This window comes from Rhinopithecus roxellana, chromosome 14 (assembly GCF_007565055.1).
Source record: "Rhinopithecus roxellana isolate Shanxi Qingling chromosome 14, ASM756505v1, whole genome shotgun sequence".
Lineage (NCBI taxonomy): Eukaryota > Metazoa > Chordata > Mammalia > Primates > Cercopithecidae > Rhinopithecus > Rhinopithecus roxellana.
In genome coordinates this window covers 133,023,756-133,167,934 of record NC_044562.1, presented here as the reverse complement: position 1 = coordinate 133,167,934, position 144,179 = coordinate 133,023,756, and the positions used below count along the sequence as shown (strand labels likewise).

General features: G+C 42.5%; 1 protein-coding gene and 2 long non-coding RNA genes across 6 annotated transcripts; 1 reads left to right on the top strand and 2 right to left on the bottom strand.

Moving 5' to 3' along the window:
• Nucleotides 1-42,988: 42,988 nt before the first annotated feature.
• LOC115893202 lies at nt 42,989-44,687 on the bottom strand. The gene is made up of 2 exons (XR_004053170.1): nt 44,573-44,687; nt 42,989-44,359 (listed from the first exon to the last, which is right to left on the bottom strand). It is a non-coding gene; the product is annotated as an uncharacterized LOC115893202 (long non-coding RNA).
• On the top strand, nt 44,493-138,792 carry CCDC93 (coiled-coil domain containing 93). Of its 4 annotated transcripts, none has more exons than XM_030916365.1 (24): nt 44,493-44,698; nt 50,025-50,138; nt 51,554-51,648; nt 57,442-57,553; nt 61,988-62,086; nt 62,832-62,888; nt 72,028-72,128; nt 80,104-80,140; nt 82,605-82,697; nt 82,988-83,035; nt 84,178-84,264; nt 100,790-100,906; nt 107,382-107,444; nt 110,783-110,856; nt 111,984-112,065; nt 113,042-113,113; nt 114,344-114,397; nt 115,823-115,885; nt 118,733-118,841; nt 120,899-120,981; nt 123,109-123,146; nt 124,544-124,628; nt 128,978-129,091; nt 133,892-138,792. In XM_030916365.1, exons 1-24 carry the CDS (start codon nt 44,657-44,659, stop codon nt 133,943-133,945), a joined length of 1,893 nt encoding a protein of 630 aa, XP_030772225.1. In that variant the 5' UTR covers nt 44,493-44,656; the 3' UTR covers nt 133,946-138,792. The 4 variants fall into 4 exon arrangements, with proteins under 4 accessions (XP_030772225.1, XP_030772224.1, XP_010360464.1 ...); XM_030916364.1 differs by having other exon boundaries at nt 82,985-83,035; nt 100,793-100,906; XM_010362162.2 differs by having other exon boundaries at nt 82,985-83,035.
• On the bottom strand, nt 115,796-128,982 carry LOC104661508. Its single transcript, XR_004053169.1, has 4 exons — nt 128,839-128,982; nt 128,443-128,713; nt 123,257-123,333; nt 115,796-118,545 (listed from the first exon to the last, which is right to left on the bottom strand). It is a non-coding gene; the product is annotated as an uncharacterized LOC104661508 (long non-coding RNA).
• Nucleotides 138,793-144,179: the final 5,387 nt, after the last annotated feature.

The following is a 144,179-nucleotide window of genomic DNA, read 5'->3' as shown; positions in this document are numbered from 1 at the left end:
TGACTTCTGCTCTGAGAGTAGCTCCTAAGCATGTGTTTTGTGTCATGGTGATTGTCAAGCCCTCAGACTCTGGAGTCATACAGACCCAGGGTCAATTCTTAACTTCTCTACTTCATGGCTTTGTAAAATAGGGATTTTTACAGGTTCAATTCATAGAAATGTTGAGAAAGATTGAGTGAGATGCATTTATGTAAAGCACTTATTCAGTGCCTGCCACAATAAATGCTTGCAAAACGTTAGCTTTCATTTAAACCATGAGTTTTTTTCTCAGTGGACGGCAAATCATCACGTTCTGTGTAAAATGAGTCTGACTTCACAAAAGTTTACGCTAACTTCATCTCTCCCCACTAGAGGGACTAATGAGGCCTTCTCCTCTCACCTGCTTCTTCACAACCACAAGTCCATTCCTCTTGTTCTTTCTGTGGTTTCCAACCTCCGGTTCTGACTATTCGACCTACAAACCTTTAACCACACACACACACACACACACACACACACACAAAACAAGAGAATGCCTCTAAACCACAAGTTCTCCTGTGGGAAATGTGTATATTAAAGGATTGACTTCTGAATGCCCTCTTAGCAACCACAAGCATTTCGATTCTAGTCTGCCTGACTTGTGAATCACTCCTGTTTGAAATAACTAGAAAAATAAAGAAATTAGGCATTGGGAGCAGAAATAAAGACTAAAGTATAAGGCAAAGGAGGAGTAGATATTTTGCAATGAAGCATGAGACACTCTGAAGGAAGTTGAAAAAAGAACAAGATGCCTGCCTGATTCTTCCAGGAAGCAAAGGGCTAAGCTGTGTATTAATAGGGCCACAGGCAGAGCTGAAGCTATAATCCTGGCTCCTAGACAGATATTTCAAATACAACAAATTAGCCATGAAAGCAGTCCAAGGCCTTTCCCAACTCACACGCCTTAACTAGTCTGTGTTTCTAGACCACAGGGGACCCAGGGTATTGGTTGTGGGAGTTAATACTTCTGAGTTCAAACACAAACAAACACTGAACATTTAGGAGGAGGAAAGAGACAGAGAGAAAATGCCTCCTTCTATCCCTATTATCTGAAAAAAGTTTGTAAACATTACACTGATCTTCTCTGGGAGAGAATTCCTGCTCAGTTGCTAATAGGCAATGGGTATTGAGATAAAAATAATTATACGGCACCCATCATAACTGAGTGGGTGAAATGTCACCAGAAATTTATTTAGCATGCTCTCTTTATGGTTTTATGTTCAGAAACAAAAATATAAGATGAGTAGCAACCTCTGAGCCTTAACTCCAATTTTCACATTGTCAGAAGTTCCTTATCTTCCATGGGCTTTTCAATAAGAGGGCTAAGGATAAATACTGGTGTGTGTGGATGTGGCAGTGAAGAAGATGGTGATACTCAGAAGGGATGAGCTTAACAGAGTGGTAGCTGTTAGCCAGGCACTCTGCTAGGGTCCTTTTAATGCTATGGGAAAGGGAGAACTTTGTAGAAACAAATTGATTTGATGCCTCTTGAGTCAAAGAGCTTAAGATGTGTCTGCCTTGCTGAGAACTATTCCCTGTGACCACAAGGCACAGAGCCATGGACCAACTGTGCTTCATGTCTGTGGAGGTTCCTTTGAGCATTAAAATGACTCCCCATTCAGTCCCATTTAGACCTCCTTCCCCACAGTCAGGGCTTTTCTTGGCAAGGGTTGAGCATGAGTGGGGAATGGGAAAGAGAGGAGCCACATCTCACATTCATAAAGGGCTTGAATTTAGACTTTTGACATTTAAATCCAAATGCAGTTATATGATCACTAGAATTTTGGAGTATCAAAATATTAATTTATTAAATGTAAACATTTAAAATCTTACCACACATTTGCACCCCTGTTTTGGCCTCTCTTCTATTTTTAATGTATCTGGACCCTCGAAAATGAAAGTGGCCTGGGTTATTTCCATCTCTGGGAAACACTGCCTAACCCAGCAATCATCTACAGCACTTTCCCCAAAATATTGAAACTCCTGACACAAAAGGAGTTAGATGAGAAGCCGAAAATGGGAATAAGTGAATATGCAGTGGGTCTGTGCAGGTCCGGAGGAAAATACTAAAATCTATTCCATTAAGCCCCACTAGAAGGTACATCCCTTGAGAGCTAGGGCTCCATCTTTCATCTCCATAGGTCGAATTTATCATGCAGTCCTAGAACACAGTAGGAGCTCAATGCATGTGTGTCAAACGGGTGAATGAATGAATGAATTAACAACACTAGCCTGGACAGATGATTCTTTATGCAATATATGATACTGTCAAATTCAACTGCCTGCAAGGGAATCATTTGTCTATGGAGTAGGCAAATTTTCAATATGAAGCTGACTTCAAACCATTGCTCAGACCAAGTGCCCAACTAAAGGAACATAAATGATTCTTAATATCCGACAAGGAAAGCATAAGTGGGAGCAGGGATCTGCAGCTGGAAAAAGCAAAGCATATTCCAAAACCAAAGAGAAATTCCTTTTGGATTGTCAATTATTTGGGATTACCTGGGCCTGGGTCACAGACCATTGGTGTGGATAATCAAGAATTGACTGCACATGTGAATGTCAAGCCTGCTTGGACTCGGGTATTCCCCAGTGACCTGATCACAGCCTCCACTACTCCCCATCTCACAGAGCCCAGGGTAGGAATTGGAGGCATAAACCCACAACAAGACTGCAGGGCAGAAGCCTTCCAATAACTTCGAAGATTAGAGTTTCCTGCATAGCTGCAGGAACGAACTAGGGTTTGTCATGAACTTGGCAACCAGAAGAAAGGTTAGCACAAATGGGGGGGGTCATAAAAAAGAGAATCAGGAGTTGTCTGTGCCAGTTGCATTTCCCTTGTTACTACGAGTTGTCTGTGCCAGTTGCATTTCCCTTGTTCCTACAACCTCAGAATTGTCTGTCTTAATACATTACGTATATTAAAAGTAGGGACCACTATGAACAAAGTTGAAGAGTAGGAATTCCTGTTGTGGGCACTGCTGCCCTTGTCTTCACCTCTCTGTCCCCATCACTTGGCCTCCACCCTTGGCCCATGATTTGCTCCAGGCCTTCCCTGGACAGCATTTTCTGAAGATTATCCACATTCTCAGCCTCTCGTCTTGCTCCGTAACCAATTTCGTGTTCCACACTCTGTTCTGACACAGGCCTGCCCTCAGCTCTCAAAGGTCAAATCTAGGATAATTTGACAAATTAATCTGGTCTTTCAGATTAATGTGTTAATGGGTATTCTTTCTCACAAGAATTTTCAAAAGCATTGCCCTATTTGTGTCAACCCCCTAATGGAGTGGCTCGGAAGGAAGCCATCACAGGGCCGGGTCAGGTGTGGCCAGCCAGAGGGAGAATACTTTGGGGTCTGTGATCTGAGGCTCTCAAGACACTGTTGGCTTCCTATGACGGGATCTGTCTGGGAAAAGTGTATGAGAATAGGAATTTTCTGCACTGAGGGACAAATCTAGATTGTCACTTGATAGATTTTCACCCCGGTGGGCTCCTGGGGAGCATTTTATAGATTATTCTAGTTTTCTGAGGGTATGTAAGCAAACACAAAGGGAGTCAATTTGAGAAAATATAAATACAGACAAAGAAATCCACCAGAAATGGGAGATTCTGCAGCCCATTCTAGTGAAGGAGGGCAGAGAATGCACATAAACTGAAATTCTGCCCCACAGTTGAGCTTTCTAAAGGAGTCCTTAGCCTCACCAGAAATAGTGGGATAATTTATAGGTTAACATTTCCTTTTAATGTGGATAGCATTTTCCTCATTTATAGTTAATTAGGTTAAGCATGCATGGGGAGCAAGGGAAAAAGGCTTTTAGTGATGCTCTAAATGATTAGTAATTTGAATAAAGTAAAGAACCTCTAGAAGACGGAGCACTGGCACGCATTAAACAGGCTTCTCTTCTAAGTGCTGGAGTCGGCCCACTAATTTCGAAGATACTGTGGCAATTAAAGCACTAAAGATAAAAAGACACAGAATGTGCTAAATATTTAGAACAGGTTTTAAGCCAAATGTATGTGTGATATTAAGTGATATCAAAACAAATGGCTGAAGATTGCAGATGTTGTATATTTGGCATCCTGGGAACCCCAGTGTTGAGCTTTGCTCCTGAATCACACCAACCTGCTAGGGCCCAGCGATAAACTAGTGATAATGGACAAGAGACATCATGTTTTGAGCTCGGGTCTCACTTCTCTGGCCAACGTCTCACTTGGCACTTCTCCTTTATCAGCCTCCTGGTGAGGGATACTGGGAGATTTTGAGTAGAAAGAGCATAGGCTTTGGGCTTTGGAGCCAAGCAAACTGAAATTTGGATCTCTGCTTCCATTTACTGGCCATGTGAGCTTCAGCAAATAGCTTAGCAGACTGAGACCTCAGTTCATTCCCCTTTAAAGTGACTGAACTAGCACAGAGCCCACCCCCAGTGTCAGCATGAGGTTGCAATAAGGACAAACAGGGCCTGGCACATAGTTGTCAAGGAACAAGTTTCAGTTCCCTTCCTTCTAACGATCAAACCGGAAACGTGGATTTTCAAGATCTGCTTGCCCTGTGCACACTCGCTAAAAGTAATCAATAAAAAGATGCTTTCTACCTATCTCTTGCACGCATGTGTGCATGTGCGTGCACACACACACACACACACCACACCCTTCCTCACCACCTTGACTGCCTTTAACCTTTGCCCACTTTCCCCATTTTCCCCGGAAAGGATGCTTCCATGACAGCGAGGTCTAGAGAAGACAGCACTGTTTAAAAACAGTGTGTAGATCCCAGTGAGGAGGGGTCATTGCCTTCCAGCTACCCCACCCCCTCCAGGCAGCTGGCCTGATGAGGAGCAGGTGATTTCTTTTTTCCATTGTTTTAATTTAATTCTAATTGAATGTAAGGCTGGAGATGTCTTCAATGGGCTCTTTTTTTCTGGTTAAATTTCCTTGGGGAGTGTACCCTAAGACCTCTCTCTTTGTGATAACTTATTCTGGCCAGCAGAGCCACAGTCTATTTATTACATCTCCCGACCACCCTCCTCCACAACCCTAGCAGGAGGGGCCCCTCTGCAGTTGCTGATGACTAGAGAATTACTCAAGTGTGAACTGTTTCACTGTCTGTCACTTTGCTCATTAGGCAAGTGAGAAAATGTATCTATGGCTGTGTCTCAGGGTCCTCATTAGCTTAGAGGCACATTTTTACTTCCCTTATTTGTTTTTAAGATGAATGCATAAGAAACAGTATTCAGTTTGTGTTCCTCAGTATAATTTTAAGAAGCAAAAGCCTGGATAATCTTATTATCTTCCCAATAATTGTGTTGTTCAGAGGTAGGGAAAGGGTAATTGCCTCTACTGCATTTGCAGCCAGGGTGGAGGGGTGTAACTGTTTCAGCTGTAGTAAGGATTCAAGTCCTCTGCACTGGGGGAAGATCGTGGTGTTTTCAGAAAGGTAGTAAACAGGTACCCCCAATAAGAACAACTAATGAGCCTGTACCCTGAGAGTGTCATTTTGTTTTTTTCTAATACTCTAGTCTCTGTGGGTATAAAATATAGTATTATTATTACTACCTTTGTGTTAAATGTAATTCTATTTCTACCTAGAGGTTTGGTAAAAGGTTAGCCATTTTTTTGGTGGGGGCTAGGGTGGAGGATGGTGATTGGAGAGGGATGTGTGGAATATATTTAAGATTTTGTTTTTATGGAGCATTTGTTACAGGTATTTATGGTTGTTTATCATCTCTAGATTTATTTACTGAGATGATAAAACAGAGCTGAGATCACCCAATATCATTCAAGAGTTTGACATTCTGGTTGCCTTCCTGATAGAAATGTGTCAGCCTATTTCTTGTTTGCTGCGCTTGATTTGGGGTGTTTAGGATCCATTTTTGTTCAGCCACTTAAATGTTGTTCCAAATTCATTAGCATCTGTGTGGAGTCCCAGCCACGGATGCCCTGTGGCTGATAATTTAAGTGGAGAATGTCTGTCTCACAGGGCTAAAGGAAGAAAAAGGCCAGTTATTTTCTTCACCTTAAAAGTTCTAAAACATATGGAGCATGTTAGGCTCGGCATTAGCTGCTTGCATTAGTTCACACATAGGTCTGCAAAACAGAGCAAACAGATGAACTAGACTGGTAAACAGAAAGAGTATATTTCTGTTTATTTGCATTTTCAGATTTGAGTCTTAAATCTAAGAAGTGCAGAGAAAGCAGCGTTCTATTTGTTTTAAAAGCTTGATTCTTTCAGTAATAATGCCAGTCAAAGTGACTGAATTTTCATCTCCCTCAACCATTTTCTTCATTCAGAGAAATGAGAATGCACATCACCCATTCAAGGGAAATATAATGCATTATTATAATATGCCTTGGCCTAAGTAGCTAATCACTTTTTATTAACACTTTTTGGCCCAGGGAGTTGGGATTTCTCCAAGCTGACTGTCAGGGTAGGGATTCTGGGAGTCTATATTAGTAATTAGCATTGCAAGATCTTGACTCCTGGGGTGATTCAAATTAATACAAAATAAAAGTGCAAATTTCCAAATAGCTTTGAAAGCCATATCTATTATTAAATTTATGTTATCACAGCTCTTCCCAGCCAGTATGAGTCCAAAGCAAAAGGTTTCCTTAAATATCTGCACGACTCGTCTTGGATTCTTTAAAATTAAATAAAAGAGCATACAATGAAAGATCAAAAGAAATTTCTGTACAATTGAGTTACGCCTTGGCAGTAAAGTTTTCCACCAAACCAAATCCATACAAAGCAATATTAGTTTCATGGTCACAGTTGCTTTTGGACTTTCCTTGATACATTTGGCAGCTATCTTGAGAGCATCCAAAGAACCGCTGGCAACATCAATCACTCATTTCATAAGCAGGCGCTAAGAGGCGACAGGAGGGCACTTGGCACAATACCATCTCTTCACCAGGGAGCCCCTCCCTGTCAGGGAAAAAGAGAAATGGTGCAGCATAGAGACATTATGGAGCACTCGGCTTCGAATCAGGTTCTGCTAATGTGTAAATAACCTGCTTTCTCTAACCATGTCTTTAGCAGACTAAGTGGTTAATTGTTATTGATCAGCTCTGCCCACTGTTCCAATATCAGTCATTATTGAAAATAATCTCAGTATCCTTCATTAAGCATGCATCTGTTTCCATGGGAATGCCTTTTAAACACAGAGAGCTACTTGAGTGTTATTGGTTTCACTGGTAGCGCCGGCACCGAGGGCTGTGGTTGCCCAATCTGTCATAGTTAATCAACTCTCATCTCTTAACACTGGCTGCAGTTATCAATGAGGTAAGGATTAATATTCTGGGCGAAGCAGATGATAAATCATTTGTATATAATTAGTGTACAGCAAGGTTACAGCTGACATGAATTTTTATCTTAATTATGAGAGAAATTTGTTCCATTAATTTAATTTAGTTTGCATGAGTGGCTAGACACCTAACAAAGTTAATCTTACACCTGTCATTACAACATTAAGTAGAAAGCCTCGTGTTGAGGCGCTAGTCTCAGATCCTCCCGCAGATGAGGATAATGTTGTTCATCTTGATGTGAAAATAGATGATTGTAGACAGAAGATGTAAAGTCGACTCTTTTTAAAGTTGTCCCAGGGAATTTATAGGAGAATATTGAAGTGACTCAACTCAAGTTGCTGTGCTTTGGATGCCACAGTCCCCTTGTGAAATTACCTCTCTCCTGCCTTGCAAATCAGATGGAAGACACTAGATACAAGAAGAGATAGGTTGTTTTTTAAATATATATATACTAACTTCAGAGCTTTTGGCCAAATAAAGCTTTGCCTCATGACAAGCTATTGCATTTGTATCAAATGTAATGAATTAAGAAACATGCGCTAGTTCGAGTTGTCTATTCTAAGTGCTTCATGTTTACAATCCAATAGCAGAATTCCTATAACTCGATCTACTGTACAAATGGTAATTATGCAGACATCCCAAAGGCTTCAGAGTACTGCATAAACCTAAACCCTGTACTAATTATCCAAGTAATCACTGTGTCTGATCAATTGTATTTAATTGATAGATTAGGTGGGGCTGTTTATGCAGTAGAATGTGATGTTCTTTATTTTCCTAAAGATTAGCTACATATTTGAGATTTTAAAAAGGCAGAAAAGACTTGCTGACTTGGCTTATTTAAAATGGTTTCCTTATAGACTTACCTTTGTGATAATTATTTTCCTTTCATGTCTGACCTGGTGTAGGCAGAAATCTTTGAATGAAAAACGGCAGGAAGTCACAAAGTTACAATACAAAATCCCTGAAAACAGGATGACCAAGGAACAACTCCAGAATGTGGAAACAGAACTCGAAATGGCATCATGGAAGAGGCCCTTTCTGAAACTGCACATTTGAAATATAAGCTCTGGCTTCCAAAGGAATGGGCCTTTGCATTTAGGAGACCCCAAATAAGCCTGCAGCGGAAATGCTAATTGCACAGTAACTCAGATTAATGTATTGTAATATTAGTCCACAATTATCACTTGGAGATAGGGTCAAGAAGTGTATAGTTGGTTATTCACAAGAAATGACTGATTTAAAAACAAAGAGCTCTAATGGAATTCAATAGTGCTTTTCAGTCATTCTGCTTGGCATCTCTATTACCTGAGATGATTCACAGTCCATTATGGGAGCTTCCATGCTAATAGAATGTCTATCTTCTGTAATACAGACACATCAGAGCACTAACTGGGAATCTGTCACAATGAATTTCATCTAGATTTTACTTCATCTCTTCATGGACTGTAAAATTTGCTCTTGTACAATGCCTAAATTTACTGTGGGTAATTGAGAGAGATCTATAGATGCAGCAGCACTCGGTTAAAAGCAGTTTTCCAAAGATCTATTGTAAATTGTGCAGCTTTGCCTCAGCTGGGGAAAGATTATGGTGAGCTGAATCTTGCCTTTACTAATGAGATGTTGTGGTGAGTTCAAAAGAGAGATGGGGGAGATGCCTTAGTGAATTCTTCCACGTGGAAAAAGGAAAACAAGGAAGGGACCCATCTTTCATTCCGAGGAAAGCTTTGCGAAAGGGACAAAAATAAGTTTAGACCCAGGCTTCATTACCTTCCGTGGGAAGTATAAATCGGGGCTACGAGAGTCAAAATATTTTCCAAATCTGCCTGCATTTACTTGGCAGAAAAAGAATGTCTCATGCATGACCCAGTCTTCCAGTAGCTTACATTTGGCTCCTCGTGCGACTGCAGGTAGAACAAATTCCATCTCTCATTTGCTACACCTTCTGTTTCACAGATTGTTAATCCTAACTAAAATATTTGATATTAAGCTATCTGCATGAATTGTTGATAAAGAATTAAGATAACATTTGAGCTATTAAATATAATGTGTGCTCATATTTTTTCAATGGATACTTGGGTTACTGCTCATAAAGTATACATGCTAACCTTTTTTTTTTTTTCCTTCAAACCGTTCCTCTTTCTTTATGTTACTTATTCCCATCAAAAGCTAAACAGAATCACTGGGTGCCCTTAACAATTGTAGGGCTTAATATTTGTTAGCCAATTAGAATTGTGATATATTCTACAGCTTTTTTCCTAAGCCAGGAACTGAATAATAGCATCATGCTTCACTGGCAGTGAAGTGAGCTGAGCCTTTACATTAGGAGAAAATCAGAATGGTATGACTGCAGTTCATTACTGAAATAGGTAACTGATGAACTGAAAAGACAAAGGGCATTGTTAAATGAAATGTCATTATTAGAGGTGCTCATGTTTAACAAATGTACTGTAAGTTAATTCAGTAGTGTTTTCTATAAAGTTCTCCACTGAATGTTCGCTGCTCATTTTTACTGTCTCTGCATACCTAACATCTCCTTACAAATATCTTCAAGGAAACAATGTCAACTCCCAATCATAGGGAATATTTAAACCGAGGTCAGAACCATCTTCTAGGCTCAGGTGTTTGCATAACTTTCACTGAAGACCCTAGCCAGATGCAGTTGTGTTTATGTTACTAGATTTACATGCAATACACTAGGATGTTAACAATGTTGCGGGGGGGTGGTGCAGGGAGGATAAACACAATCACTTTGCAGAAGACTTGGGAAAATATTTTCAGCTTAAAGAGGAGAAAAGGCAATGAAACCCCTTTGGCATCTGTGCAAAACTGTTTGCTTGACTCTGGAGGTGATAAAAATAATTTATGGAGCTCTACGTTTTTAGCAAGAGGAAATGACCTCAGCTTTTGGCAATCTGATGCAGTTAGTGAAGCCTCTCTCTACTACTTTTATGGATTTCCTTGAGCTACATATTCTGTCACCTGTATTTCAGATTTATTGGCAGATACATAAGCCACATTAAGTAATATAAAATGCAGTGAATGTATCAAACAACTCAGCAAGGACCCACTGACAGCCGGCGAGAGGCTGCCTCTTCGAAGAAGTCACTCTGAATCGGATACCTGTTTATGCATTTGTCGAACCAGGCTCTGAATTGTTGTTTTAAATAAAGACATTAGTTCAAAACAAAAATGTCTCCAGCCAAACCCATAACATATTTGGTGGCAGGAAGAGGGTGTACAGCCAACCTTAAAATCTAATCAAACGCTCAGGATTTTGAGTGTGAACATGCTTTGCTTCCCATTTGGGGGGAAGCACAACTTCTCGGGAGGAGAGAAGAGGCCCCCAGCATATTGTGTTTGCTTCTCAACAAGACAATCAAGACAATAGAGTAGCATTTTGATGAGGGAGATGCAGACTGACCAATAACGTCTTTTGGGAAATTCTTACTGCCTTGATACAGAGAAAGTAAGTACCAATGAGGAAATGAGTATTGCACACTGCTATGTGCTATAACCACTTGAAACAGAACTGGGAGAATTTGTGTAAGACCTATACCCCCATCCTTGATGCCATCAAAGGTAAGGTCCCAATGTGTCAAAGCAGAAAGAGAATGAGTCTGGCAGTCAAGAGACCCAGTTCCTAGCTGGGGCAGCTGTGTCACCTTGGGCAACTGCCACCCTCTCCCTCGAGGTCATGACGGGACGCCTGGCATCCCTTCCTGCACAAAAATCCCTTGATTCCTTAAACAATGATTGATGTAAGAGAAATGAGATCACAGGATACTGGGGACACCTGAACCAGCCGTGAATTACTTGAGAAGATTCAGGCCCTGGCATGAAGCCAAGCAGAAAAATGATGGACATGTGGTTTCACAGGGAACTTCTAATTCACCTTCTTGTGACTGTTATATTTTACTGTTAACCATTCCCTTTTAAAGAAAGCCTCATGGGACTCAGATGAAGGTTCACTCCCTCCAAAAAATGTTCTGGGAAAATTCCACCCTACTATGGTCTGTCCAGTCTCTGAAAATTGACAGCCCTTTGTTTGCATCACTTCATACTGTCCATGTGAACAATTAAACAGTGTGGTTAAGGGCTCAGTTTCCAGAGTCAGATGGCCCAAGTTTAAGTCCTGATTCTGCCACTATTAGCTGTGTGACCTTGGGCGAGACTCCTAACCTCTCTGAGGTTTTTCTATTCTGTAAAATTAGGATGACAACAATACTTTTGTTGACTGGATGATTGTGATGATGATATGAGATCCAATTTGTAAAGCATTAACACAAATGTGTCACAGAGTAAAATTCTCAATCTATATTAGATATTATTATTGTTGTGTTTCATGCATATCCATTTTGTCTTTTCTTCATAAGAGTGTAATTGATTAAAGACAGAGTCACAGCTCCACATGCTATTTGTGTTCCCTACAGTGTTGGGCTCACAATAGGTTTTTGGAAAATAAGTAACTGAGGGGTAAAGTCCTGCTACGGTGGAGAAAGGGGAATGAGGCATAATAGCAAAAGAATAGAAATATCTTCTCTCCTGTTGCATAAAGAGCAGTTTTAACAATGGTTACCATTATTAAGCATTCACCTTTTGCCAGGCACTTTACACAAGTTTATTTATTTATTTATTATTATTATTATTATTATTATTATCATTATTATTATTATTTGAGACGGAGCTCGCCCAGGCTGGAGTGCAGTGGCCGGATCTCAGCTCACTGCAAGCTCCGCCTCCCGGGTTCCCGCCATTCTCCTGCCTCAGCCTCCCGAGTAGCTGGGACTACAGGCGCCCGCCACCTCGCCCGGCTAGTTTTTTGTATTTTTTTAGTAGAGACGGGGTTTCACCGTGTTAGCCAGGATGGTCTCGATCTCCTGACCTCGTGATCCCCCCGCCTCCACTTCCTGAAGTGCTGGGATTACAGGCTTGAGCCACCGCGCCCGGCCTGCACAAGTTATTTCTAATCACTATTCTGCCAGATATGTATTATTATCCCTGTTTTACAGAAATAAAATTTGAAGTTCAGGGAAGGTAAGAAATATTGCACATGACTGAAGTGAAAGAATGGGATTCAAACCCAGGTCTGTCAACTGCCAGCGTCCACTTCTACCGACATTTAGCATTTCCACCCACAGCATGCTGTCCAATCAGACAGATGCTCCTCCTCTGAACAGGCAACATGGCTATCTTCTGCTGGCAAATGATAAGAAATTAAAGGTGGGATTGTCAGACGAGCCTTTCATGCTGAGTCACATAGAGCAAGACATATTACAGGCAGTGGCAAAAGCTGAAAATTGAGAGTCAGTCTTCGAAAATGCACAGTATGAAAAGAAATGCAGATCATAGTCATTCTGGGCTCACACCTTAGCAACTACCATCACCCAGGTCCTATTTGAAGCCAAACAATTGTGGCTTAAAGGTGCTGAGTAATTAAGACATTGAAACTAGGTATTAAATAACAACAATATGATGCTTTAGGACCCGGAAATGTCAGCCATGACTTACACTTGCAAAGCTCCTCTGTCGCCCTAGAATGTTCACTTCAATAAGTGAGGGGTAATAAGATGGAGGAATTCACATTGGCAAGGTTGGGACATGGTCTGAGAAGAAAGATGGGATTAAGAGAGGTGGCCAGGATCAGCCGTAAACTCCCAGTTGGAAGTTTCGGTACAGGTTGTGGCTTGGACTGGGGCCAGCCAAGAAACATGTGGTCCACACAAAACGTGTTGGGGTCCATATTGTCCGGAAGAACGTAGTATTATGAATGTCTTTGTCTGATTGGAAATATCTAGGCTCTCCAAACAACCATTTCCAGATCTCAATATTGTCTGCCTTCCAGAAATGTTTCATCCTGGACTTGAGTTATTCACGTTGTTTCCCAAACGCCAAGTAGAAATGCTTGGGATGATAAAATAGAAAGCACAGAATACATTTGCCTTGGGTGCACATTTTTAAAGTACTTCACCGTGAAGCAGTCCAGAGCTCTGCTAGCTAATAAGAAGGCTGAGGCAAGAACCACCTCTAATAATTCAAAACTAAAATTAGACATTCACTTGAAAAATTCAGGTAGCCGAAACAAAAATGAGGGAAGCTTTGTTTATTTAAATTATGAGATAATTGCCGCAATTCTCCAATTCCCCTCACTAGGGTAGACTTGGCTTGAGTGTATCAGTATCCATGGTGACTCATCTAATAAGTAAACTGCATTAGCTCTGCTACCAGCAGAAAGGAAAGGGAAAGGTCTTGAAATATATCTGTTGTGGCTTCCTTCCAGAGCAAGGGATTTCATTATATCCTGAAGACATGAGACAGTTCAAAGAGATTTGAAATACGGAATGAGAAGGCGGAGGAGGAGAAGTTTGGGATTATACAGTTGCTTTTTAGTTTTGATTTTATATATGAGAATCAGACGCTACAGACAGAGACTCTAGGGGAGACTTTATTCTTCTGGTCCAGGGTTTTGTTTTGGTTCGTTCTGTGGTTAATATCTTTCCAAAAAGTTCCCCCCACACGGGTAGGCCTTCATGTGTACTCCCATGTACGTATTTCAAATAAGTATGACAGAAAATCCTTTAAAAACCACACACACATGATTTTCTATTCCATGGCTGAAATGACTCTTGATGGAAAAAAAATGCATGATAGTGCCTGTTTATTAAATCCAGACAATGCAGAATGATAATAGGAAGCATCCCGAAAGAGGCACCTCAATATTTCTGTAACAGCAGAATAATAACTTGCTTTGCATCTGTCTACTTTTAAAACCATTTTACGATTACAAGCATGTAAGCTATTCTAATTATTACTGTAAATAATTAATCATTTCCTTTACAATCACTTATTAATTAGCTGTCATAACATTGTTGTGAGTTAGGTGGAAGACAAGGATTCAATATTCAGTTATTAACACCTAATTAAAATGTTCATTGTTTTCCATATGTTGTTTATAGCTTTGCCTCACACTTGAAGACAGAATTTCTCCGAGAACAATGTCCTCTATTTGCTTAGCTACGTCGCCATCTGTTGTTGAGAAGTAGAAAGTGTCCTTTTCTGCTTTTTCACATAAACAATAGCTTAATCCTTACCTCAGTTTTTATTTGAAATTAAAAAAGAAAGCTCCACAATATTCTCCTCCTAAAAGATTTTTATTGACTTTATTTGCTCTGCTGCTGACTACATAAAGTATTCTGCTAATGCCAGTGGCATCATTTAAGTAGTAAATTAAGTGAGCCTATTAATGAAACTACAGTGAAAAATTCAAATTACTCCAACATAGGAAAAGTATAGGAGAGGGGAATTCGCTATCAAGTTTGGCTTACAGAAAGTCACCATCAAGGGAAATTTAAGATTTAATAATCCACCAGCCTAGGCAATGTGGCAAAAGCCTGTCTCTACTAAAAATACAAAAGTAAATAAATAAATAAATAAATAACCAGGCATAGTGGTGCATGCCCGTAGTCCCAGCTACTCAGGAGGCTGAGTTGGGAGAATCACCTGAGCCCCGAGGCTGTGGCTTCAGTGAGCCATGATCATGCATTGCTCTCCAATCTGGGAAACAGGAGTGAGACCCCATCTCAAAAACAAACCAACAAACAAAAAAGAATGACTATTCTACATCATAAAGATATGTTTTATACTAACTCATTTTTATAATAAAAGGTTATGTTTATTGAGCAACTACTGAATGCTAAGCACTGTTCATTCTTGCAATAGTCCAATAATGGAGACACTGCTGTGGTTGTGCCCACTTTACAAATAGGGAAACAGAATCACCAAGAGGTGTAGTCATTTGCTGATTCAGGGGGAGGCTAAATAATTTGTGGGGCTTAGTGCAAAATCAAAATGTGAGGCCTTTTGTTCCAAAAGCAGGGAAAGAAGTGCCATTAAAGGTACAAAAATATAAAGCTTTTTTCCTTTCTTTCTAAGTCTCTCTCTCAACTTGTTATGATGTTTTAATTTGCCATTTAATGTTATTTTAATAAAAAATTTAATTTTGTCATTGTATGAATTTTACCATTCATTTTTATATTGTGCAATGTGTTTTCAATGCAAATAGAAGAGCATGTAACTCACATGCAGAATAATAAAAATTTCACAATTCATTATTTTGTTGCTCATGTGTGTGTATTTCACTCTCTCCAGAATGATAGAAATGCTGCACAAAACCAACTCAACTGTTTTCATCTCACTTGATGTGTGCACAATCTACCAACACTGCTCACCTTGGGCTTCTTGGTGAGTGAGGAATTACAATTTTCTTTCCTTCTATGTCATCATTTTCATTACAAGTAGTTGGCCAACACAGAGAAGTAACATAAGAGAGTATATGGTAGGCTTTCCTGTCATTCATGTTTCTTGGAATGCCTTGGCCTTCTTTCTGCATTCAAAGCAAGTTCTGGCCCAAGCAAAAAAGTCAGTGGTAGATACGCAGATATGCCAATATGCCATGCTCACCTTTTACTCTTTAAGTCTCACTGAACTTCCACGTATTGTGGGTCCGCCAGAATTCTGTGTTCACAAGGTGTTGTGAACTCTGTAAGGAAATAAGGTAGCAAGGAATAGCAGATACCCCATTATTCTTATTGAGCTTAACATATTGTGCTTATCTTCCCTACTCACGTTCAAGCTCCAATGTCTGTCAGAATTCACTTGCAAAACATAAGTTCAAACATAAAATTGTCGAGAATTTCGAGACAGTGACAGCAGAGCATTAAAATAAGTGTGAGGCTGTCTGAGCCTGGGGCTCTGTGAGACTACACCCACTGAACAGACTCCAAGATGATGGACACACACAGAATGACACGTCTGTTTCCAGAGTTCACGCTCCTAACCACTGTGCTCTGCTGCCCCTCAGACTATGCCCAGAGGCACCTTCCAAAGCTTCTGCTTTATGTGTCCATTATTCATAGAATTAAAGAAAGATGATGGTGGACAGAGGGCCTTAGAATTCCAACCTTCCTATTATACAGACAAAAGACAAGAAACCCAAAGAACCAGGATGACAGCCCTGATGTCCTAAATCTAGACCTCCTCAAATTGTCAAAATAAATGTAATATCTCCTTCCCCTTTCCATCCCTTCCACAACCCACCCTTCCTTTAGTGCCCCACTTCTTTGCTGCTCTGTAGTAATCCTGTTCAGTCCCCATGGTTCTGGGGAGGTGGACTCACCCTCTGCACTCAGGCCCGGAGGAGGACACAGAAGGCAGGCAGGCTTAGCAAAGCCGTGTCCTCCACAGGAACCTGGTTACATCTGTGGGGAAAGAGACACCCTTTTCCTCTGGGATGATGAGACATGAGGACCATGACATCATAGAGCATTGGACTTATAACCAGGTAGACAGGGACTGCCTGAGAACGAGGCCAATGTGGAGAAAAGCAGAGCTGAGAGACACAGACAAAAACAAACCCCTCAAGAAGTAGAGATTATGAGCATCTCAGTTGAGTCCTGAGTTACATAAATGAGTTAATAACCTCTCCCTTTGTTTCTTAACCAAATTTGAATTAGGTTTCTGTTACTCGACTGTTTTCATCTTAATCGATATGTGCACATTCTACCAACATTGCTCACCTTATTGATGAGTAAGGAATTACAATTCTCTTTCCTTCTGTGTCATCATTTTCAGTATAAGTAGTTGGTCAACACAGAGAAGTAACATAAGACAGCATATGGTAGGCTTTCCTGTCATTCATGTTTCTTAGGATGCCTCGGTCTTCTTTCTGCATGCAAAGCAAATTTATGTTTCTGTTTCTGAAATCAGGTTTCTATTACTTGAGACTAAGAGTCCTGATTGATATAGGTTTGTGAATCATTCTGTAAACATGATCATTAAAACCATGGTGAGAATGCAAATAGATACAAAGATTAAGCTATAGGGAATATCATCTAAGGAGAGTGAAAAGGAAGAGAAGCCAGCAAAGGAAACTGAGGGAGTGGAGTGATTGGGGGTTCCAGGAGACCTGGCATGGGAGACAGCGTCCACCAGGTAGGAGCAGAAAACAGGGGTGTAGGTGTCGGCAAGGCCAGATATACAGAAAGTTCAAGCAAAGTGATGGTTGGAAAGAGTCTAGTGACCTGGAAATTAGGAGGTGGAGAATTACACCAGGAGTTTGCTGGGAACAAAGCCAAGGGGCTGTGGGTTAAACAATGAGTGGAAAAAAAGTCTTGCGTTTAACACTGCTGAAAGAAATCAGAAATGACACAAACAAATGGTAACACATCCTATGCTCATGGATGGGTAGAATCAATATTGTGAAAATAACCATACTGCTAAAAGCAATCTACAAATTCAAGGCAATCCCCATCAAAATACCATCATCATTCTTTACAGGTTTAGAAAAAACAGTTCTAAAAATTCATATGGAAGAAAACAACAACAACAACAACCCACATAGCCAAAGCAAGACTAAGCAAAAAGAACAAATCTGAGGGCATCACACTACCTGATTTCAAACTATAGTATAACTCTATAGTCAATAAAACAGCATGGTACTGGTATAAAACTAGGCACATCAGCCAAGGAAACAGAATAAAGAACCCAGAGAAGAACCCAAATACTTACAACCAACTGATCTTCAACAAAACAAACAAAAACATAAAGTGGAGAAAGGACACATTTTTCAACAAATGGTGCTGGGGATAATTGACTAGCTATATGTAGGAAAATGAATCTGGATACTCTTCTCTCGCCATATACAAAAATCAATTCAAGGGCTTATCCAAGACCTGAAACTATACAAATTCTAGAAGATCACATTGGAAAACCTTCTAGACATTGGCTTGGGCAAAGATTTTGTGACCAAGAACCCAAAGGCAAATGCGATAAAAACAAAAATAAATAGCTGGAACTTAAACTAAAGAGCTTTTGCACAGCAAAAGGAACAGTCAGCATAGTAAACAGACAACCCACAGAGTGGAAGAAAATCTTCACAATCTATACATCTGATAAAGACTAATATCCAAAATCTACAACAAACTCAAACAAATCAGTAGGAAAAGAAAAAAAAAATCCCATCAAAAAGTGGGGTAAAGACATGAATAGACAATTCTCAAAAGAAGATATACAAATGGCCAACAAACATGAAACAATGCTCAACATCACTAATGATCAGGGAAATGCAAATCAAAACCACAATGGGATACTACCTTATCCCTGCAAGAATGGCCGTAATCAAAAAATCAAAAAACAGTAGATGTTGGCGTGGATGCAGTGATCAGGGAACACTTCTACACTGCTGGTGGGAATGTCAACTAGTAGAGCCACTATGGAAAATAGTGCGGAACTTCCTTAAAGAACTAAAAGAAAAACTGCCATTTGATCCAGCAATCCCACTACTGGGTATCTACCCAGAGGAAAAGAAGTCGTTCTATGAAAAAGATACTTGCACACACATTTATAGCAGCACAATTTGCAATTGCAAAATTGTGGAACCAATACAAATGCCCATCAATCAACAACTGGATAAGTAAACTGTGCTATATCTATACAATACAATACTACTCAGCCACCAAAAGGAATGAATTAATGGCATTTGCAGTGACCTGGATGAGATTGGAGACTATCATTTTAAGTGAAGTAACTCAGGAAAGGAAAACCACACATTGTTCTCACTGATGTGTGGAAGCTAAGCTATGAGGATGCAAAGGCATAACAATGATACAATGGACTTTGGGGACTTGGGGGGAAGGTTAGGAGGGGGGCGAGGGATAAAAGACTACAAATAGGGTGAGTGTATACTGCTCAGGTGATGCGTGCACCAAAATCTCACAAATCACCACTAAAGAACTTAACTCATGTAGCCAAACACCACCTATACCTCAATAACATATAGAAAAAGATGTTTTAAGTCTTGTGTTTAAAATGGTAGGTTGGGTGTATGTATTGACTGCTACTTCCTTCTGAGACACAACCGAAGTGTGAGGAAAATTATTAAATACATATATATATATATATATATATTTAACCTGCAAGGACAATGAGAACACGCGAAAAGACCACAGTGGATAAAAATTCGCACCAGCAAGTGAAAAATGTCAACAAATCTTTGGAAGTGGAATAAAAGTTGGAGAATAGGTATCTGGCATTGCAGAGGAGAGAATGCAGAGACACCTTGGAGCCCAGTGGGGTTAATGGTAGAGAGGGATTCACTGCTTAGAACTCTGACAACTTCAGGGCTGAGGCACAGGTAGCTTGGAGAGCAGGATTAAGGCTCAGGCAGGGCTGAAAACAGGGAGGTAGTCTGAAAACCTCTGTTAGAGCCACTGGACCCACTCCTGATCATTCCCGTCCTTTGCAGTTGCATCACCAACCCCCTGATTCTCACAAGTAACCGGAGAATTGTTCTCTGGAGACCCTGAGAAGGCCAGAATCCCAACTCTGGAACATGTGTCAGAGTCGAGGCCATGGATGAGGTTATGTGCCCCAAACTGAAGGATTAGTAGAGGTCCACATACTCATGACCAGAGCCCCATCCTGTCTCCCATCTTTGACCAGGGCACCAGGAGCCTCGTGTATGCTCCCCACGCAAGACATTGAAAGAGCTTCTCTGCAGAAACAATGCCCCTGTGGTGGTTGGTACAGTGACGACTTAGCTAAATGGAAACTGTGTTTAGCAGAATCCCCTTCTCTGGGTGGTTCTGCTTGGGTTGACAAGAGGATCTGTGTGAAGTTTGGCAAGCAGAAAAGGGAAGCAGCTTCCACCATGTTCTGAATGTGAGTTTAGCATGCTAGGTGCCACCACAGCCCCCAAACATTGTCACTGGTGGCTAACTCACTCTGGTGTTATAGCGGGGCTGCCAGACCCACAGCTCTGTGTCCCCCACAGACTTCCTTCCAGGCATGGCACAGATTTGCTGAGAAATGCTCTAGCTTCCTTGGCAGGTCACCTGCATCATTGAGGTGGAGGTGGTGGTGGCGAGAACACCTCTAACTACTAACTAGGTGTCTGAGTACCACAAACTTGGTGGTTTAAACAGCAGGAATAGAGTCTTCTGGGGTGCTGGAAACGTTCCACAGCTTGATCAGGGTGGTAGCTCCTCAGATTTATCCACATGTACAAGTTTTTCAGACTAGACACTTTGTAGAGTATATCTTATACTTCAATGCAATGTTAACCAATGTTCCACATAGCATTAGTCATTTGCAGTGAGTACTATCAAGAAAAGTTATAGTGTTCCATAAGAGGGCCTAGTCTGAGATGTGGGATCTGAGAGAACACCAGAGAGGATGGGCACAGGAGGTGACCGGGGGGCGGTGTTGTGAAACAGGCATGGGCCAGAGAGGGCACCCATTGTAGCCCATGATAAAGACATTGCACTCATCTCCGAAACCTATGGGCTTCCAAGCAGGAGACATGTCATAGATTACTTTGAAAAGAGTGAATGTTCAAGTACTTTTTTTACTAGCTGAGTTAGCAACTGAGTGTGTCTCTGTAGCACTACTTTATTTTCCAATTTGCATTTAGGGTATGCACTCATTTCATATAGACCACGATATGCTTTGGATTTGTGTCCCCACCCAAACCACATGTCAAATTGTAATCCCCAGTGTTGGAAGTGGGGCCCGGTGGGAGGTGATTAGTTCATGGGGGCAGATTTCCCCCTTTGGTTCTGTTCCCCTGATACAGTCCTCATGAAATCTGGTTGTTTAAAAGTGTGTGGCACCTCCCCACGCTCTCTCTTCCTCCTGCTCTGGCCATGTGAAGATGTGCCTGCCTCCCCTTTGCCTTCTGCCATGATTGTAAATTTCCTGAAGCCTCCCCAGCCATGCTTCCTCTACAGCCTGCAGAACCATGAGCCAATGAAACCTCTTTTATTTATAAATTACCCAGTTTCAGGTATTTCTTTATAGCAGTGCAAGAATAAACTTAAACCATGACTTCTCTCTTCGCTTTTCCTGTCTCTTCTGTTCAAGACAACAGTACCACTGAGTCAGTGTCTGACATACACACAGGATAGTGCCCATATACCTCTCCCAGATATAACTCTAAGAATGGACAACATCTAGACCAAGACTTTTTTGCAGAACCAGCCAGCTCGATCTTCCAGTGGACCATTGCTCAGACAGTGCTCCATGAGGCATTGGTTAGTAACTGCAGTAAAATATGCTTGGAAAATATTTGGTCAGACAAAGTTACACAGTTTTCCTATTGCAGGACTTCTCATAGAGTTTCCTATGTTAATGTGCATTATGATTCTCTAAGAGGGGGAGATTATATGCAACATTCCCAAATTTATTTGAACCACGGGACCCTTTTGTGAGGTGAACGGTATTAGCAAGTCAAGATACTATGTTAATCTGAGGACTCACAACACAGTGCATAGGTAATCCCTACTAGTTAGTGATTTGTGGCATTATGTCACACAGTAACCTCCTTTATCTTAATTCATTTTTAGAATAAATATAAAGAAATGACAGAAAGCTGAGGTTGTTGTTTTATTTTTGTGTTTCATGAAGACTGATTTCTTCCACTACCATTACCTGCTCACTTTCTTCATCTGTCTTTGGAGCCTCATTCATCTTCACTGGCTATTGATTACTTTCTTCTCTGGTGATTTTACATAGCTAAAAAACCTCCCAATGACTCCTCATATTATGTGAAAGAAATTATATTTTTTGACCCCTTTCAGAAATTACCATAAAACTAATGGGAGTTAGATCCCCATTCTGACTATCACTGTTGACACGTAAAATTGTGTTTTTCATATCTTAAGTCCAAAACCATGTTATCTGTTGTAGATAATTTTAGTGGAATAGACTGCAAAGAATCCTAGAAATGTTAATTCTACTACATCTGACATATGGAGAATTTCTGGTATTCAACTCAAGGTTTGCATTTTCTTTGCAATTTTCAACATGCACAGCCTCACACTCTCTTTCAAAGGCTCTGGTATTATCCAGAAGCAATTACGAAGAAAAACGAAATTACCTTTCATCATTCTATCTATTCAATGCCTTGGAAATGCAGACTGACAATGAACTGACAATTATTTGCAATCCACTTTCAGTTAATTTCACCATAAATTGAGCCTGAGGACTGCTGACAAATAAAATATATTATTCACCTGAAAACATTCTCTTTGGGTCTCCAGATCTCCAATCTATTTCATTAGTGATCATGATCAAACTAAGTTGGGAATTGATTTATGCAATAGTTATCCTTCCACAATAATTAATTAGGAAAATAATGCTTTGGTGGAGCTTTGAAAAGGAGTGATTTCTAAGGCTCTTTGATAAAATAGAAAACTTTAAAAATAATTATGAGTCAGGGTTCCTAAGGGAGTAGATATGCATTGCCTTTCATATTTCCAGAATACACTAGACTTAACTCACAGTCGGGGATAGCTCCTTGAATCTCAATTCAGTTCATCTAACAGTTTTTTGATAGTGTACTACATGCCCAGAACTGTGTGCTAGGTCTGTGAAGGTAACAGAAAGGGAGCTTCTTCAGTGAGTGTACATGGGCAGGTAGCCATATATGGTATTAACTATTCTAATAAATGCTATAATAGACAAAGTTGCAAAGTATTTTTGCAGTCATAACAGCTCCAGGGATTAATTCTGCTTAAACCATTGGGGAATGCTTCATGGGAGAAAGTGACATTAGAGTTGGTCTTTCAATTGGGAGAGATGAATGACTGTGGGCTTGAGAGAATCCAAGTGCAATTCTAGGTAGAGAAAATACACGAACAATTGCAAAGAGCTGGGAAAGTTCCAATTGGGTTTGAGGAGATGTGAGAAGCCTGGGTTGGCTGTGAGAGGTTAGGAGAGGAATGTATGTTGGGATCAGATTGTGAAGGAGAGATGTAAAGTACACAGACAATTTTTAAGAAATATGATTTTAAGCCAGAAAGCTGTGTTGTTCAGGTGACAAATTGGGTTACAGTGCCATAGAGTGAGGGAATTACTGGAAGATATTGCAATTGCCCTGGTGAGAGGCAACAAAAAATCATGGGAGAGGAAAATAGGGATGCAAGGAGAAACAGAATTTGGGAATCATTTAGTTTATCACCTTAAGAGAAGCCACGGCACATTGAGGTCAAGGAGTTATAAGGATTTCGTGGGCGTTGAAGTCATGGAAGTTGTGAGCAAATGATGGTGAGGAAAAGACACAATGAATCAAGTGCTAAAGCCTTGAAAGAAGTTGGAGGTGTCTAGGAAGCTGATAGATGAGGATAATGTTTGTTCACTCTTTGGTTCATGTACTCATTCAAAGGCCTATAATTCAGAACCTTCTCCGCTGGGCACTGGGGATGCAAAACCAATAAGACACATTAAGTCAACAGCGTTGATCAAAGAGGGAATGTATTATCTTCAGGCAGGGAAAGGTTTCAAGGTTAGTTAACAGACCTCAAAAGTGGAAATTCATGAAATTCAGGATAATACATACAGGTCAACAAAAACTTACAAAGAAATGGGAAAAGATGCTGCTCCAAGTCAAGTTTCATGTCACTTTTCCAGGCAGGAAGACAAGAATGAAAAATGGCAAACAATATATATGTTAATCTTACCCCCTTTGAGGGATTTTTCCTAGAAGTCATCCACTTTCATTTTATTTTTCGGAATGGGTCACATGTCTATTCCTAGTCTTCATGAAAGCGTGGGAAATGTAGAATTTAACTGAGCGCATTTTTGTGCCCAACAAGTTCTTCTAGAAAAGAGGCAAGAAAGAATGGACATGGCCTAGACAACTAGCAACTACACTTTCATGGTAAAGGGTTCAATTCACCAAGAAGAGCTAATTGTCCTAAATATATATGCACCCAATACAGGAGCACCCAGATTCATAAAGCAAGTTCTTAGAGACCCACAAAGAGACTTAGATTCCCATTCAATAATAGTGGGGGATTTTAACATCCTGCTGATAAGATTAGACAGATGATTGAGACGGAAAATTAACAAAGTTGTTCAGGACCTGAACTCAGCTCTGGATCAAGAGGACCTGATACATATCTACAGAACTCTCCACCCCAAAACAACAGAATATACATTCTTCTTATTGCCACATGACACTTACTCTAAAATTGGTCATGTAATTATGTAAAAAGCTCCTCAGCAAATTCAAAAGCAAATTCAAAAGAACGGAGATCATAACAGTCTCCCAGATCACAGAGCAATCAAATTAGAACTCAAGATAAAGAAACTCATTCAAAACCACACAACTACGTGGAAATCGAACAACCTGTTCCTGAATGACTCCTGGCAAACAATAAAATTAGGACAGAAATCAGGAAGTTCTAATGAGAATACATGGAGACAGGAGGGGAACAACACACAGGGGCCTGTTGGAGGGGCACAGGGAGGGAGAACATCAGGATGAATAGCTAATGCATGAAGGGCTTAATACCTAGGTGAGGGGTTAATAAGTGTAGCAAACCACCATGGCACACGTTTACCTATGTAACAAACCTGCACATCCTACACATGTATCCTAGAACTTTAAATTAGTTTAAATTAAATTAAGAAATCAAGAAGATATTTGAAACTAATAAGAATAAAGAGACAACACACCAGGATCTCTGGGATGCAGCTAAAGCAGTGCTAAGAGGAAAATTTATAGCACTAAAATGTCTACATCAAAAAGCTAGAAAGATCTCAAGTCAACAACCTAACATCACAAGAACTAGAGAACCAAGAGCAAACAAATCTCAAAGCTAGCAGAAGACAAGAAATAACCAAGATCAGACAGGAACTGAAGGAAATAGAGACGTGAAAAAACCTTCAGAAAATCAACAAATCCAGGAGCTTGTTTTTTTTGGCAAAAAGTAATAAAAGAGCTAGACTGCTAGCTAGACTAATAAAGAAGAAAAGAGAGAAGAATCAAACAGATGCAATCAGAAATGATAAGGGGAATATCACCAGTGACCCCACAGAAATGCATATTTAAATATATTTTTGGCCAGGCATGGTGGCTTATGCCTATAATCCCAGCATCCTGGGAGGCCAAAACAGGAGGATCACTTCAGACCAGGGGTTCAAGACTGGCCCAGGAAACATAGTAAGACCCTGGCTGTACGAAAAATAAAATAAAAATTTGACAGTCATGGTTGTGCACACCTGTAGTCCTAGATATTCAGGAAGCAGAGGCAGGAGGATCACTTGAACCTACAAGTTCGAGGTTACAGTGACCTGTGATTGCACCACTGCACTTCAGCCTGGGCAACAAGAGTGAGAACCTGTCTCAAAAATAAATAAATACATTTTCACTGTATCATTCTCATTGATTAAAGGCTTCCTAGAGCAAACTAAGTTCTAGTTTAAAAGTAATTTTTCTAGAATTTTGAAGCATTGCTCCATTTTGTTCCAACTCCAGTGTTACTCTTGAGAAATCATGCCACTCTGATTCTCATTTCTTTGTTATGTGATGTGATCATTCTCTCTGTAAAATCTTAGTTTCCCCTCTTTATCTCTAATGTTCTGAAATGTCATAATAATGTGCCTTTGTGTAGATCATTTTCCATGTCTTACACATGGCATTGAGAGGATCTTTTCAATCATGACACTGCTTTATTATTTCTGTGAAAATCCTCTCCCCTACTGTTTTATACTAGGATATCTGACCTCCTGGACATTTTCTTCATTCTATTTCCAACTCTTCTATTGAATTTTTAAATTTCAGCTATCACTTTTTAATTTCCAAGAGCCCCTTCTTTTTTCTCTAATTATTACTGATGTGGTTTGGCTGTGTCCCCACCCAAATCTCATCTTGAATTGTAGTTCCTATAATCCCCACATGTTGTGGGAGGGACCCCGTGGGAGGTAGTTGAATCATGTGAGTGGTTACCTCCATGCTGTTCTCATGATAGTGAGTGAGTTCTTGCAAGTTCTTGCAAGATGGTTTTATAAGGGGATTTTTCCCCACTTCACTCTGCAATTCTCCTTGCTGCTGCCATACGAAGAAGAATGTGTTTGCTTTCCCTTCTGCTATGATTGTAAGATTCCTGAGGCCTTCCAACTGTGGAACTGTGAGTCAATTAAACCTCTTTCCTTTATGAATTACCCAGTCTTGGGTATTTATTCATAGCAGCATGAGAATGAACTAATACAGTTACTAACTACAATTAATAATTATCTTTATTTATAGTATAACAAGCTTTTAAGTGAGGTTTTTAATAAATTTGGAGTTGTGTCTGAGGCTGAAAGTCTAGAATGCCATCTATGCCCATATTCCAAAAGAAGATGTTAGACATTCATGAAGGACTAACATACCATGCATTTACAGTAACATAAGTCTTGTGCCCACAGCCCACCTCCCAACTTTAGTTGTGAAGAAAGAAAAATCCATAAAAAAGCTGGAGACTCTTTAGAGTGAGTTAGAATTTTTTTTTTTTTTTGAAGAGCATCATATATGGGCACATGAACATTTAAAGTAGAAGTTTCTCTCCACCTCTTGGGTCAAGCAAGGGGAAGCTTCATGTGCATGCTGTAGACACTGAGTTACTTGCCAGGAGTGGAGACGAACATCTCAGTCCCCAGTCAGCTGCTGCTGAGCTGCAGAAATGTGTAGACTTGTTCTGTGCTTCTACTTGAGCGGAGAGTGGGGAAAGAGTATTCTTAGGAGAACTAGACCCATGTCCTCTGGATTTAGGGGGTTAGGTGGGTGGTGGGGCAGAAGGATTAGTGACTTCTACTCACCTAAGGCTGCCTGGAGATGCTTGTGTAGAAAAAAGAAGGGACTGCAATGGGAATGGTCTAAACTTTTGTCATTGAATTAGACAGAGATTCATGAGTTTTTCCAAGAACTAAATGAGAAATCAGGAAAGTAATAGTGAGCTTGAGTTTCCACCCAAGAGTTCTGGCTCAACAGAATGAGCTTGCATCAAGAGTACTTGGGAAGAGAATTAGGGGAAATCATGAAAGGTCAGCTGCATGGGGTTTCACCAAGTAAAGTGTGGGGAGAACAGTGTGAGGTCAAAAGTCCCACGGGAGAGTGAGCAAAAAAAAAAAAAAAAAAAAAAAAAAAAAAAAAAAAAAAAAAAAAAAACTATGCAAAAACACCCCCAGCTGAAAAGGTCAGCGTTGGGGCACCTGCCACACAGAGGTACCAATGTCAGGTACAACCGCCCAATAATATAGGACTGTCTTTTCCTCTTCTAACCCCTGCTCCCCTTGGGCATAATACTAAGGGGGGCAGAGTAGCATCAGCTAGTGAAGAAAGAAAGAAGGGTTTTGATGGAGACAAAAAGAATAGACCATGAACCCCCACTTCCATCTGGCAGAATTCAGAATCAGACCCAAGCTAGAAAGTGGGAGAAGATGTAGATTAGATAAAAGATGGAAGATTAGATTAGGGTGTACTTTTCAATACCCCAAAATGAGACTGTTCTAATCTCCAAAAGTGCCCAGAAGAGCCTTAGACTTTGCACAAGACATAATCCTGGTATGGGAGAAAGGAAATCTGACAGAGAAAATTTAAAAATGACCAGGTTGTTTCCTGCCTGTTATTTGTCAAGTACAATTCATTTGAGAAAGTGGTTATAATAGCATTTTTGTTTCCTTTTCCATTCTCTGTGTCCTTGTAGAATCACACTTTTGCCATCATTTCAGTGGGATTTCAGGTGAGAGAAAAGATGGACACATGTGCTCAGTCCCTTTTTAAACTACAAGTCAATGTAACTGCCTTATTTATTTATTTATTTTATTATTATTACTATTATTTTGGACCAAATGCTCCTTTTCCAGGAAAGACTAAGTTGACCTACTGATATTTGAGTGAGTAATCAATAGATAACAGGATAGTCCAAATTTCCACTTCAAATATTGGGCATATTCCACTTACGTAAGTTCATTTAAGAGAAAAGTTTTAGCCAAGCATGGTAGTGCACACCTATGATCCCAGCTACTCGGGAGCCTGGGAGATCGAGGCTGCAGTGAGCCATGATTGAGCCACTGCATTCCCACGTGACTGACAGAGTGAGATCCTATCTCAATAAAAAAGTAAAGAAAAAAGAAAACAAAAAAGAAAAACTATAACTGTGGTCCATTATCCTGTAGCTAACCATCTGAATTTCTCAGAAAGAATAATCATTGACTGTCACATCTGCCACCTAGTGGCCACTCTGATGCACACATTATGCTAATACTTAGCCTACACCTTTTCATCCTTCACCCCTACATCCATCATTCATTCATTCACCCATCCATCTATCCATCCATTCATCCACCCATCCACCCATTATCCCTTCATCCATCCATCCACCCATCATTCATATTCATTTAGCCATCCATCCATCTGTCTACACATACGTGCCTGGTGCACTTATTTGGGTCAGGCTCTAGGCATACAGATAAGCAGAATACATGAGCCCTTGACCTTCCTCGAGGAAGTGACAATCTAATGGTGGAGAAAGACATGTATTTTTCTTTCTTTGAGGGAGTATTCTAAAAGCTGAGTCTCCAATGTCCAAGTCTGTGTTTCAAGATTTTTTTAAAAATCTCAACTGGCTTCTTCCCTGTAATTTAATGAAATACTTAAGCCTTTGACGTATTAAAGGGGAAAAAATCCAAAAAGAAAAAACAAACTTTTCATAAATCATGCTACCTCTAACCATTTTCTTATTTCTTTCCTTTCATTCATAGCCAAGTTACAGGACACACATGGCCTTTTGGTCTACAGCGACTGACAAGTCATTGGCAAAAAATTGCCAGTTTTTAAGGTAACTGGTGGCAGTACGTGGTTTTTACTGAAGGGCCTCTTTATTTCTTCTCTTCCATGCAGGCCAAGATGTCAGGGTCAAAGCCATCTCAGCTTCAAGAGACCCAAGATCCAATGCGAAAATGGGATCCTAATTTCTTTCTTTTTTTTTTTTTTTTTTTTGAGAGGGAGTCTTGCTCTGTCGCCCAGGATGGAGTGCAGTGGCCAGATCTCAGCTCACTGCAAGCTCCGCCTCCCGGGTTCACGCCATTCTCCTGCCTCAGCCTCCGGAGTAGCTGGGACTACAGGCGCCCGCCACCTCGCCCGGCTAGTTTTTTGTATTTTTTTTTAGTAGAGACGGGGTTTCACCGTATTAGCCAGGATGGTCTCGATCTCCTGACCTCGTGATCCGCCCGTCTCGGCCTCCAAAAGTGCTGGGATTACAGGCTTGAGCCACCACGCCCGGCCTAGGGATCCTAATTTCTAAAGTTCCAAGTACTCTGCCTTCCAGCTATACCTTCCTTTTTATGTATAGGAATTATGGCTCTGGAAGCTGCAAATTTTACAACAGCGGCAAAATAATACTAAAAAAATTTCAGAATTATAGTGGCTATTGCATAGAATGTTCCCGATGAACAACACCACACTTTTAAAAAAAATTAATGATTTATTTATTTACTTATTTATCTTTTTTTTTTTTTGATACAAAGTCTTGCTGTGTTGCTCAGGTTGATTTCAAACTCCTGGGCTGAAGCCATCCTCCCATCGTGGCCTCTTGAGTAGCTGGGACTACAGGCAAAAGCCACTGCACCTGGCTCAACATTGTGTTAGCAGCAGTGATGCTGTTTGTACAGATTCACTGTCTGCAGCAACTCAGTTCTTGCCTCCTTAAAAGAAAGAATTCATCTGAGGAGCATAACACACAGCATGAAAGTATATTTTAAAAGTTTCAGAGCAGAAGTGAAAGGAAGTAAAGTATATTTGGAAAAGGGCCAAGCAAGGAACTTGGGAGTTTCAAGTGCCTCCCCTTGACTTGGGGTTTACATGTTGGTATGATTCCAGGGTTTGTGTTTCTTCTCCCCTTATTCTTCCCTTGGGGTGGGCTGCCCAAGTGCACAGTGGCCTGCCAGGACTTGGGAGGGGCCACATGTACAGTGTGTTTACTGAAATTGTGCACATGCTCATTTGAGGCATTTTTCCCTTACCCGTCACGTATCCCAGAAGAAGGTCATATACCAGTTAAACTGCCATCTTGCCTCTTAGTGTGCATGCCTGGGCCCACTAGCCCAAGTCCTGAGATCTTATTGGGAAGCTGCTGCTCATCAGCTTCAGGTGTTTTCTGTCTATTGGGAGCGGGCCTTTCCCTGGCACCAGCTGTGACCAATTACAACGTTAGCTAGACAGTTTAACAACTGCCTGACCATCACTTGATAGTCACCTGACATTCCTGGTGGAGGGGGGCCTCTTCTGCCCTGCTCATATCTGCCTATCTACCTACTCTAACAATTACACTTTAAGACTGATCCGTTCCCTTCCATGGGCAGTGACTGCTTTCCTGATCATCTCATTTCTTGTCCTGAGAACTTGGCTTGACTTTCCATCTGTCAGGGGTACATGGGTTGTTGGGTCTGTGTATATAGGTGGCCAATCAAAAGGCTAGGAGCCTCAAGAATATGGCTAGACAGAAATGGAGCTGCACCCCATTTGCAGTTAGCAAAATATGGCCAGACAGAGATGTGGGTTGCACCTTACTTGCAGCTAGACTGATTGTGATACAGGAGAGAGAAAGAAATTTTTTTTTTTTTTTTTTTTTTTGAGACGGAGTCTCGCTCTGTTGCCCAGGCTGGAGTGCAGTGGCCAGATCTCGGCTCAGTGCAAGCTCCGCCTCCCGGGTTTACGCCATTCTCCTGCCTCAGCCTCCCGAGTAGCTGGGACTACAGGCGCCCGCCACCTCACCCGCCTAGTTTTTTGTATTTTTTTTTAGTAGAGACGGAGTTTCACTGTGTTAGCCAGGATGGTCTCGATCTCCTGATCCGCCCGTCTTGGCCTCCCAAAGTGCTGGGATTACAGGCTTGAGCCACCGCGCCCGGCCGAAAGAAATTATTTAGGCAGATAGTGACGACAAAGAGTCCTTGGCAGAACTTCCCTTCTAACAAAAAAGCATGACTAGAAATCATGTCTTTTCTAACAAAGAGCAGCCTGAGAAACAGGGGTGCAAAACATAAAAAAGGAAGCTGGAAGCTTGCACAAGGGAATGCCAGCAACTGCACCAACAAAAAGCGCTACCTGGGGGACAGACATGTCCACCATGGAAGCTCCATCTTCCCTTTTTTGTTAGCACATGTACAGTAAGAAAGAAATGGGCAACATGAAGAAGCTCAGGCAGAGAACCCACCTGCATAATAAAAGATTGGGGTGGGGGCTGCCAGAGATTCGCACCCTATGCAGATGGCACACCTGGTCCTAACTGATTTTTTGTGTCCTATGTAGATCAGACATCGCCTCCCTCTTAACTCATCTATAAAAACCACTGCATTTCACCACAAATCGGCAACCAGTTTTTCTGGGACACCGCTCTGTAGCAGAGAGCTATTCTCTTTCTTTTACCTGTTAAATCTCCACTCCTAACCTTACTCTTTGTGTGTCTGCATCCTTGCTCTCCATGGCCACGAGGCAACGAACCTCAGGTGTCACCCCAGACAATGATGCCACTTCAATCGTTGCAGCTCTCACGGCATTATTTAAGTCTCTGGGTTTTTTTGTTGTTGTTGCTTTGTTGTTGTTGTTGTTGTTGTTGTTGTTGTTGTTGGTTTTGACTGCTTTTTGGGAGTGGCTCTGGAAGAGCTGATCTACAGGGCTCTCAAATTAGGTCTACCCAGGGATGCCTTCAATAAGTATAAGCTTCTAATAGTGCCTTCAATGGTGCAGAAGCTTCTAAAAGTATTTCAAAAAATTTTTATTGCATCTTTTGAATGGCTTTTTACAAAATGCCAAATAAAAAGCTTAAGTGATTGATAAGAAAATTAAATCTACTGACCTTTTCGTTTAGCCCTGTTCATTGGAGAACTCCATCCTAAAGTCAGTAATCTAATTAAGAAACAAGCTCAATTGAAAAGACTGCCCGTTGAACTAACTTGGTCCCCAAAATACAACTTTCTGTATTTAGCTAGCTATTTTGAAATTCCTTGTAAAAATAAATTTACATCTATAAACGAAATCTCCATTTCTAAGGGTGTCTTCCTCTCATTACCTAAATCACAATAGGAAAGACATTGGCTTAAAGCTTACATAATAAATTTTACTCTTGTTTAAGGTAATATTCCCAGCCATCTTGTTTTAACTGAGTCTTTTACCTACACCCTTCTTTATCTCAGCAAATAGTGGCATTTAGACCTAAGTTCTGTAAATTTTCCACCTTGTTTCACACAAATGTTGTGACTTCGGAAACGCAAATTTAAGGCCACCTACCTAACAATTGTTTAGAGTAAAGAATAATCAATCATAAGATTGATAAAGTGGAGAGAGATTTTGAAAACTGGAAAATGCAGAATATTTATTTGTTTATTTATTTTTGAAACAGGGTCTCCCTCTGTTACCCAGGCTGGAGTACAGTGGCACAATCATAGCTCACTGTAACCTTGAACTTTCAGGCTCAAGCAATTCTCTCACTTCAGCCTCTGGAGTAGCTGGGACTACAGGAGCACACCACCATACTCAACTAATTTTTTTTTGGTAGAGACTGGGCCTCGCTATGTTGCCCAGGCTGGCTTTGAACTCCTGGCCTCAAGTGATCCTCCCACCTGAGCCTCCAAAAGGGCTGAGATTATAGGTATGAAAAAATAAATAAATCTCAGGACCCCAAAATCACTAAGCCAAAGAGAAAAGTCAGGCTGGGAACTGCGAAGGGCAAACCTGCCTCCCATTCTATTCCTAAATAAGATGGCTACAAAGATTAAAAAAGCTACATGCCTCCCTCACAATTTGTCCACAAAATAATTCCTGGTGGACAAAGGACAGACAGAACTCAAAGTCATCCCTCTGCTCCCAGGAGACAAATGCACAGCTGACTGCTTCCTTTGATTCAGTGGAAGGCTAATCAGAAACCCAAAATAATGCAACCATTTGTTCTTTATCTACCTATGACCTGGAAGCCCCCTCCTGACTTTGAGTTGTCCCACTTTTCCAGGCCGAACCAATGTACCTCTTACATATATTGATTGATGCCTCATGTCGCCCTAAAATGTATAAAACCAAGCTGTGCTCTGACCACCTTGGGCACATGTTGTTAGGACCTTCTGAGGCTGTGTCATGGGTGCACCCTTAACCTTGGCAAAATAAACTTCCTAAATTGAGTGAGACTTGTCTTAGATACTCTGGTTTACACAGGCATGAGTCACCATGCCTGGCTAGAAGAATCTTTAAAAAGCTGTAAGATCTGCTTCTCTCTGTGTGTCTGTGTGTCTATATGTATTACGTATATGTGATATTTCTCTACCAAAATATCTGAAAAAAAAGCTCTAATTTGCTTGAAGAAAACCTAAACACTTAGATCAAATATTTTAATGCCTTTTAGTTCATGTGATTTGAGTAAATCTTTGGTAAATAGGATGAGTTTATTACTATTGTTGTTTTAACAAAAACAACTGTGTCTTGTGATCAGGAAAATACCCATGCATTTAACTTTAGAGTTCGTGCTTAGTATTTGCATCCTTTAAAAATGGGTTGCATGGAAATAACTCAAATGATGGCTAGCCTTGTTTAATGGGCAATTCAAGAATTCTTGTTAAGAATGACTAGACTAGGCTAATGTAGACAGGATAAAAGTTTATAAATAAGATTTTCATGGTTTCAAAAATCTTTGTAAGTAACTTAAAGTTGTGTTATAAATAAGTAATAGATTCTCATGAAATGTCTGAATCATTTCTAACTACGATAAAATGCTGAAACATTAATTGTTACACATAAGTTTAAGTTTGTTTTTGGCTTCTTAAATTGTACAAAAAGACAAAATGCATTTAAGTCTGTTAGTAAATATGTTCTATTCCACATTAAAAAGTTGTACTTTAACCAGATACAACGAATGGCACATGCATGTAGTCCCAGCTACTTAGGAGGCTGAGGCAGGAGGATCACTTGAGACCAGGAATGTGAGCCCAGCTTGTGTAATAAAGACCCCATCTCTAAAAGAAAAAGATAAAAAGAAAATTTGTACCTTCAGGAAGCACATATTTCTAGAAATTATGAAATGGTGCTAGTCTACAGAATTGTTTTGCAACTGCTAAGGATTAAAAACTATAATTAGTATATATAATTAAAACTACTAGAAATAAGGGGAACAATTCAATATGCTAAGTAGGAAAGTGAGAGTGTTTTGTTGAGAAAAATTATAAGGAAGGCATAAAGGCGTGCTTTTTTCTCTTTGGGAGAAAAGTAATTTTGTCTAATTTTGATATTATTTAAAGGTTGTTTCAAAATATGGATTTGGGAAGTAAAGAGAAGCAAGGAAAGAGGGAACCAGTAAGCAGGAGAAAGATATTTTGTGTTTTATCAAGATAATTTCCTGTGCTTCATACTGTCTTTATTAGGTCTCTGATTACTTCAGAAAATTGAGTTAAAGGGTTAAGTTTTTTCCTACAAATATGCATTTTTTTCCCCCCATACAGGGTCTGGTTCTGTTGCCCGGGCTGGACTATGGTGGCATGATCTCAGCTCACTGCAACTTCTGCCTCCTGGGCTCAAGCTATCCTCCCACCTCAGCCTTCCAAGTAGCTGGGTCTACAGGAGCATGCCGCTGTGCCTGGCTAATTTTTTGTCGTTGTTGTATTTTTCGTAGAGACAGGGCGTATTAGTCCATTTCCACGCTGCTGATAAAGACATACCCGAGACTGGGCAATTTACAGAAGAAAGCGGTTTATTGGACTTACAATTCCACGTGGCTGGGAAGGCCTCACAGTCATGACTGAAGGTGAAAGGCATGTCTCACGTGGCAGGAGACAAGAGAAGAGAGCTTATGCAGGGAAAGTCCCCTTTTTAAAACCATCGGATCTCATGAGACCTATTCACTATCACGAGAACAGCACAGGAAAGACCTGCCCCATGATTCAATTACCTCCCACCGTGTCCCTCTCATAAACACATGGGAATTCAAGATGAGATTTGGGTGAGGATACAGCCAAACCATATTACGAGGTTTTGCCACGTTGCCCAGGCTGATCTCGAACTCCTAGACTTGAGCAATCATCCTGCCTAGGTCTCCCAAATGCTGGGATTACAGGTGTGAGCCACTTCCCCCAGCCTTGCAACTTCTTTCAATTACAACTCTGGTTAAAGGAATAACTATTGTTTCATAGTTGCCTGTGATCCTACTTTTGATCAAGTGTTTTGAAAGTTTATTTTTGGGGGGAGGGGGGAGGGATGGCATTGGGAGTTATACCTGATGTAAATGACGAGTTGATGGGTGCTGATGAGTTGATGGGTGCAGCACAGCAACATGGCACATGTATACATATGTAACAAATCTGCATGTTGTACACATGTACCCTAGAACTTAAAGTATAATAATAATAATAATAATAAAGAAAGTTTATTTTTGACAAACTTCCTAAAACCAAATTATAAAATTAAGTCTTTTTGACCTTGAGCCAGCTGTTGGACAGCTCAGAGGACCCCTGGAAATGCAAAAGAGAGATAGTAAACAGATTAAGCAGCTTATTTGATTCATTAATTTACATGAGAAACTTTGTCAAATAAGAAATGGAATTTAACCTTCTTCGAGTTATATTTTTATGTCTTCAAGGAGGTTCATAATAAGGATAGAAAGAACTCTGGCAAGTACAGGTTTCTGATAAATTTGAGTTTGTGGGTTTTTTTTTTTTTTTTTTGGTACCATTGGAGTGGGTAAGAATTTCTAGAACTCTAATGAAGAAACTGATGGGTTTGTGAAACTGCTATCCGAGATTAAACAGAACAAAAATGTATTACATGACACTGAATGAACTGACAAGAAGGAATAATGGGGCTTAATGGTGTTTTAAAACAGAAATATTTCTGATTCTTTTAATGTTTCATTATCCAGATTTAAGGGAACATTTTTTTCTTTTAAACTAGCTATAACTTATAGCAATTTGCTAATGCATACTTTCGTAAACAAAAATGGAAACATTTGCTTTTGTTCCTTACCTGATCCCTCCAAAACTCAGGAAATAATTCATGGGTATTCTTATTTTTGTTTATGATGATATGGTTATTTGCATATATTCAACAAGAGTCTATTCTCTTTAACATGATACAACTGAAAACATTGACTGTATTATCAAGGCTTTGACTGGAATGTCATATTTGAAAACATGCATACAATGTCTGGCTTTAAGGGCAAAGTCTGATGTCTGCATTGGTTTGACTTCCTAGCATCGAGAGGTTTTAAGAAGTCCAGTCTGAGGTTTCTTGTCAAAATTATCAGCAAAGCAAATTTAAAAGGAACCTATATGGTTATTCTTGCTGTACTTACACAGATAATTAGGCCAAGTCTGAGACTAAACTTATTTTACAAACAAATTGGTGTTACTGTGATTATTTTTAGTAGAAGTGGAGGTGACAATAGAGAGAGAAATTATGTTTCAGAAGAAAACCATAGTACACATGTTGTTAGATCGTAGCCCTGTTCATTGTTTTCAAGTTTTTATTATTTATTTAGGATTGGATCTTCAATTCCTCTAGTTTACTTCAATATCTGGCTACAACTCTCCAACCAAGAACAAAAACTGCTAAGCTGGACAATTTGACATAAGTTTCAGGGATAAAGTCTCATGCCTGCTATGTTGAGCACATGGAGAGCTCACCAGAATGCCCAATGCCACAACCCAAGGAGGGAATCATGGGAACCCTGGTTTATAGTCAGTGGGCCAGAAGCTGAGGTCAAAATCTGAGTTTGTAATTGGCATGGGAAATGGGGTCAGTTTCCTAGGACTGAGCCCTCACCTATCATGAGCTCTCAACCCAACTTTACCTGGCTGTCTCCAGGTAAGTAGGATCAGAATAGCAGGACGCTTAGCTGGTGTTTGCTGCAGAGTTGCTTGGTTGGCATGTGGAGAAAACCCCCCACACATCTGGTGCCAGAAGTACTGTGTGATTGTGAGTAGAGAGTGGGGAAACATACTTAGGGTTTTCCCATATGTATATCCATGCAAATATATGTGTGAATCTTAGTATAATTCTTTTCATCTTATTTGATTTCAAGATAATGAAAGTTGTATTCTTATTGCTATTTATTAATAGGAATTCTGATTAATCCAGAAAACAGTATTTTTTGGTCTCTCTTCTAAAGTAATTTTCATTTTCTCTCATCTAGTTTTCACATGAAAGCTTGATGGAACTATAATACAAAGGATAATGTTATGTAAATGCAATCTATTTGGAAGTGAAATTCCTGAGTCAGTTGTTTCCTTTCATTTCTAGACAGTGTAAGGGTAGTACTTGAGTTGGTGGTGTTAACCCCCTCCCCAAAACATGAAAGGTAATAGGGATCCTATGTGGGCAGTCCTGCCACTGGAGACATTTGAAACTCAAATTCCATTTCTATACATCAAAGGCTAAATCACACTAGTGGTAAAACTAACATGTTTACAAAACAAATTTTGATTTAAACAAACCAACAAAACTCCCTCTGATTGCTCTCATTGCACTTAGGTAAAATCCAGTCCCCTCCTGGTGGTCCCCAAGGTCCTGATTGGACAAGGCCATCCAGTGGCACCTAGCGTTCCTGCTCCAACCCCTCAGGTGCAAGCTCCTCCCTATTCATGGACCCCTCTCTGTTGGAAGCCCTTATCCCACTTCAGGTCTAACCCTGTTTCATCTCAAGTCTTACATGTTGTGTCCCTGGAGAAACTTTCATTAACTTCCCACTCAAAACTGTTCCTCCTCTTCCTCTTTTTCATCCCACTTTTCAACTCATTATTAAAGGCACTTGTTTCAACATGCAACGTGTCATTTGTGCTGTGATGATTGGTTGACTGTGTATGTTCATCCCAGAGCTCTATTTTGTTTCTTCTCTGTATCCAGTGTTTTTCAGACAGAGGGTTGGGCGTGCTTATGGCATCTGGGGGAACAATTCTTCATGCAGTTTATTAGGTTATGCATGATAATGATGCTTAACAAACAACCCCCAAACCTCATTGGTCATAGCAAGCACTGATGTCTCACTCATGGGCTTGGTGCTCAGCTGGGCTTGGGGCTCAGGTCTGCTCTGCTCTCTCACTGGTGTTTCCTGTTTGAGGGCCCAGGTGGATGGAGGTATGGTTGCCTGAGTATGTGTTCTGCTGGTGAATGACACGAGCATAGGAGAGTGAGGGAACACAGAATGGTTCTTAACATCTCACCCAGAACTGGCACAATCACCTATCTGCTCACATTTCTCTGGTCAAAGAAATTTTTATGACCTAAAATCAATGCAGGAAGTTTGATGTCTTTAACAACTGGGTGCTAAATGTCGGTAATACTTCTGCTGTGGTCTGAATGTTTGGGTTACCCCAAAATCTATATGTGGAAATCCTGACTTCCACAAGATGATAGTATTAGAAGATGGGAGGTGATTAGGGCTCTACCATAATGAATGGGATCGTGCTCTTATAAAAGAGGCCTTACAGAGGCTCCTTACCCTTCTACCATGTGAGGTGACAATGAGAAGCTGTACATCCATGAGAAATGGGACCTCACCAGACATTACGTTTGGTAGTGCCTTGACTTTGGACTTCCCAGCCTCCAGAAGTGAGGAAAATAAATTTTTGTAGTTTACAAGCCACTCTACAGTATTTTGTTATAGCAGCCTGAAGAGACTAAGACAATCTCCCATGCTCTGTGAAAACTCCAAACTGCTCCTTGGTCCTGAATCTCTACCCTCACCCACATTGAGAGCCCTTCTCTGTGCCTGGCCACAAGAGGCATAGAATGAATATTTGGTGAAAAATTAACTTTGCCAAATTGCCCTCCAAGAAATGTTGTAAAACCTTACTGACTAGGGAATGCTACTGGCATTTGTTTAATGTCCTTTAAACATAATTATTTTTTCCATGCAAAATGATACCATATTTTAACCTTTTAGAATAAGGCTGAGTTTTTTATTTCAGACAATTAGTGACAATTTCTTTTAGAAATTCTCTATTCAAGTCTTATGCTCATTTTTCTATTAAATTTTTCTTCCTCATTTGGAAGAATTCTTGTCATAGGTAACAAATATGTTTCCAGTTTGCCTTTTAAATGTTGTAATAATTTTTTGGCAGGCAGACATTGTTAACATTTATATAGCCTCATCTCTCACTGTTTTTGTTCATGGCCTGCTGAAGCACACATTTTCACTACATCAAATGAACAGACCATAATGTACTTAACCAATCCCTTATTATGGGCTATTTACTAAGTTTATAGGTTTTTTTTCTTGTCAGTAACATTGTGATGAAGATCTTATATAAGCCCTAAAAGTAGAAGTATCGTATCAAAGGATATTTTTTAAGTTCTTAATATATTTTGTCAAATTACTATTGAAATTTTACTTCCTAGACCCTATACCTCAGTTCCCCCAAACCCCAGGACTCACATCCCAGACATTCCTTCATCCAAAGACCCACACCCCAGATCCTCACACCCCAGGCCCTGCTGCTGAAATCCTTACTGGTCAGCCTTGTGCTGAAACAAGCAAGGAGAGGACTGACAGCAGGACTGAAAGGGTCATGGGAGACTGTCCAGAACACCTCAGATGCTCCTTCTGCCAGCAATGCTTTCCCCTGAGATCATTCTATGGCACTCTTCTGGGATTTAGGTCTCCTCTCAAATGGCACTGCAAAGCCTAATCCTGGCCCCTTCATCTAAAAGTGACTCTGACTAGCTATTCTTTACTGCATTACACTGTTTGTTGTGGTTGTTGTTGTTGTCATTGTTGTTTGTTTGTTTAATTGTAGAGACAGGTTTTTGCCATGTTTCCCAGGCTGGTCTCGAACTCCTGGGCTCAAGCAATCTGCCTGCCTCAGCCTCCCAAACTGCTGGGATTACAAGTGTGAGCCACCACACCCAAACTACACTGGCTTTCCCCCCTTTAATAGCACCTATTTCTACCTGATGTTCTCTTATTAATTATGTGTTTAATTTCTGTCCATAATTATCTTGTTTGGTGTGTTGACTGCAGTATCTCCAGCACCAGGAACAGTTTCTGACACAGAGAAACTCTTCTTAAATTGACTGCTCATTGGAATCACCTGTGAAGATTTGACAGTTCCCATTACCCACCCCCCACCACAGGAAAGAGTTGTTTAGTTATTAACTTTACTGAAAAATGGAAAGATTATTTTTCTCCAGGAGATAGAGAATGTAGCAGATATTCTCAAGCATGTTTATTTACTACTGTGTAGTTGGGCCCTTGCTGAATCCTTTTTAATGTAGCTAATAGAGTGTGGTTGTACAAACTATGAAAGTTATTGAAAATCTTTGATAAAACTCTCATTTTGGGGGGAAAAATGCATTGGAAGAACTCATCCAAGTGTGTGTGTGCACATGCTGTGTTTTTCTAACCTTCAGTCCAGAAGTAGAAGGGGTTTAACTCTGCTTGCACTGCCTGTGCCTCCATTATTTTACTGTAGAAATGTGAAATGCTAAATATAGGATGGAGCATTATACAATTGTACTGCCTAAGAATAGACCAGCATGCCATTAAGAATTTTTAGGAAGAACTCATTTAACCTAAGAGCTCTTTGTTTATGGATTTTGAATTTTGTATACCACTGTGATCTATAAAGCAACAAACCCATAGTGAAGTCACTATTCACTACTGTGTTGTATATAAAACAATATGTTCCAAGGCAAAAAATTCAATATTCATGCCTCTCCCTAACCCAATTAAATCAGAATTGCTAAGGGTGGAATCCAGGTGATTCCAATGTGCAGTTAAGTTTGAGAGCTACTGACGTAGAAGAAACTCAGCAATATTTGTTGGATGGATGGATGGATGGATGGATGGATGGATGGATGGATGGATGGATGGATGGTTGGATGGATGGATGGTTGGATGGATAAGCAAAAGAACATGGGGAATGAGAAATTTGGGGCTTTGGTTCCAGCACTCCCTCTATTGTGCTGTGTGACCTAGCTGTGTCACTCTACTTTACTGAACACCGATTGTTGCACTACATGTAGAAGGAATGAGAGAAGCCTGGAGACAGAATAATTGAGGCTTTATAGAAGACTTCCTCCAGAACAAAGCTAAGCCTAACAGGAAGCTCTTTACTATGTGTATTAGGCCATTCTCACATTGCTATAAAGAAATACCTGAGACTGGGTAATTTATAAAGAAGAGGTTTAATTAACTTGCAGTTCTACAGACTTTACAGAAAGCATGGCACCAGCATCTGGCTGGCCTCTGGGGAGGCTTTAGGAAGCTTAAACACTCATGGTGAAAGGTGAAAGGAGAGCAGGCACGTCACATGGTGAAAGCAGGAGCTAGAGAGAGAGGGTAAGGTGCCACACTTTTAAACAGCCAGATCTCATGATGAGTGACTCAGTATCATGAAGACAGCACCAAGGGGTTGGTGCTAAACCATTCATGAGAAATCCACCCCAATGATCCAATCACCTCTCACCAGGCCCCACCTCCAACACTGGGGATTACATTTTGACATGAGATCTGGGTGGGGCAAATATCCAAACTATATCACTGTGGTACCTCTTTACCCAGGAACTGGAAAGTATTTGTGAGGCTCCAAAGAATCTTGCAATTAGAAGAACATCACATGACTCTGTACTCGGTGTACAGAAGAAAGACAGAATGACTGATTTCTAGTCCTCAGGTATCACACTAGGGAGACACAAGCTGTGAGGGTACCTGGAGTGAAGGGAAAGGGAGAGAGATGGATTTATCTGAGAGATTCCTCACAAGCCTCCTTCTCTGCATTGGCTGTTAAAGGTCTTCAAGACTGTGAAGAGTTCCTGTCCTCAAATATGGGCTACTCAAACTTTCTTTTCTTTTTTCTTAAGAGACAGTGTCTTTCCATATTGCCCAGGCTGAAGTGCAGTGGCTATTCACGGTTGTGATCCCACTACTGATCAGCACAGAAGTTTTAACCTGCTCTGTTTCTGACCTGGGCCAGTTCACCACTCCTTAGGCAACCTGGTTCCCTGGAGGTCACTGTATTGATGCCAGACTTAGTGCAGATATCTGATTGGCATAGCTTACTAAAGCCCAGAACTCTTGAGCTCAAGCAATTTTCCTGCCTCAGCCTCCCAAGTTGCTGGGGCAACAAGCAGGTGCCACCTAGCCCTGTTCAAACTTTCTTGACTGATATCATGGCTGTTTTGCTGAGATTTTTTTTTTTTTTTAAGCATGCCCCATGCCCCTCAACTCTGTTACTGTCACCCTATACCTATTGTAACAACATAGGACAGTGTCTTTTCTTTCTTTTTTTTGAGACGGAGTTTCGCTCTTGTTGCCCAGGCTGGAGTGCAGTGGTACAATCTCAGCTCACTGCAACCTCTGCCTCCCAGGTTCAAGTGATTCTCTTGCCTCAGCCTCCCAAGTAGCTGGGATTACAGGCATGCGCCACCACGCCCGGCTAATTTTGTGTTTTTGTAGAGACAGCATTTCTCCATGTTGGTCAGGCTGGTCTCCAACTCCCAACCTCAGGTGATCCGCCCGCCTGGGCCTTTCAAAGTGCTGGGATTACAGGCATGAGCCACCACGCTTGGGAAGGACAGTTTTTTACTGAGGAAATTAGTTACTCGTCCTTATTTAAAACATTGCAGAAGTATTATAACAGGAAACTCAGGGTGTGGCCTGAGTCCTGTTATTCTCCAGGCCCTAGTCTCCAGGCTGCTATTATATACAGCTGTTTAGGCTTGCCTGCTATATGAGATCTTACTACCTGTTCCTAGGCATCAGTACCTGTCTGGTCACTCAACAGTGGCCACAAATGATTGTCACTCTCCATGCCCCAACAACCTATACCATTTCAGTGAAGGACGGTTTTGAAACTACAAAAACAACACATTTGGGAAGTTATGAGAGTAGAAATTGAGGTTTATTGGCTTTACAAAGCATAAGAGCAAGATATACCACACAGGAGGGTTCCCATCTCAATACCTTAACTTGCATATTCACATTATTCAAATTATTGGGGACCAGGGGTTGGGGATGGTGCACAGTTTTGAGTAATATTTGCTAGTTATATTTAAGAACAAAATGGCGTCCTTAGGGCACTTCCAACTACTTGTGAGCTCTGGATCCAGACAAACCGCTGGCTATCAGGATAAACTCCAGGAGGAGTACAAAAGGTGCAAAAATAAAATAAAATTAAAATAAAATAGAAAACATCACTGCATATATATATACACACACATATACATATATATACACATGTATATATACACACATACATATATATAATTTTTAGACAGGGTCTTGCTCTGTCACCCAGGCTAGAGTGCAGTGGTGTTATCATAGCTCATTGCAACCTCAACCTTCCTGGCTCAAGCAATTCTCCCACCTCAGCCTACCGGCTAGCTGGGACCACTGGCACCGGGCTAATTTTCTTATTTTTTTGTAGAGACGGAGGTCTCACTATGTTGCCCAGGTTGGTCTCCAATTCCTGGGTTCAAGTGATCCTCCTGCCTCGACCGCCAAAGTACTGGGATTACACGCATGTGTCACCGCGCCTGCCTACTCTTTTAAACATGCTAGGGATGCAAAGAAGGGAGGAAAGCAAACACAAAACCTTTTTGATCTCAAGGAGCTAAGTGTCTGACACTTCCGATCCCACACACATACACAGAGGGAAGGATCTCTTCTACAGCAAAAGTTTTCACGGAAGTCATCTCTTTCCTCACCGCTTGAAAGAAACAAAAAGCCAAGAAGCCGTTATGGAGCGGGTGTGGGGGCCTGTGACCTTTTGTCTAGTTGCCATCCTCCGGGACCGACAAGGGGTACACCAAATAAGGGACGCGGCGGCTAAAATGACGTGAACACAGGAGTCCGCTGTCTCTGAGATGTCATTCCTCCAGGAAGACCCAGAAACCGTGAATGGGGCGGGGTGGTGGGCAATATCTAAAGCGAGGTTTCCTGGGAACGCGATGCCACTGGCCAGGACGCTGGAGAGGGCAGCCGGCATGAAGAATTCCTTCTCAAGGGGTCCGTTCCTGGACTGTATATGGAGAAGTCTGTCCAAGCGTGAGTTTCTAAGGGCTAGAGCTGGGCGTGCATTCAGAATCCTCAAGTTCATCTGTACTTGGACTCTGACCCTGTAGCTAGGGAGTTTCCGAAGTCTGATTCACTGAGGAGACAGGACCCACTTGGGGCATCCGATGCCAGCGAGAAGGGAAGGGAGCCGAAATGCAAAATGTCCTCAAGATGCAGGAGGAGCACCTCTCAAGCAGCGCCTGGGAGAAAACTTCAGAGAATCGGCGCGAAGATCCAGCACAACCCCAGAAGCCGCAGCCCAGCCCACTGCTCCCCGGGCTGTTGTGGCGCAGGCGCAGTGGCGCCGCGCTCCGGCCCCCAGCGCGCATGCTCTGTCCGGCTGCGGCGCTCCCGGCCGGCGGCGGCGGCGGCGGCGGCAGCGGCGGCGGAGGAAGTTTCCGCTTTGCACTTACCCCGGTAGCAGCTCCGCGACAGGGACAGCTTCCTCCGGACGCTTGGCGGGCTTCGCTCTCGCCTTACGACAGCCCGGTCGGATCATGGGGTTGCCCAAGGGGCCGGAGGGCCAGGGTCTCCCGGAGGTAAGAACGCCTCCTCCTTCCCTGACACGTCGGGGTTCCTCCTAAGAGAGGGCCAAGCCGCGAGGCGGCTGGCTGAGCGGGCCCTGGGTACGTTAGGGGCGCCCCGCCCCCTTCCTCAGGTGTATCCACCTCGGGGAAGCGCCGACCCTCTTCTTGGAGGCGGGGAGCGGGTGTCCCTGCATGGGCAGGGAGCAGCGGGCGGGTAGGGACAAACTTAAGCTGCTCCCGGGTCTCTTGGGGCGGAGGTGGCCTTCCCAGCCCGACACCTTCCCTGACGCAGCCCCAAGCGCCGGGGGACCCTGGGCTCCCACCTTTCCCCCTGTCCGAGACAGGCTCCCCAACCACGAGCTGCAGGGCTAGCCCCGAGGGCCGAGGCTGCTGGGCGCTGGAGTCACGAGACCGCTCTCCGAGGCGGTCCGAGCTCGGGTGGTGCGAAGGGCGGTGACCTTGGGACGCCTACCACCACCCCGCAGGGTCCCGGCGGCCAGCGCCACCCGCCTTGCTGTCGGGAGGGAATGCTACCCTCCTTGAATTGACCCGGACCGGGGCGGCGAGAGGAAGTTTGGGAGACTTGCGCGCACCAGGGAGGTGTCCCGCTGGGTCATCGCGCCTGGGCGTTCAGAGTGGGACGCACTCCTGGGGTGCTGTGTGGCGGGGGACCGAGCTCTGGGCGGAAACATTGCAGCTTCTCCAGAAGAGGGCGGGGTTCTTTTCCAGAGGTGTTTGTTAAGTACTCACTTAGTGCTAGGGAGAGGGTCAGGAGTGGTTTCCGGATTTCCACGCTTGCTGGGAACACAGGGAAAGTGTATTCATTTTCTTTTGGCTGCAAATATCACTTAGCATCTCATAGGTAGTTTGCATCTGTCGTCCCTTTCGGTTGATTTTACTCAAAGGCTAGTCTAGTTTACTGGATTCTGGAGAGAAATGGAATCCACGCCGCACCGCTGCCTTTTTCCTAAGGTTCTGGAGCAGGCATTGGGCAGAGTGACTGTTTGCTTGACCTGGTGAGTCTAGTCCCTTCACTCTTACATGCCTGTGACCAATCTTCCTCCTCTGTACTCCTCCCAAATCCTCAATTCTTTCTTATCACAAGTGTCCACTAATTGAGGGATCGCTGTGTTCTGTGTCCAGAAGCTGGGAATATAGTGATGAAAGGACAGATTTGTCTGTCAGTGTGTGCTCCCAGAATGCAAGTCCATTTTGTTGTTTTAAGTAAACCTAACAAGCATAATGTTGTCAAAACCCCTGTATTAGCTAAAACCTTACATGCACGTTGCTTTGATGGGACCCAGGATAGTGAACAATAGGATTTGTACTGTGACATTTGAAGTTTTCTTTTTTGCCACTTCTTTATTGTAGACTCTCATCAAGTTTTTGCCTGGCCTTTTGTTGTTGACTCCTATGTAGCCTCCCACGTTCTACTTTAAATCCCTCCAGCCCAGTGTTCCGCAGTACTATCAGTGGAGGTCTTTCTAGGGAAAAATAAATAAATAAATAAAAAGCAACCTGCCGCTGTGCGTCCTTTGTTTAAACTTTCACTGACTGCTAGGAGGCCAGGTTTGATTCATCATTGTTTTCCAAGACCCTGACACAGTTCCGGGCAATTAAGAGGTCAGGGTGAATATAATCAAATTATTATCATACAGTTCAGAAGCTAGTAAATATAAATATGGATAGTCTGTGTTATTAGGCTGTCACTAGACCAGTTAATTCATTAAATTTGTTTTTTCTTTTTTCTGAGACAGCCTCACTCTGTCACTGAGGCTGGAGTGCAATGGCGTGAGCTCAGTTCATTGCAACCTCTGTCTCCCAGGTTCAAGCAATTCTTGTGCCTCAGCCTCCCCAGTAGCTGGGATTACAGATGTGAGCCACTGCCCGGCTCAAATTCATTCTTTTTAACCCTTTACAAAGAAAGCTAGACTGGGCCCTGCCTTCCAGCTTACAACAACTATAGGGGACGGAAGTTGAAAATTTATTGGGCTTGGTGTAAGAGCTCATTGTTGTTCATCTTTGTCAGAAATTTAGTTTTAACAACTGGATGTGTTAACCAGCCTGGTGGATTTTTATTGCTTCAAGAGAGGGTCTTTCATTCCCTGTGGATCAGGCAATGGCTCTTTTCCATTTCATTTCAGTGTTAATCTGCTAAGTGAATTTGGAGTCATACATTCCCATTTAGTGTCTTGTGCCACAATTACTTCACAAATTATATTGCAAAAGTAAACTTCTCCATTCTAGGGGTGAGTGGATGGAAGCATGGGCCCTGCATCTGTAGTGGGGTGGCCAGTGGGTGCCCATTAGATAGGTGTTGAGGCAGTGATGATCCTATTTGTTTGTTTGTTTTTTATTTTTTTGTCCTCTTCTTGTAAGTGTTTTCACAATAAATGATTGAACAAATGAAGTGTTCCTATTTTACACCCCAGAAATTTTAAGAAAGTACTTATATTATCTCATTTTCTTTTTCTGCTCTGTCTTCTTGAACTACAACTACTATTTAGCTTCTCTTCTCTTAGAGTGTTTTCACTTGTAGATGTTTCTCAGCCATCCCAGATTTTTTGCAGAAGGGGAGAGAAGGTGTGAATAATTTATATTACTTAAAATTTTTATGTCCACTAGGAACTAGTGAATGCTGATCTTCAGGATCCTTAATGGACTGGACCAGGGTCATTTCAGAGACGGATGTAGCTCAGTGATGTCGCCTCCCCCACACACTCCTACTCTATTGCAGGGGATGATCAGTCACTTTAATAATTCTGTATTAACTGTATTTTAATATGTATACTCCCTTTCCTGGCAGTTTACACATTAAAATAAACTTGTGTCCATTGTCAGGGATGTGATCACCGAAACATTTTATTAATGCATGACTAGTTTAGGTTCATTTACTTTATGTAAGCGTTAGTAGATCATTCTTTATTTAATAAGTGTGTCCTTTGAGCTTAATGCTGTTTTGGTACAGAGTAGTAAACCCAAGTATATAATATATACTCCTCTCCTTAACCAATCAGTAGTCCAGTTGGAAACACAAGCATGTACATAACACTAGATATCTCACTTAGAAGATGTTGATACTTAGTTATATGTACAGCATAGACTATAAGTAAAATAGAAATGCAGAAGAGAGTGGCCATTTCAGGATAGACTTGTGAGGGATGGCGTTGAATGGGAGCTGGAATTTGAAAGTGATTTCTCAATGGTTAGAGAATATCGTAGCCATGGCCATGTCTTGATTGTTTTCGGGGTAAAGGATGAACCTGAAAAGATAGATTGGTGGCCAAAGATCTGAATGTGAAACCAGACATCTGGAGTTTATCTTATAGGCAGTGTGTGTGGTGCATTGTTGATAAGGCCTGGGAGGGTGAGCTAAAGAGGGATAACATGAAAGCTGTGATTTAGGAAGGGGTGAACAAAACAAAGGAAGAAAGATGAAGAAGCATTTGTAGGAGTCCTGGAATGAAGTATGAATAAAAGGGAAGGGAAGATAAATGTGAGATGCATAGTAAAGGAAGACTTAACAGGCATTGTTGGGTAAGGGAGGACTCAGATGAGTGTGAGCACGTGAACCAGGGTATCTTATTGGTGTTTTATATAGAGAGATGATTTTTAATTTTCTGCAGCAATAGAAGAGAGGATAATAAATAGATCAAGGAGTATTAGAATATTTAGATGGATTTCAGTATTAGATAAAGATCTGGGGTAAAAGGAGGATATAAATTAAAAATTTTCAATCAAAGTACTGATACAGGGCCAGGTGCGATGGCTCATGCCTATAATCCCAGCACTTTGGGAGGCCGAGGCGGGCTGATCATGAGGTCAGAAGATCGAGACTGTCCTGGCTAACACGGTGAAACCTCATCTCTACTAAAAATACAAAAAAAAGAAAAAAAAATTAGCTGGGCGTGATGGCACATGTCTGTAGTTCCAGCTACTCAGGAGGCTGAGGCAGGAGAATCGCTTGAACCCAGGAGGTGGAGGTTCCCTCCCGGAACTGAGTGCGGTGAGCCGAGATCACGCCACTGCACTCCAACCGGGGGGAAAGAGCGAGACTCTGTCTCAAAAAACAAAAAACCAAAACAAAAAACAAATACAAAATACTGATGTACATATATTAGATGAATTTATTGTTTTTAAGGCAATCCTATTATGTGGCAATAATCACTCTTTAATATATCTCGGTTGGAAGCCTTTCATATATTTGTTTTCAAGTTCAAAAACAGGGAGGGATACATGTTTGAATTCCCTTCTTCGTTTCTATGCCTCTTGTCAGTAATTTCCGGATGAGTATAACGTTTTTTTGGTTGGTTGGTTGGTTTTTTGGAGACAGAGTCTTGCTCTCTTGCCAAAGCTGGAGTACAATGGCACAGTCTTGCCTTACTGCAACCCACGCCTCCTGGGTTCAAGTGATTCTCGTGCCTCAGCCTCCCGAGTAGCTGGAGTTACAGGTGTGCACTACCATGCTCAGCTAATTTTTTATATTTTTAGTAGAGGTGGGGTTTTGCCATGTTGGCCAGCTGGTCTCAAACTCCTGACCTCAAGTGATAGGCCCCCTCTTGGCCTCCTAAATTGGTGGGATTAGAAGCATTAGCCACTGTGCCCGGTGAAGTATAAAGTTTTTGAGACAGGGTCTTGCTTTGTAGCCCAGGCTGGAGTGCGGTGCTGTGATCTTGGCTCACTGCAACCTCTGACTCTTAGGTTCAAGCGATTCTTGTGCCTCAGCCTCCTGAGTAGCCGGGACTGCAGGCATGGGCTATCAAACCTGGCTAAGTTTTGTATTTTCAGTAGAGATGGCATTATTTACCATGTTGGCCAGGCTGGTCTCAAACTCCTGACCTCAAGTGATCCACCCGCCTCAGCCTCCCAAAATACTGGGATTACAGGTGTGAGCCACCACGCCGGCCCTGAGTCCTAAGTGTAAAGTTTTTTTTTAGAAAACACCATAAAACCTTGTTCCTGTGTGTAAGGAGTCATAATCTATTTGAGAAGACTGTCAGAGTAAGCCATGGGTTAGAGAAAAAGGAAGTATTGTGCTCTAACCTTCCTTTTCCCTGGATTCCTTCAGCATGTGATGAGTAGTGTATACTACCTGGGCATGTGTCTCCCTCAGCTATGAAGATTAACAGCCCATTGAGGACTGGGGCCCATTTGTGACTCCGGCAACACTGTCCACATGCTTCTGTGTGACACTTGCTGAATTTTCAGAGAATCTATTGCAGTGATGTAGCCAATGTAATCTGCTCCTTGGCAATGAGATTGTGGCATCAGGGGATATACCTAGTGTTCCTTTATTCAGGATAGCTTTTACCAGCCACACGTTTACCTTTTGTTTTAGGTGGAAACAAGAGAAGATGAAGAACAAAATGTCAAGTTGACTGAAATTCTGGAGCTCTTGGTTGCAGCTGGGTATTTCAGGGCAAGAATTAAAGGCTTGTCTCCCTTTGACAAGGTAAGGGGAAATCTTTCTAACCATTAGACTATCTTTTGTCAGAATGACATGGTTAATCATGGCAAAGAAAGGAGGAAGAGATGATGTTTTAACTTCCTCCACGTCTGTGTTTCCATTTCTTCCTAATTCAGGTTCATTATGGAAGTGTTCAAACCTCTTTTCAAAGACAGAAATGATGCATCAGTGAATACATCAGTTCCTTTTCTGTGCACAAAGCTTTAGGAAATGCAGAGAAGCAAAATTAATAGTTCCTTCTTTCAAGGAATTTAAAGTTCGTGTGGGGATTATCAGACTTATGGAAAATAAAATAATCAGAGTTAATAATGAGCTATCCCAAGTCAGTGTGCTCACAGACAGTTGTCAGATATTCTGTGGATGGTAAATGCTCTGATTTAGGACGAGAGAGCGATCACTATGTGAAGAAACCTTTTAATTCAGCAGAACCTTGAATGATGATGCACAAATCATAGTAATAGGTGTTGAGGACACAAAGAAAAAACAAAGGCACGGTTCTCAAAGAGCCCAATTTCTGTAGAGTAGGGATGTGAGACAAGTAAATCAACATGCACAGAATAAATGGCATGATGCAGAAAAGTGCCACAGTGGACTGTGCACAGAAAGGACGCATTCGAATCACACAGGGCAGGCTGTGGAAGACAGTGCTGAGTGCTCCATGGGGTCACAGTCCCGGCTGTGCATAGCAGAATCACTCTGGGTTATTTTATAATACAGAACCCATGATTCACTCATGGAAATTCTGGTTAGCTAGGTCTGGGCTTGGGTCCTGGAATCTGCATTTTTATTGGGGAACTCATACATGTCTAAAACAGCCAGGGGTAAGATTTACCGTTGTTTTTTTCTAATATCAGACTGTGTCTGAAAAGGATTTTGTTTCACAATGGGTTTTTAGTCTTATTCTCATTTGCATCTCAGAGAATTCTTAAGGGAAAAGTAGGTAGATAATCATCTCAGGTAGATAAGAAAAGTAAGATGTATGGAAACAAAATGTCAGCCTTGCTGCCCATGTGTCTGGTCTATAAAACACAGAATGAATGTCTGTCCTTTTGACTATAAAGAGGGTCTATGTACAGTATGTTCATTTAGTAATAAAAGTCAGCTCCTCAGTCATGCCAGCCACATTTCAACTACTCAGCAGCCATATGTGGCTAGTAGCTACCGTACTAGTCCTTGCAGATAACCGAATATTTCTGTCACTGCAGAAAGTTTTCTGTAACGGTGCCATTTTAGATTAATTATAGTTGATGGGGTAAGGAGGACACATTCTCTCTCTCAAGATACATAATTTTGTATGTTTACTGAGTCTGTTAGAGCTATTTATAATTCACCTACCTTTCACTTCTTTCATTCTCCCCAAACTAAAAAGAGAAAACAAATATTTTCTTTATGTCTTGCAGGTAGTAGGAGGAATGACTTGGTGTATCACCACTTGCAACTTTGATGTAGATGTTGATTTGCTCTTTCAAGAAAACTCTACGATAGGTCAAAAAATGTAAGTTTTTCTATGGAAAACCTAAAGGTGGGGAGAAGGGAAGTAACTTTTGAGTGTCCACTGTGTGCCATAAGTTGGTTGGACACTTTACATAGTTTAACTTTTATTACAATAGGTATTATCCCTGCTTTACAAATGAAACTGAGACTGAAAGAAGCCAAGGTCACACAGCTAGATCAAAGTTTGTAGTGACTACTTAGTTTATCTTTCCAAAGACAGCTAATATGGGTGGAAGTTGGTTAGGAAGAGGAAAGGAGATGCTTTCCTTCCCCATTGCCTCTGTGTAAGGCAGACCCTCACTTTGCCTTGTCTTTGAGAGAAAGCAGCATGGGCTCCTTGCTAGAGATCTCACCTGAGCATACCCTGCCCAGTCTTTTGTAGTGCACCAGCTCACCAGGGGCTTGGCCATTTCATTAAACCATTTGGGATACCTGGTTCTTCTCCCAGCCCTCCAGTGGACCTCTGTGTGACCTTCAGACAGCCACTCCTTCTGTGGGCCTCAGTTCTCTTACCCGTCAGGAGAGATTCCTGACCTCAGATATGCATGATTCTGTGACAGTCTGTTTATTCATTGCTCTGAAGTATTACCCTCTTCCAAGAGAAAACACTTCCAAAAGGAACAAAGATGTCTTATAAATAACATATGAAGCAATAATGGTGGGAAAATGAAGCAAAAGAGGGAAAAAAGTGGGGACCAAAGGCAGAGTTGGAGATAAGACTACCACAGTGATGGATCACAAAATGCTTTGTTTTCCTACAATTGGCCAAAGATTTGCCCCTGTGTTTCTGGCAGCCAAGTGGAGGCAGTATCTGTGAGTTACTGAGCATCAGGAATGTTGTAATTTACTTTATACAGCATTTTCCCCTTAAGTTTCTAATTGCCTTTTTTTTTTTTGGTTGACAAAAGAAGCATATGCCTTTAGCTGTAGCTCAGATCAGCCAGCTTTTTTTTTTTTTTTTTTTTTTTTTTTTTTTTTTTTTTTTTTTGAGACAGGGCCTCGCTCTATCACCCATGCTGGAGTGCAGTGCTGTGAACACCACTCACTGCAGCCTCGACTTCCTGGGCTCCAGTGATCCTCTTACCTCAGCCTCCTGTGTAGCTAGAGCCACAGGCATACAACACCATGCCCAGCTAATTTTTAAATTTTTTGTAGGGATGGGGTCTCACCATCTTGTCCAGGCTGGTCTTAAAACTCCTGGGCTCAAGCGATCCTCTCGCCTTGGCCTCCTGGGATTAGAGGTGTGAGCCACCGTGCCTGGCCTATGCTTCTTAATCAGGCTGTTTACTAGCATGAATTCATTGTCTTCTTGAGGATGCTCTTCTCGGAAGCTTCTATCTTTGACCTCATTGCTTCCTATACCTGTGGCACCCTTGATGTGCTGGTATTTCTTTTCATTGCATCGTCTAGTTTTGCCATTTCTTTGATTCCACATGTGCTTTCTTCCTAAATTCCCCTTGAGTTTTCCAGTGGTTGGTAGGCCCCATTTTCATTTCGATATCCTTAGGGGATATGATAGACTACCATCAGTGGCAGCATTCCATTATACTTTTAATAGATAGGGGAACACAGTATTTTTCTATGTCTTCTCAATTCGTTGTCTATATTTCTGAAATCTAAAAGACACTGAAAACTGTTTTTTCTTCTTTTGGAGTTTGGATACAAAGCTTATTTGGAAGCAAAACATGGCCTAAATTGACTGAATTTATAGCTTTATTGATCCACTTATGTGAATATTCATAAGTTTTGCTGAATAAATTTTTTTTATTATAGAGTGTGACTCTAGATTTTCCTGGGTTCTTAATAATATATAATATATACCCCTTAGGTATTCTAAGGAACTAAATCTAAAAATTTCAGAATTCTGAAACACATCTGACTCAAAGGGTTTGGATAAGGGATTGAGGATGTGTTATATTCTCTGGTAAGTGCTTGATGTGTGTTTCTTAAGTGCAGAGCCATGAACTGTAACTGTGGGCAAAGCTGGAGACGGGTTTACGTGACTAAGGACCCACCAGACAGCAGTACACCAGGTAGCTCATTCTTTATTATCTGTAGAAGACATTATAGCCACAGGGTACTGAGTCATCTAAAAATCATGTCAGTTTGGTTTTGGAATGTGTTCTGTTTGGAGTTCTCCCCCCACCATAGAGTTTCTGGTTAGGTGCAGTTTAGACTAAAACCGTCCTGTGTTTGCAGTTTTCCAGTATATCTAGTCAATTTAATGGGTGGGCTGGACATAACGTCCAAGGAGCACACTTGCCTGTTGAGGGCATGGTTGCCTCTCAGGCTGTCTTCTTTATGTGCCCCAATTGAAGCCTTGTTCCTTGTCATCCTTCTTTGCTGAGAGTTCCATAAGCTTCTATCCTCTACTTCTATCCTCTTCCGAAGCCCCATTAACAGAGGGTCCTATGGCCGGAGGTCCGTAAATGAGATTTTACATTTATAACTGAGTTCATTTCAACAACAGACATTGTATTGGGCATCTGTGTTCCAAGCACTTGCATGTGTATTTTATTATTTTACCTTCACTGCCACCTTTGAGTAGGGATTATCCCTAGTTTTATGATAGGAGTATTGGACCTGGACCGAGTTACTTGACAGAAGTTTCAGAGTTGGTGGTGGAGCTTGAATTTAGACCCAGGCTTAATTCATTCTCTTTCAAACTGTTTGCAGGGGAGAAGAAAACAGTGCACTGAACACTCTTAAAAACTAAAGGAGTCAAACTAATCACAGCTGGGCGTGTTAAAATCTTAGTCTAGGAAACCTGCCTGGTGACCTCTGTAATTGTCACTTTCTATGATTTTTAGGAAATCTGAGGGATCCACCTTGAGCCACAGGGAGAAGCTGAAAAGGAATTGTTAGATTTCTGGAAGAAGTCTTTCTTTCTTTCTTTCCCTGCCCCCAGCCTGCCTGCATTTTCTTCCATGTCCTCACCTTGGCTGCCAGGACCGCCCAGACTTGGCAGTAATTTCCGAGAGGTGGGTTTAAGAGAGTTGTTAATCCTAGGATGACCTTCTCTCTGGGCCTTTATGAACTGGGTGAGTAGGCTGGCTCTGAAGAGTGGCCAGGAAGAGCCGTGTCTGAAGGCAGGGGTTAGGCTGGATGGTGGTGTGGGACCCAGCCTCTTGTTTTTAAGCGACCATGGTTCTAGGCAATTGGGAACTCTATGCAAACCAATGTATCTGAAACCACAAGAGGGAGCTCTCCTCTTGCTGAACCAAAATGTAACTAAGGAAAGGCTGTATTGATCACATGCCCCTGTATAGATAGTTAGGACCTGCATTGAGCAAAACCAGGACTGATACTCATTTTCATTTGCTAAGCTTGGAGTTTAGGCAGCAGAACCAGTTGAACACTCATCTCTTCTTACAAGTTTCAAGGAAATTAAATAAGCTATAAAAGTCTGACGGAGATCAAAATGTAAAAAAAGCTTATCAGAGAGACAGCCTCAGATATGTTGCCAAATGGGTTTGTTGGTGCTTCACTACCAAGCTATCCCATGCGAGTCCCAAGCCGACCTGGACAACCACAGGCTTCCCCTGTAGGGCAGGCAGCACATCTTATGGCAGAAAAGATGCATGTGTCCCAAAGACAGGCTGCCCAGAAGGGAGGGGCACCAGGAGTGGCTGAGAGCTGCATGACAATTTTCTTCATCCTCTCAGGACTTTTGTTTTAAGAGACAGAGTTTCACTCTGTTGCCCAGGCTAGAGTGCTGTGGCATGATCATAGCTCTCTGCACCCTCAAACTCCTAGGCTCAAGTGATCTTCCTGCCTCAGCCTTTTGAGTAGCAGGGACTGTAGGAATGCACCATTATGCCTAGCTAATTTTTAAATTTTTTTATGCAGACAAGGTCTCACTATGTTGCCCAGGCTGGTCTCAAACTCCTGGCCTCAAGTGACCTTCTGCCTTGGCCTTCCAAAACACTAGGATTACATGCATGAGCTACCATGCCCGGCCCCTCTGAGGACTTTTGAATAAATCCCTCCTCACCCCTGCTTCTGTTGGGGAGGAAGGGTGAGGGGAAGAGGCAGCAAATATTCTCCTATATGCTTCCCTTCTAGGAGGTAGATACTCCCTCTCTTCTATGAATGTGTGCAGTGAGGGATTAATCTTCCCCCTTCCATATTTTTTTCTGTTAACACATTGGACCTGACATTTGGTCTTATGATCAGTGGGGTGTTACCGTTGTCCTCAGCAGTTTTAACCTTGGTCCCAGCTTGTGAAGCTATTTTCCAGATACCGGACACTGTTTCTTACATGTTCTTAGTGACCATTCCCTGGGGGACTGCTTCACTTTAGCTCCTAGGTCACCTAGTTACTGTTAATACTAGGACTGAGGGATGAAACCTACTAAGTGAACCACAGATAAGACAGTAATAACTCTCACCCAACCCTGAGTCAGATGTTCATCTTGAGGGTATCTGTCTCCTGGGAAGGATTATTGAACTGTAGAAAGATAAAGGTGGACAAGACTTCTTTGAACAAGAAACACTTTTGGGAGACCCAAAACTTGTTGGATTTGAAGCACCTAGTAAGTTCTAAGTGACCCTTGTTTACCTGGACCTTTGTCTATTACAGCCTAGTGCTATACTTGTTTATAAGGCCACAGTAGCTGCTGTGACTGGCTAAGATTTTTTTTTAAAGGATCTTGTGTGGCAATATAACCTATTCATGTAGGCTGATCCAGAAGCTCCTATTTCTCCAAATGGCCACAAGACCATGCCTGGTGACTGCTTCTCAGTGTTCCCAGGCTACATACCATGGCTTTGGGGTCAGGCACACCACTGAATAGTATCTTTTTTCTCCCCTTGAGTCCGATCCAATTAAGATAGTATAAGAAACAGGAATCACATAGCTAGAGATGAAATGCCTACTGATGAAAGAAGGAGATTTCAAGCTGCAATAAAACAGACTTGCATACAAATCCCTCCACCACTGCTGCCATAAACTGTCCTGCCCCAGCTCAGACTGAGCTGAGAAACCTCCCTAGCAGGAGAGGATGCTTACCTCCTGACCTGCAGAGAAGAAAACTCTGAGGCCCCAGGAAGCCTGGTTCCTCTCTTCTCAGTCCCACCTTGTGGTCTTCTATAGGAGGAAGACTGAGGCGAGGTGTTGGAGAAAGGTCAGTGTCCCTCATGAGATGCAGAAAATCTCTCTTCTGTATGGAAATAAGAGTGAGGATATACAGTTCCCTCAACTCTAAGATTTATTTTAGAGTATCAAAAAATTAAAGGCTACTATTTATTTTAAAAATATTTTTGTACCAGAGAACTCCAAATCTCTTTTGGAAATGGGGCTCCATGTTTCATGTTAATATTCTGGGTACCTAGTGTAAGGTCTGGTAATTATTGCCTGAATGATATTTAGAATATTTTTTTCAAACTTTTAGAAAGAGTAGATCAGTAAAATGAAATGTATAAAGAATACGGGTCACTAATAACTTTTTATCTTACTACACAAGGATGTTAAAAAATAGAAACTACTACCTCTAACTGAGGCGTAGTTTACAAAATATTTCGTAAAATATTTTGCATCAAAATAGTAGGAAGAAAAACATGATAGAATAAAGGATGAAGGCAGTTTTGTGGCCACACACACACACGCACATACACACCACTAAATTGTGCTTATTTTTCTCATTTTGCAGTCATCTAAGAGAAACTTATCATGGTCTGGACTAGCCTGGCATGGAGAAGTCCCAGATCCTTCTGTGATGCTGCCCAGACTTTAGAGATGCTATAAAGGCTACTTAGTGTGCCTCACTCTTTGCTTGTTGCTTTTTCTGAACAGAGCTCTATCAGAAAAAATTGTCTCGGTCCTGCCAAGGATGAAATGCCCACACCAGTTGGAGCCCCACCAGATCCAGGGGATGGATTTTATTCACATATTTCCGGTTGTTCAGGTGAGAGCTTCTGAGTGGTTTCTTGTTCTCTTAACATCAGAATTCCTGTAATGGGTCTGGCTTGTCCTGTAATTGGTCTGTCTATCCTGGATCCTGAATGTAATGGGTGTGGTAATGATTTGGTACAGCAGAACATGGTGGTGTTCCTTGTCGTCATCTTCAGAAGATTGCCAGTCCCGTATATACCCTAGTTTCATGCTGTCACCTGATAAGATCTTTGAATGTTCTCATCTGACTTTGCATTGCCTTTTTGGTAAAGACAGAACCCTATAGCCTGGTATGCTCTGTTCCCTTTTGACCTATTCAGCTTGATTTCATTCCTTGATTTTTGTTCTTTTTGTTCTGTCACTCTCTGACATTCATTCCAATTTCCCCAGGTTTATTATGCTTCCACCTGTCACAGTGCGTTTGCATTGCTGGTTCCTTGGGCTGGAATGCTCTTCCATTCTCTCCTTACCTGTTTAATTCATATGGCTTGCTTCAACCCTTCAGATCTCAGTTCCACCAAACCTCTTCAAGAAAGCCTTCCCTCATCCCTTAATCCACAGCATGTTCCTTTGTGGTATGCACTCCTATGGCTACATTCCCTTCCTTCCCCAGAATCTTCCTTACTGCAGTTTATAATCATGTAGATCCCTGTGTGTGATTGTTTATCTGCTTCTCTCATTAGACTCTAAGCTGCATGAGAGCAAGTCTGTATGGCTGTCTTGCGTATTGTTTTGTTTCCAGTACCTACCAGAATGTCTTACAGTTTATAGATACTCAGTTCGTATGGGTAAATGCCTAAAGGGGAGACTTCTCTTTGCCTCCAGCTATTTCCCAAACCCCTATGATTAAGTGGCTCATGCCATACAGCTCCCAACAGCTGGCCCTCCGTAGTCACAGTTGCACATTTCTAAATTCAATGAACCATGCATCAAAAATGGTTGGGGGTGTTGGGGGGAAGCGATAAAAACAACAATACAACCATAGAAAGTAATACAAATTTAGCAAGCTAGAAAAAAGTACAAATTTAAAAATACAGTATCACAACTATTTACCTAACATTTGCATTGTATTAGGTATTATAAACTAGAGATGTTTTAAACTATGGGGGAGAATGTGTTTAGTTTGTATGTGAATACTGGGCCATTTTATATCAGGGACTTGAACACCTGTGGATTAGTATCTAGAGGGTCCTGGAACCCATCTGCCACAGATTCCCTGGGACAACTACGTTCTATGCAGTTCTTCTCTGCGGGTTTCCCCACTAGGCATCTTAGAAAGAGGAGGAGCAAAGGGACTCAGGTGTGTTGCCCGCTGTGTGAACACTACTTCCCATCTGACCCCAATAGAGTTCTTTGAAGCATTTATTTTAATCCCTTACATTTGAGGAAAGTGAGAAATGTAATTTCCTTACATTTGGGAAAAGTGAGATGGAGAGAAGGTGATTGATTTGCTTAAGGGCAGAGAGCTAGTGAGTGGACAAGCAAAGGTTCCAGTCTCAACTCTGTCTCCAAGCCTGTGCTGTTTCCACTCCACCCTTCATGCAGCCTCTGCGAAGGAAGCTATACAGCCCTAGAAGCTACAAGTTTGCAGTTCTGTGTTAAGATTATGAAATATAGGGGTCAAGACCCTGGAGACCTCCTGGGTTCAAATCTGCCACTTTCTAGCTGTGTGACCTTGGGTAAATAACTTTCTCTCTGTTAAATTGAAATAAATAACAGCACCTACCTGATAGGATGAGAATTAAATTAGTTGTATGTCTACAGCACTTAGATGAAAGACTGAGCATTTTAGCAAGTGCTCTGTAAGTGTTATCTAGTTTCTGCTGTTGTTAGGTGTTGAATCTTCCCCTCCGCTGGACTTCAAGTTGAATGCCATGACATTTGTAAATTTGAAGCCAAGACTTTACCTTAAAATTGATTTGTGTGTTTGTTAGCCCTTTCTGTCTTTCTGATACAAGGGGACACTACCTGATCATTTTTATGAAAATAGGAAGTTGGGGCCTGTGTTGATTGTTATTGAAACCTCCAACATCATCAAACTGTGAGGTTGTTACTTTTCCCCCAACATATGGATCTTTAGAGATTAGACCTTTTTTAACCCTACGCTAGGACTTTGGAGGCAAAAAATCTGGTCAGGCTGTGAGAAGAATGGGAAGTGATCTGCAGTCAGCTGGGTGTTTTGAAGGTCTAAATGTTCTCCATTGTGAGTGGAATGCTAGAGGGTTTGTCAGGATGGGAGGGCCCAGGCTAGTGGTTATGATTTCTTAATTTCATGGACCTGTAAAATTTTAATGCAAAAATGGAGGTTGGCCTAGGGTTGCCACCTATAGTTTGCCAGCCAAGGACACTTTAAAAAATAACTACAATCTTGCTTTATCATTTCATAAAATAATGGCCATTTAATTCTCAAACTCAGAAAAAAGCAAGCCTTCAAATTAAATGCATTTACCAATGATGAAACCTACCATATGCCTGTAGCTTTTGCCTGTTTTTTGTTTGTCTGTTTGCCCCCCGTGGGCACCAGTGAAAGAATAATCATAGGCCAGCAGTTGTAAGCCGTTGACCTACTTCTCTTATGTGGTTCTAGAAGCCCATCACCCGTGTTCACACCATTTTAGCAAAGCTGTAGTAACACTCTCTGGGTGCCAGCCAAGAAAAAAACAGATCTAATTTCTGGCCCCTGGTGGTTCTAGATCACATCTTTTTCTCTTGGGTCGGACATGTGACTCCTGTGAAGGTCGATATTTTTCTTGAGTGCAAGGGAACCTGTGGCAGAGATAGGCTGTCCAAGAGTTTCCTTCTATAGCCTTTCATGCTGGAAACTCCAAAACATCTGTCAGGACTCAACAAGCTTTCCCTTCCTAATGGGATCATGCTCTCCAGGATCCAGCCAAGCGGTAACTCAGGGTAGATCTGGGATTAGTGGAAGCAGCTCTGAAAGGGAAGCAGATGTGAAAAGCCAGAAACTGTGTCTCCCAATTCAAAAGAAAGCAGAGCTAAATTGAGTTGAGCAATGAGTCAGCTGCCTTAGTTGGCTCTTAGTTGTCCTGGGCCACTTAGTTGTACTGGGATGGGTACAGGTGAGGGGCTACAATCGTTCTGAGTGCTCTCTGATCTTCTCTCTCTGCTTCTGGATTTTAGTCTTTGTCTGAGGTCACTGTTTGGGGGTGAAGTGGTAGAAATATGTGGATGATACTAACAGCAAGGAATATTCCTCATAGAGTTATTTGCTCTGTTCTGAGCAGCTGTTTCCTAAACATGTGCTTACTTGACTTGGCTGCGCTTTTTGGACAAGCATCTCTTCCCATCCCTGCGGGAGCATCGTACAGCACCATGTTATGTGCCATGTGCCTGCTTTCCTAGGTAGCTGACCCTCACCAAGTGTGATACGCTGTTGGCAAAACACAGCTGCTGTCCAAAAACTGCTTTTGAGATGTAGTAGCTCTCTCTGGAGAGGGAGTGGCAGCACCCCCTCTGTGATGTTCATCAGTAATAAAGGGAATGAATGAAGAACTGGGGAGGAGAAGCAAAGGCTCTTTTTACACTTTACACCTTTACCCTCAGAGTGGCTGGATCTTCTGCAGGTTTTAGTGGGGTGGTGTTTTAATGATAATAACTGGAGTTTTCAGTTAGAAGAAGTGAAGAACAGCTGTTTCTGGATATCAGCCTAACAAAGCTGGGAAACATTTCATAAAACCATTTGTCCAGTCTTCGCTGTAGAATAGTCTCTTGAATTGTGACTCCCAGCTTTGCAGCTTGCTAGCTGTGGATCCATGAGTAAGTTATATAGTCTCCTGGCACTTCAGGTTCTGTGAAACTCAGCCAGTACTATCCAAAGTTGTGAGGAGTAAGAGAGAATGTTTTGAACCTCAGGATAAACCAGTGCCTTCAGCTGTGTACTCAGTATGCACCATTCTCGAATCTTGAGTATTTTGGACAATTTTTCATCTGTCAAATGGGGAGTTTCACTAGCATTCTCTGTGGTTCTCTCCCTTTCCCTGGTCTGTGGGGTAAGGAGCATAAGAAAAAGATTTATATGAAGATCTGCCAGTAGGACCAGGAAGTTGGGAGATCGCTCTGTTTGTTTTGTGCTTCAGATATTTACAAATCACTCTACCACTTGTGATTTCATTTACTCCTATGTTAGCTCTGTGAGGTGAAGGGAACTGATATACTTTTACAGAAAGGAAAACTGAGGCTCGAGGATATGAAGTAAGGCTTTGAAGCTCCTGTATGGCTACTCAGTACTAGGTCCCATTGGATCTTAACATCTCAGATGCCCAGCTGGTTGCTTTTCCCATAGGACAGCATGTGTTGATAGTTTCTTATCACCTGGTCAGTTCAGCTATGCTGGTTTGAGTTCATGAGTTGTGCCATGTCTGAACTGGCCTTCACCGCAGTGGGATTTTGTCCTTAGCAACTCATATCTTTTCACTTTCTTCCCCAGTGGCTGGTGAAACGAGCTATAGAAACGAAAGAAGAGATGGGTGACTATATCCGCTCCTACTCTGTGTCCCAGTTCCAGAAGACTTACAGTCTCCCTGAGGTTAGTATTGTGATTTTCTTGTCCCGCTGAGAACCAGAGTGCACACTTAGAGACTCCCCACCGAGGAGCAAAGTAAGCTCAGGCGCTCCTACATTCCCACCCCCTACTTGACATCATTAGTGCCTCTTTACATAGCCACTGAGTGCAAAGCTCTATAATTTTGTCATTTTCTCTGAATTTTAGTGTTTGATCTAGGGCTTTTATTAATTTATAAGAGCAGTCGTTGATTTTTGTATTAAGTTTTTTAGGAGGCTGCTTGCCCAGAACATCCCTATATTAACAATTTAATAATAATAATAATAACAACAATCATAGCTAATAGCCATCATGTATTTACTACATGCCAGTCTCAGCACATCTTATGGCTTTTATTCTTTAATCCCTACTGCCCCCTGAGATAGGTGTTTTTATCCCTGTTTTACAGACAGAGAAACTGAGGCGTAGAGGTTAAGTAACTTACCTGAGGTTTCAATACTTAAGAGGATATGAAATGAGAACTCTTGTCTTAAGCACTACTCCTTATGACCCCCTTTTTCTTACTGGCTGTGTAGGGATCTATGTTGGAGCTATCTGCAGGGCTCCTAGCCTTTTCCCATGGAGAATATATTTCAATTTGTTAGAAAATTGGGACTTCTTCAGGCAAAGTAATGATGAGAAATCAATTTATAAGGCAGATTTCTGAGTGGTCCACTTGAGTTTTAATTTTCCCATGGGATTTGTTTAATCTCTCTGTTTTGTCTTGTAGGATGATGACTTCATAAAGAGAAAAGAAAAGGCCATCAAGACAGTTGTGGACCTCTCAGTAAGTTCCCTGGCTGTGTTCTTTCGTCAGAGCCCTGCGTAGCCTCAGATAGCCCTTTGATTTAAATCACAAAAGTGCTGCTTCTGAGGTTTCCCTCTGCAGGGATCGCTTAGGAGCTAGACTTAGATGGCTGTGTGAGGGAAGCCCTGCCTGCTTCACTGCTCAGGGCCAGGGCCAGGACAGCAGTATGCACAGGTAGAACCTGCCACACTACTGCTCTCTCTCCTCACTTCCAATTTTAAGGAAGAAATAGCCAAACACAGAGCCCTTCCTAGTTTATCCCAGTGGCAGGTGTAAACTTTGAGTAGCTCTGAAGAGCAGATGATGAATGGGGATGATAACTTGAGGTTTCTGTCCCCCACACCCATGATGACTTTGCATAGACAGAGTAGCCTCTGAGCTGTGTGCGGGAAGCTCTGGGATGGCCTTTGTCCCCATTCACAGTACATCTTAATCACAGTGAGTCTGCACATGTGTCCCCACTTCCCCAGCATGAGGGTTAGTGGAGCCTTTGACCCTTTACAAAACACTCTGGGCCAGAGCTGTGGAACCTTGTCAGCTGCACCCTCCACCCCCAATCTTCCTACCTGAGCTGAGGGGAATGAAGCCTAGGTGCCTGTGTACACAGTCTCTCTCTTCTGAAAATAATGTATCATGTTGTTTTGTGTGCTTTTTACTTCATTTAAATTATATCATACATCTAGTTGGTTTTCATAGTTGCATAGATTCTTATATTAATATGCCACCCAAATGAAATAGCAGATATACTTCTTATGCAGATGGCATGGGTTACATACCTTGTGTCATTGTGAAGATTGACATTGTCTGGTGTTTGTGGCTTTGTGAACTGGCCACAGAGTCTTTCCAGAAAAAGAATTGCAAGCCGGCTTATCTTAAAAATAAATGTGTGGTCTACCAAGGTGATTAGTCTGAAAAGAACAATTGTTTGGTAGTGAAAGATATGAAAATCTCCTATGAAACAATAAATCTTGATCACTTTATGATTGTAATTTCTTTTTTTCTCAATTCCATTTTGGAAATGGAAGGGTTGGAAAATTTTTAAGAAGGTGACACTCAAAAGCCAGATACTGTTTTCAGATTTGGTGGCAGTATTAAACAATAATAAGAAAAAATGATATGACCTCAGAGTAATTTTCTTTCCTGGTTGTGAAATAGGTGTTCAGTTTACAGCATCCTCAGAAGTTTTTAAAAAGATTGATAGATGTAGGGGAATTAAATTAAGGTTGGTTTTCACCTTAATTTCACAACACAGAAGCAACCACTTTTAATTTTTGGACATATTTCTTTTTTTAAACTGAATTGGAATCATACTTTAAAGATAATTTTGTGGTTTTTTCACTTACCAATGTAGGGCCTTTTGTATGCTGTTAAAGATTCCTGTTGGCCGGGCACAGTGGCTCATGCCTGTAATCCTAGCACTTTGGAAGGCTGAGATGGGTGAATCACGAGGTCAGGAGTTCAAGACTAGCCTGGCCAACATGGTGAAACCCCATCTCTACTAAAAGTACAAAAATTAGCCGGGTGTGGTGTTGTACACCTGTGATCCCAGCTACTTGGGAGGCTGAGGCAGGAGAATCGCTTGAACCCAGAAGGCAGAGGTTGCAGTGAATCAAGATCATGCCATTGCACTCCAGACTGGGTGACAGAGCAAAACGTTGCAGTGAATCAAGATCATGCCATTGCACTCCAGACTGGGTGACAGAGCAAAACTCCATCTCAAAAAAAAAAAAGATTCTTGCTAATGACATTTCTCATGACAAACAGTAACCAAGTAGTTCGATATGATAATTGCTTTCCCCTGTTTTAAATGTTACTTCGATATGATAATTGTTTTCCCCTGTTTTAAATGTTACTTCGTCTCAGGAATGATAGGAAAACCAGGTGATAATCATGTTACCTCTGAGGCAGGAAATTGCTAGGCTAGCAGTAGGAGAGAAGGGGAAATTTTCTTTTCCCTATAAACTCTGTACTATTTGAATTTTATTCTAAGTGTGCATTACTTACTCAAAACAGTGCATATTAAGGGTTTTTTTTTTTAAATTTTTTTGTAACAAAAGCCATATTCAAACGTTAAAAATTTTTAATGCTTCATCGAATATCTTCATGTGTAAATCTCACTCTGAGCCCTGGGTAGAGAATGAGACAATGGTATAGTTTTCGGCCACAGAGCAAAGGCCAACATAGCTGTCAATCATCCTAGTAATGAAACTGGGCCTGGCATCTCTATGCCCATAGATTAGTTAAAGCCCCTAGAGGCACATTATTTTTTCTTCTCATTTTTAATGGAGTTTTTTGTTTGTTTGTTTTTAATCCACTTCTGGTTGGTAATGTGATTGCAGAGAATTAGGGCATATGTGATAATGACAAATATTTACATAGTGCACAAACATTGTTCTGAGTCCTCACAACAGTCCCATGAAGTAGTAGTTTGTTCTTGTTGCTTTTTAACAAATGAGGAAACTGAAACACAGGTAGGTTATATATAAGTTGCCCAATGTCACAATGGTGATGGTAGAGGCAGGACTCAAACCCAGTCTTTGTAACTGTGCTCCTGTGAGCCTCTAGATAAAATGCCGTTTGCAGCTGATGAGAAAATAGTATCAGAATAAAGGAAAATGAGCCCAGCCTGGTGGCTCATGCCCGTAATCCTAGCACTTTGAGAGGCCGAGGTGGGCAGATCGCTTGAGCCCAGGAGTTCGAGACCAGCCTGACCAATATGGTGAAACCCCATCTCTACAAAAAATACTAAAATTAGCCAGGCATGGTGGCATGTACCTGTAGTCTCAGCTCCTCAGGAGGCTGAGGTGGGAAGATCACCTGAGCCTGGGGAGGTTGAGGCTGCAGTGAGCTGTGATTGTGCCACTGTACTCCACCCTGGGTGGCAGAGTGAGACCCTGTCTCAAAAAAATAAATAAAAATAAAGGGAAATAGAAAAAAATTGTGATTCCCTGGTTATAATTTGTATTGTTTAGTTTATTTCCTTTTTTTGTGAGTGAACTTAATCTTCAGTTGATCGGCAATTTTCAGCAGGAATGATAAAGAGTCTTCATGGATGGCTAAAGCTCGCCTTTGGGTTTTCCTTTTCTCATCTACTGAAAACACCCCTCACTTCCAGGAACTGTCTGCGTAGGTTTCTTAGCTGAGCTCCATCACCATTAACTTTCCTCCCTCTCTTCTGCCACTTCTGCAAGCCCTTCCTTAACTGACTTGAAATGAGAGCCCCAAAAGCTCGCAGAGACTCTAGGGCTGTGGTGCATATCCCTCACCTATTCTTGTGAGTCAGTACAAAAAATTAAATAGCTAAAATTTTATTTATTGTTATGCTCCTCAAGAAAGATCCCTCCTTTAATAAAGGCAAGGAAATCCTTAATTTTAAGTCATGAATGGAAAATTAAGGAATGAAATAAGGTCAGACACATAGATGGCTAGTTTTTAGACCCAGCCTTTTATAAAATAGGTGTGGAGCTGCTGTGTATTTATTAAGTTCCTACCATGTGCCTGGCATCTCAATAGGCATTTAACAAGCATTAGCTCCTTTATCCCTCATTAACACTCAAGGAGTTATATATTATTATTTCCATTTTACAAATCAGGAAATTGAAGCTCAGCAAAGTTAATAAATTCCCTCTGTAGCTTCAAAGCTAGGAAGAGGGAGGCAGATTTTGATATGATACCTGACTCTAGCAAAGCAGGTGTCGGCACTCCTCCACTTTTCTGGCTTTTCACCTGGTCTCTGCTTTCCCACATATTCCTGGCACCAATTTTGCAGTACTATTGCTGACTCACTTCAGGGCTCTGGAATATTACTTACATGGGTCCGAGAGACTCAAATGCATGCAGAGTGGTTGGGTCCTCTCCCACCATCTCTTCAGTCCCTTATGGGAACATTGACTGTGACTTCTCATTTGAAGACCCTTTGCCCAGCCAAAGAATAGATGTCAGGTGGAGGCTGTCCTGTTGTTATCCTTTTGGTCAGCATGATGCCTTTATGTCTTAACTTACAGGCTTTTACTTATTCTTGCTTAGACATAGCATAAAAGTATTTAAATATTAACTCTTTAGCTTATTGTCTTTAGCCATCCTTAGGAGACTGTTTGAATTTTTTGCATTCATCCTTGATTATATAGCCCATTCATTTTTTTGGTGCATGATTTTTTTTTCAGTTATTTTTCTTTTGTACTAATACTGTTGTAATAAGAATGAAAAATTAGGAAACGGAGAAAGGCAAAAACTAAATCACCCATGTTATCACCAGCCAGGGATAACCACTGATATTGCAAGCAGGAAATAGAGTTGTGAATATCTGTATGAAGACTTAGAGATTGCAAAAAAAAAAAACAACAACAACAACAAAAGGCACTGTACTATGTATTCTATTTTGTTGCTTGCTCATTTGTTGCTTGCTTATTTTGCTTAGTGATATATTGAGGAAATCTTTCCATGCCAATAAAGGTACCTCCATAGCATTTTTAGTGGCTGTAGATTATTCATTGTGTGGAACTAGTTCAGCTACATACGGTTTATATCTCTCTCTCTTTTTTTTTTTTTCACTTGACCATTACGTAGGACATCCTTGTAGCTAAATTTATTCTTTTATCTCTAATTATTTGCTTAGGATTTATTCCATGAAGTGGAATTGGTCAAGATTATACCTAAGGCTTTTAGTACTTCTTGCCAGATTGCCAGGCAGAAAGGCTGCTGTGAACTTTATCATCCGAACCTATGATGGGTGCATTCTTTTTTTATCTTGGCTTCATTTTTCTTCCTTTGGGAGATTATTCCCAGTACCTGCTTTCTTCTTTGAAGTATATTACTTTCTTCTCCCTATCTCATTTGCACAGAATAGCTGGCTGCTTTCTAGAAAGCCTGCCCAATAGGAGGTGGTATTTTTCAAAGGACATAAGGAATGGAAACTACCACCTTCCACTTTCACATCATAATCATAATCAGCTCCTCTGTCTCACGTAGTGTGCTGTGACACAGCTTCCTCCTCTGAGCTGTCAGCCCTCCACAGCCGTGAAGTGTCTGTCCTGTGCAGTGAGGTCTTTTACTCCCTCTTAACCTTGAATAACAGTGCCCACACTGTTTTACCCAGACCCAAAAGATATATTCATTTACTATTTGGGAGCATTTTTTTTGGTAGTGTAGACTTTTGTATGAGAATAGAGGGAACAGAGAAAAGGCTTCTTAGAGCTTCCAGACTAGTTGGAAGGAAGTGCTCTGTGGAACTTACTGGATCATCTAAGAGACTGCCATTTAAAGTTACCACTCCAGTGTGTTCTTCCATAGGGAATGCTGTGAGGAAGTCCTTTTCATTCAGCTTGTAAAATATAAATGTAATGACCTAAGTAAAACAATGTTAGTAATAATACACATCCATATGTATGTGAATATGTATATATATTAGCCCTTACTGTGTGTCAGGTACTATTAAATATACTGATTAGTTTATTTTCATAGCAACTCTACTTATACCTAATATACAGATGGAAAACCACAGAGGTTAGAGTAACTTGCCTCAAGTCAGAGAGTTATAGTAAGCAATGGAGCAGGCATTAAAACTCTAGCTTGTTTGACTCCATGTATTCATTCGGTAATATTGATTGAACACTTACTGCATGCCAGACCATGTTCTAGGAGCTGAGGCAACAGTAGTGACATTCCAGCTAGTGAGGAGTTTGAGGGCTGATCCGGAAGAACGACCTGACTGCGAGGTGGCAGTAGCATATGTAAGCTTTCTTTGGGTGATGCTTTGACAGGTTTGCTTGCAGGGTAGAGGAGTCCCTTACACCATGAGATCATCCGGAAGCTTGGATGCAAGGGCCACATCCAGAGTGGGAGGTGAGGAAAGGAACTCCCCAGGATCACAGAGGAGGCTCATGTGTCTTGGCGATGTTGCTCAGCATCACACAGGGAGTCTGTGGTCAGAGACCTATGAAGAGCCCCAGTGGCTTGAGGTCTACCTAGCCACAGGGTTTATCCTATCTATGGTGAGAAAATGCCAGCACTTTTGAAGGGTTTGCAAAGCAGGCAGGCTCTAAATGACAAAAAGTCTGATTATTTAGGCTATATAAAAAACATTTTGATATGTAAAAATTTGAGTTTGTGCTGGTCAGCTTTTGAGCCAATGGGTGTCAGTCTTCTGTGAAGAAGTAAACAATGCAGGGACCATGTTTAGCTCATTTATATAATACAGCAATCTTATTCTTACCCACCAAGTCGTACTGTTCAGTGCAGACTCAAGGAGACCTGAGTTGGGGCTGGTGCTGTACCTCAAAGAGCAGAAGATATATACTTACATAGCAGAGCTCAGGTAAAAGAGAATGGAATAACAAGGGTGAGGGGTGTCACTGGAGAAGATTCTACAGAAATGATTGCCATCCTTCTGTCTTTCATCGTTTCTTTCAGTCAATACCCAGGCACTTCATTTTTGTTGTTGTTTTATTAATGTGAGAATTTTGGAGAAACATTTATTTGTCCCATTTATAGTAACTTTTATGAAATCTTTCAGCACATTGCACTTGGCAGTGAAAACATCTATGGGGTCCCTTTAGGTGAAAGGCAGAATTACTGACAGGACACATAGGCTAAGTAAGATGGATCTGTTGGAGTTGGGTTTGGGCTGTGTGGATGAGCTGTTAAGGTCAGTGGAAAGTATTGCTTCCTGTTGAGTTGGGCGTGGGCTGGCCCACTGGAGGTTTTGACTGTAGAATGCCATATTGGTGGTGGCTGTTTTGCTGCCTGTTCCATTATTTCAGTAAAAAAGTTGTCTGCGGTAATCATGAGGGAAGCAATCAGGGATTTGCTGCAGACACTGCCATGGTGCTGTGCCGTTCTACCTCCCTTCCCTGTCTTGAGGACTGTGAACTCAGAGTAATTACTCTGACAGGTGAACCTGACTTGTAACCAGACCTGCAAAGTAGAGCTCTGACTCTCACAGTGCAAGAGTTCTCTGCTTTACAAAAGGGTCAGCTTAATTTTTTTAACCCTGTGTGTGTGCCTTTTACCATCTGCAAATATATATAATTTATATGTATATATATAATTTATATATATAAATTATATATATATATATATATCAGAACCTAGATAAAGGGTGATGAAAGTAGAGGTGTGAGACATTTTGCAAAGTGCTTAAGTGTCTCAGTTCTGGAGTCATCCTGTTTTTATCACTTACTGCCTTTTTCACCATCAGCAAGTTTTTTAACCTCTGTGTGCCTAAGTTCGTCTACAGAAGATAGCAAGGATAACTACACTCATAGATGTGGGGATCAAATGGGCAGCACAGATATAGCAGAATGTGCCTACTATTCAGTAAGTGGTAACTATTACTGTTGCTACCACTATTAATGACAGAAGGATAAATTGATTTTCTATTCCTTTTTAAGAGCACATCATGTAAAGCATGGTATATTTTTTATTAATCTCAGACTTTAAATTTTTTATGGAATTATGTTACCAAGTCAGTATCTTTACAGAATTAAAAGAACACAAATGAAGAGACCCTGGGAGCATCCTTCAAGATCTGTTAGCTTCGTTTTACAGATGCAGAAACTGAGGCCCATTGAGGGGAATTGCCTTTCTCAAGGTCATGCAGCTGATTAGTGGCAGAGATAGGACTGGACATCAGTATTCCTGACCCCTGTTGATTTAAAGGGTGACTTAGCAATAGCTCTTTATAGTTGGCCTGTAAGGCCCTGACATTTAGGTTGTATTACTTCAGCAGACCATTGTTGTGATCCATGTGGCAGCTTCATATTGCAGAATGAGTCTTGTGAGAGGGCTAGCTGAAATGACTGGTGGGTGGCTAGAGTGGCAGTATGGGGCAAGTTAGTGTCAGGGACAAGCCTTGAAATGAGAAACCAGGTTACCTAGGGTCAGGCCTCATAGTGTCCCAGGGATCTTGGACAAATTTTTCAGTGTCTGCTTCCTCAATAGTAAAGTGAAGTTAGTGGTATGTGCCCTGTCTCTGCTTCATAGTGTGGTTTATAAAATGTAAAAGAAAGGTGAGATGTATATGAAGTTTTATACTTTTACATGGAAGGAATAATTCACAAAAGCCAACAATGTCATTGTGTGGCGGAATAAAAGGTCCTTTTAGCCTTTTAGCTGTTGGTGTCAGTATGCTCTTGTTTTGGAGTCAATCCTTTTTTTTTTCAGAAGAATCCAATTTCTTGCCTTGGGTTATTGACTCTTTCAGTTGTAACTAAGGATAATAGCAGTTAAGCTCAAGCTGTAATAGTAGAGCTCATTGGAAGCCAAACCAGGCACAGTAACTGACACCATGTAAGCTGATTCTATTTTGCATCTCCCTGTAAGTGTGTTTTATGTTATTTATAGCTTCCTATTCATGTAGGCACCAGCAGTAAACTGGGGAATATTTGTGGCAGGAATTTTTAAGAACAACTTTAGCATCATCTCAGGTCCTGATCCATTTCCTTTTCTACAAAATTGTTTGAGATTATATAGTATATGTTACAGAAAGAATGTTTTTCTGTATGCTCGAAACTGTATACTAAAGTAAAATAATAAAGTTAACCAGAATTATCCATGGGGAACAATTGCAGTTAAAATAAAATGCAGTGTCTGGAAAAACCTGATAGTAGTGTTTTTTGTGGTGATGTCCAGGTAATGATTAGATGCAATAAACCCGGGTAGTAGGGAAGAAGAGAGATGTGGGGGTGAGCAGCCCGAATACCTTGCTGGCATAGCAGCTGCCTACCTGCACCCAGAGCCCTGAGCAGATATTACTAGTGTATTATTTGACAGCCAACTTAGTGTCAAGAAGGACATTCATTTGGGGTAGAATGGCAAACCACTTCATCTGGGGCTGAAGACTTGCATTTATTGATCATTTACTACATGCCACGTATTTCGTTTAGGATATATATGTGTGCATATATATAATTTTAGAATATACCCCATGGTAGAGGAAGAGCTTACAGTGAGCCGAGATCATGCCACTGCACTCCAGCCTGAGCGACAGAGCAAGACTCTGTCTCAAAAAAAAAAAAAAAAAAAAAAAAAGAGAATATACCCCATGGCTGGAGGCATCCAGCAACCAATTCAGGAGGAGAGCCTTCTCACACTCAGTAACTTGGCTGTCTCATCCACTTAGGAAGTGTACAAGCCCCGTCGGAAATACAAACGCCACCAGGGAGCAGAGGAGCTGCTTGATGAAGAATCTCGAATCCATGCTACGCTTTTGGAATATGGCAGGTAATGAGTGGGACCCAGTCTAGGTGTCTCTTTTAAAAGAAAAGCTAATTTAAGTTGCTTCATTTGGATTAACTTGACTGGCTTCTACCTGATTAAGTTTCTGCTTTCAGCCATGAGATTTCCAACATCAGGGACTTTTCTCTGGTAATGAATTACCTGTTTCTATGGGCATCCTTTGTAATTCCTCTCTGGAAACGTGCACCTGGCTCTGCCCTCCTTTGGGAGTTGGGGTGTTCCAGGAATTTACAGAGGCTGAGGTACTCTGTCCTTCATGCCCCTGCTATTTGTTAAAATCTTCAGGTAAATGAAAGTAATGAAAGCAGTTTCAGTGATTTCACTTTAAGTGTTAGAATAATAATTTCAGTTTCCTGTGAATATTGTCCTAACTAGGAAAATGAAGAATTTAGAAGTAGTTTTGTCGCTTCTTAAAAACATCTCTAGTTAAAAAAAAAAAAAGTCTTATTTTATATCCTTAGTTTTAACTTAAAAAAAATGCAAGGACATGCTTCTCCCCATTGACTTTTTTGGTTGTCACTGGGTATTAACCTTCTTTTACGTCATGCATTCTCTTCTTAGGGTAACTGATTCCTTGATGTGAGTAAGTCTCCTTGTGCTTCCTTTGTGTTGGGAGAGGCTCCTGTGTGCTGCTCTGCCTCACAGCCCAGCCCTTGTGGGGTGGCTGGAACTAACTGCACTGCCACTGGCATTTCCCTAAGTGAGCGTCTGATGGCTTTGCCTGCCCTCTAGGGTACTGGAGAGAACCAGTGGGAAATTAGGCTTAATTTTTCTAGTTTCCAAATGGAAGTGTATGCAATTGCTTGTGTTTTTTCGTTTTTTGTTTTTTTTTTTTTTTTTCCTTAGAATAAAAACTAGTCTGTTTCAAAGGAAATTGAAGTAGTTCTGGCCCTAGGCTGTGTGTGATGGCTGCCCCCACAGTTCACTAGTTGCTACTGTGAATTGAATGCCTCCTCCAAGTCAGGCATCACCCGGACTAGCTATGTACTGAAAATGCCAAGTAACTTGTTAGCAGTTATTAATGATGATTGATTATTAAGAATTTAAAGACAGCAACAACAGCCAAGTGAGGACCCTTCTAAACATGGGGCACTGTGCTAGTGGACGGGTTGTGTGCTCAGGAAGCCAGCCCTGGGAATCGTGACAGAGTCTCTCTAGCCATGCCCACCTGCAAGTGAGCAGGTGAGGCTGCACAGCTCTGGGAGAGCCAAAGCTGGAGAGACAATCTCTGTGGGTGTCACGTGTCCCAGAATGAAGAAGTTCTTGGGAGAATGTAGTGGATTTTGTGAGTTTGTATTATTTATGTGTCCATTTTTTCCATCATCATGGAAAATCGAATTTTCCTGAGGATGAAAAGGAGTTAGAAATTCAGTAAATTGTCCACCTCGCTGAGACCAATGTTGACAAAATTTCAGAACATATTCTTGTTCTGAAATTCTCAGGTTCAAATGGGATCTTTTGCATATACGTTGTAGATGGTAGCTAGTATCACCATCTGAAGGCTGGGAAAGTTCAGAACCTCCCTGCCTGTCCTCAGGAGTGATTGATGCTGTTTAAGGTGAGAATCTGGCTTGACTCTCTTTAGGAAAGGAAGCAAGACAGATTTTGCATGACTCTTTTCAAACTCTGTGAGAAAAAACAGTGTCTTGATACCAGTCCTGGTTCCTGTTGGTATGGTCATGCTGACTTCTGCTAATTTCTAAGGCTAGGGTGGGCATTTCCTGAAGGTTTTAGGTTGTTGGGGTTTTCTTGGGTGGGAGAGAGATGTTACTTTGTTTTTTTTTTTAGCTTTTTCGGCAAGGAGAAGGTAAGTTTGTGGCAGGTAGAGTAGTGGGTACCTAGGACATTCTGATAGTATATTTAGCTCATTCTCCTCTTTGAGACTAATAATGACAATATTCAGAAAGGTTAAAAAATGACTTACTTAAGGTCATAAACTAATAAGAGGCTCAGACTAGTACTTCAACTAAGGTGTCTGGAACTCCAAAAGCATGTCATTTTCATTGTCTGCAAATACTGTTTGTGCCTTCAGTGAGAGTATATTTTTAGGCTCTGAGTTTTAGAAGGACTGACCATGTCTGTTCTTTGGTCTGAAACTAAGTAAGAAGAGAATAGTTATTAAAACTCACAGAGCAAATCAGATCAAATGTACAGGCCCCAGCAAGTGTGTGTTCTATTCCACCTCCCTGGGAAGGCTACTCCCTTCCTTTCTGGCAGTCTGTTTCCTCTAGGTTCTGTTCAGCACTCTCCACTGCATGGACATCTTTCCCATTAAATGAGGATTGTATGACAATATATGTGTGTGTATATATATGTATATAATTTTGAGCAGTTTGTTCAATGTAGAAAACACTCAGTAAATGTTAACCACTAGCCGCTGTCATCATTCTCCTTATTGTAATCATCATTATTAGCAGCAACAGTTTTCAGTTTTCAAATGCCCTCACATATGACCATTTCCCCTTACAATTCTCCTTGTGCTTTTGTGCTTGTGCATGAGTGAAGAGGGGAGCTTCCCCTTGGCCCTGTGAAGGTTCACCAAAAATGAACTGACAAAAGGCAGATTAACAGGAGAAAATGGCACACATAATTTATTATTGTATGGAGGAAAACCACAGAAGTGTGACTACCCAGTAACCCAGTGATGTCCAGATGCATATATATCCTTCTTCACAGGGGAAAGGCAGATGGGGAAATACGCCAGTTTGAGGGGTAGTAAATGATGTTTTGGGGAAATGAATCAGACGATGGTTAATAAATGACTGTCTGGAAATTGAATGGGACGGGAAACAGACCATGGTTTGGGTTCTAGGTATGGTATTTAATTTTCAGTCTCTTACTCTGTGGTAGATAATGAGATTTCAGGGAGTGGATGGAAGACACTTGTGTTTTCTTTAATGGGTCCAGTCTTTATATAGATGAGAGAAAACACCGTGTTCTAACATCCGACCTTCAAGTGCCTTTAATCCAAGTTATTCAGCATATTAGGGTGCCATATTTGGGGGCAACAGCCCTTGGACTCCTTCACTTATTACCCCTCACGCTAGCCCTCCCTCTAGCACGTGTATGGGAAGTCTCACCCTCTGGCCTTTTTCTCCCCAGCCCCTGTCAAACAAGGCTGGCCCCCTGGGGCCCCAGGACTCACTTTGTTCCATCTTCCCTTCTCCTTTAACACTGCGGCATTCCTGACTTCCTCACCCACCCCCCACTGCAGTGTGGCATCACTGCTTTAGGAGTCCAGATCCCCCTGCCAGTGTTTCTATTTTCTACCTTATCTTACGTCTTGTCAGAGGGAAAGTATTTTGACTTCTAGAGCAAGAAGGTCTGAAATCAGTGTTTCTTCCTTGGGGTTGAAGGTCATTCATCAGCCTTACACGTGTACCACGGTGCCCTTTGGCTTTTAGATCCGCATTCCATCTTCTTCCCCCTATTTTGACTCTTAGTTGCTTAAATAAAGGTGAATTATGAGCCTCGTTAACTATGCTGAAAGCCTTAAGGACTGTTTATATGTTAAAAAGCATGTTTGGGTATATTTTTCTAAGTGTTAATGGTGTTAGGAAAACAAGACTCATAGTTTTGATTTTGAATGTAAACAAAATTGCACACCTATAATATTTCAATTTTATTATGAATTCAGTCAATTTTGAGAGGCTAACTTAAGCACCTAACCGTGCTATGAAACTGCTACTCTGGGGAAATGCATTTTATGTGCTGTATATTTGACTTGGAAGAGGAGGTTTGGAGCACAGCCTCCAGAATGCTGGAGTTAGCCTGTTCCTCGGTATTCAAGGCCTAACTTTGAGTTGCCTAGAATGACTTCAAGGCAACTCAAAATTAGGCCTTGAATACCGAGGAACAGGCTAACTCCAACATTCTGTAGTTAGTAAATAAAATATGACGTATCTCTCCCAACCTGTTTATATCTCCGATGACGATAAGGCCTATGACATGCTCATAAAAGGTATTTAGTAAATTCTTGTCAAATGAATAAAGAACAGAGTTCACAGTCCTTAGTATTTAGGGCTTTTTATGTCCCTATTTTGTTTTGTATTCCAAACAGATAATGTCTTAGTTTGGCCTGAGATAATTGTTCTTAAAAGTTAGTTTGTTTTCTAGAATTGTAGTGTCCCCTATGGTAGCCACTAACTATATGTGGCTATTGAGCAATCAAAATCCAACAAGTGTGGCTCAGAAACAGATTTTTGATTTTAATTAAGTTAAATTTAAATTTTAAGATTCGTGCTTGATTTACTTAATGGAAAATGTTTATCTTTGGAATAACTTGGGCATGTGAACCTACTAACCTACTAGTTTAAAAATTGTATGCATGTCCCTCTTTATATTTCTTTTGTACTGTGCTGTTCTAAATGTACATCCTTGATTTAAAGACCAGGTCCTATGTCTAAGGTATGAAGAAGTGAACTGGATGATGGGAGGGGCTCTCTGGTGCCAACAGTGTAGGTAGCAAGAATCGATGAGTCAGAGCCAAAGAAGAGGAATGCAGGAGCAAATTGAATCATGTGGGACTGCAGATCAGAGCTGGCACTTGGGGGAAACGGGCAGGGCTGACAGGAAAAGAGGAAAGGGAGGCAGTAGTTAATAGGCAGTTAAGAACAGAGCTTTGTCATGGAAACCTCACTACTTTGTGACATAGATGAGGCCTTTAGAAAAATCACATGGACTCTTCATTCATGCAGCAACTATTGATTGAGTGCCTACTATGTGGCAGACACTGAACTGCCGGGCAGTGGGGATACTGAAGTGAGTGAAACTGTACATGAATATTTATAGTGGCACTGTAAATATATTGCATAATATATTGCACAATTATGAATTTAGCAATTCATAATTGCTAAAAAGTAGAAACAACCCAGATGTCTATCAGCTGATGAAACAAAATGTGGCTTACCCATATAATGGGATATTATTCAGCCATAAAATGGAATTAAGTAGTGATTCATGCTTCAACCTGGATGAACTTTGAAAATATTCTCATGAGTCAAAGAAGCCAGACACAAAAGACCACATATTGCTTGATTTCATTTCTATGAAATCTCCAGAACTGGTAAATCCAGAGAGACAGAAGGTAGATCAGTGGTAGACAAGGGCTGGGAATAGGGAAGAATTGGGATTAACTGCCAATAGTAACAGAGTTTCTTTTTGAGGTGATGGAACTTTTCTTGATTTCCATAATGGCGATGATTGCACAACATAGTGAATACACTAAAATCCAGTGAGCAATACACTTTAAAATGGTGAATTTTATATTACATGAATTATAAGTCCGTTTTTAAAATATTTTTTAAAAGTGAATGAAGCAGATTTCGTCCTCTCCAGGAGCTCGACAGAAAGGCTTAGAGGATTACTCATGGCCGATAATTATGTTCACCACACAATGAGTGCACTGGCTCTCACAGCAGCTCACATCTGGGGGGCTAACGTAGTTTTGGTGACTTAGAAGAGTCTTCCCAGAGCCTCTGTCTTTAAGGAGGAGTAGATTTGTCCTGGGAATCAAGTCACTCAGATTTGGTTGTTTACTTCCTTATTTGGAAAATCTGTGAAGTCCCTGGGCCTTAGATAAGGACCTTATGTGTTCTGCCCTAAAAGTCTCCACAGACTAAAGGCATAAAACAGGAAGGATGAATACTCAAGATGCAAGGACACTTCTATAGGAGTGGGACACTTGGGCAAGACCGTGTATTATTCAGGGTTCCCTGGTTGAGAAAACAGTACTCTCCCACTAGTTTCAGCAGAAGGGACTGGTTACAGGGCCAGATGAGAACTAGGCTGATCCAGGGTCAGCTCTCAAGCTTCACATGAGAACTGGAGCCCCAGGACGCTGCTTCTGCCTCCAAAATCAGGAAGCTAGCTCGCACCCTGTAAGATTAGGAAGCTAGTGCTATAGTCGTTTGACAAGGAAGGAAACCATGCTGCTTCTGTCAAATTAGGGAGCTCTGAAAAACCAAGAAGCCACTGTGATAGCTGCTAGCCTCAGAACCTGGTTGTTTCTACTGTGATCCACACCAACACAATGGATCCCTTATGCTTCCCTCTTTCCTCCTTTAACTGTTCCATATTCAAAACTCTAGCAAATGCATCTGATTGGTGGAACCTGAATAGTATTCAGAACTCTAGGTGCAAGGGAGTTTGGAAAATAGTCTGTTTTCCAGCCTCTGCAGTACTGGAAGATGCACTGGATATTAAGCCAGTCCACGGAATCTGCCATAAGGTCCTTTACAGAATTCGTGTGGATAGCCAAAATTTAACCTTGGTCTGCTACACTTTGGACCTATAGGTTTATTTCTAAAGGGTGGGCACACTGCCCAGCAGTGAGTTTTTGGTCTCCCCAGTTATTTGACAATCTGTTGCAAGGCCAGATGATACTTTTGGCTTCTTGATTTTCACATTTTTTTCACTTATGTTTAGTTTGTTCAGCGAATATTGGAAAAACCAAATGTGAAGGTAGAATCTTTGCCCTCAGGAGAATGATACAGATATGTAGCAGTTGCACATAATCACCATCTGGGAAGTGAGAGGAGCATGAACAGATGCAGGGATGGGCAGGCCCGGCTGAGCACATGTGCATGGGGGATGCTTCACAGGGGAGGAGGCTTTAGAGCTGAGGGGTGAAGGCTGAATAGGGAAGCGGGGGAGAGAAGGGAACAGCTTAGCGTGTGCAGAGCTGTCTGTTCAGGTAGTAAGTGTAATAGGAACACAGAACATGCTGCTGGTGGTGAGATGAACCAGTTGTTAGGCTGAACCATGGAAGAGAGGCTTTATGAGGCTCCTGAGGAGGTTCTGTTTTCTCCTGAGGGAAGAGGCCTGCCATTGATACATGTACATCAGGCCAATGCAGAAGTTGGACAAGGAATGGGCAGGAAGAGTGTGGGGAGTGAAGCTGGAGGACCAAGACCAGGTGAGCACACAACCCAGAAGTGAGGCATGCAGAAGCGAGGCAGAGAGTAGCCTTTAGTTTGTTCTTTATTTTTATTTATTTGTTTTTGAGACAGAGTCTTGCTCTGTCACCCAGGCTGGAGTCCGGTGGTGTGATCTCGGCTCACTGCAACCTCCGCCTCCTGGGTTTGAGCAGTTCTGGTGCTTCAGCCTCCCGAGTAGCTGGGATGACAGGCATGTGCCACTATGCCTGGCTAGTTTTTGTATTTTTAGTAGAGATAGGGTTTTACCATGTTGGCCAGTCTGGTCTCGAATTCCTGAGGTCAGGTGATAGGCCGGCCTCAGCCTCCCAAAGTGCTGGGATTACAGGTATGAGCAACCACGCCGAGCTCAATTTGTTCTCCTTAAATGTTTGTATTAACTTTATTTTCTTACCAATCACTTAAAAGTGTATGAGGCTGGGTGGTTTGCATTTTGCTTTTTGAATGGTTTTTGCATTGTTATTCTTGCATTTTTAAAAAACATAGATTAATTAGAGCCAGAAAATAAACTACTTGAAACTGAATTGAGTTTGTGTGTTTCTTTGAATTTAAAGTTGTGTGAAGTGAGTACACATTATTGGCATCATGCTTGGATTATGTTTGAGAATAAAAAGTGTGCTATCTAAGTTACGGAAGTAGCCATTAAAGTGCATGTTTGGCTTAAGGAAACACATTTACATTTGTTTATATAGATATTTTTAAGGCTTTTAGCTTAAACTGTGGCTCTGAAATGCAGTTCCTGATTCAAAGAGTCATGATTGCACTTAAGGGAAATGTTGCACTCTATACTGTCTGAGAGTTCCAATTTACATTATAGTATTTGCATAGCAAGTAGGGTGGCTGGCCCTGTATTCAAAAGACAGTGGAATATGTTTGTAATTTAGGCACTTGTAACATTTTCTCTAGTCACCAAATGGCATAAATTCTCTTGATGCTTTTCATGTAAAAAGTCAACCAAAATGCATTTGACTGAATTTATTGTAATTTTTTGAGTAGTAATTAAACTCCTTTTTTGTGGTCTTCAGGAGATATGGATTTAGCCGCCAGAGCAAAACGGAGAAGGTAAGAAAAACATTGATAATAGGAGAGAATATTTGAGAGATGGAATTGACTCCCTTCACCTCTAACACTCACAGGATAGGCAGCTTCCTGGGAAGCCCAGGAAGGGGATGTGGCAGGGCTGCTGCTGCCCAGGCCCTGATTCCCGGACAGGCTGGGATAGCAGGGATGTGTGAGCTGCCTTTGGCCCTTGCATCTCCGTCGTGGCTTTTCTAGCTTGCCACCTCTGCAGATTGGGGAGCAAAGCAGCAGTCTCATCCTGGGGCTGGAAATGAGGGGTGATTGAAAGTTGTGGCCCAGGGTCAGTCACCTGGGGTCTAGTAGCTCTACACTATGAAGATGAAGTCTACTGCCAGGGCTCCCAGAGCACTCCTCATCTGAGGTGAGAGACTCTGGACAGATGTGAACAGGATGTTAGGTAGAGCACAGCTGTGAATTACAGGCCTGCCCTCTGTTGAAACAACTAGTCATGGAAGAGCCAGGTAAGTCAGGATGGCTTTTCTAACTTCACAAAGGATGCCCAAAGATTTCTGTTAATTTATGTGTTTATTAATGATGCTTCACTGTCAGCAGCAGGGCAGGTACATAAATGTTATGTTGCTAAACCCTTTCGGTGTTGCAGGCTCTATGTTAAGGACTCTATATGTTTTCAGTTACTCCCTTGAACAGCTCTATGAGGAGGATACTTATTTCTGCTTTTTAGATCAGAAAGCTAATGCTCAGAGAGGCTCAGTGATTTGTCCAAGGTCACATAACTCTGAAGTGAATAAATAAGAATCCGAACCCAGAGATCTGACATCAAACCTGTGCTCATAGCCACTGCTTTCTAAATAATAAAGTGTCAGCTAAAGTGGTCAGTGGCCTCTTAAAAAGATCTGTTATTAACCTCTTTTCATTCTCCACCTGATCCCCAGATTTCTTGAACAGTACACACTCCCCCTGCTGTTCCCCTGTCACCCACTCCACTGTACAGCTCCCCCAGGCTCCCCCTCTGCCTCCTGTGGTGACTGTTGTCTCAATCACTGCAGGCACCAGCAGTGGCTAAGAGTACCGTTCTAAAGCCAGACTGGCTGACTTAGGACCCCAGCTCCTCCATTCACGGAGTGACTTTGGATAATAATCATTGTACCTGTCTCACAGCATTACTGTGAAGATTGAAATGTAAAGGACTTAGAATGAGCCAACACATAGTAAACATTTAATAAACATTATTATTATCAGTGTTAGTTATTGGTACTTAGTCATGTACTGATGATATCTTCTTTTTTTGTTTTCTCATTATTTTTTCCCCATTTGTGTTTTTTTACTCAACTGAGTAATGATACCCTGCAAAGCAGCATGTTTTCTGGATTTCATTATATCATGTTTTATCTGGTATATCATAAGGGTTTGATGTGTATATTTAATTTGATATGTAATTTAAGTCTGAAAAGATTGTCTTTATATATGACTGGGCGATTTGGTTATGATTGGAACAATCATGAAATGTCCCTGAAATTGGATTTAAATTGTACTTGTCCTGTCATTTTTATGTCAGACGGCACATTTGAATTAGAAGTCTCATCCCCTGTAGATGTGTCCAAGCAGTTAGGAGCTCAGAGTGTTCCCATGGGCAGTGATAGACTCGTTATAGAAAAACATCCTAGAGTTGGGATGGTCCAAGAAGGGCATTTGAGACCAAACCTCTCTTTTGACCCTAGAAGTTCTTAACATGCAGGGATCAGAGGTAAGCCTGAGGTCACCCAGCTGGTGGATGGCAGAGATAGAATTAAAACTTACAGCCTGTGATTGAGGAGGCAGCAGTTAATCCAGGGTGCCTTGAGTTTGATGTGTCATTTAAGGCCTGGGGCTGAGTCCAGAGCATGCTCCTTGATCCTTAGATAAGGCAGTTTTCATCCTTGTGACCAGTGGTATTCAAACTGTTTTGATTACTCTGAGCAGTAAACGGGTAATTTTTCATCATGATTCAGTACACACACACTAATACCACCAAAACAAAAATTTCACTAAGCGGTACTTAACCCCTCACTACAAAGCACTCTGGCATGTTCCATTATGTTAATTTATACAGATGCTAGTCGTACCTGCCAAATTACTTTTATGTCCCACTAATTGGTCTTAACAGGCAGTTTGAAGAAACACTCCTTTAGTAGTGATCTGCTCTTGAAAGTGTTAAAGGACAGGGAAGGCTGAGTCAGAGTGGAAGGGTGGGTCAGGCAAATGTGTGTGGCCTGAATTGAATCGGTGAGCAGTTGGGACGTGGAAACAGGCATTTGCCAGTTCCTGAAGCTTGACCTGCCCACCCTGTACTTGAGTGGAGGGTCAGGCCTTTGGCGTACCCACTGTCCCGGGGCGGTGCTGCTCTGCAGGTTTGTTTCTTTCACACTCATGCCTCTTGGCAGTATTGCCCTTTCTCTGCTAAGTCTCCAACTCCCGTGCTCAGCTGTTTTCACATCTTCCCTTGCAGGCTGAGGACAAGAAAACAGCGCTTGCAGCAGGGCTGTCAGCTACAGAAAAAGCTGATGCCCACGAGGAAGATGAGCTTCGAGCAGCTGAAGAGGTATGTGGTCCATGTAGGCCCTCTGAGGTTTCTGTGTAAGTCATTTTGGGAGAAATTGTACTCTTACCCCTAGCATTCCCAAATGGCCAGCACCTCCCACAGCCAGCTGCTGCAAGCAGGCCTTTCACACCTTCCAGTTTCCTTTTATCACCTGCCTTTGAGGCTCACATAAGACGAGATCAAGGAAGACACCCTTGGATATCACCACAAAGATCTGTGTAGGCATATTGCTTCTGTCTTACATGTTCAGAACCGCTCACTGCTGCTCCCATCCATTCTTCTTTCAGCAGCGTATTCAGTCGCTGATGACCAAGATGACCGCCATGGCAAATGAGGAGGTGAGTGGGAGTCGGGGAGGTGTGGGGATGGGGACTTGGCACCACCCTGCCCTGCTGGGGTCTTCTCCCAGAGAGCCCACCTTCTCCAGAACCCCCTGTCACCATCACATAGTGCCTCTTCCCCAGGGAGTTCCTTTTGGTAATCTGTTTTTAATGTCTCGTGTGTCATCCATGGGAACCTCTAGAAGGGAGACTTGAAGGACCCTTGTGAAAGCAGAATATTCCTGCTGGGAGGTTCACAGGGCTGTGGAAGAGCTGGAGCTGGCCCGCAAGTTATGCCTCATGCTGAGGCAGCTCTTGTCTTCTGCTTTCTTCCTCCACTATCTAGGTAGGAAGCAGGATTTTGAGATTATAGTTGGTCTTTCCAGAGCCTGTCCAGAAGGTATAGCCAAGTGTGAAAGAACTATTCTTTTTTTTTTTTTTTTGAGATGGAGTCTTGCTGTGTTGGCCAGGCTGGAGTGCAGTGGCACGATCTCTGCCTACTGCCAGCTCTGCCTCCCAGGTTCATGCCATTCTCCTGCCTCAGCCTCCCAAGTAGCTGGGACTACAGGCACCCGCCACCTCGCCCGGCTAATTTTTTGTATTTGTATGTGAAACATGGGGTTTCACCGTGTTAGCCAGGATGGTCTCAATCTCCTGACCTCGTGATCCACCCACTGCAGCCTGCCAAAGTGCTGGGATTACAGGCGTGAGCCGCCGCGCCTTGCCTGAAAGGATCATTATTTTTGAGGCCTGGGAAGACCTGTGGTAATAAAGAGATATTTTAAAGTTCTGAGATTCTTTGTCCTTTCCCGTGCTCTTCTCTATTCCCTATGTCCTAAGCCTGCCAAATCCCCTGCAGGCTCTGTTGGGTGGCCCTCAGGAGGTGAGACCTTAGGGTGGGACACAGAAGGGAAGAACCATTTTCCAGGGGTGCCCAGGGTCAGAGGAGGATCTAGCACCATCTGCTCAGTGATTCAGGAGGTAGCTGCGTGTTTGTCCTGAGGCTTCTTTCCTCCCTTCCTGTTGGTAATATGTGGCAAAGCCAAATTATTTTTTCCCCTGGGAATATTATCTGTTTTACCATAATAGAGTGTTCAGATTTTCCACTGCTGTGGAAGACAAGGCTTGGCCTTGAGAACATCCCCTCCATATGCTTGCAGAGCCGTCTCACCGCAAGCTCCGTGGGCCAGATCGTGGGACTCTGCTCTGCCGAGATCAAGCAGATTGTGTCCGAGTATGCAGAGAAGGTAGGTTGGGGCCCAGCTGGAGTCTGTGCCCCAGATAATGCTCCATGGCTTTGTTCTTCCACTTCCCTACCCCACTGCCCCAGCAGTGCTCTGTGTTCTCTTGTAACTCACCAGCCATGTTTGTCAGAAACACACTGGGCTTTACCATGCACAACCGGTTATCAGCACTTACCCGTTAGTTAAATTAATTTTGTTCTGCAGTGCCCACTTTTCTGTAAATTTAAAGCGAAAACCTGTCTCACAGAGCAGTTATCACATTTGATAAATTCATGCCTGAGGGTATGGGATGAGCATTTTTTCTTCTCTATGAGGCCTCTTATAACTTGGGCTCAGTTTGATGATTGGGCTGAGGAATGAAGCTTTGCCTCTTAGGAGATAAACCCCATAACTCAGCCAAATCCAAGGCAAAATTTTTTCTTCTACTTTTATTAAAAGAGTATAGAATGAAGAAAAGCCTGAAATCGTATTTCAGAGTTTGCTTTTTTTTTTCCATCCTAAGAAAAGGCAGGAGGACCTTGAATATTTCAGGGAGACGGTGATTAATCATTTTGCACATAACTGATTCTGGTCTGGCTGAGATGTAGTATCAGTAAAATCAGATTTACAGGACATTGTTGCACATCCCTCCTTCCCCAGCCCTGTCCTAAAATGTTGATGTCTGTTGAAGCATCCAGCTTTGCTTTCCTTTTCTCAGAATCTTTTACTACAAATTAGCTCTGCCCTGACTGTCTGTGACATATTCTTCTGAAGTGATTGCACAGGTGATATATAGCCAGAACTATAGGTGCACACCACCACACCTGGCTAATTTTTGTATTTTTTTGTAGAGACAGGGTTTCAACATATTGCCCCGGCTGGTCTTGAACTCCTGGGCTCAAATGATCCACTCTCCTTGGCCTCCCAAAGTGCTGGGATTAGAGACGTGAGTCACCACGCACAGCCCCTTTATCTTTTCCTGTCCATAAATTCCTCTCTGACCACATGACAGCACCAGAGTCTCTCTGGTTCGGGGAGTTATCGGATTCATGAATCATTCTTTGCTCAGTTAGACTCTGTTAACTTTAATATGTCTAAAATTTTTCTGGTTGAACATGGTGGCTCGTGCCTGTAATCCTAGGCGGGTGGATCACCTGAGGTCAGGAGTTCAAGACCAGCCTGTCCAACATGGTGAAACCCTGTCTCTACTAAAAATACAAAAATTAACTGGTCATGGTGGTGGGTGCCTGTAATTCCAGCTGCTTAGGAGGCTGAGGCAAGAGAATCGCTTGAACCCAGGAGGGAGAGGTTGCAGTGAGCCGAGATCGTGCCACTGCACTCCAGCCTGGGTGACAGAGGGAGACTCTGTCTCAAAAAAAAATAAATAAAATTTTTATAGTCAGGGAAAAAGTGTCCCCCAGTAATCTGGAGGTATTATCGGCTATAACACCCCCAAGACTTTTGGAAAACTGTTTTAAATGCCTAGTGCTGCCATTCATGGGAACCTCTGGGAAGGAGACTTGAAGGAGCCTTGTGCAAGCAGAATATGAGTGAGTAAAACAGCTTGGAATGTCTCAGGGTGAGATTCCTTTGTTTTCCCCACTCCCCCAAGTAAGTGCTTCTTAACGTGGGCTTTCTAGTCCAATCTCATAGAATCCAGAGTGTCCTGTCTTTCCATTTACCATCTAGGAAGGATGACACTGCTCAAAGTGTCATCTGAAATTTGACCAGAAAAGGGTGTTTATTATCCAAAAAGTACAAATGAAGATGTAATTGTGGAAAGAGTATTAATTCACTGTCTGAGAAGGAAGTGTCTTGGTTTCCTGTCAGCACACACACCTGAATGGCAAGAGTGTGCGTTTACACCTCCCCTTATGTTGCCACGTAGCGTTGCTGAATCCAGTTTTTCAGGGGGAAAAAAAAGGCAACTGGATAGAGCACGCACTGCTGTTTCTACAGGGAGCACGTAGGAGCTCTGATGATTGTAAGAGCAAAAGCAGGCGGGCAGAGCCCCCTGTGGTTGGCAGTGCATCTCTCTTTCCACCCACTCCCCTGCCTAGGACTCCTGAAGCTCACCTGACTTCCCCATGTACTCTGCATTTTGCACGTCTCCTTCTGGATCTCTCTGTGTCTTTATCTCCTAAGCCTTTTCTTCCTCACCCTTGACCAGTGATCTCTGTCCAACTCTGATGGATACATTCTGGTTTATCTGTTTATCTTGGACCATTCTCTACCTCCATTCCATTCTTCTAGAAAAGAGTGAAATTAGGGGTAATTTGGACAGGAAGCAATGCCAAGATTTTTTCTAAGGACATATATGCAGTTGATTCTTGATCAACACAGGTTTGGACTGTGTGGGTCCACTTACATGGGTATTTTTTCCCAACCAGATGTGTATGGAAACTACAGTATTCATGGGATGCAAAACTGGCGTATATGGAGGGCCAACTTTTCATATATGTGGGTTCTGTAGAGCCGACTGCTGAGTATGCACAGATTTTGGCCTATGCAAGTGGTTTTTGAACCAATCCCCCGTGTATACTGAGAGATGACTGTAGTTAAACTTCTGGTGGAGAAGTGGAGGTGTCAAACATTAGTTTATTGTGTTTTCATTGGGTAGGTAATATAGCATTAAAGCTGATGGTTTTTAAAAATTAAATTGCCTTTTATCCTATTCCCATACTGCAGTTATTTTACATTTGCATATTATTTTACAGTGTTTGTTCCCAGATCTTCATAGTTGTGCTTGGTTGCAATCATCATATATGTCTAAAAGAGGTAGGACAGTGAGTGAGTGCAGTGATTAAAAACACACCATTTGAAGTCATATCTTGGCTCATGTCTGCCTTTTCCATTTCCCAGCTGTGTGACCTTGGCCATATATTTAACCTCTCTTTGCTCTAGTATCTGCTTTATAAAATGAAAATAATATTATTTTTCTGACAGGTGTTGGGAAGATTAAATGAAACGTGACCAAAATGCCTCAAACAGTGCCTGGCACGTTATAACTCTTCAGCTATCGATAGCTTTATTTTCATTTTTGTAGTCTTCATTCTTTTTTGTTTTGTCGCATCATATCCTAAATATTTTCTAGCCTTCCTGTTTATTTTTATTTTTTTAAGTGTGTGTGTGCTTGTGTGTGTGGGTGGGTGTGTGTGTGTGATCTCACTCTGTTGCCCAGTGAGATAGGATCTCACTCTGTTGCCCAGGCAGAGTGCAATAGTACGATCTCAGCTCACTTTAGCCTTGGCCTCCCAGGCTCAGGTGATCTTCCCACCTCAGCCTCCCAAGTAGCTGGGACTACAGGCGCACACCACCATGCCTGGCTAAGTCTTGTATTTTTTGTAGAGCTGGGGTTTTGTCATGTTGCCCAGGCTGGTGTTGAACTCCTAGACTCAAGCCATCCTCCCACCTTAGCCTCCTAAAGTGCTGGGATTACAGGTCTCAGCTGCTGCGGCTGGCGGTTCCCATTTATTTTAATAATTACATAATTTATGTGTTAATACAGCACAATTCATTAAACTTGTTTTTGTTAGACACAATTTTAAGCTGTTTCTGTTTGCCATTGTGGATAATGTTGTGAAATGTGAGCAGATAGTTTCTGCTGAGAGAGTTTCTAGGTGTTGGATAATTGGGTTATGACTCCCTCTATGTGTTATAACTACATAAAATACTATCAGTGGTGAAGGGACTTCCCAGCATATGCCTTCAATATTTCCAGCTTTGATTTTTTGTTTGTCTAAATTGTTACATAGTTAACTATAAAACGGCATCTCTGTAGATCACTGAGATGATTGAAGATGCTTCTGTGTAAGTACACGTTACAGAGAACTCATCTAGTACCATATAACTAATAAGTTCTAGGTTTAAATACAGGACTGTTTACTCTGTTTTCTTCTCTGAATTGTCTGTTATAGACTATACTTGAGTAATGTGTTCCTTGTGAATTTAAAGTCTATATTTCAGATTTAAATATATTGTCACTGTGATGCAAGTATTTCTCAGGCACTTTATTTTACTTTTGTATTGTTTTTCATTATATACAAGGAATTTGTGCCTAAGTTGGTCAGTCTTGTTGTTGTTGTTGTTGTTGGTCTTGTTTCCAGATGAGAGATTCATTGTTTTTCCATGGATCTGGTAAAATAGTTAATGCATGTCAGCTGATCTTTTATTAATTATGTTTAATTCTTTAACCTATGTAGAATTTATTCTTCTTTAGCCTAAAGTGGGGCTCTGTCCTAGTTTTCCTGTTCATATCCACTTATCCTACTACTGTTTGTCAGATAATTTCTTTCTACTCATTTTGAGATACTCAATTCTATTTTTATGTCTTATAGCTAAACTGAGTATAGCCTCTTTCTTGTTTTATTGGTGTATACTTCTATTTTGTGCAAGTTCTGTGGTAAAGTCATGCATGGAGTTTTTGTTATTTGCTTGATTTGTTTTTGTTTTGTCAGTACTCTCCAGTCAAAGACCTAGTTGTTTTCAACAGGAACATATCTGGTTGAAAAAGTTGGGTGTATTGCTGCTTGTAGTGAGGGAGAACACATACCAATGGCAATCATGGGGCCTTTCAGTAAGAGGGTGTCAGAAAGGACTTAGTATACGATTTGGACTTACATAAGGTGACTTGAAGAAGGGTTCAAGGAAGTGGGCTTTGCTTTGTGTTCGATGCTGTAAGGGGGGGTGAGTCTGTCAATGAGCATCTTAATAAATCTTATCTCTAAGACATGGGGAAAATGAATCAAGGTTAAAGCTATGTATGCATGATAGCCAGTATAGGGAATATTTGGTCATTTTTGTGATTCGGACAATGTTTATGTTTTCGTCCATCATCAGACATACTCATAGTCATAGGGTGACCTTGTCTGGTATTGGTGTTCTTTGAAATTGTTTATGTTTTGTAACGAGGCCTGGTTATGAGTGCAAGCCAGCCTCCCTGCAACATCAATGCCTTGCTAATAGTACAAGGCTAGCTTTCAGATGTCAGGGGCTGCTTTTCTCGTTCTCACGTTGTTTGTGTGGTTATCTGCTATTGTGTGGCAATACTGCCACAAATGTAGTCACTTAACACATATTTATTATCTCACTGTTTCTATGGGGCAGCAGTTGGGCACAGCTTAGCAACACCCTCTGTGACTCTTACAACGCTGCAGTCTCATCTGAGGCTCTACTGGGGAAGGATTTGCTTCCAAGCTTACATGGTTTTTGGCAGCTTTCAGTTCCCTGCGACCTGCTCACTGAGGTCATCAGTTTTGCTGGCCGTTAGCTGGAGGCTACCCTTAGTTTCTTGTTACATGAGTCTGCTATCTTGCCACTTACTTCATCAAAGCTAGCAAGGGAGGGCTTCTCCCTGAGGGCAGGCATTATAGACTTATATAACATAATTATATATATGTAATCAAAAGACTGCCACTTCTCTGTGGCATATTCTTTTTTTTTTTTTTTTTTGAGACAGAGTCTCACTCTGTCGCCCAGGCTGGAGTGCAATGGCGGGATCTCAGCTCACTGCAAGCTGCGCCTCCCAGGGTTACGCCATTCTCCTGCCTCAGCCTTCTGAGTAGCTGGGACTACAGGCGCCCGCCACCTCACCCGGCTAGTTTTTTGTATTTGTTAGTAGAGACGGGGTTTCACCGGGTTAGCCAGGATGGTCTCAATCTCCTGACCTCGTGATCCGCCTGTCTCGGCCTCCCAAAGTGCTGAGATTACAGGCGTGAGCCACCGCGCCCAGCCCCTCTGTGGCATATTCTAAGGCACAGCTTCCATCCACACCCAAGGGAAAGGGGTTACACAAAGGCAGGTGTGCACATCAGCAGGTGGGAATCATGGGGCCGTTCTAGAGTTGTCCACCATGGTTTGCTTATTGGTCTTTTAATCATACTGCCACTGATTGGGCTGAAACTGGACACTGGCAATGCTGCCACCTTCAGGGTCTCAGTAATATACTTTGGAAGTAGAGATAGGGTTGAGGAATGCCCAGGAGGGAAGCTGTTGCTAGTATCTGAGAAAAAACTCACTTAGGCTGAGATCAGGACTTTTTTTTTTTTTTTTTTTTTTTTTTTTTGCTTTGTGAAGAAAGGGGACAGGATAATTTGTGGGGAGGATCAAGTGCAAAACGGATTTTGTGACCAAGGAATAAATCGAATAGCCTGCCTGGTATGAGTGTTTGGAAACTTGACAGGCACTGTGATATAAAAACGAGGTAATAAAACATGTGCAGACTTTTCTTTCACTGGTAAAGTTCACAAGTTTCTTATAAGAGTGTAACATAACATGTGTCTCAAAGTTCCTGAGGTATGTAACTCAGTTTAATATGGTTCTTGTAGAGCAGCAGAAAGAGGAATGTGAAGAAGCTTCCAGATACATAATTCATGAGTGTCCATAGACTCTAGGCTGAGTAGCTCCATCTGCCATTGTTTCCAAAGGGTAACACCCTTCCCTGAATGTGCTAGAAGAAGTACCACTGTGCTTTTGGTGTTGATGTCTAATATTCTCACTGCATCATAGCATTTATTTTTACAGGGAAGAAGAATCTATTACTATGACTTACAGAAAACTAAAATGCCTGACTGTCCAAAAAATGCTTCCACCCTACAACCCCCTAAGCTTCTGTAGGAGCCAGAAGAAAGAAAAGGAAACTGGGCCAGGAAAGATGCAAGGTCCCTGGAAGGGCGGGAAGGGACTTTCCCTAATGCTGCACACTAACTAACCATATACCATTTTGACCGCTGTAATACTTAGTCTGCCAACTAAATCATTCACTGGTCAACTTCTCCCTAAGACAGAATCTTGGAACATTTTGTAGCTCTAGAGGATATGAATATTTTATAGCTCTAGAGGCACAGATCTGTCTTGGGGAATCAGAATCTACCCTGAGTGCTTTCTCCATGGAGATTCTTTGTGTACCGTTATCTCATTTAGTTCTCAAATTTTTATTATTTTTTAATTCTACAAAATTATCTCATTTAATTCTTATAGACTGCCTTCTTGCTTATAATCCTCTGCCTTCCTCCATCATTATACTTATATGCAGTTGAAACTATCTGTTTATGTGGCTGTGGGCCACCTTTATTCTTGTTTGTAATCTGAGAGTCTCGCCAAGGGCCCGCCTGCCAGTGTTGGTGCTCAGTAAATGAGTACGTGATATTATATCCATATTTCAGGCAAAGTAATGAGATTACGTGACTTGTCCAGTGCCATACAGCTAATAAGTTCCAGGTTTGAGTACAGGACCGTTTGACTTTGCAACCTTTCTCCTTGGCTAGGTGGAGCATCCTTAGGGAAAAGCAGGGACAGCGTCCTTTACCATCCTTAGTGTCTGCCTTCCAGGCGTGGCTGTGACTGTACTTCCTTAGACTGTCCCACTATTCAACTGCCTACCTTGGGCTATTGGTAGGGCATACTGGGAACTAACCACTGGAAACTAGAAAAAGTGAAAATGGTACAGCTCAGCCCAGGCACTCACACACCATAAATCTAAGTTGCTGAAAGCTGTGGAAGTTTCTGTTTGGAGTATCTAAGTGACTCTTCATGTTTCTGGAGAATGCCACATTAATATGTTCTCATCCAGTTCTTTGAAGGGTAATATCCAGCTAGGCATGGTGGCTCATGCCTGTAATCCCAGAACTTTGGAAGGCTCAGGTGGGCAGATCACTTGAGGTCAGGAGTTTGAGACCAGCCTGGCCAATGGTGAAACCCCATCTCTACTGAAATAAAAAAATTAGCTGGGTGTGGTGGCACGTGCTTGTAATCCCAGCTACTTGGGAGGCTGAGGTGGGATTGGTAGCTTGAACCTGGGAGGCGGAGGTTGCAGTGAGCAGAGATTGCACCACTGCACTCCAGCCTGGGCAACAGAGAGAGACTTTGTTTCAGAAAAACAAGGCAGGAGGAGGTAATATCCTAGCCCAAAGAATGTCAACATCTTGATCTCATTTCCATAGCAAGGTGTATTTTAGATCATCAGGGGACTTGGAAAAAATGAATTTTTTTTTCTTAATGGGTTTTGGAAATTTTTCTGTCCAGCAATTAAGAAATTCTGGCACCATTGCCTCTGACCTTTGGATTCTGAGGATCATTCTCTGGCAATTAGTCAGAAGCCTGTGTTCTATCTTGAAGTCATATCTTTCCAGAGCACCTGGGGAATCTCGCCAGATAATTAGAGCTTGGGTATGGTCAAGGATGTACTTACGAAAAAAAACAAGGAAAGGGTCTCTTCTAGAAAAAGCAGACAGCCGCATTTGATTAGAGCAGATCTTGTCCCCATCTATCATGATGATTCTTATTCCACTTTATGATGCAGTCAGCAGAGAATACTGCCTCTTTAGTTCTGTCACTCACTAACTTGGACCCTGTGCCTTGTAAGCCTTTTGGGTGCAAGTAATAGAAATTCTACCCAGCATGTTGCTATAAGCATAAGGGAACCTTTATCAGCTCTCAGAACTGGAAGCCTTTCGGGGGACTCAAATGGCCCTGCCATATCCCTTTACCTTTGCTTCACTTTGTCTCTCTCTCTCAGCCTCATCACCTTGGAGGCCTGGCTGTAGACAGTTTCTGTCTTACTGCCCCCTCCCTCCATCAGTATATAAAATCCTAAGGAAGGACTCTCCTCTGTTTGTCATGGCTGAGGTCACAGATTTCTCCCCAGGCCCATTATTGCCAGGAGTTGGGTGTGATTGGCAGCCCCTCTGAACTAGAGAGAGTAGGAGACAGGGATTGCTTTTCTACCAACAAATGGGGGGACACACACGGTGGCTAGCATCCCCATAAGGCCTTCGTTTCCACTAGGCCCTCAGGAAATGTATTTAACAAAGTTGGAGGGAATTGCCCCTAAAGTATCAGTTGTTAATATATCCTCTGTCCTCTTAGTAGTTGCCTTCATGTTGTTATTTATCTACCCTGGGTTTTAACCCTTACACTTTTTCCAAATGTATGAAGTCTTACAAAAATATATTTTTAAATTAGCACAAGTTTTTTATATTTTAAGTCTTCAGCTTGGTTTTTTTTCTGCCAGAGAACTGATGGAATTGACCTCATAATCACTGTCATGTGAAAGAGTGATTAGATATATTTCTTCTTTCAGCAAACAACTATTGAGTAGATCCTACATCCAGGCAGTGTAAGGTGTAGGGGGCAGGGATTGCGTTACGCATGAGTCAGGGTTGCGGCCCTGACGGGCTTCCAGTAAGGAGTCAGTCAACCTGTGAAAACATAAATTATAGAATGATACAATTTGTGTGCCTATAAAGTGGCTGCCAGATGCTATTTAGTTTGTGTTATCATTTGAAGTGACAGTATCTGCCCAAAGAAAAGTGGTTGGCATAGTTGATATTGAACTATTTTTGCTTGATAATAACCAGGCAGAATGGGTGACTTTTAAAATCATACCACGGGGTGAGAAATGGAAAAGGGAAGGGCTTAGAACTGAGTGAAGATACCACAGCCCAGGGACATTGCCTGGGCCAGAAAGTCACAGTAAGCTCAACAGCCAGGGGACCCTGACTGCTTTGTTAGAAAATCACACCTGATCTGGCACCTGTGTGATTTCTAATACCCTTAGATATGAGTGTTTCCAATCCTATCATCCTGCCCCAGCTCAAAAAATGTTACCACTTGCTAGCACCATTGGTTTGTGGAGTTGGGGAGAAGTGTAGTATGGGGCAGGAAAGGGGTGAGGGTGTTGCTCTCTTGGAAACCTCCTATTGTGGTCACAGATAGAAAAACCCAGGTTGGAATCAGGAGGGGTAGGGGCCTAGGTAGATTTTTAAACCCCTTCATTCTGGATACTGTTTCTTCACATAACATAATAGGTGTTGCATAAATCATATTCCTAACCTCTAAAGTATTAGAGGGCCAATATTTCATTTTTTATCTTTGTATTCCTGTTGCCTCATTCATAATAAATACTCAGTAGAAGATAATGAATCACTTGAAGACTTTGGGGAGACTCACCTCATAGCCATTAGCCATGATTCTGGGCCAGGCACAGAGGCTCACGCCTGCAATCCAGGCATTTTGGGAGCCTGACGCGAGAGGATAGCTTGAGGCCATGAGTTTGAGACCAGCCTGGGCAAGGTAGTGAGACCCCTATCTCTACAAAATATTTTTTAAAAATTACCTGGGTGTAGTGGCATGTACCTCCAGTCCCAGCTCCTTGGGAAGCAGAGGCAGGAGGATTGCTTAAGCTCAGGAGTTTGAGGTTGCAGTGAGCTATGATCATGCTACTACATTCGAGCCTGGGCAACAGAGTAAGATCCTGTCTCTTAAAAAAAAAAAATAATAAGATTCTACTTTTTAAAAGAGGCTCTTCTGTGATGTTGTAGAGATCAACTCTTTATCTCCTTCATAGCACTTCCCTCAAGCACTGTTTCGTTTGTCTCTTTGCCTGTCTCCCAGGACTAGAATGTTTGCTTTCCAGGAGGGCTAGGATTATAGTATACTCTGAGTATACTATATTGGGTTTTCACAGACATTTGCTAAAGGAAAGAAGAAAGGAAGAGAGGGAGAGGAAGGAACAACAGCAGCTTTCAAAACTCTTTTCCTCTGTGACACAATTCAGGCATTGAGGAGAATGCAGAGGACGCAACACCTTTGCTTATGAATTAGCCAGTTTTGTCTGGCTAGATTATGAAGGGCCAGCGGCACGGTCTTTGTCTTTTCCCGCTTCCCCAGAGCATACCACTGTGCTCCCACACAGTAAGATCTGAGTAAAGATTAGCTGAAATAAGCCAAGGAAGGTGGGGAGAGAGATGTAAAACTTTAATCAGAGTTAAGAGAGTAAGGAACCCTGTAAATCTGGAGAGAACAATGCTAAATATGTTTGTGTTTTTTACAAACAGCTCTAAGATTTCCTGAATTCGGAGCGACTGTTGCATAATTAGTATACAATACCTAACTGCAAAGAGAATGGTGTCAACTAATGAATTGTCAACCTGGTAAAATGGTCTCAAGCCACACAGCACAACTTGTACATTTCAGAGTCCTTATCAATTTGCATAAAGACTTGGGCTTTAGCCTTGCCAGATTTGAGCATCACTTGCAAAGATAACTGGAACATCACTTAAGAAAAATGTATACTGTTGAATTTCAGAAAAGTGAGTTGTACCCATTCACAATTTGGTGAGGATGCCATCTGACCTGACAGTAGTGTACAGAGATTAAAGGGGAGGTTTTGGATTTTGTTCACACCTCCTAAATGTTAAGTGCATTCTGAGCAAGCACACTGCCCTACTCACCGTGGGACCCAAAGCAAAATCTTAGACTCAACAGGGTTACATAACTATGGGTTTTTGAAATTCATGGAATTTCTTTAGTGGGTTTTAAAAATATTGAAAAGAGCATTCATGTATTGAGTTTCATTTTTGGAAGCCGAATGTAGATCAAGGAAAGTGGATGATCCCCTCCTATCTGCAGTGGTCACACATCATCAGGAGTGCTTCAGAAGTTCACTTAGAAACTGGGATAACAGCCAAGGTGGTGAGAGGTGTCAGCATCTTGTTATAGAAAGGACAGATGGAAGAGCTGTGGACACTTAGTTGAACTGTTATCTGAAAGAGTGATTAGATTTAATCTGTTGCTTTAGTGGGGAATGGCCATGCTTTTGTGTGTATGTTGTGTGTGCATTGGAAGGGAGTGTATTTGAATAAGTCTTTACAGATACAGTTGTGCTGTCTGTTTTCACTGGCTTTTGTTTATGGTAGTTTGACTTCTTGTGTGCTTTTGATATTTGACTGTGAACCCCATATTCCATGGAAATTTATCTGTAGGAACTATTTGAGGCCTAGGATTGAAGCTCTGTTCTTTCAGAGAAGATCTGCTTTTGCTTCTGCCAAGCACCTGGGGATACGTCAGCCCAAGTCCATTTTATACCTTGTCCTTACTCGTGGGATTTTTGGACCAAAGTAGTGTGTGAATTAGGATTGCAGAACTGCAGGAGGTCCAATCTGTTGTTACAGAATCTCATTGTGGATTTTTTCCCTCTTACAACTGTATCAAGATTTATGTGGTAAAAAGTTGTTATTGAATTGTAAAAATCAAAGCTTGTGATCATCAGGTTTGGCAAATACCCTTAGGAAAAAAAGCCAACTTCAGTGGGTACCCATACATTCCTGGATTCCCACTTCCAGTTACTTTTTGGCCTTCTGAAATTTAACATTCTTGCTAGTTCTTAGATTTAAAAATATTTTTAAATAGATATTTCACATAGTCTGTTTACTTGTCTTTATTTATTTGTTTGAGACAGAGTCTCACTCTGCCGCCCAGGCTGGAGTGTAGTGGTGTGACCTCGGTTCACTGCAACCTCCCCTTCCTGAGTTCAAGCAATTCTTATGCCTCAGCCTCCCAAGTAGCTGGGATTACAGGTGCATGCCACTATGCCGGGCTAATTTTTGTATTTTTAGTAGAGATGGGGTTTCACCATGTTGGTTAGGCTGGTCTTGAACTCCTGACCTCAAGTGATCCACTCACCTTGGCCTCCAGAGGTGCTGGGATTACAGGTGTGAGCCATTGCACCCAGCCTACTTGTCTTTAATTGGTCAGTCAGGGTGCCAAAAACTGAATTCCATCTATTTAGTGTAGAGAACTCCTGGTACCTTGTAAGATAGGAATACTTTATTGTTGTCAGCTTAGTGACCATATTTTGGTGGGGTAGGGAAATGATATAGGAGAGAACCCTGTATTAGAAGGTTGATGTGTAAGTAACCTTTTGGGTCTCTTTCAATTATAAAAGTATATCGTTTTAGCTAAAGTAATCATTTTTTACTGCTCTTGGGAATTTACCATTTTGAACTAGACTAATATTATTCAGTGACATTTAAATCTGTTTCCTCTAAAAATAGAAGTTGTGAATATCTGTCAGTTATTAGAAAACACTGAATTTACGCTAGAAGTCATCTTAATCCACAATGTGGCTTTGAAAGCACGTTCTTAATCTGAACATGTTGAACAAATTAGATTGGCACTTGAGCCCTCACTGCAATGTAAACACAAATGGAATATTTGTAGATGGTTGATGTTCTTTGACAGATGTTGCATTTTGGAAGCAGAAATCTGTTCAGATGCTCTAGGATTTAAATTTTTTCTGTCAAGGACTTAGTATAAAGCCCATTTTCCTCTCCTCCTTCTGCCTGACTTTGCCTCATCATTCAAAATCCACCTTGGTCATCTAGTTTTCTTTCTCATCGTGTCTCTCAGTGAAGGAACCATTAGATGAGACCTGCTGGTTTATGGATCTTTTTCTGTCTTCATCAGTCTGAGTTCTCTTGGCTTTGAGAAACAAAAAATTTAGATTGCTTGATAAAAAGTGTGTTTGAAAAACAGAGCAGTCAGCTTTCTGTTTACTAGGTTAGGAACTCTTATTCCAGCTCAGTAATAACTGTTTTATCTGACTAAAAATAACTTCCCATTAAACATTAAGCAGCTTCCCATAGCACTGTCTCTAGACTCAAAGGCAAGCACAGGAACTTACAAGTTTATATGTACTGTGCACCAGTAAATGCACATTTACAGGACTCCACACAGCACTAAGAATTATTACCTACCAATAAGAGAGAGCATTTTGAAAGCCCATGTTTCCTTGGAACATATACTATTATAACAGATATGATAGAGGTAAATATAGAGACTTCAAGATTTTTTTCTGTGCATTGCCAGCATTTTCTCTCTGTTTGTATGCTTGTCTGAATCACGGGTCTAGTAAAAGAGCAGAATCAGAAAGAACTTTTCCCTCTCAGTGTTATATAAATGATGGCTGGCCACTTGGTGAGCCCACTCCATTGACTGTCCCAGTCTATGGGTGGATTACCAAGTGAACCAGGCTCCTTAGATTAAGGTAGCAGCTCTTGACATTTTATAATACTTTCAGGACCCAGTTAAAGACTCTTAAAAACAACTAAGGACTCAATAGCTTATGTATTTTAATTCATTTACAGTAGCTTATGTATTCATTTATAATAATTTATGTATTAATTCATACCCAATAGCTTATGTATTCACTTACAAATAATAATGAGCACATTACATATTAGCATCAGAGCAATGATATCACATGTCATATAACATCTGGAAGATTTCACTGTATAATCATGAGAATGAGAGTGAAAAGGCAAATAACATCTTAGTATTATTATGAAAAGGTATTTGGCCTCTGAGACCTTCTGACCGGGTTTTGAGGGAACATGCGGCTCAAAATTGAGACTTAGATAGATAGCTATCGCGGAAATAATCTTTCCACATATCAAGATAGCTGCTGGTTTTCCTACAAGAAGAACTCTTGTTAAGTTTGAAGGTCATAGTTTTAAAACAAAGCTGTATGTGTGCCCCATACAATATTACGAGAGCATGGAAGCTGGGTGGGGGAATGCAATTTTTATTGTCTTAGGACTTTGGCCATAAAAGCAGTTTATGAGCAAGAAAGCTTGCTAAGAGTCAGACATTACCCAATCCGTGCCAAAGCTGCAGAACAAAATTGAATGAGTTTACTCAGCCCCCGCACACTGGAGGAAGTCTGGAAGGTGAGTGATAGGTGAATCCACTGGAGCCTGCCTAACCGCCCAAGTCTCAGTCTCGAAGCCTGACAGGCATCTGGAGGAGGTCAGGATACTCAAGCATAATCCTGACATCAAACGTAGAGACGTACTGTATGGGAAATTAGTTCTGTTTCAGATATCAGAAAAGCACGAACAGAAGGCTTATGTACTTCGGCTAGTAAAGCACAATGCTCTGAGAATATGCTTATGACACTTTGGAAGTCACAGTCAAGGAATCTAACCTGGATATTAAAACTTAAAGCTAAAATTAACTATATAAAAGCTATTAAATACATAACATACAAAAGTGGCCAAATTAATAGCATAGTTCAGGTCAATCCAATCAAAGTAGAGGAGATACAGTTAATTGTACTTCTGTTTCTGATAAGTGATTTAGAGTAGGAGTGGTCTCTTCGCCACACTTTTTTAATACTCTCAAATGGTTTTCAGAAATAGTTTGTCCTCTGTACTACAAGTTGTGAATATCTTGTTGTGTCCAAAATTAATTTTAAAAAGTTAATTCCAATTCCCAGAAATCCTGAAAGCTAAAATAATGTTGACATTTTACATAGTCCCAGGTTTCAAGGCTAAATGTGTTGTAATACTAAATGCTTAGTTTTTCTGTTTCCTTAATGGCCTACCAGCCCATGAGATAGAAAATGATGTTTCTTACCATTTTATGCAGCTATATCCTGCTGGTTGTTTTGTAACTCCAAAGTTGTTAAGTAGCAGAAGAACTCATCATCCATTAATAATACTGCTGAATTATTCAGAGAAATCCTTAACCAGAATAAATGGTTATAGCCATCCAATTTCTCCTCCTTTTCACTTTCCCATTTCTTTTTCCTGTGGGTAAATATCTCAGACTTTCAAGCCTAGGATCACTGTTAAAACATGCAGGGAAAGTTGAATATCCAGATAGTTTTTGTTGCTCCCTCAAAACCCTGTCAGAAGGTCTCAGAGGCCAAATACCTTTTCATAATAATACTAAGATGTTATTTGCCTTTTCACTCTCATTCTCATGATTATACAGTGAAATCTTCCAGATGTTATATGACATGTGATATCATTGCTCTGATGCTAATATGTAATCAATGATTAGCTTGGAATTGGGGTACTTACTATAAGAAAGGAGATGTTTTATCGTTGGTGTTTGACTGTTTAATAAAACTATCTATAATCACCCAAGAAGTATTATAATTGCACTTTTTGCAAAAAGGTCTACCTTTTAATTTCTTTTTCCTAGGGCTGCTCACAGGAGTCTTGAGGCAGGTGTTTGTATTCAGTATCTATAATAAGCTGCTTGCTTCTTTGTGTGGTTTTTGAGGAATGGCCATTTGCCCTCCTGGAAAATGTTGTCACATTCACCTCATCATTTGTTTAGAGATCTCTCTCACACTCACTCCTGGTCCTGAGGATCCTTCTCCACCTGCCTCCTCCCTTATACAGTTGCAGAACTTTTCCTTTGTGACCTCTGTCAGCACCTTTAATCCCTTTCCAATCAATCCCCTGTTAACTCCAGAACATCAGAAATAGGAAATGATTAAATTGGGGTGGGCCAACTGATGGAAAATGTGTTGGGAGACTCTTCATTATAAGTGCTGCTGAATGACTAGACTTTTTAACCACATGCTTATAATGCTTCACTCACAGTGAATCAATTCATTATTCTTGATAACTCCAGAATGGTCCTATGAAGATATTACTTTGGCTGTGTTATTCCCCTATTTAAGACTTTTTGATGATACCTATTGCCTGTATGATATTGACATAACCACAGTTACGCCCTGTACTTTTTTACACATGGTGTTCCCTCGGCCCAGAATGCAGCTTCTGTTGATAGGGATTTTGGTCATTGTGTCAGAATCTCTTCTCTACGCCAGGTTTTGAACAGGCCCCTGTAAATGCCCTGGCTTTGTGTGACTGGCTGCCCAACAGTGCTTTGCCCACATTGAACAGAGCTTGATTACATGAACCAAGGTGAACTAATTAAATCCTTTGGATTTGCCATCCCTTTTTTTCCACAGCAGTCTGAGCTATCAACTGAAGAAAGTCCAGAAAAATTAGGAACCTCCCAGATACATCGTCGGAAAGTCATTTCCTTGAACAAACAGATTGTGCAAAAGACCAAACATCTTGAAGAGGTCAGTGTTTTCTTTTCATAAGTTTATTCAAGATCTTCATGGTAGATTGCTTAAAGGAGATTCCAGAATGGGGGTTGGCATACTGTGGTGCTTGGGCCAATCCAGTTGCCACCTGTTTTTGTAAATAAAGTTTTATTACAACATATGCACATCCATTTGTTTACATATTTTCTGTGGCTGCTTTCAGGCTACGGTGGCAGAGTTGAGTGTTGCAGAAGACCATAAGACCTACAAAACCTAAAATATTTACTATCCAGCCCTTTGCAGAAAAAAATTGCTAACTTCTATCATAGGAAAAGATCACAGGGCAAGAATAAATAGCATTAGTTCACAAATGTTTACCGAGCACTACTGTATGCTAGGCACTGAATTAAGCTATTGGGATGAATGAAGACCAAGTTATGATCCTTGCTGTCAAGGATCTTAAGGTCTAATGAGAAGTCATCACACTCATCGTCATTTAATTACAGGTGTCTTAAGTGCTTGAAGGAGAAGTCTAGGAAGCTGGGAGAATGACTGATAGGGAGACCTGACCTAGCCTAAGGTTACAGAGTTCTGAGACTGGAAAGATGAGTGGGCATTTCCAGGCAAGAAGTCTGTATGGGCTCTATGGACTTACAGAACAACATGAACAAAAACCAGAGGAGGAAGGGTCTTGGCCAGTCTGTTTTGTGGCCAGAGAGTCATGAATGAGACAGGTGGTTGGCAGTGTCTGATCAAGAGGACCATCCAGGCCATGTTAAGGACAACGGAAGCCATTGAAGGGTTTAAATAGGGGAGTGGCATGATCAGAATTGCATATTGTAAAGACCATTCTGTTTGCTGCAGGAGCATGAATTAACTGGACTTGGGTGAGAAGGAATTCAGGGAGAACAGGTAGGAGGCTGATGCAGTAGTCCAGACATGGACTGCTACTATTGATGGCAGGGAAAGGGAGGAAACTTGATCATTTTTCAAAGAACTGTAGGAGATGGTGTTCTGTAATACCTGGTGATATGAGACTGTTTTGGAAAGACCTTCATATATTTGCCCTGAAAAGTAAACCTAAGAAGAAGCTGGGAAGTTTGACTCAGGAACAGTCATTGGACAATAAAAAGTTATGTGCTTCAGTTGTGTTAGCAATAGATTAGATTAGAAGAATACACGTAGTAGAAGATTAAGAGAATGAGTATGAGCCGGGCGCGGTGGCTCACGCCTGTAATCCCAGCACTTTGGAAGGCTGAGGAGGGGAAGTTCACCTGAGGTCGGAGTTCAAGACCAGCCTAACCAACGTGGAGAATACCTGTCTCTACTAAAAATACAAAATTAGCTGGGCATGGTGGTGCCTGCCTGTAATCCCAGCTACTCAGAAGGCTGAGGCAGGAGAATCACTTGAAACTGGGAGGTGAAGGTTGTGGTGAGCTGAGATCATGCCATTGCACTCCAGCCTGGACAACAAGAGTGAAACTCCATCTCAAAAAAAAAAAAAAAAAAAATGGGTACGAGTTGCATTTTGAGCTTTTTTTATTCTTTCAAGTCCCACATATTTAAAAGATATTAACTTATCAAATGGTCCTGCTCAATCATTTCTTTGTTTGAATTTGTTCTATTAGAATTTGTTCTCCCATAGCTGAACAAACGATAGGTTGGTTTTGCTAAATGCTCTGGATCAAAGAAGGATGAAAAGAGAGCCTACGATTTGGTTTCTGTTCAGTTATTTGTTTAGACATTTTAATGAGTTCTCAACTCAGACAGTATCATTTCTACTCCTGACTCCTGCTAGTGATAAGAATAGTTCAAAAAGAACTCATCACAGAATCAGAAGGAGTCAAGGATGAGGCTTCCTTATTATAGTGCATCTCTGAGGGAAGATAGTTGTGAGGTTATTGTGAACTCCAGGAGCCAGAGTATCCCAGCAGAAATGAATATTTGCTTCTACCTTCTGTCTAAACCTGGGGAGAAGCAATACTAAGCCTCAACACAAAGGGCAATTTTGACACATTCTTGGTCCAGCTGACAGGGCAATCCTCCCTGACTCTTGAGTCTGTTTTGCAGTTGGTTCAAAACACTTTTACCCAGAGCCTGTTACTTTTCATGCATACTGCTTAACATATAGCAGGCTGTCATTAAAAGACAACAATCATTATTGCTATGTTTAATGTAATTAAAGATGATGACCAGCACATGCAATAACCCCTGGCCATGTAGCTATCCCAACTGGATGAGGAAAATGAGGTAGGGAGGGAAGAGACTTGCTCAGTTTGTGTTCCATGTTTTTGTGCGTGTGCAGATATACTAAACACATTTTCCTTTTGTTTCTGTCAGTTTTCAAATGTTTCAAGTGCTTTTTTTAAATTACAGGAATAAGCTCAATATAAATTAAATAGTATAGAAGTATATAAAGATAAGAATAAATAGAGCAAGCTACTATTTGTGTCTGCTGTGTTGCCTTTGCAAACATGTATGCCCCTTCACCTGGGGAGAGTGAGTTGTATGGTTACAAAATGGGGTTTTTATTTCACTTATTCTATCACAGACATCTCTCTGTCAGTAATAGTAATTGCTAATAAGTGCTTTGTTATTGCTTAGTAATTATTATGTGCTTTATAAAATTAACTCACTCAGTTCTCACAGCATCCTTATGAAGGGGAGGTACTGTTATTTTCCTCACTTGACAAATAAGGATACTGAGACACAGAGAAATTAAGCAGGCTGTCTGTAGTCACATAGCTTGTTAGTGGTTGAACCAAAATTTAAGCATGCGAATCTACCTTATTCTTTTTACTGACTGGATAGTGTGACATAGTATATATGTAACATAATTTATTTAACTTGTCCCCTAAGTTTTCAAAAAATGCATTTTTTATTTTGCTAGAAACTATTGAGTTATTCATCAGTTATTTTATCAATTTATACTTTTACCTGTGGTATGTGAGGGATTCCAAAGTCTTTAAATCCCACAACCTCTTTTACAAGGTCATACAGGCAGAAAGCATCTGAGATGCATCCTTTTTTAGGCTTTTACAAACATGTATGCCCTCACCTTGAGAGTGAGTTGTATGGTTACAAAATTGAGTTTTTATTTCATGTATTCTATCACAGACGTTTCTCTGTCAGTAACAGTAATGCCTAATAAGTGCTTTGTTATTGCTTACTAATTACTAAGTGCTTTGCAGAATTAACTCAGTTCACACAACATCCTTATGAAGGGGAGGTGCTGTTATTATCCTCACTTTACAAATAAGGAAATATTATTCCATTCTCACCCTGCTAATAAAGACATACCTGAGAGTGGGTAATTTATAAAGGAAAGAGATTTAATTGACTCACAGTTCTGCATGGGTGGGGAGACCTCAGGAAACTTACGATCATGGCAGAAGGGGAAGCAAACATGTCCTTCTTTACATGATGGCTGGAAGGAGAAGTACAAGCAGGGGAAATGCCAGATGCTTACAAAACCATCAGTTCTCATGAGAACTCACTGTCGCGAGAACACCATGGGGTAAACCGTCCCCATCATCCAGTTATCTCCACCTGATTCCCGTGACATGTGGGGATTATGGGAAGTACAATTCAAGATGAGATTTGGGTGGGGACTCAGCCAAACTGTATCATGGTCCAATAAGGGAATATACTACAAAGGAATTAAAATGGAGTGAAGCTGGTAGGTAGCTAAGAAGAAACCTGAGAGTAATGAAAGAAAGAGAAATCCAGAGAGGTGGTGTTAACCAGCAGCTGAATTTTTAGGGTAAGTGTAGGGATTAGTGATGAAGAAGAAAATAGAGGTAAGAGAATCCTGGAGGACTCCAGCAAGATAAAAACTAAGCTAAGCTACTGGGACACTTCCTATGTAAGAAAAGATGGTCAGATGAAGAATTAAAGAGAGCTCTTGTTAGTTAAATTAATTAAAGAAAAGAGATGAGCCTTTTCTTCTTAGAAATCTCTTACTTCCCTGCCAAGATCCATCTGAGGTAAGTCTTTGTCGGTGAAGGTTTCCTGAACCGCCTGGTGAGGGAACTGACTCTTTCCTTGGGCCTGGCTCTGCCCCATCTCTTCTCATATTTTGATCTCACAGTTACAATGTCATGTTCTTTTCTTTCTCCCATACACCTCATTTGGGCAGAGCATTGGGTAACTGTCAGATGAGTAGGTGGGTGCAGGGGTGAGAGGCTACACAAGAAGGTGGGTGAAGCAGGTGGGAAGATCCCGGGAACCTTTCCTAGAGCCTTGTCTTAGTCCATTTGGGCTGCTCTATCAAAATACCTTAGACATGATAATTTATAAACTACAGAAATTTGTTGCTTATAGTTGTGAAGGTTGGGAAGTCCAAGATCAAGGCACCAACAGATTTGGTGTCTGATGTCCATAGATGACACCTTGTTGCTGCTTCCTCACATGGTGGGAGGAGGCAAGGGAGCCCACTCAAGCCTCTTTTATTTTCATTTTTTTGAGACAGGTTCTCACTCCATCATCCAGGCTAGAGTCCAGTGGCATGATCATAACTCACTGCAGCCTCAACCTCCTGGGATGAAGTAATCCTTCTGCCTCAATCTCCCACATAGTCGGGACCACAGGAACACCACCATGCCTGACTAATTTCTTTTATGTTTTTGTTGAGACAGCAGAGTCTCACTTTGTTGCCCAGGCTGAGCCTCTTTTATAAGGGCACTCATCTCATTCACAAGGCTGGAGCCCTCATGACTTAATCATTTCCCAAAGATCCCACCTCTTGAAACTGTCATATTGGGTATTAGGTTCTAAGATACAAATTTGGGGCAGACACTAACATTCAGACCATAGAAAGCATCAACAGTTAAAATGCTGGGATTTCAAGAGACAACTAAACTTTTTCCCAAAGTACCCTCATCTACCAGTTACACAAACAGGTTAATAAAAGTTGTTGTTGCACAGATGGCTGTCTTCGAAAAGGGAGGCACCAGAACCGACCTGCTTCTCTCTCCTTTATCACTTTGCTCTCGGCTTGAGTTGGCTTCTTGATAGGCCTTATTGGAATTATAACCATTTATGAGTCATGAAGACTAGTAACTAGATTGGAGTAATGTTTTCTGAAGGTGACATAATTCTTAATACACTGCTTACAGGCCCAAGGATGGGGCATGTTACTTTGAAATAACCATTGAGATATAGGTTAAAATTTCTCATTGTTAACTTGAACCCAGTTAATAACTAGTTTGAAGGTGGTTTTCTGCCTCTTATCCTTTCTTTTTTCTTTTTTTTTTTTATTATTATTGTTATACTTTAAGTTCTAGGGTACATGTGCACAACGTGCAGGTTTGTTACATCTGTAGACTTGTGCCATGTTGGTGTGCTGCACCCATCAACTCGTCAGCACCCATCAATTCATCATTTATATCATGTATAACTCCCCAATGCAATCCCTCCTCCTTCCCCACTGCCCATAATAGGCCCCGGTGTGTGATGTTCCCCTTCCCGAGTCCAAGTGATCTCATTGTTCAGTTCCCACCTATGAGTGAGAACATGTGGTGTTTGGTTTTCTGTTCTTGCGATAGTTTGCTGAGAATGATGGTTTCCAGCTGCATCCATGTCCCTACAAAGGACACAAACTCATCCTTTTTTATGGCTGCATAGTATTCCATGGTGTATATGTGCCACATTTTCTTAATCCAGTCTGTCACTGATGGACATTTGGGTTGATTCCAAGTCTTTGCTATTGTGAATAGTGCCGCAAGTGAACAAACGTGTGCATGTGTCTTTATAGCAGCATGATTTATAATCCTTTGGGTATATACCCAGTAATGGGATGGCTGGGTCATATGGTACCTCTTATCCTTCTTAAAAGTGAAAATACACAATCCTTTTGAGCATTTAAAGGAATGTTTTCAAATTTCTAAAAGTTGATAGACACAAGGATGTATTGTTTTAGCAAGAGAAAGGGAATTGACTTTTTCAAGATGTGAGTTTACAGTTATGTAAGTTGGAACAGTAAAATAATTTATTTTCATTCTCTTAGTGTTGAAGTCCTGAATCCTATCTTTTATGTGTTATCATTTGTCAACCAGTCTTATGCTAGAATCTCAAGTGCTGAAATGCTGTTTGTATTCTGCAAACAGGCAAGCTGGTGAACTGCATTGATTGTAGCCCCACTGAAAAGTCAGAGGGACTTGAATTTGGATCTGGGCCTCATCAGTTATCAGCTATGGGACTTTAGTCAAATAACTTAACCCCATGAGTATTTATTTCCTCGTCTGTAAAGTAAGAAAAATGTCTTTTTTCACTAAATATAAAGATTCAGTGATATAATTTATGCAAAATTGGTAGTACATTGGCTGACATGTACTTGGTGCTAATTAAATATGAGGTTTTTTTCTTGATTTGTTGTTGGCAACCCTTCTAAAATTTTCACATTTGTTCAGTTTAAATCTTTCTGAGCTTTCATTTTCTCATCTGTGAAATTGACATCTGTGTTGTCATGAGGATCAAATGAGAGCATATGTCTTTTATCTTTCATTTACAGCTGCGAGCAAGTCACACCAGCCTACAAGCCAGATATAATGAAGCCAAGAAAACGCTGACGGAGGTGAGCAGATAGATTTTCCTTCTTCCATGGGCCCTTATCAAGAATCGTTTTTGACCCGCACCACTAATGGAATGCCGTGTTTCATCAGTCTGTGTATGGGAGACACAATCCTGTTCTCAGAGACGGCAGTCAGTTTGAGACATGGGACAGTTACATGGTAGTGTGTACCCATGCCATCAGTTTTTCCACACTGCCACATTCTAGACCCTTAGCGGTCTTGGTGGGAGAGGTCTCTGTGGGCTGTGAGGGTCAGGAAAGGCTTCCTAGGAAGGCGAGCCTGATAGGCTGGGTGGGGCACAGGGAAGAACTCAGAATGTCACTCACAGTAAATAGCCCCTGCCTCTCAAACAGCAGCTGATATAATAGCTCTAAGATGCTGAATTCCTTGAGAGTGAGATGTCTTTTTGAGAGATGAGAGAACCTCAGAGTGATATAATTGTTGTTCAGAATTTCCAGTAATCTCCTAGGCAGAATGGGGGAGGGGCTGCAGGAGGAGAAGGAGGACTGGGAGTGCGTTTGAACCCTGGGATTCAGTCTGTAGTCTAGGTTCCAAGTGTGCTACCTCACATCAGCATTGTTGCTGCTCACGTCCCACTTCTGATTGCTGAACAGACACCTCTGCTGCCACCTCTATCATGAGCAGTGTGTAGATATTTCTGTCCCTTGGTTTCCACAGAGAACTATCCTCATCCAGACTTGAAAAGCTCTCTTCCTTCTGATTTTGGTGCTTGGACTATAGCTGTAGTATGGAAGGACCTCGCTGCAAGGTCCCTACCTAGTACTTCCTGGACGATTTGGAAGCTAGGATCTTCAAAGATGTCTCTGAAACCAACCCAGTCTCCCTACTTTTCTAGAATTCACATGACATTTACCAATTTAAAATTCTTATTTCTGTAGCAACATGTAGCACTTAATTTTCCACCTTGATGTAAACCTGATAAAGCTTTTCAATTCTGGTCTGGACTAACCTCTTCAGTTATTGTCAGAATGTTTCAAAAGGGCAGGCACATGAATGACAATTAGAATGATTTTTTTCTCATTGTTCAGAAAGATGCCTGCCTTGCCTTTGGACAGATCAGCTTCCTTTACACTGCTCTGTGACTGCGTTCCTTATGGATTAGATGGCAAGCTCTGCGTGTTGGGAACCCTCTGTGATATTACTTTTAATGCTGCAGAGCCCCTGGCATGAAGTTTGCTAGTTCTTGGATCTGTCTTTGTATAACAATCTGGAAGAGATTAAAGGCAGAATATCTTGATATCAATTTTCTAAGACATTTATATGCCTTAGGATATCAACTGTCAGTGATTTACAAAGGGGCTTTTTATACTAAACACTAAATCAAGTATTTGTTGAGCCCTTTTCATGTTATAGAAAGGTGGCGGGTGTGATTTAAGTCAGTAATAAGACTGTCCTCGAATGAAAACAGGAGCCAGCATTGCTCTGGGCCTATCATTCCTGCAGTAATCATTGTTTTTTGCAGATGGGAAAGCTAAGGCAGAGAGTTAAATAACTTGCCAAAGGCCATGCAGTGGAGTGTCAGAATTCAAATACAGGCAGCCTGGCATCAGAGCCCTCTTTGGTAGTGTACTGTCTAATAGGACAATCAGACTAATTCCCATCTGGAAAAATGGGAAAGCTGTATAAAACCTAGTACTGAGCAACTTCTGAAGAAGCTTGATTTGGTCAGCCTGTGAGTAAATAACGTCTTTCGCCTCTGGGCCTGGTTCTCCTTACCTATCAAGGTGAGTAGTGAACAGAATGAGCGCTCTGAACCCTTTCACTCCAGGCTTCCCAGATTTTACCTTTTAGCAAAACCTGCCCTTCCAGGATAACCTGGTGGCACTGAAAAGCAGGGAGGACTTGTGTCTCTCCAGTGAGTCTGGGAACAGCAGAGCAGGGCATGGAAGATCGCAGACAGCAGTGGTGCCTGACACCTGTGGGGGAGGCTGCATGACTGCTTCAGGAAGGCCAGGAGACTGGCTGTCCCCTCCGCTCTGTAATTTCAGCCATCACAATTCTAATTTCCTGTGTGTGAGGTTGATTGTTTTCATACAGTACATTAATTGTATCTAATTTTGCTTGCTTTATAACCATTACTTAAGATCAGAATTGGCTTGTTGAATTGATACATCTTTTTTAAGGTTATGTCTGTCTGCAGCTGTTTGATGATGCTTGGTTGTATGCTCATCTTTAATTTTAAAATTTCGGATTACCACCTCTGCAGATCCATCCATTTTATGCAGCCCACTTCCTGTGTTTATTCTGGAAGGGATCTACCTACTGTTTGCTGGGGTCAGCGGGTAGTAACTGATGTTCTGGGTCAGGGAACTCCCCATTTCTGCTGGGTATCACCTACTATGCGGGACCCCGCCCTGCCTCTGAGACTTAAGCACCAGCTCTTGGGTTTAAGATAGTCAGGTTTCATTGCCTAGCCTATGTGGCTCTTCCTAATGCAGATCCCCAACACTGCACACCAGTCCTTCCTACATCTGCTAACTCCACATAGCTTCCTCCTCAGGCCATTCCTGTCTGTTAACCATCTTTTTTGACCTGTGAGGTTAAACTCTTGTGTTCTAATGTAATAGTCCGGATGGTTGGGGGTCTTAGGGCAAGAAGGGGTGGCTGCGGCCGGGCGCTGTGGCTCACGCCTGTAATCCCAGCACTTTGGGAGGCTGAGGCAGGTGGATCACAAGGTCAGGAGATCGAGACCATCCTGGCTAACATGGTGAAACCCCATCTCTACTAAAAATACAAAGAATGAGCCGGGTGTGGTGGCGGGCGCCTGTAATCCCAGCTACTCAGGAGGCTGAGGCAGGAGAATGGCGTGAACCCGGGAGGCGGAGCTTGCAGTGAGCCGAGATCGCACCACCACACTGCAGCCTGGGTGACAGAGCGAGACTCCATCTCAAAAATAAATAAATAAATAAATTAAATTAAATAAAAAAGAAGGGGTGGCTACAAGTTGTGCTTAGTCTACTATTTTCAACTAGAACTCTTGGAACTTTTTTTAAACTTTTTTTTTTAATTTTTGAATAAGTAACACATTCACATGGTACAAAATTCAAAAAGTACAAAGGGTGTAGGTTTGGAGAAACAGTTGGTATTTTCTTCACCGAACAGTAGATAGTAGAGATCATTGTAAAAGAGCTACTTCATTTTTAAAAAAAATATTGGCTTAGTATTCTGTTGTATGATGTAATTACCTACTTTATGCATTAAAATCCAAGTTTAAATTTCTTCTTTAAAAAATGTCATTATCTGCCTCACAAAAAGAAGGTGAAGTTGTTCATCTATACTACCAAGGCTCCAGCAACCATGTCTCCATTCTCTCTTGCAGCTGAAGACTTATAGTGAGAAACTGGACAAAGAGCAAGCAGCCCTCGAGAAGATAGAATCCAAAGCTGATCCAAGGTAAGAGGTTTCAGCATGCACTTATTTTTGCTTTGATGGAAGTAACTTTGCTGATACTTGTTGGCTGGATTTGTTTAAACGCAGAACAAAGCAGCCAAAGGCTATTGGTCTGGCCGCTGCAGGTCAGATCATTTTACTGTTCATCCAGAAAGTGGTGACTGTGTCATGCTGAGATGTGCGTGGGCTGCCCTGTGTTAGTCACCTTTCTCCCAATACCCCTTGTGTGCAGAAGCAGCATAGTTTTTTGTTTTTCTGTTTTTCAAAATGGTCATACCTTCCTAGTACAAGAAAGGGCATGTGGTGAAAAATCTTCCTCCCTCTCCTGTCCCCAGCCACCCAATTCTCTTCCCTAGAGTTCACTGTTGTTACAAGTTTTTAAACAGCTCATGCCTCCGTGGTAGAAAAGATGCAGTCTTTTCTGTCAAGACACAGCTGCTGTAGTTGTTTGTTCTTCCATGTAGAATGAATTGTCATTAGAGCATTAGAGGAGAGAAAGCACTTAACATTTGACCTTTTTAGCTTCAGACTGTTTGGGTGGTAAAAAGTCTCCCAGGAGCTGGTTATTTGAATGAGACTGAAATCAAAAAGTTTCAGGCACAGAATGAGTAGTTCTTGTTTGATGAACATTTTTACCAAAAAGTCCCCACAGGTAATTTGACTCTATAATTATAAACCTTTGTTTCATGAAACGGAGCAAAGCAGTGTCATATTTGATATTTTTATTGTCAAATTTGTGCTTTTAATGACCTTAAGTAACTTGTTTTCCTTTTCAGAATGGATTTTAAAAATAGTTTTCAGTACTGTATATGCCCTGAATACAGTTGAATAATTGGTATCATTAAATATATCCGGTCCTATTGAAACTCATTAATGTTTCTATAGTTGACATTTGAATTCTGGAATCTGTAATGTTTTCTTGGATCCGGCATGATGGTCTTGGGTTTATAAATGAATAATAATGTCAGTTAAATGGAAGTCGTTATCATTTGTGCAGAATCCATGAGACACTCTTAGAGCTGAGAAAGGAAATTGAAGAGTCCTTTTTTAGCTGCGGACCTGCTTTTAGCTGTGATTCATAAAATCATAATGGCCTGCCATATGTCATTTTTTTTGTCTTTTCTCTTCAGTATCCTACAGAACCTGAGAGCACTTGTAGCCATGAATGAAAATCTGAAAAGTCAAGAACAGGAATTTAAAGCACATTGTCGAGTAAGTGTTGTTTGGTGTCAGCAAATAAACCAGGACTCTTACCAAATCTCTTGGTTTACCTCCATTGTCCTGTTGTGGCATCCTATCCAGTGCAGTTTAAAAAGCAGATTCATCAAAAAAAAAAAAAAAAAAAAGCAGATTCATCCAGCAGTTGTCAGTTGTATAAGCCAAGTAGAGCACCATGGTTGGTACCCTACAACGACACCAGAAGTAAGTCAGATTAGTAACTTTGTGCCAAACCCCAAAACAAACAATGCCACCTAACTTTGGTATTTGAAAGAAAAGTTGTATGAAGTTTTTGAAAAAATGTATTTTGTTGACACATGGCCTTTGTGAAAAGAGTAACATCATACAAAACCAGGGCTGTCCTGAAAACCTGGGATGTCTATGTCCTATGTATAAGTCCTGGCTGCCACCATCTGGAAATCTGTAGTCTGGTCGTGGGAGTGATGCGTGCTCAGGTGACTCTAGTGTGAGATAGGAAATGAGGCCCGGCAAGTTCTGTGTGAGCTCCAGGGGAGGAAAGAACACTTCAGCACAGGAGCCATCAAAAAGCTAGATCTTACTTAAGGGCCAGGGAGGACGGCAAGTGGAAGAGGTACTTGATGAGGCAGAGCACCAGGCTGGAAGATGGACAGGTGAATAAGGTTGAGGCCTGCTGGAGAGAGGAAACAGTCAAGACTAATTGGAACTAGGCTCTAGATCACTTGTTCATTTCAATGCCCAGTGATTACTACACACTCACCAGCCCTTCAGAAAGAAAGGCCTCTTTTGATGGAGGAAGAGCAGCCTGTAGCCTCCTGAAAAGAACTTTCCCAGGCTGATAATTGGAGATCAGGGAAGCTACCCCATTAGCTTTTCATCATAGAATAAACTCATGAAATGTGAAAATAAGACTTGTGGACCAAATAGTTGAATAATTGCATCTAATTACTGGCTTGTCTGAATTTTGTAAATTTTCATGTCACTTTTAAAGGAGGAGATGACACGGCTACAGCAAGAAATTGAAAATCTGAAAGCTGAGAGAGCACCACGTGGAGATGAAAAGGTAAAGGCTCTGAATTAGTCCTTGAGACTGTCAGGTGTTATTACGACTTACACAGGGAAAAGATAGTTCTAGAGGACCAACGAGCAGACAGCTGGTGCTAACTCATCCTGTAAATACACATTTCTCAACTGTTTTCATTCTGTGACCTTCTTAGATTTGCATCCATCTCTTCTCTCTTTCCTCTGGGAGTAAAAGGCAGCAGAGGGTGTGGAAGGCAGCAACCCAGACATGAATTACCAGATTACACTTCTGGCCTCCCTCTGTTTAGGGAGATGTTTCTGGGAAAAGTCTGAGCTCTATTTCCTGCTCACCCATTCTTTAAATTTTCTGCCAGTTTACTCATTTCACCTTCCTCCTTTCCTGCTCAAGGATAATGCCCCACTCCCAAAAGGCAGCAACAAACATGAAGCAGGAGAGAGCAGTGTTGGATTTCACGGAAGAGCCCTAAGCTTGCAGGAGCAGTCCAGGTTTGTGAAACACACCTGCACAGCTGGTTCTTGGAACAGAGGACTTGATCTTCCAAGGAGCTCACATGAATTTTCATTAAACCTTAAATTTTAAGAAACAGGGAACTTGAAGCTTAGGGAGGACAAGAGTGTCCAGCCACCCAGCGCCAGACCACATGCCCTGTTGCCTGGCCCAGCACTCTGCACTGGACTGTGGCCATGGCTGTACAGGACACCGCCATGCCCAGCGGGGAGACGAAGGTCTTGCAGGGCCCTTTTCACTCTCCTGCGTGGTTGCATTATTTCTTCCGAGCCATACAACTCTTCACATCTGTGAGGGGACCGGCGTGGGTGCATAGGAGAGCCTAGGAGGCAGTGGTATCCCAGGCTCATCGTCACACAGCCCGCCTCTCCTGTTGTTTCTAAAACTTTAAACCTTTAAAGCTCAAATCATCAGCTTGAGTTTTGAGCCTCTGAGTTTGCACGAATTAGACTCTTAGGATCTCATTTCTCTTCTCAGCACATCTTGTTAGCGAGATTCTTACATTCAAAAAGAGCTGTAGAGTTTACCGTGTTAGTGTGTAACTGACAGACACCTAAGGACAATTTAAAATCTGGGGCTCATCTAAGGGCAGTGCCCTTTCTGCTCTCTTCAGACATGCTTGGGGGACATCAACGCATTTCTCAGCTGCACCCTTATGCCCCTTCCTACATCTGGATCCTTGGCTTCTGTCCTAGTCCCAAATGCTCAGGAGAGGTGTTTATTATGTTTTCATTGTTTCAGACCCTCTCCGGTGGAGAGCCGCCTGGTACCTTGACCTCTGCAATGACTCATGACGTAAGTACCTGCCTGCTCGGGATTGGCATTGTCTCCTGAGGGCAGGCGGCCAGCTTTCCACTGTCCTGGGATGGCTTCTCATGCCTACTTTAATGTGCTCTACGGCAGACTCTGCATCTAGGCTTTCCAGGGCATTGTCCTGTTTGATACAGCTGGCCCTCAGATGGAGGCAGGGTCTCCCCAGCAGTGGCCCTGAAGGTGACCCTTCTGGTGGGTTTTCTCCCAGTCCTGTGTACAAGCATCTTGTTTTCATGCTGGCACCTCAGCTGGGAAGGGGAGAGGCCTGCGTTGGCCGCATATGCTGGTCACCACTCGGGCTCTGAGGGGTTGGGTGGCACAGAGGGGAAAACCTCTCTCTGTTGTACTATATACCAGACTCAGCAAACTGTTTCCGTAAAGGTCCACATAGTAACTCTTTTCGGCTCTGCGAGCCAGCTCTGCTGCAGTGACCATAGTTGATCTGTAACGAATGGACGTGGCTGTGTTCCAATAAAACTTGGATTACAAAATGGGCCACAAGGCATATTTGGCCCAAAGGTTGTAGGATTTAGCTCATAGACTGTAGTTTGCCACCCTCTTCTGAGTTAAACCAGTGCTACCCGCATTCCAAAACCCTCCAGAAGAAAGAGATAGGAAAGGAAGTGGAGGAAAGGAAAAGCATGAAAACTGTAAGCATTTGTCTTCTGTAAGGGTTCCTCTTCCCTTTGTACCCTCATAATCTCCCAGGAGAATGAGCTTCAGCACTCTTCCAGTGAAGTCTGTTGGATTTTGCCTACAGCTGAGTCCCTTGGGTGGGTGGGTGGGGGTGTGTGTGTATGTGTGTGTTTATATTCCCTATGCTGAGGAAGGAGGGGCTCCTTTGACCCCTTTTGTAACTTCCTCTGAGACGACAAACCAGCCATGTCTCTTACCTTGCTGGTTTCAATGAGGGACTAGTTTCTTTCTATTTTCTGTATCAATGCTGTCCAAGATAATTTTTCCCAGTGATGGAAATGTTCTGTTCTGCACTGTCCACTGTGGCTAGTGGCTATCACATTGGATGACACAGCTCTAAGTAGAAACATAGAAAACTGACGTCATCTCCAAACACAGGCATAGAACAACACATTCTTCAACTAATGGTTTGTCTCTACATCATCATCGGTTTTTGCAGGGGAAGGGCATATACGTTTGGAGGTTACTTCACTTAAGAATACTGGATTTGTCCTGGGTCCCAGAAGGAAGAGTTGTTATAACATGATATGAGAGGGTATCAAGGGTCTCAAATGAGATAGGACCCAGACAGTAAATTTGGGCATTTAAGAAGAGAAATTTAAGGCCTTGGGATGGGGGAGATATGATAAAAACATATTCAACTTTTAAAGACTCCATTAAAGAGTGAAAGTTTTCTATTCCCAGATAATTACAGCCTTTTCCAATTTTTAGGACGACCTAGACAGGCGGTATAATATGGAGAAAGAGAAACTTTACAAGATACGTTTACTACAGGTAAGTAAAAGAAGGCCAGAAATATGCATAAATTCTTCTAACTAGGTTTAGATGTCCTATGACATAACTAGAAAGTCTCAATGTCTAAGAATTAGAAAAGATGAGTAATGAGGCTGCTGTTCACCAGTCTTCTTACTATCTGGAGTGTAACTCAGTAATTTAAGATGTTGGTATTAACATCTCACCTTGGTATGTTACTTTCATAACCACTCCTTTGAGTTAATCCTTACCCCAGGTGGAGAGTGGATATTACATCCCATTTTCTTTATGAAGAAATTGACTTTCCCACAGTCAAGCAGCTGGTAGGTGCCAGAGTCTGGATTCCAGTTCCCCAGTACTCATCAAGTACTAAACAAGAATTGTGCTACTGTTCCTCTGAAATTAAGTGCCATTTCAGCTGGGTTTTTTTGTTGTTGCTGTTTGTTTGTTTGGATAACCAGTGGTTTGTGAGAGTGACATCAAATATGGGGGAGATAGGTTTCAAAGTTAGCTCTAAAGTTTAATTCATACAGAGTGAAAATTACATTTAAAATCCCCTACGTTGCTGGGATCTGGCTCATGGAAGCTCAAAAGCCAGAAGTTCCTTCTGTCACACTTTGGTTCAAGCCAACCTTCTGTTCTCTGGGAGGGAAAGGCCGAGCTCTGGTAGGAATGGCCAAAGGGCTGCAGAGACTAGTGAGATCCCCTTTCCCAGCTCTCTGGCACCTACTTACTTTGCTGAGCTGAGATGGCTAAATTTGGGTGAGTCAAATTTGTCCTTGTTACAGTCCCTAGTAATCTTTAAAGAGGCATAGAATTAAATAAAATCGGGACAGTACAGCTGCATATTTGGAAACTTTTTGACTGAGTGCTTTGTATGTATTCAGCATTGCATCAGGTCCCAGAACTAATAGGATGACCCATCTCCTGGAAATGCTGGCTATTTGAGAACCAAGACATGTCTATATATACATCAAGTTCAAGGGAGTTTATGTGCAAATTGTTTATTAAGGGCAGCTTCAGACCGGCCAGAAGAAACCTTCAGTAAAGCCAGTAGCTTGCTGAGGGCAAGGGCCTGAGTTAGGCAGTGGCTGTAGAATGCATGGAAATGAACTGATGGGACAGATTGCAGGGCTGTAGCTAATGGAACTTAGTATCAATTGAGATAAAAAGAGGAGTCAAGGATGATGCTGGAATTTCTAACACAAGGGTGGATAATATTTGTGTTATTCATAGAGAAGAAGCATAAAAGAGAAGGAATGGACTAGGGTTAAGGGTGAGAGGAGGAGTATAAATAGGAGTGTTAATGAGATCTGTTTGGGGCTTTTCAAAGTTGGGGTATTCAACCACATTGAAATGTCCAAGGAGTACTTGGTTGTCAGATCTGACTCCCAGAATAGTGTGGGCTGGAGATTTGGGTATCTGCAATGTTGATGAGGACTGGGGCTGTGGAATGTGGAAGAGGTCCTGAGACTACACCCTGGTGAGCGCATGTGACGACAGGCAGAGCAAAAGGAGGGATCTCCAGTGAGGATGCGCCTGAGCAGCCAGAAGGGAAAACAAGTGCATGAGGCTCATGGGAGCCGAGCAGAGAGCTCAGCTGAGAGGTGGGGAAGTGCCACTAGAAATCAAGAAGGCTAGGAGCTGAGAATTGTCCATTAGGTGTGTCCCTGAGAAGGTGTGCAGTGACTTTGGCAAAAGCAGTTCAGTGGGGCACTGGGGAGAGCCCAGTCGCAGTGGGTTGAAGGTGGACAGAGGCTCCCATATGCGTGGCTCTCAGTACATTTCTCTTCCCTATAACAGGGAAGAGAGAGACTGGTAGCTGAAAGGTGATGGCGATTAAAGAAGGGCTTTTTAAGAAGCGAGGACGTAGGAATGTATTTAATGCTGATGAGAAGGGTCAGTAGCTAGAGAAAAGTTACAGATGCAGTAAAAGACTGAAGAGTTGTGTCTTAAGACTCCTGAAAGAAAACCAGGAGTGAGTGCCTGAGCACCCATGGGGAGCATCGCCTTGGCCTAAGGGAGAAATACATCCTTCCCTCTCCCTAGAGCTGCAGAGACCCAGTTTTGGATTAGGTCACCAGACATGAATATGAGTTTCCCACCAGGAGTCTCCTATTTACCAGTGAATTAGAGATTCACATCTGCTGCTGCAGGTGAAGCAGGCAGGAGAGTGGGAGGATGTGGTGGACAGAGGGATGCAGGCACAGAAGAAAGGCGGCACTCAGAGCCTACTTGGTCCAGAGTCTACACATGTTCAGTGGGAGCCATGCACAAATGAGTGGCTTGTTCCCCCTGCAGCTGCCCTTGCACCATGCTACACCACACAGCAGTGCCATGCCTCCCAGACCCAGTCAGTAGGGCAGTTTCCTGAGTCCGTGGAAGGGAGAAAATGCTGGAAAGTATTTGAGGAGTAGGTTGTAGGAGGTTTTCAACCAGGATGAGGAATTTGGGTTGTATCTGGAGGCAGCAAGGTGGCATAGCTTCCCATCATCTGAAGCATTCCTGTTGTTGCCTCTCCCCACCTGGCAGTGGTGGAGCTGGCTACTCTAGACTCCTTGGGGCCTGGTGGGCTAGCTGCAGGCTCTGTCCGTAGAAGCCCTTTCCATTCAGTGTCTTCCCTCCTGGTCCATTTATTTGGTGCCTTCTGTGGTTCAGTTCACAGTCGCCTCCTCCCACACCTAGGAAAGTGGGAAAGTCAATCCGAATCTGAGATGGGGACCTTTATGCTGATGACAGAAGTTTGTGCCTACATTGTAGGGCTTGTGGTTGGGCTCAGGTCGGGGTGCAGGCAGTATTTTGGCTCCCTAGAGAACATGTAAGGCCTTTTACCAAATAGTACTGTCTCTGCTTCCCTTTTGCATTTAGGCTCGAAGAAATCGAGAAATAGCGATTTTGCACCGCAAGATTGATGAAGTCCCTAGCCGTGCCGAGCTGATACAGTATCAGAAGAGATTTATTGAACTCTACCGCCAGAGTAGGTGCATCGACCACAGACAAGCTCTCCAGGCTGGGGAGGGACAGGCGAGGGGTCTGTTCCACTTTAGCATGGGGGAGCATGCACCAGAGCACAGTCCACAAAGGCCACCACCAGAAAGCTCTGTTTCATCAACAGGCCTACTTGGCAGTCCCGGGAGCAGCACTGTGGTGCTCTCACTGCCCTCTCCATGGACAGATGGTTGAACCAGTTGAGCTCTTAGAATAAAGCTTCAAAGCAGCCCTCATCCTCGTCAGCCACATAGCCTTCCCCTGAGCTCCTGCACCACTTTCCAACTTCACACGGAACATCGTGACCCTGGTGTTTAGAGATCAGCCCTCACTCATTGTTCTCTACAGACTTTCTTGCTGATGTGGTCCTTAACCCTTAACAGCATCATATTCACCGAGTAACCCAGGACCATGTCCCCTCAGCCTGAATAAGAGACCATGTCTCATCAGGCTCAGAATGGCCCTCAAGGCTACCATTGCCTTTCTCTTCCTAACACTCCTGCCACATCTGCTCTTGCATCATATCTCAGCTAAATGACCATTAGCTGCAGTGCCTCCAAGTCCCCTAGCCACACATCTGATTCTGTCACTTCTCTCTCTGCTAACAAATCTTCAGGAACTCCTCAGGCCTTACTGAACAGAGCCTCTTTCTTTACCATGTCTGGGTTCCTCCCCAGTCTGAGTGGCCTGCCTGGAGGCCCCTTTCCTGATCTGAACCCTCACTCTGGCCTTGCCAGTACACACACTGCCTCTGAGCAAACCATAAGCTTTGACATCTTAGCCTTGACTCCCCCTGTTCCTGGTGCCTGGATCCCTTCTCTTCTGTCAGGCTAAATTCTTCAATACCCAACTCAGATCCTGTAAACCTATTCTAGGGTCCTCACCCCAGGCAAGAACTGATCACCTCTTCTCCATGCTCCTACTCTTGTATGTCCCCATGATACCTCAAACTCAACAGGTACAAAACTGAATTCAGCCCCCCCACCCCATATTCCTCTTAGGCACACTGGACCCGTCTTACTTCTCTGACTCAAGCTGCTTGCCAGTTCTGTCTGTGTCTTCTGGACTGCTGCTGTAGCCACCTTCCTTTGCTGCCCAGAGTCTAATTAGATCTTTTTCAACATATATTTTATCATTCTACTCTAAAAGCTTTAATACTTAATAGCTCCCTGCAACTTCTTGGGTAATCTTCAGAATCCTAAATATACTGTACTAAGTCCTGCATCGTCTTGGCCCACTTCACCTAGCTTCACCCCTTTTGCACATCTGCATCTTGGCCTGTGAGCTGGTACCGGAGTCCAGAGTGCCATTATCCTACAGTTCCCACCTGGTATTTCAAAATCCACCTAAGATTTTGCCTTGAGGCCTTGGTCTTTCTGGCATCCTTCCTGGTAGAGCACTGGCTCTATTGGAGGAGTTCAGAACATGCTTCCTTCACGGGCCTGGCCCCACCAGGCTGGGGTTTCATCCAGTCCTCACACTGGACTCAGATGATCAGAGGCAGGGATCAGCAGTGACAGTTTTCAGCAGAAAGTAGTTTCTGCTTTAAGTTAAATCTTTCCCTTTACTTTTCTACTCCTACTTGTTTCAAAGTTTTTAGTAATAATAATACCTGCATCTATTTATTTCACAGAACAAATTTCACATAGGTTAAAATCATCTGATAAAGACATGTTTACACTAAGGACATTTTCAAGCAGTTACATCAAAATACTTGTATCATAAATTATTATCAAATATCTACAACCCCCACCTAGTTCTTTAGCTGGATGAGGTAAGGGTGGCTGGTTCATTTGTGGGAGTAATTTTCAACTTTGGGTACTCACTGTCACCACCCGGGTCCCACCTTCAGACGTTCTCCTTTCATTGGTCCTGAGACTTGTTAAAAGCTTCCCAGGAGATTCTGTTTGCGCACTGTGGGGTTTCTGCAGAGTGAGCTCCCAGGCCTGACAAAGCTGTCCTGGCAGTGCATACATGGGGGAGAGGGGCAGGTAGGGTGTTCTGATACCTGTTCTTACTCATGTGCTGATTGCTTTACCTTTACAGTTTCAGCAGTGCACAAAGAAACCAAGCAGTTCTTCACTTTGTATAATACCCTGGACGATAAAAAGGTTTATTTGGAAAAAGAGGTAAGAACATTTATGAAAAGAAAATGGCTAAGCAGCTAACAGTGCAGTTGACTCCAGGAAGTCAAGTGAACTTGATGTCTGGGACAGATATGTTCAGCATTAGCAGAAAGAGTGTCTATTTTATATGCTAAGTGCTGGCATACCCAGTCAGAAAGTACAAGATTCCTTGGGAGCCCAGACTGTCTGCTGTGAAGTGAGACTGGTGGACAGCCATTCTAGAGTGCTGTGGGGGAAATGCCATTGTTAAAAGGAACACAATGGAAACTCTGGAGTTGGTGAAACTAGTTTGAGTTTTAAAGGAAGGGAGGAACCAGCTGAATGGGGGTGGTGGGTTTGTTATAGTTTACAGGGAGAAAATACCTGTTTAATAATCAGTGGCCGACATAGGCGTGAACTAAAAGGTTTGTAAAATTGAAAGTAGGGGTGAAAGGGTCACTGTCACTTCCTTCATCTTTCTAATGCTTAAAAACTCAGGTTAAATTAATGGCTCAGGGCTTTCCCAAGTTGATGGCAAACGGCACAGTATGCAGATATCTCTTAATTTAAAAAAGAACAGTCCTGGTCTTCACCATGGCAGCAGGTGTCCTGAAGAGAACACGGGCTTTGGCGTCAGTCAGATTTGGGTTTATCTGGGTTTTAGTATGGCCTCATTTTTCTCACCTGTAAAATGGGGATGACACCTGATTGCATTGATGATGATTATAATGAGGACAGAATGAGAAAATGTAAAGTTCCGTACACATGATGGATTCTCAGTACATATTTGTTCCTACCCTCCCCCTCACCTTGAGGTTGACAGAATGTGTTTTCATTTTATCGCCTTGTAGCCTACACTAATTACCACTTTAATAAGGATAATATTACAAATGTATCTTTTACCTGAACCCAAATTGAAGCATCTATAATTACTGTCACCTTTACTGCCTGCTGTCAGACAAACCAGGTAGATCTCTGTCATCCTAGAGGGCACTCCTTGAGAAGTTGTTTTGTTTTTTTCTGTATTCAGGGCCTTACACAGTGGTAGGCATATAACAGACATCTGATAAACGTTTGAATAGATGAATGCATTTTATGGGATTTGCATCAGACCTGGGGAATAGCTGTGCCCCACATCCTGGCCTTGAGGCCCTCCTACCTGGCAAAGGAAAGATTTGCCAACCCTGACTTAGGGATAGGCCAGCCCCTTCCTAAAGGCCTTAAATCCCATTGAGCTTCCTTCATCAGCAGTGTTTAATGTTGTTCCACTGTTTAAAAACTGGGCATTTTGTGAGGCAGAGTGGAGAGCTGGGCTTTTTAATTCTAAGCCATGTTACCAGTTTAGAATGTTACATTTGAATAAATGTGGTATTTTATTTTCAATGGATTTATGCCTGTGATATTTGAACTTTAAAACCTTCCTGTGGAGTAGTAAGGACAAGAAATAGTCTACATTGCAGACTGTGAACCTAAAGTTCACACGTGGTATTTACTTAGTTCTGAGCTCCCAAGTTGAGTAGTTTTATGGCCAGAAAGATGACCCAGGTTTCCTTACTCCTGCCTCGGAGCCCTTCCAAGGACCATATCATTGGGGCAGATAAGAGAATTTGCTGTGGGGCTAAGGCAGTGTCCACCGGGACTTGAAGAGAGCATCCCCTCGGAGGCACTCAGCCACCCAGCAGCTTAGCTTGCTGCATTGGCAAGAAGATTCTGTGGGAAGGAATAGAGTGTAAATGACTCTCACTCTCCATACTCTGACTCCCTTAAGCTGTTATTCTTGAAAATAAAGTGCAGTGTTTGGCAAGATAGAAAGGACTGTGGTGGCAGCTTGCCTAGAGAGCCCTAATGTTAGCTTAGTGTCCTCTCAGCTGGGATCCAGGTCCCTTCAAAGCACCCTCTCCCTGCATTCCTGTGGGAATGCCCTGTAGGAAGAGGGCATTTTCTGTGAGAAGAAGGTGGGTTCCCTGAGGAAAACTGTGAGACAGAACATGTGGCTCATTTTTTTTTTCATATGTTACTTTAACCTTCATAAGCAAGGCTTGTGTTCCTTGCAGAAGCAGTATCTGGAGACAGGCAAGCTTGCAGCAGTTGCAGTAGTGTGGAAATCTTTTTGCCTGCCTTATAATTTCATGTGTTTTTTTACTTCCCCAGATTAGTCTACTGAACTCAATTCATGAGAACTTCTCACAGTAAGTACTGTCAGTCCTCCTTCCCACTAATACCCTGCCACCCTGCACTTTGAATTCAGCCCACTCTACACTGCTATACTGTGCTTCACCAAGGCACATGCAAGACTTACCGCTGGGTGTGTGATTCTTACTCTTTTAGCCCTTCTGCTAGGTATCTTGTTTACACTCTCCTTGAGTACCTGCAAAACTATAATGATAGTAGAGTGAAGGAAGAGCTTAGGAAAAAAGTTAACTTTACAATAATTTGACTGTGCCTACCTACTAAAATCTCTCTGTATATTGTCAAATTAATATTTGTTAATGAACACATAGAGATGCTTTAAAATTTACATAATGGAATTTATATAATTTTTTAGATTTTTGAAATCTCATGGTAGATTTTTTTGGTTAATGTATACATTGTTCTCTAAAAACTAGATGTCAAGGCCCACCTGTTCCCAAATCAAGCAGCCCTCAAGCATGTCCATTTGCCCACCCACCATCCAGCAGCCCCAGGACTTGCTCCTTGGAGAGCATGCTTCCCTTCTCTCTGGCATAAATCTCTGCTGTCCTCTGGCAGGTGACAGGGGACACATTGAGACTGAGATCTTAATGAGCTACAGGTTCTAGATTTTAAGCTTCTTTTCTAAAAAAAAAAACAAAAAACGGAAGCCCACAGCTTCCTAATAAGATTCAGATTCACTGTGTAAAATACCTTTTGACATTTGTAAAAATGCCATTTTCATCTTTCCCAATGATTGAGAGAGCCTGTGGTTTGAGTGTCTTGTGAAGAGTTCTGCTCCGTCAGCCCATTTCAGGATAATTCTCAGTGCATGCATGCGGTGGGGTGTGTGTGTTTGTGTGTTTATGTTCTGATCCTCCTGATGTCCTTCCCTCTGCAGAGTTGGAGGTGAAGAAGAATGTTTTAGGACATCAGGGAATCTACTTGTTTAGCTGCTGCTTCTAGAAATAGGACCAGATTTCTCAGACCTGGTTTTAGGAAATCTCAGAATATGTCTACCAATTTCAAGTATCTGCCAATCCTCAAATTTTTTTATAAACCAAGTGAAATTCATTACTTAAGCAGTACATGCCATATTTCAAATAAATAATGTTTTTGTTAATTTTAGTCACATTTTACTTTAGGAAAATACATATTAGTTATGAAAGTTACAGGGAAAGTATGACAAAAAGATTAATATGCAATTATAAGACCAGGCTAATTTCCATGCCTTCTCAGAGGTTTAGCATCCTTAATTGCCTGGGATTGCAAGGGCCCCCATGGCTCCACTGTGCATTGCAAAGGCCTGATTGCCTCTCCCAAGAGGTATAATCTGGATACAGAGCTGACTGCTTGGCATTTCCCCCTACCTCAGAGTCCTGTGTCCCTGTCATAACTCTGCTGGTTTTTCTTTCAGAGCCATGGCCTCCCCTGCTGCCCGGGACCAGTTTTTACGTCAGATGGAACAGATTGTGGAAGGAATTAAGCAAAGTAGAATGAAGGTCAGATGGCTTCTTTTCCGTAATGTAGCCCAGGTTTTATAGTGGTGACAGGGAAAGTCCTGGGAAGAACAGGTCTCTTCTGGTAGCTGGGGAGTGTGCCCTCAATCCTGAAAAGACACATTTCTACAGAGGGATTCCCAGCATGCGTCTTACTCTGTAGTGGGCAGGGCCTGTGCCATGAGCTGCCTACACCCAGGCGTTCAAAAGTTGCTGTTAGCAGCTCCCATGTATTGAACACCTACTGTGTACCAAGCATTGTGCTGACATTCCTGAAAGACCTCTGAAGTGAACAGTATCACACCCATTTTACAGATGAAGAGACCACCTTTCACCAGCAGGCTTCTGCTCTTGACTAGATTCGCTTCCTCGGGGAATCTGTGGTACCTGACATTCTGCCACAAGAGATTCATTCCTTAGGAATCTTAAGATCTTGAGAGCATTTTAGTTTTCAGGAACCCCCCTCTAAAAAAGAGAAATCATTGCTGAACTGAGTTCTGTCAAACTGAGAGGAAATTGAGCCTCAGAAGTCTGAAGAGAACAGAGAGGTACCACTCAGGGTACAGCATGGGATTTTCCTACAGAGACAGCTGCAGTTTCCTACCACCATTCTCAGATGAATCCTAACTAGTACTTCCAAATATCTCTTGCTTATGGTCCTGTTTTAAAAATGTATCACACCAGAGTGGTTCTCCGACATGGCGGTAAAATCTTCCGGGGATGTCGGGTTTCTCCTCTTATGATCTTGGGGCAAAGGGCTCCAGTGAGTGATGCCAGAATATAAACACATGAAAAAGAGAATTGTCCATAGGTCCTGTCATCATAAAAAAACCCTGTTACAGAAGACAAACATTCAAGTTGCCTGTAATCTCATCTCACAAGAGATGAGCTAAGGGCAGAAGTGTTCCATGTCCCTTTCCCTGTAGAAAAAGACCATTAATCCCTCTGTGAATGACTTCAATAAAACAATGTCAAAGGAGGAGAAAAAAAGTATCACTAGTAACAAGCACTATTTCTGGGACTATTCAGCCATCAGAATTAGAATGACATAAGTCAGTGCTTGCCTGTATATGCACACTCACCCAAGCCAGGATAGGCTGTCTTGCAGAGAGCGAATGCAGTCCCCTCTCAGTGACCTGGGATGTGAATAGGTGGAAGACAGAGAACCTGGCTGACCAAAAGCCTGTGACAGCCCAGGTGTCAGTGTGTTAGACACTTCCTCCATTCTATTGCTCCTCAGGAAGCCGCTCTGGTTCATAGTCAAGAAGAACAGGAATTCATGGGTTCTTTCCTTTGGCTTCCGCTTCCTGTTTACAGAGAGCAGTGTAAACAGGAAGCGGAAGCCAAAGGAAAGAACCCCATGAATTCCTGTTGCTGACTATGAGCCAGAGCAGAGGAAGAAATGGGCCTCACCCCTTCACTCTCTTCACTTTCCCCCAGGCTTCATGCTCTTGGCCCCTCAGTGCTGACCAGTGTGGAAACCAGGTGTTGCTGTATCTGTCTCTCCCCTCTGTGGTGGGTGCCAAATGGGTCAATGGCACCCAGGGCAGAGTGGGCTCTCTTTCTCTGGTCTGCATCCCCAGTGGCTGATGTAGCACCTAACCCATGGTTAGGCCCTCAAGGACTATTTGTTGAATGGGTGAATTCTTTCAATGGAGTCAAAGAGCAGTTGTCAAAGAGGGTTCCAGATACACTTTGAATGTTGAATGTTGATTGACACTCTGGATGGAACAGCACTCACTTGCATGGATGTGTTTTATTGTGTTTGTTTGTTTGTTTTAAATGTAGCTTTCCCTGTAACAGTGCCATAATGGGTCCTGCTCTCATAGATGTGGCAGGGGAGTCTGTGTCCTCTCAAGCACAAGTTTCTCAGAACCAGCAGGTTCAGAGTGTTACATAGCAGACCAGCATTGGTTAACAATGATTGAATAGGTGTTTATGCCCCGTCTAAGGGTTTCTGAGTAAAGAAGAGGTCACATATCAGTCAGCATTTTGACCTCACTCAGAGGAGGTAAGGTGTCTAGATCTCTGTAATACTGTGAGCAAGTGCTTGGCACAAGCACTTCACAGACCTAGGGTGTGAATAGGTGATAAGTAGGGAATAACAAAGTAGGTAAGGGGACACTGAGAAGAGTGTGCAAATGAAGCTTAGATCAAAGATTCAACTCCTGCTTCTCAGAGTGAGTTGGCATCCTAGGATGTGAAATGTTAAGAAGAAAAACTGTCTTTGTTGAGCAGCTACTATGGACCAGATGATGGATCATTCACTTAACATTTAATGTCATAAGCTTCTCATAACAAAACTGGTGATCTGGGTGATATTCTTATTTTAGCTAAAGGACCTGGCATTCAAAAAAGTTAAATTAGCTGTCCAAGGATACACAGTGAGTGGCAGAACTAGAATTGGAACCCAGCCTTTCTGGCCTCAAGCTCATATTATTTCTAGGTTGCCACAGTAACTCCCACAGTGGATCCTGGATAAATTCATAATTCAAATGGATTGCTACCTCACTAGGACATAATCAGTTATGGTGAAGTGTTTTGCTAAAGTACAGAGCAGAGAGGAAAGTCCTGAGATAAGAGCTGCTGGCTGTCCTAATAAGAGAGAGGGACCCAGCTGTGAGGTCCTATCCAGCACAGCGGAAAAGGTGTCTGCTGCTTTGAGAGTTGGAGCCCACGAAGGAACAGTAGTGGGAGCTGTGGTGGGCTAGTGTGTCACTGTGACAGGATCGTGAGTGGGTGTGAGAGACCCATGGAGGCAGCATTAGGGGTTCTGTCAGCAGGGATCAGGACTTGCTGCTGAGCCAGGGCTCCAAGTGTAGTAGGACACCAGTCAAGGACCCCAGAGGGGACTGCCCACTCTGGGAGACCTGGGCACAAGAGGGCACCAAACTGGAGACGTAGTATGGGTGTGCACCAGGCATCCATATGCAGACCTATGGAAAGAGCAGGGCACAGGGTCTTGGGACTCAGGAACTGGATGCAAGGTCAGGATTTGACCAGGCAAATCAGTCCCCATATGTGATGGGTCTTTCTCTGAATAGCATTGGGGTAGGCCTTGGGGACACCAAGTTACATTTGTCCTATGCAGTCAACAGAGGCCTATAGTGTGGAGGGAACTACTGAGTAAAATGCAGCCAGTTTACCTGTAGCTTGTGTTTACCAAATCCTTTCCAAAGTGTAACACAGAAATCACGGTCAGGCATCAGCAAAGCCATGGCAAAGCATCTCTCAGAATGTGATTCAACAAGCTTTTGAGCACCAGCCATGAGTCAGGCACCCGGTCAGTACCGTAACTCTTTCTGCCCTCATTTCCTGGCTGATGCTCTGGGTTTACCTTCTGGACATATAGCACATAGCATTGCCAGCCTTGCTCTAGTGTCCTCGGCCTCCCTGAGCTTCCAGGCTGAGGAGGCCATGCACCCACCCTCCTCTCCATCACCTCCGCCCATGTCATTTTCCTCACAGGACTGATCAGTGGTGGGAATATTTTGTGTGTCTGTTTGTCGGGGTGCTTGCTTAATGTGAATCTCTACTAGAATGTACGCTCTGTGGGAGCAGTGACTTTGCCATGTTCACCACTACGTGTAGCTACTCAGTAGATTCTAAGTCAATATTTGTTGAATGAATAAGCTTTTGGGTACCTTAGAAAAGTCTCTTTAAATCAAAGCCTCGCATCTATTTATGATCTAAATCCTGAAAATATCCTAAATGGTCTACCAGTAGAAAGATGGGTAAGTTAGCAATCAGCAGGAACATTGTGTTGTTTTTAAAATGATAATTTGTAGAAAGTTTGTATTGACATGGAAATACTTACATTAAATCAAAAGAGGATACACAGTTTTATTATATGAGCACAGTTATTTGAATCAGGGTTTCTCAGCCTCAGCACAGTTAACATTTTGGGCCAGATAATCCTTTGCTGTGGGGTGTCCTGTGCACTGTAGGATGTTTAGTAGCATTGCTGGCCTCTACCCAGTGATACCAGTAGCACCCACTCCTCACAGTTGTGACAATCAAAACTGTCTCCAGACACTGCCAGGTGGGGAGTGGGGGGTCAAAATAGCTCCCAGTTGAGAATCACCAACCTGTCCATTGTGAAATTGTAGTGAGAGAAAAAAAAAAAATGGAAACAGTTAATACTCAGAGATAGAAAAATTGCTGAATAAATTGTAGAGCCTCCATGTAATATCATGCAAATAAATTAACCAACCTCAAAAATTATGTATTGAAGCTTCCTTTACTGGGAGGAAATCCATGAAACTGTTAACAACTGTTGCCTTGTGGATGTTGCCAGCAGCCCTTGGGCAGAACGTGTCTTTTCATCACCATTTCCCACAATGTTTCAACAGATGGAAAAGAAAAAGCAAGAGAACAAAATGAGAAGAGACCAGTTGAACGACCAGTACTTGGAGCTGTTAGAAAAGCAGAGGCTATACTTTAAGACTGTGAAAGAGTTCAAGGAGGTAAGAGGAAGGCTGGGCAACACATTAAGGCTAACGTGAGATATATGTTCACCTCAAAAGTAGCCACTAAAAAACAGCAGTTTATTTGGTTTTCCTTTGGTCTGTGAAGGAAAATAACAAGACAGAGTGTGATCTGGCAGTGAAGTGTGGCGTCTAGGTAGCTGAAGATTGCGTTTTTCTGTGGCCCATCTTGAGGTCTAATTAAATGTTTCCAGACATCACATCATTAGTTTTCCTAACACTTAGTAAGCACATTAAACTCACAAAATGACTCCATCAGTCCACATCAAGGGCCACCTGGAAACAGCATTTGTTGTGGATTCAGATACAGAATCTCCTCTCCTGCCAATCTTAGGGTAGGGAGGGACCTCAAGAAACTGTGTGGGAAGAGAGAACTTTGAAGTGTCACAGGTTTGAATCCTACATTTACCACTTACCAGCTGTGTACTTTGGTAATGACCTAATTCCTCACAGCCTCAGTTTCCTCATTTGGTGGGTTCCGTTGGGTCAGATGAGAAATTTGAAACATCCAGTACCAGGTCTGTCATCTCCTAACACCCAACACTCAAGTCAATTTTGGTTTTCCCTGTTTTTTCTTCCTGCATTTGGGCAGTTACTCTTCATTGTTCCAGAAAGAAAAGTGCCTGCCCTTAAGAGATTTTCCAAAAAGACTTCATTTTGTCCCTTGCTAGGGTCTCAGCAGCTTTATTTTAAGGAATTCCTTCTCCCTAACCTAAATCCATGTGGTTTCAGTGAGTTTAGACTGCTGAAAATACAGCAGAGTTAAAGGTAGGTTGTATCCTGGTGTTTGGTCTGCAGAATAAAAAATGTAGTCTTCCCATGCTCATAATTTTTTTCTTATTTTAAGACCTTTCTTTCTTCCTTCCTCATCTTTCCCTTCTCTACTACTTTTTTTTTGTGATTTAACTTCTGGAAGCCATATCCCATAGGCATTTCAAAATATCATCTTTTCCAGTGTTCCAGCTCCTACTGTACCCTTGGACAGATGCCAGGTTGTAACGCAGACCTCCCCCTCCTTAAGGAGCATACGCTGTGGTGGGAGAGACGGATGACAAGCTAAGAACAAGTCATAACAAGTAGTAACAATTCCAGACTTTGCCGTATGAGGAGACTGGTTTAGGTGGTGTGGTCCGGGAGGGCCCTCTAGGGTGAGCAGGACATAGCCATGGGAAGAAAGAGTTCTTCAGCCATAGCAGTGCAGGAATGGGGAGTGGAGGGTCTGCGGCTCAGTATGGGACTCCTTTAAGGCTAGCACAGACTGAAGCTGAGGTCCCAGAAGGGCCAGTGAGCGAACTGGCAGGGAACAATTAGGAATTTGCTGCCCTACTCAGAGCTCGTCCTTCCCTTTAATCAAAACTCACAAAAGGAGAACTGCATCTCAAATTTTGCTGGGAGACACCCTTTTGACAGTGTAGAAACAAAAAATCAAGTAAGTTGAGGAGGATAAGTATAAGCTGTCAAAGCAATTGACAATGAAGTGGAAAAGCTCATTCTTGGCCAGCAGGCTCTCAGGTGAGAGCTTAGGATGACCTCCAAAGCACCAGTTCCTTCAGAGGTGTTAAGTGGCTTGGGTCTGAGTTCCCACCTGTGCTGGCAGTCATTGTCACACCAGACACAGAGGGTGGTTCCTTCAGAGCCAGGTAAGACACCTAGACCAGATTCTGGCCGGGCCTCTTTCCCTGAGTCCAAAGCAAGTCAGAAGAGGGGGAGGGGATGTAAGAATGTTCTTACATATTTCATTTAAATATATTTGACCACACCTTTAGCATGTCCTTTTATTTTTTGGTGTTAAAATTGTCTTAGAAAATAATTGTGATGGTGGGTAGTCCTTTTTTTTTGTTTTTTGTTTTGTTTTGTTTTTTGTTTTGAACATTTTACTTGGCAAAAATTTAAAATTGGCAACCACATGTCAGTGTTCCAGCATCTTAAACACTGCTCCTGCGAGGTAATTTGGGGCCACCACAGGTGTTGAGGAGGAGGTGATGATAGGGACTTGCTTGCTACTCCACAGCCTCTACCCCATATTTTCAGCCAGACTAGTTCTGCTGCTTTTCTGTTTTATATATTACAGTTTAATTTGGACTTTCATCCAGGGTGGAGCCTTCTCCCAGCACCCTCTATTTTGCCTTCTCACCATCCCCTCACTGGTTTTTGCGTTCTAAATTCTCACTGCATCCTGGGCCCAAGCACTTGTAGTGTGCCATAATTATTCTTCATGGAAAACACAACATTATTGTCTACGAGATGGTTTTTTGCCAGCTTTTTTGCCAGCTTAGCGGTTGCCTTCGTTGGGTTTGGTTTACCCCACGTTAAATGGGCAACAGTGATGCGCCATGGGCACCATTTAGGTACCAAGTCATGCCTGCATCCTGACTCCCAGCCTTCTCTGGTTCCAGAAGCTTCTTCATTAGAGACATTGGGTTTTCTCTAAAATCCCGTTGACTTACCCTGAGAGAGCTAATTAATTGTAAGTCTGCCAGGAAACAACATGTACTCTGACATCACCTTAATCACAGTATTAAGTGAATTGTGTCTCTAAGCCACAGTTTCATCAGGTCATGAAACTAAGATTTAAATTCCATAGCACTGATAAATTCAAACCCTGCATTTTTGTGAAGCTGGCTTTGGGTACATAACCTTGAGTGAACTTAGCTCTCTGTCTGGCACCTAGTGGGCCTGGATAGAGTTTTCAGCAGGAAAGAGACTGAGGTGATGAGACATTCCCTTTTCTTCTAGAAACAAACAGCCAAAGCGCCTCTTTTATATTTGCTTTGAAGAGACAGAGACTATGATTCTGTAGGCTCACATACTAGGTGACATTGTAGGCTGTCTCTACTGAAAAGTATAAGCATCACCTAGTGTGCTGTGACACACACAGTTCCCCATGGTAGAGTTCAGATGCTTCTGGGTTGTTTTTGCCTCATTTAAATGGTGAGGTGGGTGACAGTTTAAACTTATTTATTGTTTTATATTTTTGTTATGGAAATCTTCAAAAATACACAAGTAGAGAGTATAGTATAACAACATAATAGTGTAGCTCTCTGTTCTTATTCCATCTCTTCCCCTCCATTTGTTTTAAGCTGGAGTCTTTTTTCCCTCAAATACATCTCAATCCATTTTAAAAAGGAAAACTTTGTTATTTTCTAAAAGAAAATAACATGTAACCCAGCATCACCTTATTTCTGTCACCCCCACCGCCCTCCCCATGAACTGCCTCTCCCCAAAAAGGTGCTGAAAAGTGTCAGAGCGCTTTGCTTCTGACAGCCTCAAAGTATTCAGCCTTACCACCAAGGCAAGCACCCACCTGTTTCCTTGTTCCCTGAGTGAAAGATACGTCTGAATCCCGTAGATGAGCCAGCACTAGTCTTAGCAAAACCAGGGTCGTTGTGGTCATGCTGCCATCACACCGCCAAAAGATCAGGGCCTCCAGAGAGCTGAGAGCACCTGACCCTGGCCCAGGGAGGTGGAAAAATTGACCATGGGGGTTTTGAGTGCAGAGGGTTCAAGGGTAAAAGTTTTTCTCCTATAATAAATGCACCTCCAGGAAAACACAGACCCTGGAGGCCTGACCACTGCCAAGCCTGTGAGCTCTACCTCTCCGGGTCCTTTCTGCTACCGCTTTTATCTCCCAATTTAAAAGCAGGACTCCTTGTGACCCTGCCCAGAGAATGGGGTTGGAGTTATTGGAGGTTTGCTAGCAGATGCAGGTATCCTGAGCTACTAAGGCCAGTGGAACGAGGGCAGGAGGCGCAGTTAGAAGCTTTTGAAGATGACCCCAGAAGGGAACATGAAATGATGCAGAGGTGACTTGTGCCACTGGATGTCAGATTCTACAGGCAGAGGATGGGGCAGTGACCTCCCTCAATGATAACCCGTAGCACACGCCATTGATTTAATACAGTTTGGTTTTAAGGAAGGGCGGGTTTTCTTTTTTTTTTTTTTTTTGAGACGGAGTCTCGCTCTGTCGCCCAGGCTGGAGTGCAGTGGCACAATCTTGGCTCACTGCAAGCTCCGCCTCCCGGGTTCACGCCATTCTCCTGCCTCAGCCTCCCGAGTAGTTGGGACTGCAGATGCCCGCCACCACGCCCGGCTAAGTTTTTGTATTTTTAGTAGAGACGGGGTTTCACCGTGTTAGCCAGGATGGTCTCGATCTTCTGACCTCGTGATCCGCCCGCCTCGGCCTCCCAAAGTGCTGGGTTTACAGGCATGAGCCACCATGCCCGGCCCCATTATCTCTTGATGAATATCTTTTATCCTATTTTCTGAGTTTCTTAAAGATAAGAATATTCTTTTTTTTTTTTTTTTTAACAAAGGTGACTATTTTATTGTATTTGAAGAATATTCTTAACCTTCACTGTTGTTAGAACTCTACGTGTTTTGCCTGCTATGTAAACTAGGGCTCTCTTTTTAGGCTGCTGTCTCCAAAGCCTTTCCCCACTCACTCACCATAGTACGCCAAGACTGGCAGATAAGTGTGCTTTCTGTTTCCATCCCCTTGAGGTTTCATAGACTTCATGAAGTCTTTAGAAGTGACAGTGCCTACCCTCTCATCCTGTTTTCAGTCTGACAGCCCAGAAATGTAGCATCATTATAGTTATTTTGGTGTTGATGTTATAGGTCATCAGGAAGCTTCACCATGCTGGCGGCAGCATGCCAAGAGACTGGGTTGGCCAGGAGATGTCTCCCATAGGGATATGGGAAGGGCACTGAGGCCATCTTGGCCTCACGTGGGTGCTAATGTAGTCACCACTCTCTCTATACTCTCTGCTTCCCCTCCAGGAGGGCCGCAAGAATGAGATGCTGCTGTCCAAGGTGAAAGCGAAGGCCTCCTGAACATCCCCAGCCATGGTTGTATGTCATTGATTTTACTTTTAAGCACCGTATATCAACTACAAGATCGTGAAATGGTTCTGAAAGCGAGAGATACAGGTGTAATGGTTTCAACAACCTGGATGTTTTCTTTCTCCTCTTTGCTTCTGTTCATCTCTGTTGGCTGCTGTTGATGGAATCAGACTGTAAACATGTGGCTTGGATAACACCCGGCATCCTGTGAAGAATGTCAGCAGTACTTTTCTCTGTTGATCAACTTTTATGTCTCCAGTAACATTGCACTTGCAAAGGTACCTGTATTTGTGTGGACTCTGAATAAAGAAGAATTCATTTGTTTAGCAAGTATTAATTGAGCACCCACTGAGAAATAAGCACTGAGGAAGAGTCAGAGACATGTAAAACAGAGTTCCTACTGCACAGGCACCCAGTAGGTGGCCCAGGGAGGCAGATACACAGCACACTTGACCACAGAACTGGACCATCTGAGATGTTTTTCAGTAAACAGAAGGCATGTAGCTGAAATGATCAGCCCATGTAGTGTTGGTCACTTGGGCCTTTCACCTGCCATGGTACCTTTTGTTCCTAGCTCCTCCAGGTGCCAACCAGCAGGCTTAGTGACAGCAACCGGAATGAAAGTTCAGTGTCGTTTTAATTTTTATACGTTACTCAGGTTTATTTCTCAGAAAATTGAAAACAGACCTTGTGCTGGGGAGACTTCAATAAAAATTACACCTTCCCCTGCTCCAATGTTCATTTGAGTCACAGCATGCAGAGGGGCTGTGCATCCCCCTCATTGAAGGCACATTCGATGAGGCTACACTGCAGATGGGTCATGATCTGAGCCAGGAGAGAGAGAGAGACACTGTTCCCTGCACTCAAGGCAAGTAGGGTGTCAGGAGGAAGAGCAGTGGGGTTTGCAGAGATCCAGGGAAACTTCCTGGAGGAGGCAGCATTTGGGCCCAATCTAAAGGGAGAATTGGATGTTGACAGGCAGGAAGATTGTTTTAAATGAAAATACACTATGATTAAAAACCCAAGAGGATGCAGAGGAGTGCAAGGCAGGTGTGTTGGGAAAGGAGGGGATACACTGGTCTCTTCAGGAGGCTTCAGAGACCCATCTAGGAAGTAGGGCTGAGACTAGACTTTGGAGGGCTTTGGAAGGGCAGCTGACGGTTGACTTTAATCCTTGGAAATGACCAGTGCAGGTCAGACACGGAGCTCCTGCTGCCCTGGTCCTCAGGAGTCTGGTAACTCAGTCATGTTCAGTAGGTTTGTGCTCCTTTCTGCATAAATCTTGCAAACATACCAGGCGGCAGGTTTGGACGGTAACACAAAAGCTGAAATATGTCAACCAAGTGGGGCATTCAGCAGCCACAGAAATGTATTCATTTTTAGTTCCCTAATGGATGTGATTAAGCAGGGCTGACGTACAGATTTAAAAACATACACGTGCTGGATTAAAAACAGCCACTGGTTTCAGTACCAGGGCCAGCAAGGCCTGCCTGAGCCAGGGGGAAGCAGCAGCTTGCAAATAGAAACTGCCACGTGAGGGCGCTTCTTGGGCCATGTGCAGCTCTGCCTCAGCTGGTCCCTGAGCCGCGGTCATGTGGGGGTTTTGAAGGGCTGGGTGAAGTTGAGGCAGTTATTGCAAAAGAACAGGTGGCACTTTGAAGGCAGGGGAAGGAAACAGAATTTTGACTGCGTTTGAAATTATTTCAGTCAGGGAAACATCTGCGTTATCTTGTTAAGCAGCTTGTAGGCCCACCCCTGGCTAACTGGACTTTGTGAGCCGTTGGGGCAGTTATTGGAGTATTTGTCCACAGATGGTAGGGGAGGCAGATGACATTTTGGGGTTACTGGAGTCCACCTCTGTGCTGATGGGGAAAGTACGGCATGATTAATCCAAAGCAGCCAGTAATTCTTTTTGAAAGTGCAGGCATTTATTTTGAGCTGTGTTTCACAGGAGTTTCATTTGGTTTGGTTTTGGTATAGAGAGGTGTCCATAGATCTCTGTTCCCTTTTTTTTTAATCCACAAGGCCTACTACGGATAAATCAGTTTCTGTTGCCTGAATACACTTTGAATTAGACTACAGAAGCCAGTTTGAGCTCACATTTCACTCGTGCTGCAGGCAGCCCTCAGTGTGGGCAGTGTCTTTCTGAGTCATTAGGATATGACTTTATAATGAAGCCATACAGGCTAAGGAGATGCCCCAAGGCCCCTGATCATTTCAGAAACCACCTGGAGAGCCAGAAGAGGTCTTCCCAGGGCTATGGCTCTCTGTATGCCTAGACATAGTGTGGCATGATGCTCTAAGCCCACAGGCTTCTCCAGAGTTAAAAGGAAGCAAGAACATCCTTAAGTTACTTTTTTAAAATGTGCGCTTCAGGAGGAACCAGGTTTCCCCAGGAGGGACAGGCTCAGTCAGCACAGGGAGTTGCTAGTGGGCAGGCTGCACAGTGCTGTGGAATCGCCGCCAGCCTCTGGGTTGGGGGCTCCTTCCCACTATGTGCTTCTTAAGGAGTGCATGGGACTGCTCTGCTTAAGCCGCAGTCAGAGCTGTTGTGAGCAGGACAAGATTGGGTGATCGCAAGGTGCATGGGGAGATGCTAGGACATTTTTTGATGTCTTTGACCTGTGCTCTGTCTCTACTGGATGACTGGGGTTAGCTAACACCACTAGAGGGAGATGCAGAGTGTTAAACAGTCGTCAGTCACGCTGAGGGGTGTTTTAACAGAGGGCAAATTCCCAGTTGGTCAAGCGTATCTCTGTTAGTCTGAAGTTCATCGTTTTAATGGTTCTAGCTCGTAGCCCTTACATATTTTCAGGATAGCTGGGTCCTGCCAGTGTCCGCTGAGTCTGTCAGCACAACCAGAAGGCCAGGCGTGGGAAGCATTCTCTGACAACACCAAGCCCTTGGGACCTCCTGAAACCTTGAGCAGAGGCTGGAGAAGGCCTTCAGACCATCCTTTCACTACCTCACCAAGTGTCATGCCTGGGACCTCAGACCTCAGGGTTGTGACGTCGATGTTGGCAGGCCCATGTCACGTCTCTAGTGACCAAAGCAGACCTGCCTGAAAGGGTACTCTGAACAGTGAGCCCTGGCCGTAACCTGTGCCCTCATATTTCTGCTGCCTCAGATGGTCTTGTTCGCCCGCTCTGTAGGTGACTGATGATCACCCTGAAAGGGAGGTAGGCATCTAACAGTAGCACAGTTACTTTGAGCCTGACCCCTTGCTCTGAAGTGCTGATGCTGAGTTGACACATGCACTGAGGAAGAACACTTTAAGGAAGCACTTTATGATTTACTCATGGCTGGTGTTGGCCTCAAGGTAAAAGAACATCTTAATGCAGAACAGTACAACAAAGTGCCCCATAGGATGGGTGCCATCATCTGTCCCCGTGGTTGGGATTCCCAAGGAAAGTGCCTTGTTCCGTGCATCTTCAGAATCCCCCACGCCCTCTCTTGATCCTTTTCATGAAGTCCAGAGCATTCCTTCTATGCCAGGCTGAAGATGCATTGTAAAAGGTAGTGCTATAGTAGTATTCCCTCTTCTCACAATAAATGTGCAAAACTCCTGGAGGATTTGGTGCCCGATCTGCAGCATACTTGGCAACACAGGGAATACCGTGGGTGCTCCACACCAGCCTTACATCCGTCCCCCAAATGTGCCGAACTCATGCCTGCCCAGGGCCACCGGGCCTGGCCCTAGGCAACAAAAGTAAGGGCCTGTCTTACCACAGTCTCCCCAGCATCTAGCTCAAGGTAGATGACTGACTGGGAAATTCCGGTTGGATAAAATGGCTTTTCCACATGGCAACTTTGCATCCACTGTTAGCAAAATTTAGATTGAACCTTTCCTCTACTTAATGCTTACTTTGAGGACAGGTCAACAGTTTTCACAACTTTAGAGGGTCTTAGAGTGTGTTATACAGTAACCTTGAAGTTTGAGATGAAACAAGGTGTCAGAGGTTTTGAATCTTTCAAAGGAATTGCCTTTTACAGATTTTTTTTTATTCCCCAAGAAGGGAAAAAGAGAGGGAAGAACTACAGTAATGTTAGAGATAAGGTATGTTTCGGCTCAAAATGTGTCATGAATCTAAAGGTAACTTGATGGGTAGAAATGTCTCAGCCATGTGAACCAAGAAGTGGGACCACAGTGCAAGGCTGTGGGTGGCAGCACTAGATACAGTGGTGGCAGGAGTGTGACATGGAGGCACTCCATGGGGGACAGCCAGACAGGGTCTGTCAAAAGTGCAAATGCATCAGCTTTTTGAACTAAGAATTGTACCTGTGTACAAGGGTTTTTGTTGAAACATTGTAATAGCAAAAAGTTGGAGAGTGCCACCAGTATAGGGGGATGGTTAAATACATTATGACCAGCTTAAACAATGGAAGAGTTTGCAGAAACTTAAAACAATGGATCCTGTGTGTGTATACTACCATAGAATGGTCCCCAAGATGCATGATTAAGTGGGGAAAAAAGAAGCCCATGGTATCTTAATGTTTGGAATGGAGAAAAATGTGTAGATGTATGTGTGTGTATATGTTTTCACACAGACATAATACACATGTATATCATATGTCTGCCTGCATATGCCTAGGATTTCTCTGGGAGGATACCCAGCAACCCGGCAGCCTGATTGCCTCTGGGAAGAGGGGTGGGAATGACTTTTCAATGTACACCTTTTGTACCTTTTGAATTTTGTACCATGTACATGTATTATCTATTAAAAAATAGTTTTTAATTTTTAATTTGGTTTACTTTTCTTAAAACAATAGAACCAAAATGGAAGAAAATTCTGATTCACTAAATCTGCTTTCTTAAAGATAAAGCCTTTGATTCAAAAGTAGTGAGACTCTTTCTTGGGTCTTGAGTCAGTGGGCCATACAAAGGGGGGTGTCCTTTTCTGGTAGAACAGAATGGGGCAGCGAAGCAGAGGCTGGCTCTCCTCACACTCTGGGAGCATGTTGGGTCAGCAGAGGGAGGGATGGGGATGGGGAAATGGATGGTGACATGACTAATCCCTGGGACAGATGGGCTGCTGCAGGGTTCCCTCCATCTCACAAAAATCACAGTGCAACCCTGGTCCTCTGACTTTTGGGGTACAAAAGATAAGCATACCTCTGAGTCATGATTCAAGGGGGACTGTTAACATCCTCCAGAAGCCGTGCCCATCTTGTGTGGAAACCTGCTGTGGGTGATCTCCACCCTGCCTTCTTTTAAAAACCAACACAACTCTGATTTTGTCCAGCTCCGAGGTGGCTGTGTGTCAGCCCCAGGAGAGGAACACGACAGCTGTTCCAGTCGGGAATCTTACTTCTTTTGGCCAACTGCTGGTTTGCGGATGGATGTCTAAGCCAGTTATGGCCAGTTTAGGAGAGACTGCTGAACTTCTTGGAAAGATTTCACCCATCTTGAGACCATGAAAAGAGACGTCCCAACACACTGAGATTGGCAGAGGGAAAAGGTGGAAAGAGCCTGGCTCTCTGAAGGCATGACAAGCCTCTCAACCATGCTGAGGCCCACCTGCTTCCATATTCTTGTTCCATGAGAAAAATGAACCTCTGTTAGCTTGTGCATTCAACCAACAAATACTTGAGTTTTTTCTATGTGTCAGGCCCTGAGAATATAGCAGTAAAAAAAGCAGGCAAAAGAACCTGCCTTCTTGGAGCTGCCCTCCAGTGGAAAAAACATACAAGCCAGATAACTATGTAAATATTGGCATGTGGTGCTTCAGTATGCTGATTAAAGCAAGGAAGAGTATCAGGAGTGTCTGGCTTAGTGGCGGTTGCAATTTTATATTGAGAAGTGAAGGAAGGCCTCACTCACTGACTAGTGAGGCAATGAGTATATAGATACCTGTGTAAAGAACATTCCAGGCACAGGGGAGATAACAAGTGTAAAGGCCCTAAGGTAGGAGCATACCCAGCAGGTGACTTTGAGGAACATGAAGGGGACCTGTGTGGGGAGCCACTGGAGGGTTTTTGAGAAGGAAATCAATGCGATCTGGGTTCGTTTTGTTTGTTTTGAGATGGCGTTTCGCTCTCATTGCCCAGGCTGGAGTGCAATGGCGCAATCTTGGCTCACCACAACCTCCACCTCCTGGGTTCAAGCAATTCTCCTGCCTCAGCCTCCCGAGTAGCTGGGATTACAGGCATGTGCCATCACACCTGGCTATTTTTATATTTTTAGTAGAGATGGGGTTTCTCCACATTGGTCAGGCTGGTCTCGAACTCCTGACCTCAACTGATCCATCTGCTTCGGCCTCCCAGAGTGCTGAGATTATAGGCGTGAGCCACCGTGCCCTGCCAGTCTGTTCATTTTAATAGGCATCCCTACACTGAGTGTGGTGGCTCATGCCTGTAATCCCAGCACTTTGGGAGGCCGAGAAGGGGAGATCGCTTGAGCCCAGGAGTTCAAGATCAGCCTGGGCAATATGGCAAAACCCTGTCTTTACTAAAAATACAAAAAATTAGCCAGGCGTGGTGGAGCATAACTGTAGTCCAAGCTACTCAGGAGGCAGAGGTGGGAGGATGGGTTGAGCCTGGGAAGTCAAGGCCGCAGAGAGGCATGATCACGCCACTACACTCCAGCCTGGGCGACAGAGTAAGACTGTCTCAAAAAAAAAAAAAAAAAAAAAAAAAAGAAAAGAAAAGAAGGATCCCTCTGGAGGCTGTGTTGATTATGTGGAGGGCAGGGCATAGTCCAGATTTAAATATAACTCAAATGAAAGTTTTATGAGATAATACTTCCCCTTTTAATACAACACTCTTGATTATTATTATTTTTTTTTTTCCTGTTTTGAAAATGCTAAGCATTGAAGTGCTGCTTTCCATCATCCCATCATAGCAGATGCCTTTTTATGGCAGGTGAAATGTACTTCCCCTTGACTTTGGGCTTTTGCTTGTCCTATGGGTTGTTAGCTGACTTGATACAAGTTTTGAAAGTATGCTTGCATGGATGGGTTTACCTTCTTGCCCTTCTCTCTTGAGAAGTACCCTGTTGTCCCAAGGACAGGATGAAGGACAAACAGAGCAGGCCTAGACACAGCCTGCAGCTTGAAGCCAAGCCCAGAAGAGCCCTGCCTAGATCAGTGAAATCCCAGCCAACTCAGGCATATAAGCAAGAAATAAAGATTTGCTATGTACCACCGAGACTTCATAGTAATTGCACACGACTATTGAGAATGCAGCTGATTGAGCAAACCCCAAACTGCTTTTATGATAGGTTGTGACCTGGAGTTGAAAAGATAGCTCTCCACACCACTCAGGTGAGGGGCCAGAAGAGCAGGCTTCTGGGAATGGGACCTACATGTGGAATAGACGCTCACAGAGCACAGCCATTGTAAGAATCCAAATTCGCTCAGACAAGGCCAGGCACGGTAGCGCATGCCTATAATCCCAGCACTTTGGGAAGCCAAAGTGTGAGGACTGCTTGAGGCCGGGAGTTCAAGACCAGCCTGGGCAACATAGGAAGATCCTGTTTCTACACAAAAAAAAAGTTAAAAAAAAAAAAAATCCCTCAGATATGCAGGGCGGATGAGGGGAGTGGGGAAAATGATGGAATCCTGAAGCACGTCGTTATGTGTGAGAAGTGGAGCTGTGCGGATAGCGTTCTGGGATCAGTGAGGAAAAAGATGGAAAAGCACATTTCGTAGTTATGCCTAGGATACCACTGGATAACCTGTGTTGTTAATGCCTGACAACATGGGTGAGGCACGGGTCATTACAGCTCACAGTCTGGTTCATGCAGTTGAGAAAGGCCGAGAGGACCCTTGCCCCCCTCCAGTGTAGAAGAGGCGGCTGTCTCCGGCCTATATTTGGTGGGATTGTTCTGTGGCTCCTTGGGGACAAGAATACAGGGAGTGGGGGAAGAAAGCCGGCCTGACTGCTCGATAGTCAGCCGTCCCCCAGGAGGGAGAGGAGTGGAGGGGTCATTCGTGGTAACTTGCCATGTCTTTCTTAAGCATCTGCTCTTAGAAAAGACCGCATGACAAGTAAAAGACCCATTAGAGACAGATGGGGCTTGTGTGTTTCTGTGGCGTTTATGCTTGGTGGGCCTTCAGAGATGCCAGGACATTCATAGCTTTCTGGGGAATGCTGGGTCAGCCAACGGGGCTGACAATAGTGAGCGGAAAGAAAATTCCCCTCGTGCTTGGTCTGGGAGTGGTAGTGATTAATGAGGAGAGAGGATGGAGGAGGGGGGGGCCCAGTCGTGGGGGGGTCCCTCTCAAAGCCAAACCCTCACAACAGTGGGAAGTGGTCTCACTCCCTAGGCCTCGTGGAGTTTGTCTACACAAACTCACCTCCAGCGGGAGTTATGTGATGAGATGAGAGCGCAGAATGAGCCACATGTGGCCACTTAGTAGGCTGTGGTGATTTAGTGGACGCTGGAGTCAGTGGAACAGGAGACTAGGCGCTGCGTGTGGACGCACTCACGTGCTGGTGGCAGGGGTGGACAGATGGAGAGAGGGACGCCTCTGCAGTTCTCCTGTTGGTCTGTCACCCCCGCTGTTGTGAGCAGAATCCGTGAGTGTATTCTGTTGCCCCAGTCATTGGTAGGTATGATTGCTCAATTTCTGCGTTCCACTTTTGATTTCTTAAGAATGGAAAAAGGAAATACTGCAGTTACTTTTCTGGTGAATGGCATACATTCCTTGATATCACTTAAGCTTTTTAATGTCTATGTATTTTGGATGTGGAGCTTGCCTGACATCTGTGTTTTTTATACCTCACCCTCTTGCGTAAATGGCCACACCCAGGATCAGAGAGAGAAGTGAACAGAACGATTGGTTAGAGGGCTAGGACTGGAATTCCCCAGCCTTTTGATGCCGCAGGCTCTGTTTTCTGTATGCACATGCTCTTCCCTATTTCGGACACGTTAGGACAGTGGATTGTGAAATGTAGTGGGCACTTTTTGGGGTGTGTCTAGGAGTGTGGCAGTGCTCAGACTGGCATTTTCCCCTGGTTTGAATTCTCATGGCTCAGAGTCAGTCTCTGGCTACTGACCGGGAAGATACAGGAACGTTTTGTTTGGATGGCAAACTATTGCCAGGGCAATTTTTTCACCCGGCAATTTTTTGGTTTGAGGATGGAATAAATCTCTGATATTGGTTCTTTGCCAATATTATAGGGAGTGGAGTCTGATTGTTAACTAACCGTATTTGTAGTGCTTTAGAATCTCAATTGGAGTGTGTGTTGAACTGAGCGGAGGTTGAGAGCATCTTCGACAGTGGTTTGCAAACCTAGCTGACATCCTGGGGGGCTGTGAAAAAGCATGCGTGCTTACTGCAGACCAATTGAAATAAGAACTCTGCAAGAACAAGAGCCTGGGCAGCTGTAGTATACGTTAAAAACCCCCAGGTGGTTCGGATACACCGTAAAGGTTGAGAACCACTGCCTCCACAGTGAATTGGAGCAGGGATCATAGATGTGCCTATGCTTTTCACCAGTTAGAATGGTTCTTGTGCTTAGAACTGTGAAAAAAATGTTATGCAAACAAATGTGGAAATAGCCAAATGCCACATCCTCTTACTACCTGCCGTCACTCTGTGCCTGCAGCCTGCACCCCATCTGGAAAAGCATATTTCTGTGGCTTGGCTACTGCAATTCTTTCTTCAACCCCCTGATTTACACAGCTTTTAACAGGAAGTACAACAATGCCTTCAAGAGCCTCTTTACGAAGCAGAGATGAACACGGGGATTAGAGAGACGTGGGTAGATTGTAAGGAGGAAGGAGACTTGGACTTTGTCATCAGTGATCTGAGATCCTTCCCTCCACAGCTGAGTGCTAATGCTGTCTTGAGAGTTATACCATTGGACTTGGACTGTAGAAGCAGCAGAGCCAAGGATCTCAAGAAAGACAGCATAGGTCTGGCAGATGTTGTAACTATGCCTTCTTCCCATGTGCATGTCAGACATTGCCAATTGGTCACGGCTTGGCTCCCCACTGAGCAGGAACCTGGTCTCAGAATCCTTTCCAGGACAGCACTCTAGGCAGCTACTGTTGATTATTTAAAATTAACGCAAGAGTTGAAGCTGATTTGCTTTTCTTTTGTCAATAGTATATTCCTCAGAGGGCTGTTCTCAGCACATGGCCCCAGTGGTGTGTTTGGTGGCCCACTCAGAAGACTTTCTCCTTTGTAGAAGAGCCCTCTCTACCTCTTTTATTCACCTTACTTAGCTTATCTTCCCCAGGCTCTAACGCTTCCCCAACAGGATAGTGTATGCCAAT

What these genes read in the sequence shown, in the direction of transcription:
- CCDC93 (XM_010362162.2), top strand. Translation starts at nt 44,657, where the DNA reads ATGGGGTTGCCCAAGGGGCCGGAGGGCCAGGGTCTCCCGGAG. An exon ending in CCAAGAAAACGCTGACGGAG is followed by an intron (nt 107,445 to 110,782) that starts GTGAGCAGATAG and finishes TCTCTCTTGCAG; the next exon opens with CTGAAGACTTATAGTGAGAA. An exon ending in AATTTAAAGCACATTGTCGA is followed by an intron (nt 112,066 to 113,041) that starts GTAAGTGTTGTT and finishes TCACTTTTAAAG; the next exon opens with GAGGAGATGACACGGCTACA.